Source organism: Haematobia irritans, chromosome 4, assembly GCF_050003625.1.
Source record: "Haematobia irritans isolate KBUSLIRL chromosome 4, ASM5000362v1, whole genome shotgun sequence".
NCBI lineage: Eukaryota > Metazoa > Arthropoda > Insecta > Diptera > Muscidae > Haematobia > Haematobia irritans.
Window position 1 is genome coordinate 30,171,854 of NC_134400.1, and position 144,179 is coordinate 30,316,032.

Here is a 144,179-nt window from a genome sequence, read left to right on the forward strand (position 1 = left end):
TATACACTATCACGAACATTGATAGATTTATTTAAAAAAACGAAAATTTTTCTCACTAATTTAAAATAACAAATATTTTATATATTTTATTTGTTATTTATTATATTATTTTACCATATTATTTTTTAACAACGCGATTCCAACTAAAAAACAACCGACGCGCAAATATATCGATTACACCCACGCGCAAACACATCGATTACGATGACAGGTATCGATTACAGGTAGACAATAGAAATTTAGGAAAATTTCCTATATTCTAACAAGTGTGTTTCCTTAAGTTTTGAAAGGATTGCATACTTCTTAGTACGAACGAACTAAAATATTTTTCTATGCCAAGTGTTGTTCGTATGTATGAAAAACTTTCTATTATAAAGGAAGTCGCAATTATCATTTTATAAGAAATTTTACTAATTTTGAGGAAACTTGGTTTTAGTTCGGTTTTTGTTTATTTTTACGAATGCTTTGTTATCGGTGAATAAAATTTTCTTTTTCAGTAGTAAATTCTTATACCCAGCGAAGAAAATAGTATGAGTAAAATTCCATGCCTTACTCTAGTTAATGAACTGTTCCTAACTGCTTACAGTTTAGGATTTTTTTACTGAAACGAGTAAATTTTATTATTTTTCACAAAAATTTACCTTAATGGAAATAAAATGGATAAACTATATTGATGAAAATGTTTTCCTTTAGTTTCAAAGGCACTTTTTTCTGGGTGTATGCAAAATTTCAACTAAATCGTAGCAAAAAATTGGCCTCTGTGGGCAAATGAGTGTAAATCGGGCGAAAGCTATATATGGGAGCTTTATCTAAATCTGAACCGATTTGGCTGATATTTTGCAAGTTTTTCGAGACTCATAAAATATTTGGATGTACGGAATTTGAGGAAGATTGGTTGATATACACGCTAATTATGACCAGAAACAGGACCCTATACCAAACTTTAGGACAATCAGACTAAAACTGCGAGCTGTACTTTGCACACAAAAATACACCAACAGACAGACAGACAGGCAGACGGACATCGCTAAATCGACTCAGAATTTAATTCTAAGCCGATCCGTATACTAAAAGGTTGGTCTATGATTACTATTTCTTGGCGTTACATACAAATGCACAAACTTATTACACCCTGTACCACAGTAGTGGTGAAGGGTATAAAAATAAATAAAATATTTGTTATTTTAAATTAAGGTAAGTACTATGTTCGCTTTTCGAGTTGAAATTTTCGCGGTTACTTTATTAAAACAGTTCAATATGAAGCAGACAAATTAACTCAATTGATGCGAAGTTTCTTGTTCCCCTAGATTTCGACAAGACTTTACAGGAATATTTTGGTTTTAATTTATAATTTTGATTATTTCAGGAAAAGTAATCGCGAAAATAAAGTGATTTTCAACTCGAAAACCGAACATAGTACCCACCTTTAGTGAGAAAAATGTTCGTTTTTTTGAAAATTGGTTTATAAAAAAAGAAAACACCAGCAGAATAACAATCCCTTCATTCGACTTCATTTTTGAATCTTCAATTAACAGGTAATATTCAGTGACGCTAATCACATCGTTCAAACAAATAAAAATGTCTTTGGCGCTATGCGAAGTTCAACTTTCTTCACAATGAGTTCATTTTAACCTAAAGAAGGAGTGACTTTTTTCTGGGTGCAGGTACTTTGGAATGCGTCCAAGTCAAGTCCTAAATTGTAAATTTACCCTCGTTAAAGGTACTGATCCATATACACCACGAACTAGTCATGTACTGTTTCTGGGGTTGATCCAATACCCCTGGGATAATTAAAGACTTTGTGTTTAACTGCCAATTATATGGTGCTGGCAAGTTGTCTAATCTGGTACAGTGAAACTTGAACAATCTTGGATACTCTACAAATTGGACACTTCTCAGAAGTGGCACTTGCTCTGTTAAAAAGAAAGTTCATCCCGAGCTTTTTATCGAAAATTTGTGTTCGACTACGAAGCTCATTTTTATAGCCTCCACCATAGGAAGGGGGTATATTAACTTTGTCATTCCGTTTGTAACACATCGAAATATTGTTTTAAGACCCCATAAAGTATATATATTCTGGGTCGTGGTGAAATTCTGAGACGATCTGAGCATGTCCGTCCGTCCGTCTGTTGAAATCACCCTAACTTCCAAACGAAACAAGCTATCGACTTGAAACTTGGCACAAGTAGTTGTTATTGATGTAGGTCAGATGGTATTGCAAATGGGCCATATCGGTCCACTTTTACGTATAGCCCCCATATATACGGACCCCCAAATTTGGCTTGCGATTGCTCTAAGAAAAGCAAATTTCATCCGATCCGGCTGATATTTGGTACATGGTCTCTAACAACCATGAAAAAATTGGTCCAAATCGGTCCATAATTATATATAGCCCCCATATAAACCGATCCCCCGATTTGGCTTGCGGAGCCTCTAAGAGAAGCAAATTTCATCCGATCCGGCTGAAATTTGGTACATGCTGCACGACCATGCAAAAATTGGTCCAAATCGGTCCATAATTATATATAGCCCCCATATAAACCGATCCCCCGATTTGGCTTGCGGAGCCTCTAAGAGAAGCAAATTTCATCCGATCCGGCTGAAATTTGGTACATGATGTTAGTATGTGGTCTCTAATGACCACGCAACAAATGGTCCATATCGGTCCATAAATATATATAGCCCCCATATAAACCGATCACCAGATTTGACCTCCGGAGCCTCTTGGAAGACCAAAATTCATCTGATTCAATTGAAATTTGGTACGTGGTGTTAACATATGGCCTCATACACCCATGCAATAATTGGTCGAAATCGGTCAATAATTATATATAGGCCCCATATAAACCGATCCCCAGATTTGACCTCCGGAGCCCCTTGGAAGAGCAAAATTCATCCGATTCGGTTGAAATTTGGTACGTGATGTTAGTATATAGTATCCAACAACCATGCAGGAATTGGTTCATATCAGTCCATAATTATATATAGCACCCATATAAACCGATCCCCAGATTTGACCTCTGGTGCCTTTTGGAGAAGCAAAATTCATCCGATCTGGTTGAAATTTGGTACGTGGTGGTAGTATATGATATTTAACAACCATGCCAAAAGTGGTCCATATCAGTCCATAATCATATATAGCCCCCATATAAACCGATCCCGAGATTTGGTTTTGGAGACCCTTGGAGGAGCAAATTTCATCCGAGTCAGTTGAAATTGTACATTGTGCTAGTATATGGGCGTTAACAACCATGACTAACTAGGTCCATATGGGTCTATAGTTATATATAGCCCTCAGATAAATCGATCCCCAATCAAACAAAAATTGGTCCATATCAAGTTCATAATTCTATATAGCCCCGATATAAGCGACCCCCATATTTCAATTTTGGCTCTCTACGTACCGTGCAAAAGTCCATGTCGATTCGTAATTATTTGTAGACTTACCTATACATAACTTTTTTGTCTAATATATACCACGTATGTAATAACTCACAATTTAGAAAATGATGTTAAGAAGTTTTAAGATTCTACAACCCAAGTAATTCGATTGTGGATGACAGTCTTTCGTAGAAGTTTCTACGCAATCGATGGTGGGGGGTACATAAGATTCGGCCTGGCCGAACTTACGGCCGTATATACTTGTTATTAATTATATTTCTGTAGAAAATTTTCTCAATATTTTATTTCTATAGAACATTTTCTCAAAATTTTATTTCTATAGAAAATTTTGTCAAAATTTTATTTCTATAGAAAATTTTTCCAAAATTTTATTTCTATAGAAATAAAATTTTAGCCAAATTTTCTATAGAAATAAAATTTTAGCCAAATTTTCTATAGAAATAAAATTTTAAGAAAATTTTCTACTAAAATAAAATTTTCTGTAGAAAAAAAAAACTTACAAAATTTTCTATAGAAATAAAATTTTAACAAAATTTCCTACAGAAATAAAAAATGTTGACAACATTTTCCATAGAAATAAAATTTTGACAAAAGTTTCTAACGAAATAAAATATAGTAGTAGTACTTTTCGAACCCCTTATACCACTGTACCACCTAACTCTATTAGAACAGTTATCATCAGGCGAGCTAGATAACAAAGTTGATGGATTTGAATATGCATTTAATTGGCTGAGTATAATGGACATTTGTATACGGAAATATTCTCTTTGGAAACATAAAATTCCATGAAATTTTAAACAAAAAAACTATACAACTACAAACCAAAATGGGTGGCATCATTTTACTGAATTTTTGATATTTCATCCAATTAGCCAAATAAATTGAATGGAAATGAAAGGAAAACAAGAAGAAGAGAATTGCCTAAAACCCCTCGAAAGCAATAGAAAAAAATATGATACAAATAACTTCAATGGGAATGGTATTTTATTCAAGCATTTAAAAAAATCACATAGCTCTGGGTTATAAAGATTTTCAAAATTGTTGTGAAAAATATCATAGTTTGTCAATTTTCAACATTTAATGCTGACCATGGCGTCCTGGACGTCCATGATGTAGAAATTCATGCAAAGTATGGCGTCCAAAGGCCAATGATTGTCCTTTGCTATAACGTTCGCGTATCTTTTGACATCTATGGTTATTTATTTGTGACTCTTTGGGGCATCCTGAGACCATTTCACCAAACAGACAATGTTGCAATTCCATAGGAGCACGGCTACATTTATTGGCAGGCTTCAGATCCATATCCTTAAGTTTGGCCAAGCATTTATCCACATAGCCCTCGAGGACTTCATGTTGTACTTCAGTATCCTTAGCTAGCTGTTTATTATAGTTGGCAATGATCATTTCACGCATAATATCACCATTCTCATCGAGCATATTCAATGACTTGGCTACACATTCACTCTCGCAAATGATCAATTCTTTGATTTTGTCCATGTGTTCACAGTTGAAGGGATCGAAATTTTCAACATCGGCTGGAAGGCAAAAAGGGATAAAAAAATTAGTAAATGATTTCAGAAAAATAATCCGTAACAAATCTACGACTTTAAATTGCTTTTTCATTTCCTTAGACTTAATGGTCTAAGGGTGAATACTAGATAAGAAAACGAAATGTAAGAAATGGGGTTTTGTCTAAAAAAATATTTCCCTTTATTTTCTATATATTCTGGTTTTATTAGACAAATCGGAGGATCATCCTGTTTGCTAATTTTAAAAATGTTTGTTGAATTAGTTGCATACTTTTAGGCGATCATATATGGTTCTAAATTTTAGCAATTTAGTAGGGAAATTGTGTTCATAATTATTTCAACTTTGTCATCCTATTTGTATCATAATGAAAACTTGGTAAAAATACTTTGTAGTTTCGAAAAGAAAATTTAGATTTACAAGATTCTTATGTTTGATAAATATTTCCCTTTATTTTAACTATAATTTCTCTTGTAACAGATTCGAGGGTCAACCTGTTTGCTAATTTCAAAAAAATCCTATTGAATTATTTGCATACTTTCAGGCGTTCACATTTAGTTGTAGACTTCAGCAATTTAGTAGGGGAATTGTTTTCATAATTTTATCAACTTTATCATTGGCACAAATACTCCGTATTTTAGAAAAGAACAAGTATATACGGTCGTAAGTTTGGTCAGGCCAAATCTTATGCACCCTCCACCATGAATTGCGTAGAAACTTATACGATGTCATCCACAATCGAATTACTTGGGTTGTGGTAAATACTACTTACCGATGTCAAGGTATCTTAGAATTTCTTAACATCATCTTCTAAATTGTAAGCTAGTCCATACGTGATATATATTAGACAAAAAAGGTAAGTCTACAAATAATTACGAATTGATATGAACTTTTGGGTGGTAATTAGAGAGTCAGAATTGAAATATGGGAGCTTAATGCAATTATGAACCCATATGGACCAATTTTTTTGTGATTGGGGGATCGGGTTATCAGTTTATCAGGACCAAGTTTGACATGATTGTTAGCGGTCATTTACTAGCAACATGTACCAAATTTCAAACCGAATCGAATGAATTTTGCTCCTCCAAGAAATTCTGGAAGTCAAATTTGGGGATCTGTTTATATGGGGGCTATATATAATTATGGACCGATATGGACTAATTTTTGCATGGTTCTTAGTGTCCATATATTTACACAAAATATAAACCTTCAACCGGATCGGATGAATTTTGCTCCTCCAAGAGGGTCCAGAGGTCAAATATGGGGATCGATTTATATGGGAGCTATATATAATTTTGGACCGATATGAACCAATTTTTACATGGTTTTTAGAGACCATATACTAACACCACGTACCAAATTTCAATTGGATCGGATGAAATTTGCTCCTCTAAGCGGCTCCGGAGGTCAAATCTGGTGGTCGGTTTATATGAGGGCTATATATAATTATCGACCGATATGAACCAATTTTTGCATGGTTCTTAGTGTCCATATATTTACACAAAATATAAACTTTCAACCGGATCGGATGAATTTTGCTCCTCCAAGAGGGTCCAGAGGTCAAATATGGGGATCGATTTATATGCACAGAAAAAAAAATTACGAACATTTTTCCAATTAAAATCTTAATTGAGTTTTAAAAAATATTCAATTAAAAATTTAATTGATTCAACAAATTTTTTAATTGAAATAAAAATCAATCACACAAATTAATAGTATCAATTAAGTTTTTAATTGTATCAATTAATTTTTTAATTGATACTATCATTTCTGTGATTGAAGACATTTCAATTAAAAAATTAATTGGATCAATTAATTTCGTGATTGAATCAGAAAAATATTTTTTTTTGTGTGTGGGAGCTATATATAATTATGGACCGATATGAACCAATATGAACCGATATGAACATGGTTGTTAGAGACCATATACTAACACCACGTACCAAATTTCAATTGGATCGGATGAAATTTGCTTCTCTAACAGACTCGGGATGTCAAATCTGGGGATCGGTTTATATGGGGGCTGTATATAATTATCGACCGATATGAACCAATTTTTACATGGTTGTTAGATACCATGTACTACCACCACGTGCCAAATTTCAAGCGGATCGTATAAATTTTGCTCCTCTAAGCGGCTCTGGAGGTCAAATCTGGTGATCGGTTTATATGGTTGTTAGAGACCATATACTAACACCACGTACCAAATTTCAATTGGATCGGATGAAATTTGCTTCTCTAACAGGCTCCGGGTGTCAAATCTGGGGATCGGTTTATATGGGGGCTATATATAATTATCGACCGATATGAACCAATTTTTACATGGTTGTTAGAGACCATATACTACCATCACGTGCCAAATTTCAAGCGGATCGTATAAATTTTGCTCCTCTAAGCGGCTCCGGAGGTCAAATCAGGTGGTCGGTTTATGCCGGGGCTATACGTAATGGTGGTCCGATATGGCCCATTTGCAATACCATCCGACCTACATCAATAACAACTACAACAACTAAAGAAAATTTGCCTTACTTCAAAGACATATTAAAACAAGTATATACAGCAGTAAGTTCGGCCGGGCCGAATCTTAAATACCCACCACCATGAACCAAATATTAGGGTTTCCTTTGAAATTTCAGGAGGGCTTGAGGACACTTCCGGAAGATAAATTTAAGATTTCACCTATGAGGACTATATCAGGTTCTGGATTTATAAGAACAATTTTTGTTTGAGTTTTAGAGGAATTATTAACATCTCTTGTAAGTGTGCAAGAAAATTATAAAATAACGTCTTGATTTGAAATCTTAAATCTGTAGATTTTCACCCGGGAAGTAAAATTTGGAAATTTTACATTGAGTTTCAAGCAATTTTCATGATCAGTTGGCCTTCTACACCCTCAAGTAGTGAAGTCGGTCTATATGGAGGCATTACCAAATGGACCGATAAAAACTTAATCCGATACACGTTTTTCTGAGCCTCAAATACCAGAATATTTAGAATTTCAGGCAAATCAGATAAAAACTACGGTTTCTAGAAACCCAAGGAGTTAAATCTGGAAATCGTTCTTATGGGGGCTATACTAAAATATGGACCGATACTCACCGTTTTTGGCACACCTCTTTATGGCCCGAAAATAACTCTAGATTTCCAATTTCAGGCAAAATGGATAAAAACTTTGGATTCTAGAAGCCCAAGAAGTAAAATCGGGAAATCGGTCTATATGGGGGCTATACCAAAATATGGACCGATACTCATCATTTTCGGCACACCTATTTATGGTCCTAAAATACATCTAGATTTCCAATTTCAGGCAAATTGGATAAAAACTACGGTTTCTATAAGCCCAAGACCCCAAATCGGGAGGTCGGTTTATATGGGCACCATACCAAAACATGGACCGATGCTCACCATTTTTGGCACACCTCTTTACGGTTCTAAAGTACCTTTTGATTTCCAAATTCAGATAAATTGGATAAAAACTGCGGTTTCTATAAGCCCAAGAAGTAAAATCGGGAGATCGGTCTATATGGGGGCTATATCAAAACATGGACCGATACTCACCATTTTTGGCACACCTCTTTATGGTCATAAAATACCTCTAGATTTCAAATTTCAGGCAAATTGGATAAAAACTACGATTTCTATAAGCCCAAGAAGTAAAATCGGGAGATCGGTCTATATGGGGGCTATACCAAAATATGGATCGATACTCACAATTTTTGGCACACGCATTTGTGGTCTTACAATACCTCTAGATTTCCAATTTCAGATAAATTGAATAAAAACTGCGGTTTCTATAAGCCCAAGAAGTAAAATCGGGAGATCGGTCTATATGGGGGCTATATCAAAACATGGACCGATACTCACCATTTTTGGCACACCTCTTTATGGTCATAAAATACCTCTAGATTTCAAATTTCAGGCCAATTGGATAAAAACTACGATTTCTATAAGCCCAAGAAGTAAAATCGGGAGATCGGTCTATATGGGGGCTATACCAAAATATGGATCGATACTCACAATTTTTGGCACACGTATTTGTGGTCCTACAATACTTCTAGATTTCCAATTTCAGGCAAATTGGATAAAAACTACGATTTCTATAAGCCCAAGACCCCAAATCGGGAGGTCGGTTTATATGGGGACTATATCAAAACCTGGACCGATATAGCCCATCTTCGCACTTGACCTGCCTGCAGACAAAAGACGAGTTTGTGCAAAATTTTAGCACGATTGCTTCATTATTGAAGACTGTAGCGTGATTACAACAGACAGACAGACAGACAGACAGACGGACAGACGGACATCCTTATATCGTCTTAGAATTTCTCCCTGATCAAGAATATATATACTTTATATAGTCGGAAATCGATATTTCGATGTGTTACAAACGGAATGACAAACTTATTATACCCCCGTCACCATTCTATGGTGGTGGGTATAATAACAGAGAGATGAAAATTTCAAATAATTGTGTCGTTTATTTAATGAATAAGATTATTAAAGTAAATTTTAAAGAAATTTATCATTAATATTGCGTAAATTAAGTGTCCTTCGATTTAAGTTGCATAGAAGGTCAATATTTTTTTCAGTGTAGGAATCACGGAAAAAATCGTGTCATAAATTTAAAGAATAAATTAAATCAAAGTTTAAAGAATTTTGTCGTTAATATTGTGTAAATAGAGTGTCATTCGATTTAAGTTGCACATAAGGTCAATATTTTTTTCTTCAGTGTAGAAATCATGCAAAAACAGATTTGTGTCGTAAAAATAAAATTATTAAAGCAAATTTGTCGTTAATATTATGAAAATTGAGTGTCTTTCGATTTAAGTTGCATATAAGGTCAATATTTTGTTCAGTGTCCTTCGATTTAAGTTGCATATAAAGTCAATATTTTTTTCAGTGTATGAATCACGCAGAAGTCGGTTTAAATAAAAACTCTTCAACTTTTTTAAAAATTTTTTAAAATTGATGAGCTCTTATCCTTCTTATGTCACATTATTTTCAAAAGGCACATATACCGCCTGAAAGTATGCAAATAACTTAAACCGGCTTACTAGCCTGACCTGTATTTCAATTCAATAAAATACAGATGAACTGGTTTTAGACAACATGAAAAATGTGTTTCATTGCACGCAAAAAAATAATTCTTTCCTCCCAAACGAAATTTTAGACAAACAAAGTTCGTTTCTCATTTGCTTTTCGCTGTAAGGAAGTGTATTTGGAAGAAAAGTATATACTTTTTGTGATAAACGTTTATTCTTTTCCAGGATGTAAAAACAATTTCATAAAGACAAACTAAAAAAACATTGTTTTCTTGTTAATTGCATTTTCCCTCACATCTTTCTCACATCCACGAGGGTTTTAGTTCTTAACACCTTTTCCTGTAATACCAACAATGTAGAAGAAATTATACGATTTTATAAATTTTTAATTTTTTTTTACCTTTCGCCTGGACGGAGAATCGAACCGCGGACCATGCACTTTGTAAGCCAACAAACTAACCACTGAGCTATGTACCTGTTATGGTCATCAATAGATAAATATCCATATAAGTTATATTTATATAGCATAGCTTGCGGCGCCCACGAACCGAGTAAAGAAAGTTTATTTAACAGAAACAAACATTTAGTTTGGCACCGTGGAGCAGTGGTTGCTACGTCCGACTTGCATGCCAAGGGTCGTGGGTTCGATCCCTGCTTCGACCAAATTTTTTTTTGTTTTTACATATATTCCAGATATGGTCGGAAGATTCCGAAAAAATGTTCAACATTACATTGTACTATATTAAATTTTGAACTGTAAAATGTGTCTTATTAAAGACCTAAAGTCCGAAAAGAACAGTGTTTGATATAAACGAAATGGACTGTGTTGTTGTTTCAAAAATAACTTTTTTTATTGAAAAAATAAAAATTTTGTAACAAACGAATTTTGTTGGTGATAAAAGTTTAAAATTTTCGAAGCAATTCAAAAAACTCTAACAAAAGAAAAACGTTTTCGGTACACGTTTTCCAAACGTTTTTTTTTCTTTGCGTGTGGTTTAATTTGCCTTACTACATACCATACGACTTTAACAAATTTTACAAATTCGTGTCTTAAATTTGTATTAAAAGCATTTTTCATGCAAAGATTTTGAACGTTGTTATACCCTCCACCATAGGATGGGGGGTATATTAATTTTGTCATTCCGTTTGTAACACATCAAAATATTGCTCTAAGACCCCATAAAGTATATATATTCTGGGTCGTGGTGAAATTCTGAGTCGATCTAAACATGTCCGCCCGTCCGTCTGTTGAAATCACGCTAACTTCCGAACGAAACAAACTATCGACTTGAAACTTGGCACAAGTAGTTGTTATTGATGTAGGTCGGATGGTATTGAAACTGGGCCATATCGGTCCACTTTTACGTATAGCCCCCATATAAATGGACCCTCAGATTTGGCTTGCGGAGCCTCTAAGAGAAGCACATTTCATCTGATCCGTCTGAAATTTGGTACATGGTGTTGGTATATGGTCTCTAACAACCATGCAAAAATTGGTCCACATCGGTCAATAATTATATATAGCCCCCATATAAACGGACCCTCAGATTTGGCTTGCGGAGCCTCTAAGAGAAGCATATTTCATCTGATCCGGCTGAAATTTGGTACATGGAGTTGGTATATGGTCTCTAACAACCGTGCCAGAATTGGTCCATATCGGACCATAATTATATATAGCCCCCATATAAACCGTTATCCAGATTTGACCTCCGGAGCCTCTTGGAGGAGCAAAATTCATCCGGTCCGGATCAAATTTGGAACGTGGTGTTAGTATATCGTTGCTAACAACCATACCAAAATTGGTCCATATCGGTCTATAGTTATATATAGCCGATCTCCACTCACACAAAAATTGGTCCATATCGGTTCATAATCATGGTTGCCACTCGAGCCAAAAATAATCTACCAAAATTTTATTTCTATAGAAAATTTTGTCAAAATTTTATTTCTATAGAAAATTTTGTAAAAATTTTATTTCTATAGAAAATTTTGTAAAAATTTTATTTCTACAGAAAATTTTGTTAAAATTTCATTTCTATAGAAAATTTTGTCAAAATTTTATTTCTATAGAAAATTTTGTTAAAATTTTATTTATATAGAAAATTTTGTTAAAATTTCAGTTCTATAGAAAATTTTGTCAAAACTATATTTCTATAGAAAATTTTGTCAAAACTATATTTCTATAGAAAATTTTGTCAAACTGAATTATATACGTTTAATCGGTCTTTTTTTGATTTAATATATACCACGTATGGACTGACTTACAATTTAGAAGACGGTGTTAGCAGGTTTTAAGATACATTGCCATCGGCAAGCATTACCGCAACTCAAGTAATTCGATTGTGCATGGCAGTGTTTAGAAGAAGTTTCTACGCAATCCATGGTACATAAGCTTCGGGCCTGGCCCAACTTACGGCCATATATACTTTTTTTGAATTACAATTTCTTTTTTTTTCTTTTAATTTGCTACCACTTTTCCTAACACTTTTTATTGCAAATCTTTGATGGCTCGGCATAATCGAACTCTGAGCCATTTTTTACTTAAGTCTAATTCTATACGATTTACTTACGATTATTGGCTCTCAATTTCATGGCGCATTGCTTTTTCGTGTCACGGACCATGCTAAAGTAGTTGGGATCATGTTTGTTAACTTCACAGCAAGTTAGATCCTTTTTGAAATCATGGAAGCCTTTACCACCGCAGGGGAAACCTAACTTGTCATCCATATCAGCATCTTCACTTGATTTCATATCCTTAATAGCTGGCAATTCACTAACATCACGTCGATGACGGGAAGGCAGATTTTGATTCAGATATTCATATTCATCAAATAAATATTGATCTATTTGGTGGAAAAACGAAAATATTACATTACATTTAATATGTAAATAAAATTTTTAGTTATTTTCTTCAAAAAAAAAAAACTTACTAAAATATGTGTCCGAAAAATCATAGGCATTTACGGCCACTAAAGCCAAACACAATACCGGTAGCACTTTAAACATTTTGACCGTTTTATATTTTTTAAGAAACAAACTTCACTTGTTACCTGTTGGAAGAACGACACACGAATACTGGCTTATTAAGCTAAAGATTTCAGTTTTATAGAGATTTTTGGGAGAATTTTCGTTTCGCTGTTGTGTTGTCGTCATTGTTATTGGCCATTTCTCAGAAGACAGCCAGAATAAGAGGTAAATTTCTTTCATTGAATTTCTCTGCCAAATGTTTGTATATAGTTATACACCCACAGAAAAATGTTAGTATGATACTAGGAATAATAAATAAAATCAATCAGGAGTGTGAAGATTATTTCAGTCATACTTAAAAATATGGTTTGTAGAATTTGCTAACCTAAATGAATTTTTTCGGACGACATCAGCTCCTACTGACAGATTTTACGAACCTAAAAGCCTATGAAGATGATTTCTGGACATGGTATATGGCTCCAATAGTGACTGAATCATGATATTATAGGTTGTATTTTCTCCAAATTTGCTACATAATTTTCGTAAGAATTTTGAAAATAATCGGTTCAATTGTTACAATTCCCCTTTTTATTACGAATTCGAAATTAGTTAAAGTCTTTATATGTGTATGCCAGGCGGGCATGCTAGCCATTGCACCACGGTGTAACTAACTAAAATTTTTCTTCCTGGTGGGTTCAATGTTTTTTCAGTGTACACTCAAAAAAAAAGTTTACTTGGATCCAAAGATTTTTGACCTTCCCTTAAGGGTTTTGGTATTGATTCCGAGCCAAAGATGCGGCTTCTTTACAATAAAAAAATTTTTTAGCGACCTATTTGGCTTTAAATCTAGGACCAATAAAATTAAAATTAGGATACAGATCTCATTTATCAAATTTTCATTCTCTTTTCGCGGTTTATTAATAAAGGTACTCACGTACAAACAAATGTCAGTTTAAATATTCAAATTATAACGTATACTTCAAAGTAAAAAATGTTTTCTTAATTCAAAAAAAAAGTTAAACCAAAGACGTTAAATACTCAAAATAAGTCTTAGCCTATATTTGAAGCGTTTTTATCTTAAATATAAAGTTTCAATATTTCAGTTAATTTAAGGAAAATTTCTTTAAATCAAAAATGTGTTCAAAGACATGCGATTTTAATTAAAATTGAAATTTAAAAAAATTGTGTCCTACATTTAATGAAAATTTTTTTGTTTTTGAAGTAAAGATTATAAATTTTATTTTAATTAAAATTTCATTATTTCAAAGAAATTTGTCCTTAATATTTTGTAAATTTCGCGTCCTAAAATTTAGGTTGCGTAATTATACCCTGCGCCACACGGTGGAACAGGGTATTATAAGTTAGTGCATATGTTTGCAACGCCCAGAAGGAGACGAGATAGACACATGGTGTCTTTGGCACAAATGCTCAGGATGGGCTCCTGAGTCGATATAGCCATGTCCGTCTGTCCGTGAATACATTTTTGTAATCAAAGTTTAGGTCGCAGTTTTAGTCCAATCGACTTCAAATTTGGCACAAGTATGTGTTTTGGCTCAGAATAGAACCCTATTGATTTTGGAAGAAATCGGTTCAGATTTAGATATAGCTCCCATATATATATATATATATATATATATATATATATATATATATATATATATATATATATATATATATATATATATATATATATATATATATATATATATATATATATATATATATATATATATATATATATATATATATATATATATATATATATATATATATATATATATATATATATATATATATATATATATATATATATATATATATATATATATATATATATATATATATATATATATATATATATATATATATATATATATATATATATATATATATATATATATATATATATATATATATATATATATATATATATATATATATATATATATATATATATATATATATATATCGCCCGATATGGACTTATATGGCCCCAGATGCCAGAGTTCATATGACCACAGTGGCCAATCTTTTACTCCGATTTAATTGAAATTTTGCCTAGGGAGTAGAATTAGCATTGTAGCTATGCCTGCCAAATTTGGTTGGAATCGGTTCAGATTTAGATATAGCTGTCATATATAGCTTTCGCCCGATTTACACTCATATGACCACAGAGGCCAATTGTTTGCTCCGATTTAGTGAAAATTTTGCACAGAGAGTAGAATTAGCATTTATACTCATATGACAACAGAGGCCAATTTTTTGCTCCGATTTAGTTGAAATTGTGCACTGGGAATTAGCATTGTAGCTATGCGTGCCAAATTTGGTTGAAATCGGTTCAGATTTAGATATATCTCCCATATATAGCTTTCGCCCGATTTACACTCATATGACCACAGAGGCCAATTTTTTGCTCCGATTTAGTGAAAATTTTGCACAGAGAGTAGAATTAGCATTGTAGCTATGCGTGCCAAATTTGGTTGAAATCGGTTCAGAGTTAGATATAGCTCCCATATATATGTTTTTCTGATTTCGACAAAAATGGTCAAAATACCAACATTTTCCTTGTAAAATCGCCACTGTTTAGTCGAAGAGTTGTAAAAATGACTCTAATTTTCCTAAACTTCTAATACATGTATATCGAGCGATAAATCATAAATAAACTTTTGCGAAGTTTCCTTAAAATTGCTTCACATTTAAATGTTTCCCATATTTTTTTACTAACATTGTGTTCCACCCCAGTGCATTAGCCGACTTAAATTTTGAGTCTGTAGATTTTGTAGAAGTCTATCAAATTCTGTCCAGATCGAGTGATATTTAAATGTATGTATTTGGGACGAACCTTTATATAGCACCCAACACATTTGACGGATGTGATATGGTATCGAAAATTTAAATATACAAAGTGGTGCAGGGTATAATATAGTCGGCCCCGCCCGACTTTAGACTTTCCTTACTTGTTTTTTACTAACATTGTGTTCCACCCAAGTGCATTAGCCGACTTAAATTTTGAGTCTATAGATTTTGTAGAAGTCTATCAAATTCTTCCAGATCGAGTGATATTTAAATGTATGTATTTGGACAAACCTTTATATATGGTATCGAAAATTTTGATCTACAAAGTGGTGCAGGGTATAATATAGTCGGCCCCGCCCGACTTTAGACTTTCCTTACTTGTTTTATACTAAAATTGTGTACCACCCTAGTGCATTAGCCAACTTAAATTTTGAGTCTATAGATTTTGTAAAAGTCTATAAAATTCTGTCCAAATCGAGTGATATTTAAATGTATGTATTTGGGACAAACCTTTATATATAGCCCCCGACACATTTGACGGATGTGATATGGTATCGAAAATTTTGATCTACAAAGTGGTGCAGGGTATAATATAGTCGGCCCCGCCCGACATTAGACTTTCCTTACTTGTTTGATTTAATATATACCACGTATGGACTTACTTACAATTTAGAAGACGGTGTTAGGAGGTTTTAAGATACATTGCCATCGGCAAGCGTTACCGCAACTCAAGTAATTCGATTGTGGATGGCAGTGTTTAGAAGAAGTTTCTACGCAATCCATGGTGGAGGGTACATAAGCCGAACTTACGACCATATATACTTGTTTTAAATAAATTTGTCCTTAGTATTGTATAAATTGCGTGTCTTAAAATTTAGGTTGCATATTCTTTCATTTAGGGAATTTTCATTCTCTTTTTGCGATCTATTAACAAATCTACTCATGTGCAAAAATGAAAAAAAGTTTTTTTTTAATTAAAAAAAAAAAAACTTTAAACCAAAGATTCAAAAATCCGCAAAATAAGTGTTAGCCTATATTTGGAGTTTTCTTTCTTTAAATCAAAAATATTTAATTTACTTTAAGAAAAAAATTGTTTACTTTTACAAAGAAAACTATTTTTAAAGCAAAGATTATGAAAATTAATTAAAACTTTTTTATTCTAAAGAAATTTATTTTCAATATTGTGCAAATTACACGCCCTAAAATTTAGTTTCACCCGGTCCTAAAGATTTTGTCTTTACTTTAAAAATTGTGGTATTGATTCCGAGCCAAAGAAGCGGAGAATACAAGTAAGGATACTTTTAAGACACAATTCTCTTTTAAATTTGGGTTTTGCGTACTTGCTTCTAGGAAGCAAATCTTAATTTTTCGCTTTTTCAGTTTTTTTTTTTCTTCATATGATCTTTAAAAACGACCTTTAAAAACGAGTTAACGACAACTTTATTTTCCAAATTAAGGCTCGACTTCTAGAAGAAATTATGCTATGTTTCAAGTAAAAAACACCTTTAAAATAAAGGGTTGAAAAACATGTCCTATAATTGAATGATTTTTTGCAAAAGATGCAAAAAGACAACAAATTTAAACACAATTTCATTAAATTTAAAGAATTTTTCTGAATTATTAAAGTCAAGTTGACCTTAGTCCAAACATTTTTTCTTTCATGTTATGATACCCATTTTTAAGTGACGACTTTTGGACAAGGAAAAAAGCTTTATATTAGAGAAATGCGTCTTCTATGCTAAGCAAAATTTGCATTCGTATTTTAAAGACATGAAATCTTTGACCTCACGACAATATTTTGTTCAGTGCATAGTTTAGTTTCTTTGATATATTAAGTCAATATTTTTTCAGTACTATTCAGTTGGAGTAGCCATCTGAAACTTGCTTAGTTTTTTTTTTTCTGAGCGTAGTTTCCAAATATTGACATTATTCTAATGGCAAAAAAACGGTGGTGTTCTTCACCCGTACAAATATCACGAACTATTTTTGTTTTTGTTTCCCTTTGATATTTTTTTACGCTTACATTATTGTTTTTGTTTTTGGTTTTTATTTTGTTTGTTTCGTCTCATTTGTCAAATTTGCATTTCATTCTCATCTGTTTAAAAAGCGATCGGTGATTTTTGGCATCAGACTGGCGCTTTGAATAGAGAAATCGCATTATATGTTTGAGAAACATAACAAAAATAATAACAACAAAAGCTTAAATAATAACTCAACTAATTGATCATAATATTCACGCATTGGAGAAAAAAACAACAACATCTGGGGAATACAAAAAAAAAAAACATCAGAAGAAAAAAATCCCCCAAATACATATAACACAGCAAACATCTCAAATACTACCAAATAAAAAATGCTTCTCCACAAATCATATAAATTATCCAGGGCAAGAATTAGTTAAGTAATTATTATGAGATAAATCAATAAAGTTGACAAAATTGGTACGAACTGAAAACTAAAGAAATGGCTTTAGACTTTATCCAGAGTATTATGAGAAAAAAGAATAGTCTTTCTTGGTCTGAATGTAGTCCAAAGACCTGGTGTCTTTGGTATTGCTCAAAGAATAATATTTAAAATTAACATATGGAATTTTCCACTGTGGATCATTTTGAGTCTGTTTATGTTACATTTAATTCTGAAGTAAGAGAAAGAAGTTCGAATAGCTGTCCACATTCTGCTTTAAGAGCTTTAAAACAAAAGACTTAAGACACAAACGTCCTTCCACGGTAACTTCCAAAAGAAATAGACTATCGGCTTGAAACCTAACACAAGTAGTTATATGACTTATGGTATTGGAAATAAGATATATTGGACCTCCTTTAGGTCTAGTCCTCATATAAATCCATCTCCATATTTTAATTCCTGAGCCTCCTGGAGGAGAAAAGTTCCTCCGATTTGGTTGAAGTTCTACGCGCGATGTCAATGTATGCTCTCTAATAAACATTGCAATGTAGGTCCATACCCGTTCATACACCGGAAAAAGTATTGTCGTGAGGCTAAGGATAGTAAATTAGTAAATATTTTTCGAAAAATTCAAGAAAATTTATTAGCTATACATACATAATTAATTTTTATACCCTCCACCATAGGATGGGGGGTATATTAACTTTGTCATTCCGTTTGTAACACATCGAAATATTGCTCTAAGACCCCATAAAGTATATATATTCTGGGTCGTGGTGAAATTCTGAGTCGATCTAATCATGTCCGTCCGTCCGTCCGTCTGTTGAAATCACGCTAACTTCCGAACGAAACAAGCTATCGACTTGAAACTTGGCACAAGTAGTTGTTATTGATGTAGTATTGAAAATGGGCCATATCGGTCCACTTTTACGTATAGCCCCCATATAAACGGACCCTCAGATTTGGCTTGCGGAGCCTCAAAGAGAACCATATTTCATCCGATCCGTCTGAAATTTGGTACATGGAATTGGTATATGGTATCTAACAACCATGCAAAAATTGGTCCACATCGGTATATAATTATATATAACCCACATATAAACCGATCCCCAGATTTGGCTTGCGGAGCCTCAAAGAGAAGCAAATTTCATCCGATCCGGCTGAAATTTGGTACATGATGTTGGTATATGGTCTCTAACAACCATGCATAAATTGGTACACATTGGTTCATAATTATATATAGCCCCCATATAAACCCATCCCCAAATTTGGGCAAGGAAAAAACTCTATTTATCAGAGAACTGAGCAGCGTTGCCAATTTAGCTTTTTTCCCGCTAGATTTGGCTTTTTTTGAAGACGTTTAGCGGGAAAAAAATGCATTTAGCTTTTAGCTTTTTTTCATGACCCTTTTAGCTATTTTTGGCTTTTTTATTTTCGACATGTTTCTATTGAAATATGGATAAATCGGCGTTTTTATCTAAGCCTTGCTGCAAGTATAAGGGTTTCCACATATTTCAAAGCTCAGATGAAACATTAATAATGAGTCCAGCCATTATGCGAGCATTTTTGTAGCAAATACACCTTGTTGTAAAGTTTTTTCATTATATACATAAAAGTTATCGTAAACTTTAAATCTACTATTACCATACAAATTTGTTAGATAAACTGTCAGTAAATTATTGGGAATATTATCATTTGACTCGTTTATCCTTTTTATGTTATTATAATATTCTAAAGTTATTACGATATTACTAAATTAAAATAGTAGATGTGAATAGCTTTGTGCACTGAAAAAATATTGTCGTATCCTTAAAATACGAACGCGAATTTTGGTTATAATAGCATTTGTGAATTTCTTTTATATAAACTGTTTTCCTTGTCCAAAAGACGATAAAGTCGTTTTGTCCTTATAATTAAGTGATTCAACTTAAAAATGGGTATGTTTTCATGAAAGAAGGAAGAATTAATGAAATAGTCTTTAAATGTGAGGAGTTTTTGCATCTTAACCACAAACCAAAATAGCGTTCAAAAATAGAAGATGTTTTTCAACACTTTATTTTAAAAACGTATATATACAATAATTTCTACTTGAAGTCGAGTCCGAATTTGGAAATTTAAGTTGGCGTTAGCACGTTTTTAAAGCTCATGAAAAAAGGAAAATGTTTTTACTGGGAAATGTAAACTATAGGTATTTTCTACAATTTAAATAAAAGTAATGTATTTCGAATTTTTCACAATTTCAAATCCAAACTAAAATGACAAATCATTTTTTTACCAAATCCAAAGCATGCTTAGATCATTTAATATTTTAAAATAACAAGTAAATAAAATAGAGGTGTTGGGAAGGTAGCTCCCACAAAACGAAGGACTTCCAGTAAAAAATTTGTGATAGTAATCAAAATGTATCGAATACGCAAACAGAGCTAATATGCCTTAGATATTGTTACAGTCTCACAGAAGTGGAATTAAAATGAAAATAATATGCATTGTAAGTGAAATAAAGCCTTTAAGTTTGTTAAATTTCAATCAAAAATGTGACTTTTGATACAAAAAAATTTAGCTTTTTTCTAGCTATTTTTTAACATTTTTTAGCTTTTTTTAGCTATTTTTTTGGGCAAATCTAGCGGTTTTTGGTGAAACAATTCTGGCAACGCTAGAACTGAGTCTTCTATGCTAAACAAAATTCGCATTCGTATTTTAAAGACATCTTTGGCCTCACGATAATATTTTTTTCAGTGTAGAGTCTCTGAATGGCAGGGACCAATATCTCTGATAGACACATTTTCACGCAGATCAAAATTATTAAACTCTGGCCACATTCTGCTTTAACAACTTTCAAAAACAAAAGACTTAAGACACAAACTTTCATCCCACCGTCTGTTTCTAACTTCCTGACGAAACAAGCTATCGGCTTGAAATTTGGCAAACGTAATTATTAATAATGTAAGTTTTATGGTATTGGAGATAAGACATATCGGATCTCTAGCTCCCATATAAACTGATCTCCATATTTGACTTCTTGAGCCTATAGGAGTATCAAAATTCGTCCAATTTGATTGAAATGCATGCATAAATTGGTGCCTATTGTTCCAAAGTTTATATATAACCCCCATATAAACCGATCCCCAGATTTGACTTCCAGAGTCTCTTGAAGAGGCAAAAATCATGCGACCGGTTGAAATTTGGAGCGTTATCTCAATACGAGGGTTGACTTTTATATATCGGGATTGGGCAACCCTAGCGTTGCACTCTGCCAACTGACAGCTCTATCGCACAGCTTGGCAGTTTTGAGGTTATATGTACTCAGAACGTTTTGACATACGAGCGTTTACAGCAACTTAAAAGTTTCATCTCGCCCAAAAAAATGGAATTAACGCAAACGCACAAAAAAGGATATAGATCTTAATGGAGGAATATTTTGAAAGATAATAAAGCAATTTTCGAAGATTAATATTTGTTGCTGTCCTCTAATGCCGAAATATATCTCTTATATCTCTGATAAACACATTTGCACGGAGATCAAAGTTGGCACAAGTAACCAGCAAAAATGGCAGGATTGAAAGTGGATCCGGAAGTGATGCCAAATTGCCGCAGAAGCGATGAATTTAACATGGGCTTGTCATAGGACGGATGTCCACCATTTCAGCAGCCTTTGCACTCAATTTACATCATTTCTTAAGGTACACTCAAAAAAAAGTGAACTCTCTATTTCACTAAAGCCAATTAAACTTTACTTTAGTTCATGGAATTATTAGGTTTGGAGAAAGTTTTCTTTACCCTAATAAATTTTTGTGTACGTTTGTTAAATTAACTAAACCCGAGGAAAAAAATATACTGAACTGAAGCATAAAGATTAACTAAATTCGTGTCTTCCACAAAATAGTTCAGAATTTCTTAAAATTTGTAAATTTTACCAAAAATGCGACCATCATGAACTTCGTATGTCACTAAAGACATTCTTGCAATTTTGAACTCCAAGTTTTTCCTTCAAACTACAAAATTTTCTTTAACAAGTGAAAAAAACTTAGTTATGTCTAATAAATTTTCTTGAATTTGTCGAAAAATATTTACTTCTTTTTATGGCATCGGCGTGATGCCATGTTATACCGTTTAGTTAAAATTTTCTACAAATATTAAAAATTTTATAAAATTAGCCGAAAGTTTTCTTCCTGGTGGGTTCACTGTTTTTTCAGTGTATGATCCGAATTCTGTGTTTTGGATGTGAAATGAAAAATTCTGTAATATTTTGCCAAATAAATAATTTTTATAATTTTTTATGATTTTTAATGCATTCGAACGCTTAACTGAAAGGTTTGACCACAAATACTTTCTGAAATTCGCAATTTTCTAGAATGGATTTATTCTATTTTTCACGTATTTCAAACAAAAAAGTTTAAATTCCCATTAAAAAAATGAAAAAAGCGAATTATAAAAAATTGAATTAAAAGAATTTCATGTGTAGTTCAAATCAAGAACATCTTTGGGAGGACGTTTTTGGAAGTGCTTTTAAACTTGTGCCTTTAGAAGAACTTCCAAATCTTTTTGCTGGGTAGTTATTATTAATGTAGGTCTTATGATATTAGAAATGAGACATATAGGACCATTTTTAGGTCTAGCCCCCCATGTAAACCGATCCGCAGACTTAATTTCACCTGAGTCGGTTGAAATTTTGTACAATAGATTTGTTTGTCATCATATTTTTTCTCAGCTAGAAAACTATTTCCCCAAAGACAAAATGGATGCGGTAAGCGGGTTTTTTGTCTATACATGCACCTAAGAAGTTATTTTGAAGATGGATTGGCTGGAGCCAATGTCTTGTTATGAACCGATATAAGTAAATTTCTTTGTAATGTCTCACTGCTTTCTCACATTTCGAACTACAAATCTTCAGGACGATCTCGGTTTTTGGGTAAATATTGTTTCACGAGTAATTATTTATTAAATTTTGGTTCAAATTCTAAACCAGCGCATTTTTATTTCTCTCATTTTATTTTGCCACGGGATCATTGCCTGGCGATGGTATGGAAAAGAAATCTTCAGAATGTCTAATTTGGAGACCAGTTTATATGGATGCTATATCTAATAATGGACCAATATTAACTTGCACATTGAAATGTATTTTATCTAGACCACAATTACGCAAAACTTACTTGCCTAGAACAAACAACACAGCTAATATCAAAGACCTCTTTCTTTGCCTATCAATCATATTTTGTTCTTTGCCACACCTTCACAAACTGATCTGTGAACATTATTAATCTTCATACAAAATTTTGCCAAATAATGGAAACTAATTTTTTGTTTCTGTTCTATTCATAGACCAAGCATACAATCTCATTTGAAAAGTTCGCTTAATGTATACCCATCACGATAAGAAAAGAAATAAAAACAAAATAAAATCAATTAAGTTCAAATCATGACGGAGCAATTATGGCTCGAATACAAAAAATTTTATTGTTTCTGCTTATTATCAAAAATTCATACAATATGGTAATTATTTATTATTTTGTAATCTCTTTTTTTTTGGATGTGAAATTTATTTTTACTCATCTTATTTTGAAAAGTTTAAGTATCATAAATTACACATCATCAGTTTAATTTTGTCGAAGGTGTTTCTTTCAGGCCAAACTAAGTTCGTTGAGGACATTAACATAATATACCAAATTTCAACTGGATCGGATGAAATTTGCTCCTTCAAAAGGCTCCAGAAGTCAAATCTGAGGATCGCTTTAAATGGGTCTAAATATAATTACACTGAAAACAAGTATATACGGCCGTAAGTTCGGCCAGGCCGAATCTTATGTACCATCCACCATGGATTGTGTAGAAACTTCTACTGAAGCCGATGGCAAGGTATCTTAAAACTTCCTAACACCGTAATATATACCACATAGTCCATACTTGGTATATATTAAACTAAAAAAGGCCGATTAAATACGTATATACTTAAGTTTAAAGTTTCTATAGAAATAAAATTTTGACAAAATAAAATTTTGACAACATTTTCTATAGAAGTAAAATTTTGACAAAATTTTCTATAGAAATAAAATTTTGACAAAATTTTCTATAGAAATAAAAATTTGACAAAATTTTCTATAGAAATAAAATTTTGTCAATATTTTCTATAGAAATAAAATTTTGACAAAATTTTCTATAGAAATAAAATTTTGACAAAATTTTCTATAGAAATAACATTTTGACAATGTTTTCTATAAAAATAAAATTTTGGTAGATTATTTTGAGCTCGAGTGGCAACCATGATTATGAACCGATATGGACCAATTTTTGTGTGATTGACCAATTTTGGCATGGTTATTAGCGGCCTTATACTAACACCACCTTGCAAATTTCAACCGGATCGGATGAATTTTGCTCGTCCAAGAGGCTCCGGAGATCAAATCTGGGGATTGATTTATATGGGGGCTATATATAATTATGGACCGATATGGACCAATTCTTGTATGGTTGTTAGAGACCATATACTAACATCACGTACCAAATTTCAACCGGATCGGATGAATTTTGCTCCTCTAATAGGCTCTGGAGTGTAAATCTGGGGATCGGCTTATACGGGGGCTATATATAATTATGGGTCGATGTGGACCAATTTTTGCATGGTAATTAGAGAACATATACCAACACCATGTACCAAATTTCAGCCGGATCGGATGAAATTTGCTTCTCTTTGAGGCTCCGCAAGCCAAATCGGGGGATCGGTTTATATGGGGGCTATATACAATTATGGACCGATGTGGACCAATTTTTGCATGGTTGTTAGAGACCATATACTAACACCATGTACCAAATTTCAGCCGGATCGGATGAAATTTGCTTCTCTTAGAGCAATCGCAAGCCAAATTTGGGGATCCGTTAAATGGGGGCTATACGCAAAAGTGGACTGATATAGACCAAATTTTGCATGGTAATTAGAGACTATATACTAACACCATGTACCAACTTTCAGCCTGATCGGATGAAATTTGCTTCTTTTAGAGCAATCGCAAGCCAAATTTGGGGGTCTGTTTATACGGGGGCTATACGTAAAAGTGGACCGATATGGCCCATTTGCAATACCATCCGACCTACATCAATAACAACTACTTGTGCCAAGTTTCAAGTCGATAGCTTGTTTCGTTCGGAAGTTGGCGTGATTTCAACAGACGGACGGACGGACGGACATGCCCAGATCGACTCAGAATTTTACCACAACCCAGAATATATATACTTTATGGGGTCTGAGAGCAATATTTGGATGTGTTACAAACGGAATGACAAAGTAATATACCCCCATCCTATGGTGGAGGGTATAAAAATATTATCGTGAGGTCAAAGATTTCATGTCTTTAAATTCGAATGCTAATTTTGTTTAGCATAGAAAAAGCATTTCTCTAATATTAAGTTTTTTTCCTTGTCCAAAAGTCGATAAACTTTTCAATTAGGTCTTATTGTCCTTATAAGTAAGTGATTTCACTTAAAAATGGGTATCATGACATGAAAGTAAAAATGTTTGGGCTAAGGTCAACTTGACTTTAATAATTCAGAAAAATTCTTTAAATTTAATGAAATTGTCTTTAAATTTGTTGTCTTTTTGCATATTGACTACAAAGGAAAAAATCGTTCAAATATAGGACATGCTTTTCAAAACTTAATTTTAAAGAAGTTTTTTACTAGAAACATAGCATAATTTCTACTGGAAGTCGAGTCTTTATTTGGAAAATAAAGTTGTCGTTAACTCGTTTTTAAAGGATTTTGATAGCATATGAAGAAAAAATGCTGAAAAAGCGAAAAATTAAAATTTGCTTCCTAGAAGCAAGTACACAAAACCCAAATTTAAAGGAGAATTGTGTCTTAAAAATATCCTTACTTGTATTCTCCGCTTCTTTGGCTCGGAATCAATACCAAAATTTTTAAAGTAAAGACAAAATCTTTGGAACAGGGCATGCTTTTTTTTTCAGTGTATGGACCGATATGGACAATTTTTTGTATAATTGTTAGAAGACATATGCTAACATTACGTACAAAATTTCAATCAGATCAAATGAAATTCTCTCTTCAAGGAGGCACCAGAAGTCAAAATTGGGGATCGGGTTTTGTGGGGACTATGCGAACAGTGGTCCGATATGGCTCATTTGCAATATCATCTGATCTACCTCAATAACAACTATTTGTGTCAAATTTGAAGACCATAGTTTATTTCCGTCAGAACACTCAAAAAAAAAGTGAACTCTCTATTTCGCTAAAGCCAATTTAACTTTATTTTAGTTCATGGAATAATTTTTTGTGTACGTTAGTTAAATTAACTAAAACCCAGGAAAAAAATATACACAAATGAAGGATAAAGATTAACTAAATTCGTGTCTTCCACAAAATAGTTCAATATTTCTTTAAATTTGTAAATTTTACTACAAATGCGTTCATCATGAACTTCGTATGTCACTAAAGACATTCTTGCAATTTTGAACTCCAATTTTTTCCTTCAAACTACAACATTTTTTTAACAAGTGAAAAAACTTAATTATTTCTAATAAATTTTCTTGAATTTGTCGAAAAATATTTACTTATTTTTATGACATCGGCGTGATGCCAGCGTTTGTTATACTGTTTAGTTAAAATTTTCTAAAAATATTCAAAATTTTCTAAAATTAACCGAAATTTTTCTTCCTGGTGGGTTCACTGTTTTTTCAGTGAAGTTGGTGAGATTTCTACAGACGGACGGACATCGCCAAATCGTCTCAGAATTTCACCACGACCAAGAATATACATATATATATATATATATATATATATATATATATATATATATATATATAGGAAAAAAAAAAATATATATATATATATATATATATATATATATATATATATATATATATATATATATATATTTATACTTTATGAGAGCAATATTTCGGTGTATTCCAAAAGGAATGACAAAATTAGTACATCCCCATCGTATGGTGAAGGGTATAGAAATAAAATCTGCACTAATCTTGTTTTCGACCAAATCGTGTTGTATCAAACTCTCCAAAGATTAAATGGGGCCACAGAAAAGGCGCTAATTAAAATAAATTAATTTCGTGATCGAAGACAAAAATAGTTTCATCTATGTTCATAATAGAAACTTAAATTTTCAATTTTTATTCAATTGAATTTCAAAAGTCTACATAAACCAGTTGCAATCTACAAATATTCGAAAGCACCCGTTATCGACAGTAATATCCCTACCTCATACATTTCTACGTCTTCTCGATTATTCTACGAAACACTGTGGCATTTTATTGTTTATGTTACATCATTTTCAGGTTCTCACTCACAAAAATAAATGCGTTTTCATTACCCAGTTCAAAAAACAAATATATTTCAAGGTATCGAAATTTTGTTTCCCGCAATGCCAGCGCTCGTAACCACACTTCTTAAATCATGTAAGAATGATTGTATGCGAATGTTATTATCAGCGCTTATGACACTCATCATGCGGGCTTTGACGCCTATTATTTCACATACGTCAAAATTGTATCATTAATTTGAGAATAATAATTGCATTAGTCGTACGAATGGAATTTATCTCAGAAATATACATAAATAAATAATAATTGGAATGAATCGCAGTATGAGGAAGTGTTAATGTTATTCAGGATGAAAATAATTTTGTCCATTTTGGACAAATTGCCAGAACTATCTCACCGAAAACTACCCCCAAATAAAACAGTTAAAAAAAGCTAAATACTTTTTGTTGTCAAAATTTTATTTCTATAGAAAATTTTATGAAAATTTTATTTCTATACTAATTTTGTAACAATTTTATTTCTTTAGAAAGTTTTGTCAAAATTTTATTTCTATAAAAAAATTTGTAAAAATTTCATTTTTATAGAAAATTTTGTCAAAACTTTATTTATATGGAAAATTTTGTCAAAATTTTATTTCTATAGGAATTTTCTCAAAATTTTATTTCTATAGAAAATTTTGTCAAAATTTTATTTCTATAAAAAAATTTGCAAAAATTTTATTTTTATAGAAAATTTTGTCAAAACTTGATTTATATGGAAAATTTTGTCAAAGTTTTATTTGTACACAAAATTTTGTCAAAATTTTATTTCTACAGAAAATTTTGTTTTGCAATGGAAATTTCGTCAAAATTTTATTTCTGTATCAAAATTTTGTCAAAATTTCATTTCTATAAAAAAATTTTGTCAAAATTTTATTTCTATGGAAAATTTTTTCAAAGCCTTATTTCTGTTGATAATTTTGTCAAAATTTTATTTCTATAGAACACTTTGAAAAACTTTTATTTCTATAGAAAATTTTGTCAAAATTTTATTTCTATAAAAAAATATGTCAAAATTTTATTTCTAAGGAAATTTTTTTTTTTTTGTCAAAATTTTATTTCTATAAAAAATTTTGTCAAAATTTTATTTCTATAAACAGAACATTTTGAAAACATTTATTTCTATACAAAATTTTCTCAAAACTTTATTTCTTTCGAAAATTTTATTTCTATAGAAAATTTTATGAAAATTTTATTTCTATCGAAAATTTTTCAAAATTTATTTCTATAGAAAATTTTGTCAAAATATTGTTTCTATAGAAAATTTTGTCAAAATTGTCTTTCTATAGAACATTTTGAAAACATTTATTTCTATACAAAAGTTTCTCAAAACTTTATTTCTATCGAAAATTTTATTTCTATAGAAAATTTTATTTCTATAGAAAATTTTATGAAAATTTTATTTCTATACCAATTTTGTAAAATTTTTAGTTCTTTAGAAAGTTTTGTCAAAACTTTCTTTCTATAAAAAAATTTTTAAAAATTTTATTTTTATAGAAAATTTTGTCAAAACTTTATTTATATGGAAAATGTTGTCAAAATTTTATTTCTATAGGAATTTTCTCAAAATTGTATTACTATAGAAAATTTTGTCAAAATTTTATTTATATAAAAAAAATTTGTAAAAATTTTATTTTTTTAGAAAATTTTGTCAAAACTTTATTTATATAGAAATTTTTGTCAAAATTTTATTTGTACAAAAAATTTTGTCAAAATTTTATTTCTATAGAAAATTTTGTCAAAATTTTATTTCTATAGAAAATTTTGTCAAAATTTTATTTCTATAGAAAATTTTGTTAAAATTGTATTTCTATAGAAAATTTTGTCATACTTTTATTTTATTTCTACAGAAAATTTTGTCAAAATTTTAGTTCTATAGAAAATTTTGTCATTATTTTATTTCTAAGGAAAATTTTGTCAAAACTGTTTTCTATAGAAAATTAAAATTTTGTCAAAATTTTATTTCTATAGAAAATTTTTGTCAAAAATTTATTTTTATAGGAAATGTTGTCAAAATTTTATTTCTATAGAAAGTTTTGTAAAAAAATTATTTTTATAGAAAATTTTATCAAAATTTTATTTCAACAACATTTTATTTCTATAGAAAATTTTGTCAAAATTTTATTTCTATAGAAAATTTTGTCAAAAATTTATTTTTATAGAAAATTTTGTCAAAATTTTATTTCTATAGAAAATTTTGTCAAATTTTTTTTTTTGTAGAAAATTTTATCAAAATTTTATTTCTATAGAAAATATTGTCAACATTTTATTTCTATAGAAATTTTTGTCGACATTTTATTTCTATAGAAAATTTTGTCAAAATTTTATTTCTATAGAAAATTTTGTCAAAATTTTATTTCTATAGAAAATTTTGTCAAAATTTTATTTCTATAGAAAATTTTGTAAAATTTTTATTTCTATAAGAAATTTTGACAAAATCTTATTTCTATAGAAAATTTTGTCAAAAATGTGTTTCTATAGGAAATTTTGTCAAAACTTTATTTCGATAGAAAAATGTATCAACATTTATGTTATATCTATAGAAAATTCTGACAAAATTTTATTTCTATAGAAATTTTGGCAAAATTTTATATCTATAGATAATTTTGGCAAAATTTTATTTCTATTGAAAATTTTTGTCAAAATTTTATTTCTATAAAAAATTTTGACAACATTTTATTTCTATTTTTGTATACAATCCATGGTGAAGGGTACATAAGATCCGCTCTGATTGAACTTTCGGCTTGTTTTCATTTCTGAGTGTTTCAAAGTCTTCTAACTGGTTTCACACATACGTCATTCGGACTCATCTCCATTCAATGGCGCAAGATGTGTAACACTAAATGAAAGCGGATGTGTAACTAAAAAGGGATGCCTTGACATAAATGAAAACATTTGCCTTATGATGGTTGTCAAGATGGATCTCTTGACAACCATCGGCCAAGAATTCAGCCACCTAACAAAAACTTCACCTACACTTTGCCAAAGAAATTTAATGGCAAAGTTAAGGTTTCCCTCTATATCTGAGATTTCTTTGCATGCGTGTAATACAAGATGTACTTTTTCTACTGGTAAACAAACTTTAGTTGCTTCTGGTAATTGAATTTCTTTTCAAACACTTGCCTGAGATATTTTTTTATTTTCCTTACAACTACGCTAAGAATCTGTAACATCAGGGAAAAGCATAATTTTGAATGGGTTTTCTTATTTCGTTTTTTTTTTCACCAGGAAATGAATGAAAAACTTGTGCATTTATTTGTAGCATTTCCTCAGAATCCATTGCGATTTATTTACTTTTGCCTACACTGGAAAGTAAGTGTGTTTAAAAATAAAAAAATAGTTAAGTTACACCTAAAGAAAAAATACTTTCCTCCGGAATGAAAATTTAGACAAACGAAATTCCCTTTGTTGTAAAATATTTTCTTTAAGAGCAAATGAATCTGAATTTAGGACTAGGACCGTTTGGCCCTTTATTTGTTTTTAAAGAAAAAATTGTAACGTCGAAACAAACTCTTCAAAAAAGAAAACTCATCTCTTAGTGTAGTAAATAATTCTTTGATATAAGGAAATTTTTATTTAAAAAAAGTTTATGAAATTTATTTCTTTGCTTTACTAGCTCCGGCGCCTTACAGTTACTTGATATTCTCCCCTTTCTTGACACATAGAGAGAAGGAATATGGTCATCTCACATATGTTTCAAGAATAAAATGTTATTTTTGGATGGGAAACAAGTAAAATCTTTATCACAACCATGTTATTTTTCTCGGAAATTATGTACCTATGTATTTTGTGTTTGGAGGGAAACTAACATTTTCGCGGAAAATTGATCCATGTTTCCATCCAAAAATCTATGGCTCTGTACGAGATGAGGAACACAAAGTCCAAGGATTGATTGCAACTTGACTGTCGAAGTACATTAACAAATTTGCTTCTAAACAGATTTCTTTCTGTGTACTCTTGAAATGAAAAAAAAAAAAACAAAGTTTTCAAGTTCGAATTTTAAAAGAAAAACTTTTCGATTTACATTTGTTCTCACGTGCAGATTTTGCACCATACAAAAAGCGTTAAAATGTCTTAGGGGCTTAGTGTTTACACTTGGGAGTTTTTTTTTGTCTGCAAATCAAAAAGTGTGAAATATACAGAAATGAAGTAACATTGTTCTTATTCTGAAGGGGGGTTCCAACAAGAGGTTTAATTTTAAATCACAAGATATATCGGTGCAATGAAAGAAGAGTTTTCTTAAGAAATAATTTTCTTTAAAGGCAAATAAAAAGAAATAGAGCCAATCGATGATTAGCATATCATAAATATGGGTTTGTTTGGTCTAAAAGAAAAGGCTTTATAGGAAAGGGGAACTTCGTTTACCTAAAATTTCGTTTCTGAGGAAAGTATTTTTTTCTTTGGGTGTGGCAATTTCGAAGGTTTTATTTTATATAGAAAATTTCGTCAAATTTTATTTCTATAGCAAATTTTCTCAATAATTTCGTGAAAATTTTATTAAAATTTTATAGAAAATTCAAAATTTTATAGGAAATTTTGTCAAAATTTTATTTCTATAGAAAATTTTGTCAAAATTTTATTTCTATAGAAAATTTTGTCAAAATTTTATTTCTATAAAAAAATTTTGTAAAAATTTTATTTCTATAGAAAATTTTGTCAAAATTTTATTTCTATAGAAAATTTTGTCAAAATTTTATTTCTATAGAAAATTTTGTCAAAATTTTATTTCTATAGAAAATTTTGTCAAAATGTTATTTCTATAGAAAATTTTGTCAACATTTTATTTCTATAGAAAATTTTGTCAACATTTTATTTCTATAGAAAATTTTGTCAACATTTTATTTCTATAGAAAATTTTGTCAAAATTTTATTTCTATAGAAAATTTTGTCAAAATTTTATTTCTATAGAAAATTTTGTCAAAATTTTATTTCTATAGAAAATTTTGTCAAAATTTTATTTCTATAGAAAATTTTGTCAAAATTTTATTTCTATAGAAAATTTTGTCAAAATTTTATTTCTATAGAACATTTTGTCAAAATTTTATTTCTATAGAAAATTTTGTAAAAATTTTATTTCTATAGAAAATTTTGTCAAAATTTTATTTCTATAGAAAATTTTGTCAACATTTTATTTCTATAGAAAATTTTGTCAACATTTTATATCTATAGAAAATTTTGTCAAAATTTTATTTCTATAGAACATTTTGTCAAAATTTTATTTCTATAGAAAATTTTGTCAAAATTTTATTTCTATAGAAAATTTTGTCAAAATTTTATTTCTATAGAAAATTTTGTCAAAATTTTATTTCTATGGAAAATTTTGTCAAAATTTTATTTCTATAGAAAATTTTGTCAAAATTTCATTTCTATAGAAAATTTTGTCAAAATTTCATTTCTATAGAAAATTTTGTCAAAATTTTATTTCTATAGAAAATTTTGTCAAAATTTTATTTCTATAGAAAATTTTGTCAAAATTTTATTTCTATAGAAAATTTTGTCAAAATTTCATTTCTATAGAAAATTTTGTCAAAATTTTATTTCTATAGAAAATTTGGTAAAAATTTTATTTCTATAGAAAATTTTGTCAAAATTTTATTTCTATAGAAAATTTTGTCAAAATTTTATTTCTATAGAAAATTTTGTCAAAATTTTATTTCTATAGAAAATTTTGTCAAAATTTCATTTCTATAGAAAATTTTGTCAAAATTTCATTTCTATAGAAAATTTGGTAAAAATTTTATTTCTATAGAAAATTTTGTCAAAATTTTATTTCTATAGAAAATTTTGTCAAAATTTTATTTCTATAGAAAATTTTGTCAAAAAAATTTCTATAGAAAATTTTGTCAACATTTTATTTCTATAGAAAATTTTGTCAAAATTTTATTTCTATAGAACATTTTGTCAAAATTTTATTTCTATAGAAAATTTTGTCAAACTTTTATTTCTATAGAACATTTTGTAAAAATTTTATTTCTATAGAAAATTTTGTCAAAATTTTATTTCTATGGAAAATTTTGTCAAAATTTTATTTCTATAGAAAATTTTGTCAAAATTTCATTTCTATGGAAAATTTTGTCAAAATTTTATTTCTATAGAAAATTTTGTCAAAATTTTATTTCTATAGAAAATTTTGTCAAAATTTTATTTCTATAGAAAATTTGGTAAAAATTTTATTTCTATAGAAAATTTTGTCAAAATTTTATTTCTATAGAAAATTTTGTCAAAATTTTATTTCTATAGAAAATTTTGTCAAAATTTCATTTCTATAGAAAATTTTGTCAAAATTTTATTTCTATAGAAAATTTTGTCAAAATTTTATTTCTATAGAAAATTTTGTCAAAATTTTATTTCTATAGAAAATTTTGTCAAAATTTTATTTCTATAGAAAATTTTGTAAAAGTTTTATTTCTATAGAACATTTTGTCAAAATTTAATTTGTATAGAAAATTTTGTAAAAGTTTTATCTCTAGCGAAAATAGTTAACTACAGAATTATTTGTAGTTAACTATTTATGGATTGCCTACAAATTTGTATATGACAAGGTATATTAAACCATCCCAATATTGTCCTCTAAATTGTATGTTAGTCCATATGGAGACTACAATAAAAAAAGTTTACTTGTATCCAAAAAATTTGACCTTCCCTCAAAAATGTTGGCATTGATTCCGAGTCAAAAATTCGGCTATTTAAAATAAGAACAATTTTTAGGGACTTATCTAGCATTAAATTTAGAATCAATAAAATTAAAATTAGGATACAGAACTTATTTATCGCATTTTTCTTTATATTAATAACGCTATTCACGTATAAACAAATACCACTTTTAAAAAGCCAAATTGTAACAGATACTTCAACTTCAACCGGATCGAATTAAATTTGGAGATTTTCTCCACGACCAAAAATATATACACTTTATAGGTTCTGAGATCAATATTTCGATGCATAACGCACAGAAAGCCACAGATAGTGTACTCCAATCCTTTGGTGGAGGGTATCAAAAACTCACTTCGTACAAATTTCTGAGGAAGGTGGAGGTCGTGGGTAATTAAGAACTGAAACAACATATTATACATATTTTTTGTCTTTTCACATATATGTATATATACATACAAAATGTTATATCGACAAAAGTTGGTCTTATGAAATTCTAATGACTCCTGTCTGATTTTACAAAAGTTAATAATAAAAGCTTTAAACTTTCGAAATATTCCACAAGTTTTTGTTTCTATTCGATTTCCAACGACATGTTTTTTTTTTGCTTTTGTCTTTGACTGCCACAAATGATATCGTTTGTGAGCAGTTTAAGAAAAGTTTTATGTTATGCAATAGTAGTACATCACATAAAGGATAACCACATATATTTGGATTTAAATGTACCCTCTAAGAATTGAGGTAGTTAATTGCCACTAGTCAGGTGGCAAACATTTCTATAGAAATAAAATTTTGCTAAAATTTGCTATAACAATAAAATATTTACAAAAATTTCTACACAAATGAAACTTTGACAAATTTTCCATAGAAATAAAATATTGACAAAATTTTATATAGAAATAAAATTTTGACAAAATTTTCTATAGAAATAAAATATTGACAAAATTTCCTATAGAAGTAAAATTTTGACAAAATTTTCTATAGAAATAAAATTTTGACAAAATTTTCTATAGAAATAAGATTTTGGCAAACTTTTCTATAAAAATAAGATTTTGACAAAATTTTCTATAGAAATAAAACTTTGACAAAATTTTCTATAGAAATAAAATATTGACAAAATTTCCTATAGAAGTAAAATTTTGACAAAATTTTTGTCAAAATAAAATTTTGAAAAAAAATTAAAAAAAAAATCTATAGAAATAGAATTTTGACAAAATTTTCTATAGAAATAAAATTTTGACAAAATTTTCTATAGAAATAACATTTTGACAAAATTTGCTATAGAAATAAAATCTAGACAAAATTTTCTATAGAAATAAAATATTGACAATATTTTCTATAAAAATAAAAATTTGACAAAATTTTCTATACAAACAAAATAATGACGAAAATTTCTATAAAAATAAAACTTTTACAAAATTTTCTATAGAAATAAGATTTTGACAAAATTTTCTATAAAAATAAGATTTTGACAAAATTTTCTATAGAAATAAAATTTTGACAAAATTTTCTATAGAAATAACATTTTGGCAAAATTTTCTATAGACATAAAATATTCTATAGAAATAAAATATTGACAAAATTTCCTATAGAAGTAAAATTTCTATGAAAAATTTCTATGAAAAAAAAAATTTTGTATGTATTAGTTCCTTTTATTCTTCAATATTTCACAATTGAATTGCTTTATCAGGAGTAGATCTACAATAAAATTGATATTTTTAATCACGACATATACATTTTTTATCAAAAAATTATTTATCTACTCCTGATGAAGCAATTCAACGTAATTGCGAAATATTAAAGAATAAAAAGAACTAATACATAAAAAAACGATCTCAAGCTTGAATAATTATTTTCTATTTAATAAACACGAAAGATCGAATAAGATAAAAATTTCTAATGAAAAAAATCTATAGAACTAAAATTTGGCAAAATTTTCTATAGAAATAAAATTTTGACAAAATTGTCTATAGAAATAGAGTTTTGACAAAATTTGCTATAAAAATAAAGTTTTGACAAAATTTTCTATAGAAGTAAAATTTTGACAAAATTTTCTATAGAAATAAAATTTTGGCAAAATTTTCTATAGAAATAAAATTTTGCTAAAATTTTCTATAGAAATAAAATTTTGACAAAATTTTCTATAGAAATAAAGTTTTGACAAAATTTGCTATAAAAATAAAGTTTTGACAAAATTTTCTATAGAAATAAAATTTTGACAAAATTTTCTATAGAAATAAAATTTTGACAAAATTTTCTATAGAAATAAAGTTTTGACAAAATTTGCTATAAAAATAAAGTTTTGACAAAATTTTCTATAGAAATAAAATTTTGACAACATTTTCTATAGAAATAAAATTTTGACAACATTTTCTATAGAAATGAAATTTTGACAAAATTTTCTATAGAAATAAAATTTTGACAAAATTTTCTATAGAAATAAAATTTTGACAAAATTTTCTATAGAAATAAAATTTTGACAAAATTTTCTATAGAAATAAAATTTTGACAAAATTTTCTATAGAAATAAAATTTTGACAAAATTTTCTATAGAAATAAAATTTTGACAAAATTTTCTATAGAAATAAAATTTTGACAAAATTTTCTATAGAAATAAAATTTTGACAAAATTTTCTATAGAAATAAAATTTTGACAAAATTTTCTATAGAAATAAAGTTTTGACAAAATTTGCTATAAAAATAAAGTTTTGACAAAATTTTCTATAGAAATAAAATGTTGACAAAATTTTCTATAGAAATAAAATTTTGGCAAAATTTTCTATAGAAATAAAATTTTGACAAAATTTTCTATAGAAATAAAATTTTGACAAAATTTTCTATAGAAATAAAATTTTGACAAAATTTTCTATAGAAATAAAGTTTTGACAAAATTTGCTATAAAAATAAAGTTTTGACAAAATTTTCTATAGAAATAAAATTTTGACAAAATTTTCTATAGAAATAAAATTTTGGCAAAATTTTCTATAGAAATAAAATTTTGACAAAATTTTCTATAGAAATAAAATTTTGACAAAAAATGTATATTATTCTATTGTTAATCTTTAGAAATAAAATTTTTTTTTCTATAGAAATAAAGTTTTGATAAAATTTTCTATAGAAATAAAATTTTGACAAAATTTTCTATAGAAATAAAATTTTGGCAAAATTTTCTATAGAAATAAAATTTTGACAAAATTTTCTATAGAAATAAAATTTTGATAAAATTTTCTATAGAAATAAAATTTTGACAAAATTTTCTATAGAAATAAAATTTTGACAAAAAAAGTCTATTATTCTATTGTTAATTTTTTAATCAAGTATTTTTTTGGTGCTCCATTAAAACTTTGATTGATACTAAGATAAGCTGGTAAGTGGCAATTTTTGTGCAATCGAGCAATTCCTTGGCTCTTTCCAGTCTAGCTTTTTAGCGCATCGATGAGCTCTTATACTTTTTGGAACTTCAATAGCTTTTTTCCAAGGTAATTTTTCAATATGTGCTTCATCGGTTCTGGCGATATGTTCATCTTACGACCATAGGGAATATAAACCTAAATAATCTTCGGGTGCTCTTTACCTGTTTGTTTTTTTAAGGCCAAGTAATCGATTTTTGGCCAAAAAATTATGACATTCTTTTAATTAACATTTCTTTCTTTAAATTTTTTTTTAACTTCGGGTAAATTATGTGCCCTAAAAGATTACAAGTCTTTCATATTAAATCAATATTTTAGTGTATAAAGTAGTACTTTTCGAGGCATGTCACACTGATTATTCATACCAACAGAAATAGTCTATAAAAATAAGTATGTTTGTGTTCATGTGTGTGTGTGTGTAAAGTAACCTACAACCAATATTTCTATTACTTTGCCTCAGCATATTTAACAACGACACCGTATAGTTTTAAACTTTTCCATTACCCAAACCACCCCCCCCCCCCAACAGGTAAAACTATGACAAATATTTAAGTAGGTCCTTCCCCCCAACGGAATACCTCAAATAAAAACTTTATTCATACATATGTAAATATGAGGCAAGGTGTCTTCTGTCTATATATCAAGTCAGGATGCAAGATAAATGTAAGATTATGTCGCCCGAGCAATAAATGTTGATAATGCCACTTTCCATAATTCTCCAATCACAGGCAAGCATACACACTTGTTCTTCTCTTTCTTGCAAGGACTTTTTCAGTTTTAAAATCTTTGGCAAGCAAATATTTTCAAAAGGTGTTTAATAATGATATACGGGTGTCAGATCAATGGGAAAGGCATTTCGGATAGGAGTAGCCTTCATTAGCAGATACGAGTAGACGTCATTCAAGGTCTTAAAGTAATATTTCACAAAATCATCATCTTATCGACCAATAGAACATTAAAGAAAACAATGAATTCCAATTGGAAGAGGAATTCGATTTAGCTTTTTTTATGCTGAAAATTCGAAGATTTGAAAGGTCGAATTTTCCACATTTTGAAAAGGTCAAAAAGTCGAATTAAACAAATTTTTGAAAACCCGAATAAAAACAATAAATACCCTCCATCATGGATTGCCACAAAGTTCCATTAAAGACAGTCATCCACAAGCAAATAACTTGGGTTGTGATAACAGTTGCAAGGTATTTTAAGCCTTCTTAAAATTGTCTACTAAAATGTAACTTAGTTGGTATGCAGTCTTTGTTATATAGCAAAAGGTAGGAATCTTAAATACCTATATAAGCAATTTTAATTCTTGATCGGTTTATATAGAGGTGTCTATATTTATGAACCGATATGAACCAATTTTTTCAAACGAAATTTTTAAAAAGAAACAAGTACATACGGCTGTTAGTTCGGCCAGGCCGAATCTTACCCTCCACCATGGATTGCGTAGAATCTTCTATTAAAGACTGTTATCCACAATCGAATTACTTGGGTTTCGGTAACACTTGCCGAGGTATCTTAAACCTTCTTAACATCGTCTTCTAAATTGTATGTTAGTCCATACGGGGTATATATTAGACAAAAAACGCCGATTAAATACGTATATAATTCAGTTCTTGACCGGTATATATAGGAAAAGTCTACAAATAATTACGATCCGATCTAAATTTTTGCGCGGTAATTAGAGAGCCAGAATTTAAATATGGGGGCTATATACTATATGGGGGCTATAGAAATAAAATTTTGACAAAATTTTCTGTTCGGTAGTTTTTTTGGTAGAGTTTTTGCATGTGTTTTAGAGATCATATACTAACACCACGTACCAAATTTCAACCGGATCGGATGATCCGGTAGCCAAATCTAGGGATCGGGTTATATGGGGGCTATATATAATTATGGACCGATATGGATTCTGGCATGGTTGTTAGAGACCATATACTAACAGCACGTACCAAATTTCAACCGGATCCGATGAATTTTGCTCCTCCAAGAGGCTCCGGTGGTCAAATCTGGGGATCGGTTTATATGGGGGCTATATATAATAATGGACCGATGTGGACCAATTTTTGCATGGTTGTTAGAGACCATATACTAACTCCATGTACCAAATTTCAACCGGATCGAATGAATTTTGCTCCTCCAAGAGGCTCCGCAAGCCAAATCTGAGCGTCGGTTTATATGGGAGCTATATGTAAAAGTGGTCCGTGAGCGTGATTTCAACAGACGGACGGACAGACATGCTTAGATCGACTCAAAATTTCACCACGACCCAGAATATATATACCTTATGGGGTCTTAGAGCAATATTTCGAGGTGTTACAAGCGAAATGACAAAGTTAATATACCCCCCATCCTATGGTGAAGGGTATAAAACCTGGTCCTTGTTCCAAAAACTTTCAATTTTCGTAATTAAAAAGAAAGTCCTCTCAAATACTTTTCCAACGATATATTACACATACATGCTTATTAAAATGCACCAACAATTTGCTAACTCTGGTAAAATAGTACCTAAATCTGACCCGATACTATCAAATCAAACGCCACACAATACTATCAAATATATTCCTTGTGCAAAATTTGAAGCGTCAGAGTAAATTCCTGGCATCTGGGCACGGCAGCCACTCGAGCCAAAAATAATTTACCAAAAACTAGAGAAAATTTTAACAAAAAACTACCAAACAAAAATGTCTTATTTATTTCTATAGAAAATTTTGTCATCAATTTATTTCGTGTTTGTTGTTGATATTGTTGACATTTTTATTTTAATTTTTATGATTTTTATCTCATAATATCGGCTATAGAAACCAACAATTTCAAGTTTAATTTATAGACCTATAGCCGAGATTATGAGATAAAAAATCATAAAAATTTATTTCTATAGAAAATTTTTTCAAAATTTTATTTCTATAGAAAATTTTGTCAAAATTTTATTTCTATAGAAAATTTTCTCAACATTTTATTCCTTTAGAAAATTTTGTCACAATTTTATTTCTATAGAAAATTTTCTCAACATTTTATTTCCATTGAAAATTTTTTCAAAATTGTATTTCGATAGAAAATTTTCTCAACATTTTATTTCCATTGAAAATTTTTTCAAAATTGTATTTCGATAGAAAATTTTGTCAAAATTTTATTTTTATAGAAAATTTTGTCAAAATATTAATTATTTATATTTTATTTATTTATAGTTAGTTATGAAGTACCTCTTAATTGGAGAAGACTATATTACAAAATATACCAAAACATCAAGAATTCTACCAAACAATAAAAAATCGGCCATTGTTGGTAGAATTATTATTATTATTAGGCTCCCCTGTAAAATGTCGTCCTTATCGCCAACGGATTTAGATATACCACCTGTATTATATATGAGTCACCAAATTACCAATAAACTTTTTACAAACCCACATGTATTAACCGATCATTTTTTTATATTTTAGCACTGGATTATGTTTTCCAATACTCCTTGGATTTGAATTCCATTATAATCTCGTCTGTGTACAACTTTTGGCAGTCATCCTCAAGTTTTGCACATGATAACTCTTAAACCCTAAGTCATTATCCCCGAATAGTTATTTCTCAAGCAAAAATGAAATTTCTAAGACAAATGAATTTTTTTATATTGAATAATTTTATTTAAATTGATTAATTTGTTTTACATAATATTGACAAAAAAAACGTTAATTTCGCATCGATTTTAATTCAAGTGTGTGTGTGTGTTTGGTTAAATATATTTATATAATAGAGATTAAAATAAAAACAAGCAGTTTTTCATTTTCATTTTTGATATATCGTTTGTGTGTGTATGTGTTTTTGCTGCTGTAGCCATCTGTTTGTTGTTGTTGTAGATGTTTTGTATTTAGATTAAACAAACTGATGCGTTTTTAGAAATTCCAACATGCCTTGCACATTGGCATCCACATTCAAGTGACCCTGTGAACTATGATGTTGTGATTGGGAATTAAGAATGCCTTGATTGGGCATATTACCACCATTACCGCCTCCTAGCTGGGATGGTGGTCCACCACCCAAACCCCCAAAGCCAGATTGCTGGCTCAGATGTTGTAGAAAGATATCTTGTGGAGTGGCTTGGGGCTGCTGCTGCTGTTGGGGTGGCATTTGTTGAGGCCCCATTTGATTCTGTTGTGGAAAGGAAAATTGTCTAAATGAAAGAATTGCTGGGTCCATGGCTGTCCAATCACTGCCCGAATAGCCTGATTTTTGATTACCCATATTTTGTGGCTGATTACAATTGTCATGGCGTAAACCCATTGACTGTTGTGGCTGCTGCTGTTGCATATTACCCAAATGTGTACTCCATACATTGGGATTGGGCATTTGTAAGGGATGTTGTTGTTGTTGCTGCTGCTGAGGAGGCATATGTGAAGGATTTCCACCACCATTGTTACCCGGTAAATTCATAAAAGGCAACATTTTACTATTTTGGTTAGTGTGTAGCCGAGGATCCATCGATCCATAGCCCCCAAGATTGCTATTTAAGTGATTGAAGCCTGGCGGAGGCAAGCGTAGCCTTTGCATATACTCCAGCATGGGATCTTGATGCAATGGCGGTTGTGTCTGCTGATTGTTTATCTGTTGCTTGGGCGGTGCTATGGGATTAGAGTGCGATGTTGGTACATGGTTGTGCTGTAGCTGCTCTTCTTCATTTTCGATTAATTCCGCCAAAGCCTTTTGTGTTTCTATGAATGGATCAAAGCCTAAATCATCATCAGCATTGGAATTCTGTAGATATTGATTCTTCAAATGATTTTGTGTGGCATGTACATTGACATTGTGTTTATTAGCTGGTTGCTGTTGTTGTTGATGTTGCATTTGTTGATGGTGCATCATTGGGTCTAGTTTGTTATACAGTTTCTGTTTTTGTTGCTGCTGTTGTTGTTGCTGTAGATGGGAGCTCAACAAAGAGTTATGATCTACAAGTTGAGAATTTAAGGGTTTATTTTCTAACAAGGACATCATGTGGAAATTATCACCAAGGCCACCAACTCCCAAACCAGAAGGTCCACCACCATAATGTTGCAATTTTTGTTGCTGTTGGTGTTTATGAAAATCAAAGAATTTCGACATATTCGTTTCGAATGGTAAAGGTGGATTTTGCAAAGCACTCTCGACTCCCTGGTGTTGTAATAGAGGATTCTGAGGAGGCATAAAATGTGAATGTCGGCCCATATCGCCCGCACCACCATTGTTCAGCTGGGAAACACGCATAGTATTCAAGAGTATGTTTCGTTTTTGCAATTCCTGTAATTTACGCAAATCTTCCTGTTGCTTGAGTTGATGGTGATTGTGTATGTGCTGCTGCAGTTGTTGTTGTTGTTGCAGTTTCTCCTCCATTTGTTTGTTGGTCTTGAGTATAACAGATTTGAAAGCATCCTCCCAGTCATTGGTACAATTAATATTGCTCTGATAGCCATCGATGCCATTTATTAGATCGGGTAAATTAGGCATGGTACGTCCACCCAGCAGGGGATCATCTAAAAGTTTATTTGTGCCAGCCATCATTGCTGAAGGGGTTTGTGTGGGAGGCATCTTACCAGCATTTAAACTGAAGAAGCTATTGTCATCGAATAGACTTAATTTTGACATATCTGAAGTTGGAGTTAATAGCGGATTTTCTCCAATTTTTCCGCTGACTCCCTTTTCCGAAGAATCTTCTAAGGACAGCGGCATACCATTGTAGGTCGAGGACTGCAAGAGATCTCGCATACTAGGAGTCCTATTTTTATGTCCAAACACTGAAAAGTTATCGGCCAGAGCAGCACTTCTCTCAATGCTTTCGGTAAATGGACAGGTATCTGATTTCTCTGTTGGCATCTTTGTGGTCGCTTCATCAGGTTGTGTGCCCTGGACAGGGTCATCAAGCGTATTTATTTTATGGAATTGGTTTGGTGTGGGTGTTTGCCTAGACATTCTTGTTTCACTGCTTATTGAGGAACCGTTGCTGCCATTGGAGGCACTGGCGCTGCTACCAGATGTACTGCTACTACTACTACTGCTGCTGCTACTAATGCTACTATTGCTATGGGCCACATTGGGTTCCTCAGTAGATTTGTTATTTTGAACTCTTTGCTGTTCTCGATTGTTGTTGCTTTTGCTATTGACCTCGGCATTAGATTTTCCTTTGGAATTGCCAACTTTATTGTTTGCTTCTAGTTCGATTGTGAGTGCAGCGGAGTCTTCTTTCCTCTGTGAGCTTGTTTTCTTGTCCCTATCTTTGTCTGTTCTATTTTTCTCCTGACCACTATCCGTAGAGTTTTTAGCAGACTGTGAACCATTGCCATTTTGTGATTCAGTGGCATCCTTTCCGGCAGGTGCCGCATTGCCATTCACATTGGATGCAGAATTTTTATTCTTCGCTTTGCTGTTCTTTTCCGGTTTGGATTTTTCCTGTTTTTGCCTATCTTTTTTACTTTTTGCAGTATTGGCACTTGATAGCGACTCCTTTTTACCGACAGGTGATACAGAAAGACACGGCCATGCCTCCGTTGTCTGTCCATTCACTGCTGCAGTGGCCATCGAAACCGCTGCTGATGTGGCATGACCGCCCACAACTTCGCTGACACAGCTTGCAATAGCCTTGGCAGAATTACTAGTAACAATGCCCGAAGTTTTATGGGATTCCGTTACCTTGGTAGACGTAGTGCTACTGATCGTGCCACCACTGCTGATAATAGACGACCCCACTGTTGTTGTTACCAAACCACCCGCTGTACTTGTACCCGAAGTGGCTATAAGCACATCATGTAAACGCTTTTCATAGTCCTGATGCTTGCCCTGGTGCATTTCCTCTTTAGTAAAGCTAGCCTCTGGATCACCAAGCTCATGCAAGTACATACAATCGCTCTTGGGACACTGTTGATTTTTCATAAAGTGGCTGCAATACTTGGTTGTGCCCAAACTGGTTTTTATAAGGCGCCCATCAATCATTATATTATTAACACTTTGTATGGCCCTCAAAGCATCGGGGTTATGGACGTACGTAACATACGCCGAAGCCGAAGGACCCTGAACTCCGGCATAGGTAGTGCTAGGATTAATAACAACCTTATGAATTTTACCATACTTGCCGAAATACTCGTGCTTCTTCAAAATCTCGGCATCGGCCAGACGTGGAGGCAACCCCACCACAAACACCAAGTTCTTCTGGACCACTCGCACATTGGCCAGGTGTTTGCGATTTTCGGTAATTTCCTGCTTACGCTTCTGGTCCCTTTGGCGTTTCTGGAACTTAAAGGCCACCATTTCCTCCTGACTGAGAGGTTTAAAGTCGGCTGGATTTTCCGGATATTCCTTGCGACAGGCCGGACACAACTGATTCTCATCCGTCCTTATTCTGTGCCAGCAGAATCTGCATATCTGATAGCCACAAGTGCATGGATAGAAATTGAGATCGTCAACTTCCAGAGGCTCCATACACAATGGACATTCGACGATGTCATCGGTGTTATTTAAATTACTCATAGTTGCAGCAGCTATCTCCTCAGGCAATTATGATGATGATGAGTATGTGTGATTGATTGTTTGCTGTGGTCAGTCGCCAGTAAGTACCACTAAAACAATCAACGCAAATTATGTAGAAAGACAAAAAGTCTGCTTTTAATTCCTTTCAACTTTTTCTAAATTCGTCGTTTAGTAGTTTTTTTTGGGATACCCAAAGAGTTGCGGCTATAGAATGAGGAAAATTTCTCCTCTACCAAATTTCCTCAATTATCTTCAATTGCAGTAAAAATATTTTCTCGGATTTCGAACGACGACGACGAGAGTTTGGTGACACAACTATTTCACAGTTAAAAAAGTGTTGTCAATACCAATCGGCTACGACTGATGCAGTTTCCAGTCCAATAATCCAAGAAATTCCATTAATTTTACAACAATTTGAAAGGGTTTTATCAATTTCTTCGTAATCTACTTAATATTAATTCATACAAATAATTTTTTTACACCTTAACCTTCAGTAACTTCTATTTCCATCAGTATTAATATATTTGGGGTCTATAGAAATAATATGCAAGAGCTAACAATTCATGATGAATACTCATGGGGTCTTTGGGCTATGTATACGCATCCTTTTTCCTCTGAATCTGAAGTAAAGGGTATACAATCTCGTGCTATCTCTTTCTGGCTGCAACAGCTGAGAATTGTCAGTTCGTAGAATAATAGGGAATATAATGGAAGGCCAAACAAATGGGAAACGCAAAATAAAAGCATTAGTCGTATTGATACGCCACACTTCCAATTAAATTTATGTCAACACAGGGTGACTCATATAAAATAATTTCAAATATTCATTTAGCCCAATGAACTCAAACATTGGAGAAACAATTGAATCCGTTGCAAACTAATTGTATATAATAATATACACTATTATGCATTATAATATTATTAAGTATTAGTATTCCCGTCCAGATGGGAATATTTGACAAAAATCCCGGAATCTCAATTACTTGCAATCGAAATACTAATTTTATGTTGGCCAGCTGTTAAACGCTATTTCTTAAAAAATTTTAAGAATATCCAGAAACTGATATTGGCTATAGAAAATATTCTTTAATATATCCTTTAGTACCTTGCGAAATAAGCAAACTTATGTCTATAGGTCAGTATTAACAGCCAATTTCTCATATCCGAAACGAATGCTTTCGTTCGACTAGGATGGCCAAAATAGCTGAATTTATAAAAGAATCTTTTTTAAATCAGACGAAAGATATATATGGGAGCTTTATAAACATCTGAATCGATTTTAACCAAATTTGGGATTCATATCTAGGATTATAATTCTGCTCTCTGTGACATATTTCAAATAAATCGGAGGGAAATTTTGACCCACGGTAGTCATATGAGGCTGATGCGCTTTACAGACTATCACCCTGCCAGCATTTCAAAGTTCCATTTCATCCTCATCGGTACCACAGACTCGTAAGTGACACTGCAACAATCGCCAACTGTGATAGTATTTTGCCACCACTATTGTTACAAGAGCCATTTTATATTTTGTGAAACACCAAGCACAACTAGCTTCTTATAATTTATTTAAATAAAAACGATAATGAAGTGCTGAAAACATAGATATTTCGCTTAAAATTGTGAAAGGTATATTGTTGAACAATTTTTGACTTTCCAAATGGAATAAAGTGATAGTTATTCAAATATTTTTCCAGACACGCTGCCTCCATTGGGAATAAAAGCTCTGGCTGATAGACGCTACAACATGTAACTTGCAACTTGTAACTCAACATCAATCTTTTATTAATGCATAAAAATATGTTATATGTGATGTGATAGTGGTATAAATGTTATATTTATGAGTATTTATAAATGTTTAATAAAATTAAAAAACATCTAAACAATCGTGTTTTACTTGACCACAATGATTCTTTTACAACTACCTTAAAATGCACTTTGTCTGATTGTTTGAAGGGGCTCTTATTGGCGCCCTTCTAAACGTATCCAGAAGGGCACCTAATAATTGCACTCATGCGATACTTTTTTGTAGTAACTTGGCGTGGTACATCTTCTCAATAGTGACAGCGCTTTTCCGACGAGTTTTGGATATCGTATACGACTGTTTTCGACATAATGGGGATCTCAGAAGCGCCCCCAATTCAAAAAATGTTGGCAGTTATTCCGGACGGAATGTCGGTGTTTGTAAAGAATCTTACAGTCTGTCGGATCGATACGACTTGTCGACGATGGCTAAATAATCGGTAAATGTGTTATCGATTCCATAAACATGCAGCAGTATCGATTATGCCTTCGGACTTAACTTATAATGTGCACAATATATGGGATATGTCCGACACGAGCACTGTCGTCCGGAATAATTGATAGTCTGTAAAGCGCATAAATCGGGCCAAAGATATATATGGGGCCCATATATAAATCTGATCCGATTTCAAAAATTTGGCATGCACAGATAGAATGCTAATCACACAAATCAAAGCAAACCTCTGTGTTCTGGGGCCATATAAGTACATAAAGGACGACAGATAGAAATTGGAGCTAGATCTAAATCTGAATCAATTTCCCCCAAAATCTATAAGGTTATACCAAACTAGTGCCCATTTTGAAGGTGATTGGACTAAAACTGCGACCTAGACTTTTTTGATCACAAAAATGTGATCCTTATTGATTTTAGTTTAAAACAGTTCACATTTAGATATAGATCCCATATACAGTGAAACCTCTCAACCTTTGATACCTTTCAAAAGCAGACAATTGTCGTAATAGGTTTGCTAATTAACAACTTAAAAGTAACCTCTTATAACAGGGCATCTCCAAAATTTGGGCGACCACTTTTGAGACGTTTCGCTTTATAACTTTTGTCACATTATGCCATCGTGTTGTGAAATCTCCAAGTACGAAGCTTCCCAAATCTGGGTATTCTTGCTCTAGAATATCGCAAGTGAACAATTTCCATTGTTGCAGAAGTTGTGTGTCCCAATAGTAATAAAGCACCACAATCATCCCTGGTTTTCAGTAACAACTGACTATATAAATTCCTTCCATTTCACATTTTCCCCATCAGGACAGTAGTATGCTCACCACCGAGATTATAAACAAAAAATTATTTTATTTATAGATTTCTCAGAGACCTAGAAAACACGTTTAAAAATAATATAGAAGAAATAAAATATAATTTAAGTTAAAAAGCAACTATGAAGACTTTGCTGTTGAAGGCACTACGGATTTATTGTGTTTCGCTACCGCCTCCTGAGCTTTGCTTAATTTTATTTGTCCTTCTGTGGCCCGTGACCGCATCTCACTCTCCATAGATTTGTTCAAATTTTTCGATATGGCCTGCTTTATTTTTTGATTCTCATTGAATTTGGACTTCTTTGCTTGAATTGGAGCATCTATAAAATAAATTGCATGCAATAACAGGTATCAGGCTTTTATGGAATTAATATCTTACTCGATCGTCTGGTAAATGCAGCACTATTTTTCTGTTTTTGTTTCTTTTGGATGCTATCAGGCAGCTTAGCCTTTTTGAATTTACCTTGTGCCATGTTTTTAACAAAAAATTACCACAAAAAAATCCAATGCGTGTTTATTTTTCTAATGACAATCCCACGGACAAAACAAAGTGAAGTGTTGCCATCACTCAATATGAACACTAATTTTAATTATGGGTCGTTCAGACATATAATTTTTTTTTTTATCCATCTATGTGTGTAAATATAACCATAGCGATAGGCGGTATGCGAACACTTATTTACGTGTATTTCTTATGAAAAGCCCAAAATCCGCGACGGAACACCGTGACGGCTAGCGGCGTGTCGCTAAATTAAAACTTATTCTAAGTGTGTAATTATAACCATAGTGATAGGCGGTAGGCGAACACTTATTTACGTGTATTTCTTATGGGAAGCCCAAAATCCGCGACGGAATACCGTGACGGCTAGCGGTGTGTCGCTAAATTAAAACTTATTCTAACTCCTTGGCGAAAACTGGTATAGTGTTGCCATCGCTTATCAATTTTTTTAAATCAACACTAGGAATTGCTGTTGCCTGGACACGTGTAGATTAATAACTCAACAAATAACAAGCCATTGTATGTTTTTATTCAACTTCATTGTTTAATATTGTCAAAGCATGCTGTATTGACAACAAAAACGCTAGGAAACGTGAAAAAGGGAATTATTCGCCGTCAAGCTTATTGTATTTGCCGTTGCGGCAAAAATGTTTCGCCTACCGCCTATCGCTATGGTTATATTCACACACTATGCCAAACCACCGCATCCCTAATACTTCGCACACAATATGCTAGAAATAATGATTTTTATACACTATACCAGGGTTACCATTTTCGTCCGATCGGACCAAAATTGGAATTCAATGGTCGGACCAAATGGAATTTGGTTGATTTTGGTCCATTTTCGTTAAATCGGTAATTAAAAAAAAAAAAAAATTCTATAGAAATAAAATTTTAACAAAATTGTCTATAGAAATAAAATTTTGCCAAATTTTTGTACATAAATACAAAATCATGCAAAAAGTTTGTACAAGAAAATGTAAAAATTCTTTATAGAAATAAAATTTTGCGATAATTTTCAATAGAAATAAAATGTTGGCAAAATTTTCTATAGAAATAAAATGTTGACAAAATTTTCTATAGAAATAAAATCTTGACATAATTTTCTATAGAAATCAAATTTTGATAAAAATTTCTACAGAAATAAAATGTTGACATTATTTTTCTATAGAATTAAATTTTGATAAAAATTTCTATAGAATTAAAATTTTCACAAAAATTTCCTTTAGAAATAAATAAAAATAAAAGGTTAAAAAAATTTTCTATCGTAGTAAAATTGTGAAAAGTTTTAACTATTAAATGATATTAATTTAATTTGGAAAAATGGTCCGCTGGCACGCATTTTGGTCCAACTTTGGAAAAATGGTGGTCCGAAATAAATATTCATTGTGGCAACGCTGCACTCCACCATAGGATGGGGAGTGTATTAACTTTGTCATTCCGTTTGTAACACATCGAAATATTGCTCTAAGACCCCATAAAGTACATATATTCTGGGTCGTGGTGAAATTCTGCGTCGATCTAAGCATGTTCGTCCGTCCGTCTGTTGAAATCACGCTAACTAACGACGAACGAAACAAGCTATCGACTTGAAACGTGGTATAAGTAGTTGTTATTATATAGGTCGGATGGTATTGAAAATGGGCCATATTGGACCACTTTTACGTATAATCCCCATATGAACCCCCAAATTTGGCTTGCGGAGCCTTTTGAAGAGGCAAATTTCATCCGATCCGGTGGAAATTTGGTACTTTAACAATCATGACAAAATTTTCCAAATCGGTACATAACCATATATAGCCTCCATATAAATCGATCCCCAGATTTGGTTTTGGAGCCTTGTGGAGGAGAAAATTTCATCCGATTCAGTTGAAAGTTGGTACATTGTGCTAGTATGTAGCCGATTGTGGATGACAGTCTTTAGTAGAAGTTTCTACGCAATCCTTGGTGGAGGGTACATTAGATTCGGCCTGGCCGAACTTACGGCCATATATACTTGCTAAATGTTAAGTGGCGCTTGTGTTATACGAACTTAATACTGGCCAAAATACTTACGAAGAATAATAATAAGTACCGTATATAAATATTTTAAATCTAAATATATTTCCCAATTTCTTATTTCATCTTTGAAAGAAGTTTTCTTTCTTTTTGGAGATTAAAGTATATACGTACATTATTAATTCAATGTCAACAGATTTGTTCGAATATTTATTATATGATTAAAGAATGGAAATGTATAAATTAAATTGTATTTAATTTTATTTTTACAGAAATTAGTAAATACATATCTATTTATATATTTATTGCTCCAGTAGAATCATAATAATAAATGGTAATTGAATAAAAATGTTACCAGTAAGTGTTTAATTAAAAATAAATAATAAATATCCTACAAAACAACATACATAAATAATACGTATAAATATTATCATAAATTCTATTTAAATCGCCACAGTGCATTTATAATGCGCTTTCATATCAAATATATTGTTCTCTACTTGTTATGATAAGATACTACTATGATAGTTATAGGAAAAAAAAAACAAAACGAAAATCGGAGTGTTCCGCTATATCATATTATTCCGCATTGCCACAGAGCAAACTTCACGCTGTTACTTCGGTACGAAATATATACTACATACGTATGGTACTTAACTGGTCAATTTACTAACAATTGTTCCAGTTACAATTAAACCTATAATCACAGCGATTGCTAAAAGTATTAGAATTTTTCGCCGATAACTTTGTCGATGGCGTGCAGCTTTGGCCAATTCCTCACGGCCAAGTTCAACTTCGGCAGCGGTAGTTTCAATAGATGCTTCAATGCGTTCTAGAAAAAATAATAATAATAAAATATTATAATCTAAATAACTTGTGTGCACTCAAAGAAATATAATAAATGCAGTATAATTCTGTTAAAAAATCGTCAATAAGGGAAAGTTATTACTTCTACAAAAAGAGAGAACTTACTCACAATGGACTTTGATAGGATCTGACACGAAAATTAAAATTTTTAAAGATATTTAATTACTGAAAATTTTGTCAAAATTTAATGCTATAGAGAATTTTGTCAAAATTTTATTTCTATAGAAAATTTTGTCAAAATTTTATTTCTATAGAAAATTTTGTCAAAATTTTATTTCTATAGAAAATTTTGTCAACATTTTATTTCTATAGAAAATTTTCTCAAAATTTTATTTCTATAGAAAATTTTGTCAACATTTTATTTCTATAAAAAATTTTCTCAAAATTTTATTTCTATAGAAAATTTTCTCAAAATTTTATTTCTATAGAAAATTTTCTCAAAATTTTATATGTATGGAAAATTTTGTCATTATTTATTTATATGGAAAATTTTTTCAAAATTTTATTTCCATAGAAAATTTTGTCCAAATTTTATTTCTATAGAAAATTTTGTCAAAATTTTATTTCTATAGACATTTTTGTCAATATTTAATTTCTATAGAAAATTTTGTCAAAATTTTATTTCTATAGAAAATTTTGTCAAAATTTTATTTCTATAGAAAATTTTGTCAAAATTTTATTTCTATAGAAAATTTTGTCAAAATTTTATTTCTATAGAAAATTTTATCAAAATTTTATTTCTATAGCAAATTTTGTCAAAATTTTATTTCTATAGAATATTTTGTCAAAATTTTATTTCTATAGAATAATTTGTCAAATTTTTATTTCTATAGAAAATTTTGTCAAAATTTATTGCTATAGAAAATTTTGTCAAAATTTTATTTCTATTGAAAAATTTATCAAAATTTTATTTCTATAGAAAATTTTGTCAAAATTGTATTTCTATTGAAAATTTTGTCAAAATTTAATTTCTATAGAAAATATTTTCAAAATTTTACATATATAGACATTTTTGTCAAAATTTTATTTCTATAGAAAATTTTGGCAAAATTTTATTTCAATTCAAACATTTATTTAATCATTCATTCATTCATTTCACTTATTTATTTCTATAGAAAATTCTGTAAAAATTTTATTTTATATAGAAAATTCTGTAAAAATTTTATTTTATATAGAAAATTCTGTAAAAATTTTATTTCTATACAAAATTTTGTCAAAATTTTATTTCTATAGAAAATTTTGTCAAAATTTTATTTTAATAGAAAATTTTGTCAAATTTTTATTTCTATAGAAAATTTTGTCAAAATTTTATTTCTATAGAAAATTTTGTCAAAATTTTATTTCTATAGAAAATTTTGTCAAAATTTTATTTCTATTGAAAATTTTGTCAAAATTTTATTTCTATTGAAAATTTTGTCAAAATTTTATTTCTATTGAAAATTTTGTCAAAATTTTATTTCTATACGAAATTCTGTAAAAGTTGTATTTCTATACAAATTTTTGTTAAACTTTTATTTCTATAGAAAATTTTGTCAAAATTTTATTTCTATAGAAAATTTTGTCAAAATTTATTTCAATAGAAAATTTTGTCAAAATTTTATTTTTATGGAAAAATTTGTCAAAATTGTATTTCTATAGAAAATTTTGTCAAAATTTTATTTCTATGGCAAATTTTGTCAAAATTTTATTTCTATGGAAAATTTTGTCAAAATTTTATTTCTATAGCAAATATTGTCAAAATTTTATTTCTATAGAAAATATTGTCAAAATTGTCTATAGAAAATTTTATCAAAATTTTACTTACATATATAGCAATTTTTGTAAAAATTATACTTCTATAAAAAATTTTGTCAAAATTTTATTTTTATAGAAAATTTTGTCAAATTCTTAGTTTCATAGAAAATTTTGTCAAAATTTTATTTTTATTGCAAACTGAAGTACCTCTTAGTTGGAGAGGAAAATCTACCAAAACATAAGGAATTCTTCAAATCTACCAAACAGTAAAAAATCTACCAAATCTTCTGATCTGTTTGTTTAGGAGATATACCCCCCATTTTCCGATATTCGGAATCGCAAAAAATTATTTTTCTTATAACGAGATACCCTCGGATTAAATTGCAATTTGAACGTCTCACTAAAGAGAACTATATCACCAAGATATGGTGGAGGGTATAAAAATATTCGATGTTGACTTTTTGTAATATTCAAAATTGACTAATCGGTTTTTTTTATAGCTGATGGCCTCAGTTACCAATGCTTTTTTTCTATTCAATACTAATATTATATTTACTATAAATTTAGTATTAATTATAAATAAATAAATAAATAATCGGCTTTTGAATTTTGTGAAAATCGTGTCAAATCGACTTTTGATGTTAGTCAAAATTGAATAATTAATTTTTTATAAAACCGAAAGTCGCCAAATCGAGCTTCAATCGGAATATTTTAAATGTTGAATTTGATTTGAAGGAAGGGTGTGAAGTAGCAAGATCAAAAGTGAGCGTTTCAATAGCTACAAATGTCGAAAGTCAACTTTTTCAATATTTTAAAAGTTAAAAAATCGGGGTTTTTATTCTCATTATCAGTATCCACCATCTGAAAACTATATTCATTCATAATTATATATAGTCTCCTATATTAACCAATCTCCAAATTTTTGAGGCTTCAGCTTTCCTGGGAGGTATTTGTTTCCGATCAGTTTGATATTGGGTGTGTAACTTATTCTTTATTTAGTATTTCTTAGATGCCACAAAAAATTGTTAATATATAGAACTCCCCTCTGCCTCCACCTCCTATATCTGTCAGACAAATTATTGGTTCATAATTATATATGTATGGTCCCCCATATTAACCGATGTTCAGATTTGTATTCCGGAACGCCTATCTATAAATGTTTCATCGCTGGCTCGAGGCGAATTTCCATTGCCTTCGGTATAGATCTGCCGGAGGAAATTACTCATGTTGGGTCTCATATACTTACTTCATATATATGAGAATTAATCTTCCCAATTGAAACAAAAACTGACGTTAATATCCGCGATTATTTTGGTATTGACCGCTTAGCTTAGAGAAAGCAAATTTTATTCAATTATTTCTTATTTTACTTACCCACATCTTCGCCTTGAGCCTGCACAAAAGTGCTCATAGTACGCATTATCGAATTCACATCCAACATATCAGCTTCTATTTGTTTTATCTGTCTCTCTCGATCGACCATTAAATCATGTTCGAATTGCAATTCTTGTTGTTCCATTTGCATTTGACGTTGCAGCAACATTTGACGGTCATTATCATTGGGTTTCTGTTGCTCTTGCATTTGGGCCAATTGATTTTGTGAATATGTCTGACGCATAGCGATAGCAATACGTCTCTGTACGGCAGAATATTTTTCAACCACTGTGCAAAAATCATTTGTAAGCTTTTCTAATTGTAATTTTTGTTGCTTATCTCCACGACGTACAATTGCCGTTAGACGTTGAAAATCAATACTGGTCGTTTCAATGCGAGGATTTGTTTTTGTATGAATCTCATGAACTTTATCACGTGTCGACTGTTGATCGCGTGGTGTGCCAATGATTTGTAAGATTTTATCCAACTGCTTGTAGGATGAGTTAATGGCTTGTATATTGTGAGCTATATCCTCAATGAGTGACATAAATTCTGTGGGACTGAAGCCGGAAAAATTCACATCGGGTATTGATGTTGTTGTTGTTGTTGATGAACCACCAGCACTCATCATGTTGGCTGCCGTACTTGAAGTGGCACCATAATCGCGATGTGACGATGAAGCATTGTTAAGATTTTGAGACATTTTCAATGTTCAGAGAATTGAATCTCTCTATGCCTCTTCTTGTTAATCTCACTCCCGGTTCTGACCTTTTTCTTCTTGTTTGTAATTAATCGATGTTTAATCACAACCCGAGTTTATTGATGGTGTATGAAACAACTTTGTTTCTTTTTTTATGTAAAGAAGAATGAAACAAACAGGAAAATTAACAAAATGTAATTAATCCGTTTATTTATTAAAAAAAAAAACATTGATTATATTAATGGACAGCTGATTAGGAAACAATACGGGTCAATAAAATGTGGATTCTGTGTAAATACGAGTACATAACGGGCAAAAAAAAATATGTGAGAGTGCTAGCCACCTAAATTTTCAATATCGGAATGTTGTAGTTGCGGTTGTGGAAAGATGTCTCTAAACAGCCTATTCCAACAAGACAAAGACCCATAGCATTACAATCGCTTGACTCGTAGCTACCTTAGCGACCATGATGCGTATGTTTTCGTCACAATCTAAACGTATAAAACGCTTGAAATATTTAAATTGGAAAGTAAGAAAGAAAAATCCCAAAATTTGACGAAGTTAGAAAACATTTTAAATGCCGAATGGGGAAAAAATATTGGGCTTTATTTTCTATTATCGCTTGTAGTCTGGAGGACTAATATAAAGGCCATGCAACCAAATGATAATTATGCACTAAACCAAATTTGACACATAGCAATGTCTTATGGCATCAACTAATCCGACAAAATATTATCAAAATCGAATCAGTTTCAGATATAGCTCGACCTACACAGAAAAAAATATCACCAAAATATTACCAATCAAAACGTAGAAGTTGGAAACTTTTTCAATTACAAAACAAGTAAGGAAAGTCTAAAGTCGGGCGGGACCGACTATATTATACCCAGCACCACTTTGTAGATCTAAATTTTCGATACCATATCACATCCGTCAAATGTGTTGGGGGCTATATATAAAGGTTTGTCCCAAATACATACATTTAAATATCACTCGATCTGGCCAGAATTTGATAGACTTCTACAAAATCTATAGGGAGGAACACAATGTTAGTAACAAAATATGGGAAAATTTAAATCTGAAGCAATTTTAAGGAAACTTCGCAAAAGTTTATTTATGATTTATCGCTCGATATATATGTATTAGAAGTTTAGGAAACTTAGAGTCATTTTTACAACTTTTCGACTAAGCAGTGGCGATTTAACAATGAACATGTCGGTATTTTGACCATTTTTGTCAAAATCAGAAAAACATATATATGGGAGCTATATCTAAATCTGAACCGATTTCAATCAAATTTGGCACACATGACTATATTACTAATTGTACTCCAAGTGCAAATTTTCAACCAAATTGGGGTAAAACTCTGGCTTCTGGGTCCGTATTAGTCCATATCGGGCGAAAAATATGTATGGGAGCTATATCTAAATCTGAACCGATTTATATAAAATTTGGCACACTTGACTATAGTAGTATTGTTCTTCTTGTGCAAAATTTTAAGCAAATTAGGGTAAAACTCTGGTTTCTGGGGCCATATAAGTGCATATCGGGCGAAAGATATATATGGGAGCTATATCTAAATCTGGACCGATTTCTTCCAAAATCAATAGGGTTCTATTCTGAGCCAAAACACATACTTGTGCCAAATTTGAAGTCGATTGGACTAAAACTGCGACCTAGACTTTGATCACAAAAATGTGTTCACAGACAGACGGACAGACGGACAGACGTACATACCTATTTCGACTCAGGAGCCCACCCTAAGCATTTTTGTCAAAGACACCATGTGTCTATCTCGTCTCCTTCTGGGTGTTGCAAACATATGCACTAACTTATAATACGCTGTTCCACAGTGGCGCAGGATATAATTAATTGATACTATTAATTTTTTAATCAAACTAGAAACTTTAAGTCAATGATTGAAATTTTTTAAATTCAAATTTAATCAAACTCGGAAGAGTAAGAAAGTTAAAAAATTATGGATTTTTTTTTCAAAATTCTTAATTAAAAATTTTTGAAAAAACTATCAATTTTTGAATAAAACTAAAAAGGACTAAAAATAGTTACAGAAAGTGATTGAACTATAGTATAGCGATTAAAAATAGTTTCGTTTTTAATTAAAAACTTAATTGAATTGCAATCGACATCAATTACAAATTTAATTGAATCAATTGAAATTTACTAATGGAATCAATTAATTGTTTAATCAAGTATTTTTTTTTTGATTCTCAATTAAAACTGTGATTGATACTTTCATTTGCGTGATTGAAGACAATTCAATTAAAAAATTAATTGGATCAATTAATTTTGTGATTGAATCGGGAAAAAATTTTTTGTGTGTATAGAATAGATATAGCTCGCCCTATAGAACAAGCCTTCATCAAGCGATGCCTACGTATCATTTGAGGTATTTCTTAACCAAATAAACTTTCAAATGTGAAATTATGGAAAAGAACAAACGAAGAACCCAACAAAAAACGACAGATTACCACAAAGAACTGGAAATGAAAAGGACATACACTACGCAAAGTTTCAAGTAGCTTTACAGCAACTGCACAATAAATGCCCAAATGCCCAATGCCAAGTGGAATGGAATAAAGGGGAAAAAATATTCCCAAAAGAACGTAAACATAATTTTTTTCGAGGAGTAGGGCAGGAGCAAGGTATATTATACCTTGGCCCTGAGCGAAAATTTGACTCTGGTTGAATTTTCAAAATATTTCAATTACTCTACCATAATCATTTTTGTTTTTTTTTTTTTTTTGATAAATTTCAGTACATAGAAATTAGGATGATATAGCCGTTTGTATTTATACTGTAATTTTCGCAATATTCGTGTGGAACAAAAATTTGAGATGGATCTTTTTTTTGTTTTCCTCGCAATATTTAGTCATACTCTTCTTTTGGCTCTCACTGACTATCAAACTACTTTATATCTCTATTGGAAGTGATCTTAATTCCTAATTTAATAAAATAAAGGCAAAATTCTAAAATTTTTAAAATGTCATATGAATTAATAAATAATTTTAGATTTTTTTAAAATTTAGTAGAATCTTTGCAATTTATTGTTTACTCCTGTGACAACCGTGGAAGCAACTCTAAGCTATCCAAGTACATAATTGGGCGGATTTGTATAAATTTTGTACACAAACCAACAATGCCAATTCTCCTTTCTGAACAAAATTTAATGTAAATCAGTTTGCAATTGAGTTATCTTCTTGAAACTGATTTCATGACCATTGAGCCACATTGCACCACGGAGCCACCGTGGTGCAATGGTTAGCATGCCCGTCTTGCATACCCAAGGTCGTGGGTTCGATTCCTGCTACGACTGAACACCGAAAAGTTTTCAGCGGTGGATTATCCCACCTCAGTAATGCTGGTGACATTTCTGAGGGTTTCAAAGCTTCTCTAAGTGGTTTCACTGGAATGTGGAACGCCGTTCGGACTCGGCTATAACCTATGTGAATCAGTTTGAAATCGTGTTATCCTCGTTAGGTTCAAGTGGCAACCCGTTTTTATACCCTCCACCATAGGATGGGGGTATATTAACTTTGTCACTCCGTTTGTAACACATCGAAATATTGCTGTAAGACCTCACGAACATTTTTCCAATTAAAATCTTAATTGAGTTTTAAAATATATTCAATTAAAAATTTAATTGAATCAACAAATTTTTTAATTGAAATAAAAATCAATCACACAAATTAATAGAATCAATTAATTTTTTAATTGGATCAATTAATTTTTTAATTGATACTATCATTTCTGTGATTGAAGACATTTCAATTAAAAAATTAATTGGATCAATTAATTTCGTGATTGAATCAGAAAAATTTTTTTTGTGTGTATATATACTCTGGATCGTGGCGAAATTCTGAGTCGATCTGAGCATGTCCGTCCGTCCGTCTGTTGAAATCACGCTAACTCCCGAACGAAACAAGCTATCGACTTGAAACTTGGCACAAGTAGTTGTTATTGATGTAGGTCGGATGGTATTGCAAATGGGCCATATTGGTCCACTTTTACGTATAGCCCCCATATAAACGGACTCCCAAATTTGGCTTGCGGCGACTCTAAGAGAAGCAAATTTCATCCGATCCGGCTGAAATTTGGTACATGGTGTCAGCGTATGATCTCTAACAACCATGCAAAAATTGGTCCACATCAGTCCATAATTATATATAGCCCCCATGTAAACCGATCCCCCGGTTTGGCTTGCGGAGCCTCTAAGAGAAGCAAATTTCATCCGATCCGGCTGAAATTTGGTACATGGTGTAAGTATACGGTTTCTAACAACTATGCAAAAATTTGTCCACATCGGTCAATAATAATATATAGCCCCCTATATAAACCGATCCACCGATTTGGCTTGCGGAGCCTGTAAGAGAAGCAAATTTCATGCGATCTGGCTGAAATTTGGTACATGGTGTTAAGGTTAAAGTGGCAGCCCGATTAAGATTCAGGCGCACTTAGACTATTCAGTCCATTGTGACATGGTGTTAGTTTATGGTCTCTAATGACCATGCAAAAAATGGTCCATATCGGTCCATAATTATATATAGCCCCCATATAAACCGATCACCAGATTTGACCTCCGGAGCCTCTTTGAAGACCAAAATTCATCTGATTCAGTTGAAATTTGGTACGTGGTGTTAGTATATTGCCTCAAACACCCATGCAAAAATTGGTCGAAATCGGTCCATAATTATATATAGCCCCCATATAAACCGATCCCCAGATTTGACCTCCGGAGCCCCTTGGAAGACCAAAATTCATCTGATTCAGTTGAAATTTGGTACGTGGTGTTAGTATATGGCCTCAAACACCCATGCAAAAATTGGTCGAAATCGGTCCATAATTATATATAGCCCCCATATAAACCGATCCCCAGATTTGACCTCCGGAGCCCCTTGGAAGAGCAAAATTCATCCGATTCGGTTGAAATTTGGTACGTGATGTTAGTAAATATTATCCAACAACCATGCAGGAATTGGTACATATCAGTCCATAATTATATATAGCCCCATATAAATCCAGATCCCCAGATTTGACCTCCGGTGCCTTTTGGAGTAGCAAAATTCATCCGATCTGGTTGAAATTTGGTACGTGGTGGTAGTATATGATATTTAATAGCCATGTCAAAAGTGGTCCATATCAGTCCATAATCATATATAGCCCCCATATAAACCGATCCCGAGATTTGGTTTTGGAGCCTCTTGTAGGAGTAAATTTCTTCCGAGTCAGTTGAAATTTGGTACATTGTGCAAGTATATGGCCGTTAACAACCATGCCTAACTAGGTCCATATCGGTCTATAGTAATATATAGCCCTCAGATAAATCGATCCCCAATCATAAAAAATTGGTCCATATAGCCCCCATATAAGTGACCCCCATATTTCAATTCTGGCTCTCTACCACGTATGGACTAACTCACAATTTAGAAAACGATGTTAAGAAGTTTTAAGATACCACAACCCAAGTAATTCGATTGTGGATGACAGTCTTTCGTAGAAGTCTCTACGCTATCCATGTTGGAGGGTACATAAGATTCGGCCTGGCCGAACTTACGGCTGTATATAAATGTGGTATCACAAGCGTCACTATTCAGTCGCTTTTGATACCGCATTTACTAAAAATACCTATCACATATGTTATATGTCCCTATGGGTTTTACCGTTGAATATATATTGGAGATATATTTAAATCTGAAGTGATTCCCCTCAAAATCAACCGTTTCTGACAAACAAAAAAAAAACCTACTACTTCGTAGGCTTTGATGACAGGCTACGACCATCGTTAAATCGACGCATAATTTGGTTAGGAATATATTAGCCAATACCATCCGAGATGTATGTCATTTCCTTCTTGGTGTTGCATGTATATGTACTACCATAAACTTATAATACCATATTCCATAGTAATGATACATGTTATTAAATGTTTAATTAATATTCACAAACAAAAAGAAATATTATGCATACATATTTTAAAAAACACATGTATATTCTCACATATACAGTGACGCACATAAATATAGGCACACCAAACAACTTTGTTTAAAAACAATATTTTAATTTGGATTATAACTGCATTAACCCTCTAATGCCCCAATTATTTTGCCAGCTGATTAAATTTTCAATGTTAACGACACAAAAGCAAGAGAACTAAGCAAGAAAAAATTATACTGTAAAATTCAGCATATACTGCAAAGCCTCTTGAATAGTTTCAAATAAGTTTTCTTTTTATTTTGCCCATTTTTGTTATCTTAATGTGTGTTTTACTAAAAGCTTCCTTATTAAATGAAGCCCGCCTAAAGGTGGGCTTGGACATTAGAGGGTTAAGAATCTAGATAATTTTTTTTAGAAAAATCTTTGTTCTTTCAATATTTAAACTATAAAAAAAATTACAACAAGGCAAATTGAGGAACAAAAGTATTGGCTCAGGTAGTTCTAAATTAGTTTTTTGTACATTTATTACTTTTTGGGCATTCTTTTTTGTTTGATAACAGCATCAAGCAGTCTAGACAATTAATGGACTAAATAATATGGAAATACTTCTTTCATAATTTTTTTCCTTTAAACTGAACATCTTTTTTTGTAATTGATTAATTATCTATGTAATAATTACAAGCTCAAGCAGTTGCTCTTTTTTAGCCTCTTTTAAGCCTCTGTGCGCTGAGGCATTATATATTTGAATATTGTAATTGTATATAAAAGAAATAAATAAAACAAGTATATACGGCCGTAAGTTCGGCCAGGCCGAATCTTATGTACCCTCCACCATGGATTGCGTAGAAACTTCTACGAAAGACTGTCATCCACAATCGAATTACTTGGGTTGTGGTATCTTAAAAATTCTTAACATAGTCTTCTAAATTGTGAGTTAGACCATACGTGGTATATATTAGACAAAAAAGGTATGTATAGGTAAGTCTACAAATAATTACGAATTGATATGGAATTTGCACGGTACGTAGAGAGCCAGTATTGAAATATGGGGGTCGTTTATATGGTGATATATACAATTATTGATATGGACCAATTTTTGTGTGATTGGGGATCGATTTATCTGAGGGCTATATATAACTATAGACCGATATGGACCTAGTTAGGCATGGTTGTTAACGGCCATATACTAGCACAATGTACCAAATTTAAACTGACTCGGATGAAATTTGCTCCTCCAAGAGGCTGCAAAACCAAATCTCGGGATCGGTTTATATGGGGGCTATATATAATTATGGACTGATATGAACCAATCCCTGCATGGTTGTTGGATACCATAACTAACATCACGCACCAAATTTCAACCGAATCGGATGAATTTTGCTTCTCCAAAAGGCACCGGAGGTCAAATCTGGGGATCGGTTTATATGGGGGCTATATATAATTATGGACTGATATGAACCAATTCCTGCATGGTTGTTGGATACCGTAACTAACATCACGTACCAAATTTCAACCGAATCGGATGAATTGTGCTCTTTCAAGGGGCTCCGGAGGTCAAATCTGGAGATCGGTATATATGGGGGCTATATATAATTATGGACCGATATGGACCATTTTTTGCTTGGGTGTTTGAGGCCATATATTAACACCGCGTACCAAATTTCAACTGAATCAAATTAATTTTGGTCTTCCAAGAGGCTCCAGTGGTCAAATCTGGTGATCGGTTTGTATGCACACAAAAAATTTTTTTTCTGATTCAATCACGAAATTAATTGATCCAATTAATTTTTAATTAAAATGTCTTCAATCACAGAAATGATAGTATCAATTAAAAAATTAATTGAAGGTCAATTAAAAAGTTAATTGATCCAATTAAAAAATTAATTGATACTATTATTTTTGTGATTGATTTTTGTTTCAATTAAAAAATTTGTTGAATCAATTAAATTTTTAATTGAATATTTTTTTAAAACTCAATTAAAATTTTAATTGGAAAAATTTTCGTGAAATTTTTTTGTGTGCGGGGGCTATATATAATTATGGACCCATGTCGACCAATTTTTGCAGGGTTGTTAGAGACCATATACCAACACCATGTACCCAATTTCAGCTGGATCGGATGAAATTTGCTTCTCTTAGAGTCTCCGTAAGCCAAATCGGGGGACGGTTTATATGGGGGCTATATATAATTATGGACCAATGTGGATCAATTTTTGCATGGTTGTTAAATACCATATACTAACACCATGTACAAAATTTCAGCCCGATCGCATGAAATTTGCTTCTCTTAGAGGATCGGCAAGCCAAATTTGGGGAGTCCGTTTATATGGGGGCTATACGTAAAAGTGGACCGATATGGCCCATTTGCAATACCATCCGACCTACATCAATAACAACTACTTGTGCCAAGTTTCAAGTTGATAGCTTGTTTCGTTCGGAAGTTAGCGTGATTTCAACAGACGGATGGACGTGCTCAGATCGACTCAGAATTTCACCACCCAGAATATATATACTTTATGGGGTCTTTGGGCAATATTTCGATGTGTTACAAACGGAATGACAAAGTTAATATACCCCCATCCTAAGGTGGAGGGTATAAAAATTGTTTTATTTGTAACTATATTCCCCCATTTTTTCCATCAACACTGTACCAAATTTCATCAAAATAGGTTAATAATAGTGGCCTACATACTGCGAACAACAAATACATGGTAAGGCGGATGAACACCAAGGGCTAAACCAACTCAGGAAGTGGTTCTGAGTCGATCGGTATATATTTTGGGAGCTTAGGCACATTTTTGCGCAGATACCATGATGTGATTTAGGGTGCTGTGCCAATACTTATGTGCGGCACTGTATATTATATATGACACAGTTTATAAGCGCCTTCTGTTGGAAATAAATCATTTAACCCACACTAATGAATTTAATTGAAAATTAAAGCTTTGTTTTAAATATCCACTTAAATTACTTGGAAAAATATAATCAAATATGATTCATTTCCCTTAGTTTCCAATTGTGCTTTGTTTTTTGTCACAATTTTAAATATTCGTTACACAAAAGATCTGGGATGGTAGCTTACAAGGGATTCGACATCGGCCAACTCTAAGTTATTCTTTTTTGTTTTATATTATTTTTAAATCATACATTTTTTAATCACTATCCCATAGGCAAACGTTTCATATACTAACACATAAATTCTCTATGATACAGCTAATAACCGCCTTCTTTTGAAACTAAATCACTCATTTGAAATTATTTTCTATTCATATAAAATTGTGGAACTTTTTTCAAATATGCACTTTCATAACCATGCACCACATGCTAAAATAATCAAATATGATTCATAGCACTTAGTTTTTCAATTGAACTTTGTTTGTTTCTCATATGGATAATAAATAGTACATTCGTTGAACTATCGATATTATCGTCCAACATTATTATGACGTTCCAAATACCAAAAGTAAACCACCACAACAAATAAATAAATGAATGAATTTATAAAACTGCTTTGCTTAGATTACAAAATGTGACTAAAGTGAAAATCAAATGTAGCAGTAAAGAATATAAACATAAGTCTGTACTTCTCCAATTGATTTCCTCTTTAGTTGGAGTAACAAACATAGATAATTACATTGTTTTTTCTACGATTTCTTTGGCATATTTTAAAAATCTGCTACACTAAAAAATTCGGGTTATCACATAAGTAATCACATTGTTTGTGGTAGCAAGTTTTTGTTCAGCTTAACTCAGACAATTCAGTGCGTTGTAAAACCACATTAACCACAAATCGATTGTGGATCTTGGAACACGGTTGCCACAATTGGTTGAATTCTACCAAAAATGGTAAATTTTTTATTGTAACAAGTATATACAGCACTAAGTTCGGCCGGGCCGAATCTTAAATACCCACCACCATGAACCAAATATTAGGGTTTCCTTTGAAATTTCAGGAGGGCTTGAGGACTTGAGGACACTTCCCGAAGATAAATTTAAAGATTTCACCTATGAGGACTATATCAGATTCTGGATTTATAAGAACCATTTTAGTTTGAGTTTTAGAGGAATCACTAACATCTCTTGTAAGTGTGCAAGAAATTTATAAAATAACGTCTTGATTTGAAATCTTAAATCTGTAGAAGTAAAATCTGGAAATTTTACATTGAGTTTCAAGCAATTTTCATGATCAGTGCGCCTTCTACACCCTCAAGAAATGAAGTCGGTCTATATGGAGGCATTACCAAATGGACCGATAAAAACTTAATCCGATACACGTTTTTGTGAGCCTAAAATACCAGAATATTTACAATTTCAGGCAAATCAGATAAAAACTACGGTTTCTAGAACCCCAAGGAGCTAAATCGGGAGATCGTTCTTATGGGGGCTATACTAAAATATGGACCAATACTCACCGTTTTCGGCACACCTCTTTATGACCCGAAAATACCTCTAGATTTCCAATTTCAGGTAAATTGAATAAAAACTGCGGTTTCTATAAGCCCAAAAAGTAAAATCGGGAGATCGGTCTATATGGGGGCTATACTAAAATATGGACCGATACTCACCATTTTCGGCACACCTCTTTATGGTCCTAAAATACCTCTAGATTTCCAATTTCAGAGAAATTAGATAAAAACTACGATTTCTATAAGCCCAAGACTACAAACGGAATGACAAACTTATTATACCCCCGTCACCATTCTATGGTGGTGGGTATAAAAAATTGGCCTCTGTGGTCATATGAGTGTAAATCGGGCGAAAGCTATATATGGGAGCTATATCTAAATCTGAACCGATTTCAACCAAATTTGGCAGGCATAGATACAATGCTAATTCTACTCCCTGCGCAAAATTTCAACTAAATCGGAGTTAAAAATTGGCCTCTGTGGTCATATGAGTGTCAATCGGGCGAAAGCTATATATGGGAGATATATCTAAATCTAAATCAATTTCAACCAAATTTGCACGCATAGCTACAATGCTAATTCTACGCCTTGTGCAAAATTTCAATTAAATCGGAGTAAAATATTGACCACTGTGGTCATATGAGTGTAAATCGGGCGAACGATATATATGGGAGCTATATCTAAATCTGAACCGATTTCAATAAAATTTGGCACACTTGACTATAGAACTAATAGTTCTTCTTGTGCAAAATTTTAAGCAAATTAGGGTAAAACTCTGGCTTCTGGGGCCATATAAGTCCATATGGGACGAAATATATATATGGGAGCTATATCTAAATCTGAACCGATTTCTTCCAAAATCAATAGGGTTCTATTCTGAGCCAAAACACATACTTGTGCCAAATTTGAAGTCGATTGGACTAAAACTGCGGCCTAGACTTTGATTACAAAAATGTGTTCACGGACAGACGGACATGGCTATATCGACTCAGCAGCCCACCCTGAGCATTTTTGCCAAAGAGACCATGTGTCTATCTCGTCTCCTTCTGGGTGTTGCAAACATATGCACTAACTTATAATACCCTGTTCCACAGTGTGGCGCAGGGTATAAAAATAAATTTTTGACAAAATTTTCTATAGAAATAAAATTTTGACAAAATTTTCTATAGAAATAAAATTTTGACAAAATTTTCTATAGAAATAAAATTTTTAAAAATTTTCTATAAAAATAAAATTTTGACAAAATTTTCTATGGAAAAAAAATTTGAAAAATTTTTTCATATAAATAAAAAAATGACAAAAATTTCCATACATATAAAATTTTGAGAAAATTTTCTATATAAATAAAATTGTGACAACATTTTCTATAGAAATAAAATTTTGACAAAATTTTCTAATAGAAATAAAATTTTGACAATATTTTCTATAAAAATAAAATTTTGACAACATTTTCTATAGAAATAAAGTTTTGACAAAATTTTCTATAAAAATAAAGTTTTGACAAAATTTTCTATAGAAATAAAGTTTTGACAACAGTTACAATAGAAATAAAATTTTGACAAAATTTTCTATAGAAATAAAATTTTGAAAAATTTTTCTATAGAAATAAAATTTTGACAAAATTTTCTATAGACATAAAATTTTGACAAAATTTTCTATAGAAATAAAATTTTGACAAAATTTTCTATGGAAATAAAATATTCTATAGAAATAAAATTTGTTGAAATGAATATAATGTTCCCTCTAAATAACCCGATATTTAGAAACATTCCTCTTTACTTTCATATCAACTGTCGACATTCATCAAAGTCGGCTATTATTTACTATATCAGTTAAAAAATTTTCTCTTCCTAGATTGAAGTATGCAAAAGAATAAATAAAATAATGACAAAAAATTTTCTATAGAAATAAAATTTTGACAATATTTTCTATAGAAATAAAATTTTGACAAAATTTTTTTATAGAAGTAAAATTTTGACAAAATTTTTTATAGAAATAAAATTTTGAGAAAATTTTCTGTAGAATAAAAAAAAACTTTTGAGAAAATTTTCTATAGAAATAAAATTTTGACAAAATTTTCTATAGAAATAAAATTTTAACAAAATATTCTATAGAAATAAAATTTTGACAAACTTTTTCTATAGAAATAAAATTTTAATAAATGTCAATAGTTTTATTAAGCTTGAGATCTTAGCTTAATAAAACTAGTGACAGTTATTGAAAGAAAAAGATCGAATAAAACACCAAAAACAAAAAGAAATAAAATTTTGATAAATTTTTCTATAGAAATAAAATTTTGACAAAATGTTCTATAGAAATAAAATTTTGAGAAAATTTTCTATAGAAATAAAACGTTGACAACATTTTCTATAGAAATAAAATTTTGACAAAATTTTCTAATAGAAATACAATTTTGACAAAATTTTCTATAGAAATAAAATTTTGACAATATTTTCTATAAAAATAAAATTTTGACAAAATTTTCTATAGAAATAAAGTTTTGACAAAATTTTCTATAAAAATAAAGTTTTGACAAAATTTTCTATAGAAATAAAGTTTTGACAAAATTTTCTATAGAAATAAAATTTTGACAAAATTTTTTATAGAAATAAAATTTTGACAACATTTGCTATAGAAATAAAATTTTGACAACATTTTCTATAGAAACAAGTACATACGGCCGCAAGTTCGGCCAGGCCGAATCTTATGTACCCACCACCATGGATTGCGTAGAAACTTCTACGAAAGACTGTGATTTAGTCCATACATGGTATATATTAGGCAATAAAGTTATGTATAGTTAAGTCTACAAATAATTACGAATCGATATGGACTTTTTGTACGTAGAGAGCAAGAATTGAAATATGGGGGTTGCTTATATGGGGGCTATATACAATTATGAACTTGATATGGACCAATTTTTGTGTGATTGGGGATTGATTTATCTGAGGGCCATATATAACTATAGACCGATATGGACCTAGTTAGGCATGGTTGTTAACGACCATATACTAGCACAATGTACCAAATTTCAACTCACTCGGATGAAATTTGCTCCTCCAAGAGGTTCCAAAACCAAATCTCGGGATCGGTTTATATGGGGCTATGTACGATTATGGACTGATATGGACCACTTTTGGCATGGTTGTTAAATATCATATACTACCACCACGTACCAAATTTCAAGCAGATCGGATGAATTTTGCTTCTCCAAAAGGCACCGGAGGTCAAAACTGGGGATCGGTTTATATGGGAGCTATATATAATTATGGACTGATAGGAACCAATTCCTGCATGGTTGTTGGATACCATATACTAACATCACGTACCAAATTTCAACCGAATGGCAAGAATTTTGCTCTTCCAAGGGGCTCTGGAGGTCAAATCTGGGGATCGGTTTATATGGGGCCTATATATAATTATGGACCGATATGGACCAATTTTTGCATGGGTGTTTGAGGCCATATATTAACACCACATACCAAATTTCAACTGAATCAGATGAATTTTGGTCTTCCAATAGGTTCCGGAGGTCAAATCTGGTGATCGGTTTATATGGGGGTTATATATAATTATGAACCGATGTGGACCAATTTTTGCATGGTTGTTATAGACCATATACTAACATCACGTACAAAATTTCAGCCGGATCGGATGAAATTTGTTTCTCTTAGCGGCCTCGCAAGCCAAATCGGGGGATCGGTTTATATGGGGGCTATATATAATTATGGACCGATGTCGACCAATTTTTGCATGGTTGTTAGAGACCATATACTAACACCATGTACCAAATTTCAGCCGGATCGGATGAAATTTCCATCTCTTAGAGGCCTCGCAAGCCAAATCGGGGGATCGGTTTATATGGGGGCTATATATAATTATGGACCGATGTGGACCAATTTTTGCATGGTTGTTAGAGACCATACACTGACAACATGTACCAAATTTCAGCCGGATCGGATGAAATTTGCTTCTCTTAGGGGCCTCGCAAGCCAAATCGGGGGATCGGTTTATATGGGGGCTATATATAATTATGGACCGATGTGGACCAATTTTTGCATGGTTGTTAGAGACCATATACTAACACCATGTACCAAATTTCAGCCGGATCGGATGAAATTTGCTTCTCTTAGAGGCCTCGCAAGCCAAATTTTGGGGTCCGTTTATATGGGGGCTATACGTAAAAGTGGACCGATATGGCCCATTTGCAATACCATCCGACCTACATCAATAACAACTACTTGTGCCAAGTTTCAAGTCGATAGCTTGTTTCGTTCGGAAGTTAGCGTGATTTCAACAGACGGACGGACGGACGGACGGACGGACGGACATGCTCAGATCGACTCAGAATTTCACCACGACCCAGAATATATATACTTTATGGGGTCTTAGAGCAATATTTCGATGTGTTACAAACGGAATGACAAAGTTAATATACCCCCCATCCTATGGTGGTGGGTATAATAAAATTTTGACAACATTTTCTATAGAAATAAAATTTTGACAAAATTTTCTATGGAAATAAAATTTGGAAAAAATTTTACATATAAATAAAATAATGACAAAAAATTTTCTATAGAAATAAAATTTTGACTAAATTTTTTATAGAAGTAAAATTTTGACAAAATTTTTTATAGACATAAAAGAAACTTTTGAGAAAATTTTCTATAGAAATAAAATTTTGACAAAATATTCTATAGAAATAAAATTTTAATAAATGTCAATACTTTTATTAAGCTTGAGATCTTAGCTTAATAAAATTATTGTCATTTATTGAAAGAAAAAGATCGAATAAAACAATAAAAAACAAAAAGAAATAAAATTTTGATAAATTTTTCTATAGAAATAAAATTTTGACAAAATGTTCTATAGAAATAAAATTTTGACAAAATTTTCTATAGAAATAAAATTGTGACAAAATTTTCTATAGAAATAAAATTTTGACAAAATTTTCTATAGAAATTAAATTTTGACAAAATTTTCTATGGAAATAAAATATTCTATGGAAATAAAATTTGTTGAAATTAATATAATGTTCCCTCTAAATAACCCGATATTTAGAAACATTCCTCTTTACTTTCATATCAACTGTCGACATTCATCAAAGTCAGCTATTATTTACTATATCCGTTAAAAAATTGTCTCTTCCTAGATTGAAGTATGCAAAAGAATTTTCCATAGGCATATACATATGTATAGGTTTTATATGGCTTCTTTTAGGGAAGTTTTTTCTTTGGTTTAGTAAAAATGAATGATGCAATAAGCAAGAGAAGAAACATTAGCTGGCATCATAATGAACCAGTATTTGAGATAAGAGAAGCATATGAGCATAAAAAACCGCAACACAATAAGTTCCATTTAATTTCATCAACATGGAAAGAAGGAAACATCATATAGTACATACATATATGTAGGTCTTGTAAAAATTTCGAATAATTGTGTCATTGTGTTTTAATAAGAATACATTGAAAACAAAACACATACGATCATTTTATTTTGAATTGGTAGATGTCATTGAATTGTAATTTATTGTTTATTTTTTTGTCGAATATATTGACACTTTCAACAATGCTTTTTATATGAATGGGGAGTGAAAACAAATTATATTGTGTATACCGGCTTGTTATTGAAACTGACACGTTTTATACTCCCCATGACCATAGTACATTTCCACTCCATTGTGATGATTTCACTTCATTACGATTCTTTGTAGCAATTCTTCAAAAATTGGTCAATATCGATCCATAATTATAGGTAGCTTCCATATAATTCGATTACGAGAATTGACAACTTGAGCCTCATGGAATAACAAATTTCATCTGATGCGGTTAAATTTCATCTGATGCGGTTTGGTATGAGATATTGGTAGATGTTTTCTAATAAAAATTTATCCTTATGGGTTTATAATTATATATAGACTCCTCTATATAAACTCATCAAGAACATCCCTATGGGAAATTGGTGCAAATTGCCACTCGCGGACCTATGACAGAACTGGTACCTATGCTCCAGTTAGTTGCAATTTTTAAATAGTCGTAATTTATTTATTTCCGTACTCGCTTGATATTAAAATATTAGATCCATTAAGATTTTAATATCAAACATTTTCACATTTAGCGAAATAAAATTATCAGAATAACCTTTTGTTCGACATATTTCAAAAGTTTTTTTGTTTTCACTTCGGGTTCGATTGGAATGCCCAAATTGAAACAGATTTCTAAGAGTTTGTCCGATACTGGTTCCTGAGGACCTGTCTATGGGGTGCCCCTGCTAAATTTTACCAGGACGTGTCCTTTGGGATGAGTCCAAGACGCGTCCTAAAATGTACATTTACCCCGTCAATGACAAACCCATGATAAAGTGACCGGTCCCTTCCATACGTTTTGACCAGAACTGGGACTGGTCCATACACACCAGGGACTAGTCCTGTACCGGTTCTGTGGTTGATCCATTTCCCGTAGGGAAAGAAGAGAATTTTAAGAACCTCACAATCATCAACTGCTACCACAACCCAAGTAATTCTATTACACACAACAGTCTTAAAGAGAACTTTGTATGCAATCGATGGTGGAGGGTACATAATATTCAACCTAGTCGAACTTTCGGCCGTTCATACATGTTTATCCTTTGTTTATCTGTGAAATGATTGCATTTCCCGTAACTGATAAAGAAATCAAAATTTTGAAAAGTCGACATTTTGATTCTGTTTATAATCCCCAGTGGAAAAAATTACAGAAGTTACTTCTCGACAGTACTGAGGTTGCAGACAAGAACAAATGTTGACAACTTTTAGGTAACTGTTGACTACTCATAGGCAACAGTCCAGTCATTTTATCGAAGCAATTGGTTTAAGACAGATTTTTGAGTCCGATCGCCCGTAACACAAGGGGAACAGATATTATGGAATTGGTTTTGAGAAAATGTTTTTGCGACAAGTAAGGATATAACGCCATCGAAATTGCCAGATATTCAAGTGTTCTATTTCGAAGAATAAATTTTTTGGAATTTTATTTAAACAATTTAAGCTCATTCAAAAGTCGAAGTCTGAATTTATTTATATGTTCATCAGATATGATATCGTAATATTTAATTGCTTACATGATTTCTCCTTTAACAATACGAGCAGACAATTTTCTAATTTATTGACAATTAATCATCAACAATTTTTAAATAGTGGCTAAAAGTTATACATAAAAGATAACAAAGGTAAGGTACAGACACAGGCACACTGCTTTACTGTTAAATGTTTGTACGGATTAGTGATATCTCCATGTCACAAACAAATTCTGTTTGATAAATAGATATGTATAACGATAATAGATAGTAATGAACGAAGTCCCCATTATAGGAAATAGGCTAGTGAAAAATATTTTACAATCCAAAGTGGGCTGTGGTAATGTTCACTGAGAGCACAAATCGCTTACCTGGAAGATATATGAATTTCTAATGACGTTGTAAATAACCCAGAACGAGTATGAGTGATATTTTTTATTGCGTTTTGATCTAATTAAAAACTACACAAGCACAAAACAAATGCTGTCCTTTTATGCAAAAAAACACTTAAAACAAAAACAAATACTGTCAGATGTCGAAGAACAAATGACAACAGGAGAAATTCACAAAGGCAGCTGTTAATTTGACATTAATGGCCTACTTATACATTCGTAAGCGTATCGTAATTGTTGACGTATCAGATATATGGAATAATGGGTCGTATAGATATGCAAACTTTTTTGTACCACGTCCCAATAAACACAGCCCAATAAACACAAACGTTTGAAACATGCTAAATTTCAACAATTTTTCAAACATTTTTTCAAAGGATTAGGGTAATATTCAAGTTGAGAAATTGTTGAGAAAATCGCGTTCTCAACAAAAAACAGACATTACCCTCAACAGTGAAATTCAACACATTAAGGCCGGTACTATGTTCATTCTTGCGAAAAATTTTTATGGAAACCATTATTTCGCACATAGAAAGCGGCGTTTTTTTAGGTAGCTTGGAGCGCTATTTTACAGGGAGCGATATTGGATTAAGTTGGTGGTTGTTGCTTGTTTTTAAAAAATAACATTTTATTTTTCCTTGGGCAATTGATCTGCTATTCCTTTGATCCTTTGTATAGTTTCGGAACAAAAATATGGTCCGTGTTTGATTTATAAACCCGCACAAATAGTTTTTAATAAATAAATTATTTCTTAATTCACATTGCAAATGGCGCCGTGCTATAAACGTCAGTTTTTCAACACGAAAAAACAAAGTATCACAAATGGAAAAAATTTCGCAAATTTTTCGCATTTTTTGGTTTTGTATGGAGTTTCAACGCGAAAACCGAACAGAGTACCGGCCTTTAGCAATAATATCTTAAGGCCGGTACTATGTTCATTCTTGCGAAAAATTTTTATGGAAACTATTATTTCGCACATAGAAAGCGGCGTTTTTTTAGGTAGCTTGGAGCGCTATTTTACAGGGAGCGATATTGGATTAAGTTGGTGGTGTTGCTTGTTTTTACAAAATAACATTTTATTTTTCCTTGGGCAATTGATCTGCTATTCCTTTGATCCTTTGTATAGTTTCGGAACAAAAATATGGTCCGTGTTTGATTTATAAACCCGCACAAATAGTTTTTAATAAATAATTTATTTCTTAATTCACATTGCAAATGGCGCCGTGCTATAAACGTCAGTTTTTCAACACGAAAAAACAAAGTATCACAAATGGAAAAAATTTCGCAAATTTTTCGCATTTTTTGGTTTTGTATGGAGTTTCAACGCGAAAACCGAACAGAGTACCGGCCTTTAAGTGTTAAGGCCGGTACTCTGTTCGGTTTTCGCGTTGAAACTCCATACAAAACCAAAAAATGCGAAAAATTTTTTCCATTTGTGATACTTTGCTTTTTCGTGTTGAAAAACTGACGTTTATAGCACGGCGCCATTTGCAATGTGAATTAAGAAATAATTTATTTATTAAAAACTATTTGTGCGGGTTTATAAATCAAACACGGACCATATTTTTGTTCCGAAACTATACAAAGGATCAAAGGAATAGCAGATCAATTGCCCAAGGAAAAATAAAATGTTATTTTGTAAAAACAAGCAACAACCACCAACTTAATCCGCCGTGTTGTTGAAATCAACAACTTCTGGATGAAAATGTGCATCACATCGTCAGTTTAATTCATATGTTATTAACAGTTTAAAATGGATATTTTGTGAATTCCTTCTGCTGGAAATCAATTCTAACACGCGGTCCAGAACGTTCCTAATTTCAAATTGGCCGCATGTTAATACATTTTAATGCTGTTTTATGACACCAAAAGGAAGGAAATCGAATTTTCAATTCAAATGTGTTTACTAATGTTGAAATACTTTGTTTCAATCAAGTTAGCATACAATTAGAGTTTTAAAAATATCATTTTGTTCTGAAAAAAGCTTTTATAGTAAGTCACTGAAAAATTTTATTCGAATTACATTAAAACGTTTTCTTATCAATTTTTCTAATTTGGAGCGTTTCATTTTGCTATTACAAGAGGTTATGGGCGACGCAAAAGAAACTCACGGTATACCCCAATTCAGAGGGGAAGGATTTGATGACTGGCAGTTCCGCGTGAAAATTCACCTGGACTCGCAAAACTTATTGGATGTTCTAACCGGCATGCCTCCAAGTGGCGAAGCTGCCTTAATTGAATTCAGGAAGAAGGATAAGAAAGCAATGGACCGAATCGTAAGCTTTGTCCATTCGGATTGTTTAAGCTTCATTCGCGATAAAGAAAGTGCCAAGGATATGTGGGACAGTCTGCACGCGGCATTTGCAAAAAAGTCTGTGGTAAACCAATTGCTTTTAAGGAAGAAACTAGCCATGTTGCGAATGAATGATGGAGATTCAATAATAACGCATATATTAGCATTCGAAAACTTGGTGAGACAACTTAAATTGGCTGGTGCGACTATGGAAGACGCAGATGTGCTAGCTCAACTGTTTCTAACACTACCGGAAAAATACGACCCTTTGATAACCGCTCTTCAAAACATGGATAATGGGAAATTGAATCTGAATATCGTAAAAGAACGATTAATGTCCGAAGAAGCTAAACTTTGTGATCGCCTCGTTGAAGTAAGTGACAAAACGGCATTTTCTGGGAAAAAGTTCATCAAGAAAAAGAAGAATTTCAACGGTAAGTGCTATAAATGCAATAAATACGGCCATCAAGCAAAGGATTGTTGGCAAGCAGAGGCAAGATCAGCAAAATCAAAAGCTGTTTCCTTTATGGTCAACACCAGAAATGACGTCCGATCAGAAAATGTAGCCAAAATTGCATTCAAGATCGACTCGGGAGCCAGCGACCATATGGCTAAAGAAAAATCTTATTTTTCATCAATGACGAAACTAAGGACCCCAGTTGAAATAAATGTAGCGAAAAATAGTGAATCTATAATTGCAAATTATGTAGGGGATATAAAAGGAATTAGTAATAAAGGAGTTAAATTCTATATGAAAGACGTTTTATACACTCCAGATCTGAGAGATAATTTATTATCTGTCCGAAAACTAACCAATGCGGGTTTAGTAGTCAGATTTGTGGATAATACTGCCATTATTCAAAAGGGGGAAAACAAAATAGCAGTTGCATATCTGCGTGGAAACCTCTACGAACTCTCACTAAGCATTGATTCAAAATCAGCAATGATATGTAACACAAATGATGTTACCTTGTGGCATAAACGGCTAGGTCACATAGGGATATCTGGAATGGAAAAATTAAAACATATGAAAATGCTAAACGAACGGGTACTTACCCGTGACCTAAACTTTTGTGACGTGTGTACAGAGGCGAAACAATGTAGAGATCCATTTAATAATTCCAGACAGAGGTCAACAAGACTACTTGAGAGAATTCACTCTGATGTATGCGGCCCTATCACACCCAGCTCATGGGATGGCTGCAAGTATTTTGTCTCCTTCATAGACGATTTTTCTCATTTCGCCATGATATTTTGCATTAAAAAGAAATCTCAAGTTTTTGAGAAATTTAAAGAATATGACGCGTTGGTGACAGCCATGTTCCCCCAATTGAGAATTTCAAAGGTTACAATCGACCAAGGTAGAGAATACTTGGCTATAGACCAACAAAAATGGTACAAGGAAAAAGGTATTCAGATAGAACCCACAGTTGCCTATACACCCCAGCAAAACGGGGTTTCTGAGAGATTTAATCGCACAGTAACTGAAAAGATCAGATCAATGCTAATAGAGTCCAATTCTCCTAAGTATTTATGGAATGAAGCTGCTCTATCAGCTGTATACATTATTAACAGATGGCCTACTCGAGCTCTTGATAATAAAGTAACTCCCGCAGAAATATGGTATGGTAAAAAGCCCAGCTTAGGAAAAATAAGAGTTTTTGGATGCAAGGCATATGTTTGGGTGCCAGATGAAAAAAGAAAGAAATTAGATCCAAAAGGGAAGAAAATGACTATGGTTGGTTATGCTCCCAATGGTTACCGATTGTGGGACATCGAAAATAGAAAAGTTGTCGTGGCACGTGACGTCAAATTTGACGAAGAGTGTTACCCATTTGGGTTGCAAGAATCAAAAACTGATGACACTAATATTATAATATGTCACGAGCAAGGGGGGGAAGAATATGATGCTGTGACCGAATGCGAAATATCTCCTGGTGAGTCGTCCACAAATTTAGAAGATGAATCTATACAAGAAGCAAGTGGTATCGAAAGTCAATTGCTTGAAAATTTAGAAGACATCCAATCAGGAGAAGATTCTGTTGAAATTCAGCAGGAAAACACAACAAGAAATAGTCGAAGAATATCTCGTTTGCCAACAAAACTGTTTGATTATATAACAGGCTTCAACGCAGAAAAAATACAAAATAATGTCCCAGAAAACTATGAAGATATTTTTAAAAGGAACGACGAAGACAAATGGAAAAGTGCAGTGGATGATGAGCTTAAGTCTATGAAGGATAATAAAGTTTGGAAAATTGTGTCTACTCCTCCTAACTCAAAGTTGCTAACGTCGAAATGGGTCTTTCGAATAAAGGAGGATGAAAATGGAAACCCAACTAAATATAAAGCTAGGCTAGTTGTACGAGGTTACCTTCAGAAGTACGGAGTAGATTATAATGAAACTTATGCTCCTGTCGCAAAGTTAACTACCCTTCGAATAGTTCTAGCTGTTGGAATACATCATGGATATTTCTTCCATCAGCTAGACGTGAAAACTGCTTTTCTACACGGAAATTTAAATGAAAATATATACATGGAAATACCTGATGGTCTTATATGTAAAAATGGACTTTGCTGCAAACTTGAGAAGTCCCTATATGGATTGAAGCAAGCGCCTAAATGTTGGAATGATAAATTCAATAATTTCATCGTCTCATTGGGCTTTATACGTTCAAAACATGACTACTGCCTCTACGTGAAGAAAAATAAGAAAACCAATGACGTACTTTATTTAATATTATATGTAGATGATCTTCTTATAATTGGAAGTAAACTAGAAAGTATAAACATGCTCAAAGAACAACTAAGCGAACAATTCGAAATGTCAGATTGTGGACCACTTAAGTATTTCCTAGGTATAAAATTTGTATACGAAAATGGTTGCTTAACTATATCTCAAGAAAATAATATTAGAAAAGTATTGGAAAAATTTGGCCTCCAAGATTGCAATCCAGTGAAAACGCCAATGGAAAAAGGGCTTCATTTGCAACGCTTTGAAAACGAAGAAATTACCAAACAGCCATTCAGGGAACTTTTGGGAAGTCTAATGTACATTATGTTGTGTTCAAGGCCAGATATATGCTACCAAGTTGGTTATCTTGGAAGGTTTCAAGAAAATCCTTCAGATGTGCATTGGCAACATTTAAAAAGAATTGCAAGATATCTTAAAGGCACTGTAACCACCAAGCTAATATTTAAAAATTGTGAATCTGAGCCGATTATTGGGTACGCAGATGCGGATTGGGCATCAGAAACCATAGACAGAAAATCTGTAAGTGGATATATATTCAAAGTGTTTGGTTGTACAGTCGCCTGGTGCAGCAAGAAACAGCAAACTGTCGCAACTTCATCATCTGAAGCAGAATATGTGGCACTCAGTATGGCAACAGCAGAAGCTGTGTGGATGCGGGGCGTTATGCAAGATCTTATGGAAATAGATGAACATTACAGAGTCAAAATATATGAAGATAACAACGGTTGTATCGGCATGGCAAATAATTTAGAAAGTAAACGTGTGAAGCACATTGATGTGAAACACCATTTTATAAGGGACCACATTACAAACGGAACTATTTCCGTAGAACACATCACCACCGAAAAACAACTGGCTGATATTTTTACGAAGTCAACGGATGCTAGTAAATACATGAATATGCGAAATGAGCTTGGGCTAGTTGATTGAGAGGGGGTGTTGAAATACTTTGTTTCAATCAAGTTAGCATACAATTAGAGTTTTAAAAATATCATTTTGTTCTGAAAAAAGCTTTTATAGTAAGTCACTGAAAAATTTTATTCGAATTACATTAAAACGTTTTCTTATCAATTTTTCTAATTTGGAGCGTTTCATTTTGCTATTACAAGAACTAATAATGTTTAAGATATTTAAAATTTTGTTGTTTGTTTTTTTTTTCTTATTTGTTGATATGTTTACCCTGCCAACATTTTTGAATTTGGGGGCGCTTTTGACAATCCCCACTACGTCGAAAACTGTCGTATACGATATCCAAAACTCCTCGGAAAAGCGCCGTCACTATTGAGAAGTTGTACCACGCCAAGTTACTACAAAAAAGTATCGCATGAGTGCAATTATTAGGTGCCCTTCTGGATACATTTAGAAGGACGCCAATAAGAACCCCTTCAAACAATCGGACAAAGTGCATTTTAAGATAGTTGTAAAAGAATCATTGTGGTCAAGTAAAACACGATAGTTTAGATGTTTATCAATTTTATTAAACATTTATAAATTCTCATAAACATAACATTTATACGACTATCACATCACATATAACATATTTTTATGCATTAATAAAAGATTGATGTTGAGTTACAAGTTGCAAGTTACATGTTGTAGCGTCTATCAGCCAGAGCTTTTATTCCCAATGGAGGCAGCGTGTCTGGAAAAATATTTGAAAAACTATCACTTTATTCCATTTGGAAGGTCAAAAATTGTTCACCAATATACCTTTCACAATTTTAAGCGAAATAACTATGTTTTCAGTACTTCATTATCATTTTTATTTGAATAAATTATAAGAAACTAGTTGTGCTTGGTGTTTCACAATATATTATAAAATGACTCTTGTAACAATAGTGATGGCAAAATACTTTCATGCGAATAGTGATGGCAAAATACTATCACAGTTGGCGATTGTTGTAGTGCCACTTACGAGTCTGTGGTAACGATGAGGATGAAATGGAACTTTGAAATGCTGGCAGGGTATACACCCAGAAAAAAGTTACCCCTTCTTTAAGTTAATGCGCTTTACAGACTATCATTTATTCCGGACGACAGTGCTCGTGTCGAACATATCCCATATATTGTGCACATTATAAGTTAAGTCCGAAGGCATAATCGATACTGCTGCATGTTTATGGGATCGATAACACATTTACCGATTTTTTAGTTATCGCCGACAAGTCGTATCGATCCGACACACTGTAAGATTCTTTACAAACGCCGACATTCCGTCCGGAATAACTAATAGTCTGTAAAGCGCATAAAACGAACTCATTGTGAAGAACTTCGTATAGAATTCATGTATGGAATTTTTTTATTGAACTTTTTGTCATTCATTTGGATAAATCTTACATAACACATTTATCCATAGATTTGTTATCGTCAACAATTCGTAGCGTTTGGCCACTTTGTAAGATTCTTTACAAAAACAGACATTCCATCCGGATAAACTTATTGTCTGAACGGCGCATAAGATTCTTTACAAATACTGGCATTTGTCCAGATAAGCTAATAGTCTGAACACGAAATTATCACATTTTTTTATGGGAGAATCGAATCATCTATGCATGCATATCTATGACATTATTTTCTGTACCTTTGTGTCATTTAACATTGGCTTTTAAGCGTGAGTTGTGGTTTGGATGTTTTATAAATTTTTATTTCCATTGTTTATCCTTTGTTTATTTGATGGCTTTTCCTATTCTTGGAGCACAACAAGGTATGTCATTTTACAATGCAACAATTTCCATTATTATTTAAATGCTTTCTACAAATTCCAAAAGAAACCAATCGGAAAATATTGGAAGATCTACAAATTAAAAGGCAACTTCTTCAAAAAGGAGTAAATCAGGTAGCAGATATTAGTAATCTCAATTCGCCAATTGCCCAGGTAAGTTTAAGTCCCTTATGGTATATCATGCCTTTGCAAATGTAAATTATAGACTACATTCAGATGCCTACCTCACAGATTCTGGGCCAGCCACCGGAATTTCCACAGTCCAGTGTAGTGCCAACGGTGCCAAGGTCAGTTTTCAATCCTACCAGTGCTACAACTCTAGGTTTCTTTGTTAGTCAAGATTCCCACTACGGCAATTCATTCATACCGGTGTTACCACGCCTTGATCCGATACCACCCAATCATACAGCTAAATAGAATATAACATCGATCACTTAGCATAGATAACAGCAACATAGAACGTTGCAAAGAAATCGGTGGCAATGGCACGCATGCGAATGAAGAAGTTGGAAGAGTATTTGTCGGGAGTAGATGGATTTGAAAACCCCAAAATAAAATTGGAACAATATCCCACACCACCTCACATAGCCAGCTGTGTGTTGTATAATATTCAAGTAAGCTATATGGTTTAATATTGTGCTTTGTATATCTCAACAATACCCCTTAATATTTTCTAGGCTCAATATTCGGATTTGGAAGGTAAACTAGTAGGCGATTTGGGTTGTGGATGTGGAATGCTAAGCATTGGATCGTTTCTGTTGGGTTCACAACTAACTGTTGGCTTTGAATTGGATTCAGATGCTATTGATGTAAGTAATTGTTAAAGTTTTCGAATGAATTGATATAGGCGATGGTGCGATAGGGTGGGTTTGTATACTCGATTCCTACTATTATAGCTAACTTAACCCAGCATAATCTATTTGCTCTCATGGAATTTTTTGAGGACAGAGAAATATTTTGTCTTAATAAAATTTCGTCCTTGAGGGAAGAAAATAATTCTTTCATAGGCTATGTTTTCTTAAACTAAGGATGATTTCTTCGAAAATGTGTTGCCTTAGTGTTACACTACTTTTTTTCTCCGGGTGCTTCCCCCAAATAATATTGCCGTTTAAATTTCTATTCTAAATTCATAATATTGGGAGAGATCCTAAATCCAAAAGTTATAAGAGTAATGTAAATCATTTCCAATTCATTTTGAAAATTTTGCACGAATCGATATCGCCATAAGATCTAAATTTTTTTTATTCATTTCAGATTTTTCGTTATAATGTCAACGAAATGGAACTGCCTGGCATTGACTGCATTCAAACTGATGTCTTAGAACTTCCCGATTCCAAATGGGAGAACGTTTTCGACACCATTGTGACAAATCCCCCCTTTGGAACAAAACATAATGCGGGTATGGATATAAAATTCGTCGAAACGGGAATTCATTTGGCTTCTGGTGCTGTATATTCATTGCATAAGACTTCAACAAGGTAAAATAACTATGATATACAAAATAAGTTTTATTTTTTATTAATATGGGCTTTTCTTACCGTTTTTTTCTTATAGAGATTATATTCTTAAAAAATCAAAGGACTGGAAAATTAGAGGCGAAGTTGTAGCTCAATTGAAATATAACATTGACAACAGTTATAAATTTCACAAAAGCAAATCGGTCGATATTGAAGTGGATTTCTGGCGCTTTGATGTCTCGGAAAAAGAAGGAATTGTAAAATAGATTTATTTGCATTAATATTTGCATTCGGAAATTATTTTTATTATATTTACTTACAAAGAGGATTGTTTATTATTGATCATGTTTTTTTTAAATATATAGAACAAAATCTGTGTGTGCATTTATAAAAAGGGACACGATATCGTTTCATTTTCTTTTAAAATGGATTGAGATGTAAGAATTAAATTAAATGAATTTTTAGGCAAATAATGTTTAAATAATTAAAATACCAAACGAAAGAATCTTATTTTGCAAAATTTTATTTCTGTAGTTTTTTGTTACAAAATTATTTCTATAGAAAATTTTGTCAAAAATTTATTTCTGTAGAAAATTTTGTCAAGATTTTATTTATATAGAACATTTTATCAAAATTTTATTTCTATAGAAAATGTTGTCCAAAGTTTATTTCTACAGAAAATTTTGTCAAAATTTTTCTATAGAAAATTTTGTCAAAATTTTATTTCTATAGAAAATTTTGTCAAAATTTTATTTCTATTTCTGGATTATTATCGTTGACCTTTTTATTTATCTTTAAGAATTATTTTTCATAGTTTCGGCTATAGGTCGATTAAAAAACATCATATCAATGTTTTTTAATCGACCTATAGCCGAAACTATGAAAAATAATTCTTAAAATTTTATTTCTATATAAAATTTTGTCAAAATTTTATTTCTATAGAAAATTTTGTCAAAATTTTATTTCTATAGAAAATTTTGTAAAAATTTTATTTCTATAGAAAATTTTGTCAAAATTTTATTTCTATAGAAAATTTTGTCAAAATTTTATTTCTATAGAAAATTTTGTCAAAATTTTATTTCTATAGAAAATTTTGTCAAAATTTTATTTCTATAGAAAATTTTGTCAAAATTTTATTTCTATAGAAAATTTTGTCAAAATTTTATTTCTATAGAAAATTTTGTCAAAATTTTATTTCTATAGAAAATTTTGTCAAGATTTTATTTCTATAGAAAATTTTGTCAAAATTTTATTTCTATTGAAAATTTTGTCAAAATTTTTTTTCTATAGAATATTTTGTCAAAATTTTATTTCTATAGAAGATTTGGTCAAAATTTTATTTCTATAGAAAATTTTGTCAAAATTTTGTTTCTATAGAAAATTTTTGCAAAATTTTATTTGTATTTGTTTCTATAGAAAAATGTTGTCAAAATTTTGTTTCTATAGAAAATTTTGTCAAAATTTTATTTCTATAGAAAATTTTGTCAAAATTTTATTTCTATAGAAAATTTTGTCAAAATTTTATTTCTATTGAAAATTTTGTCAAAATTTTATTTCTATAGAATATTTTGTCAAAATTTTATTTCTATAGAATATTTTGTCAAAATTTTATTTCTATAGAAAATTTTGTCAAAATTTTATTTCTATAGAAAATTTTGTCAAAATTTTATTTCTATAGAAAATTTTGTCAAAATTTTATTTCCCCGTGTAAAAATTGGAGGATCCAATCCTATCTAATAATATCAAATTGGATCTAATTGGATCTGTTCAGATATTGGTTCAGATATAATTAGATATGCACAGATATGCTATATATGGTGCTAGATCTGGTTAGATATAATTGCAGATCTCATCATATATAGTATAATATCTAATTATATCTGGCATATCTAATAATATATGCTTGGATAGGACCATATATAGCACTATATCTAATAAGATATGGTAGATATAACATCATATCTGACTATATATGGGGTTAAATACGGTCCAAAATATAATAAAAAAAATCATGAACAAGTTAAAAAGATTTTTGAAATACACGTCTAAACCTCAATGTCATTATGTCAAATGTCAACGCCGTCAGGGGCATCACTTCTAAACAAATTTAACGCCAGACTAGCTGAGAAAATTAAGAAATTTAATATAATTGTTTTAAATGTGTTCCTTTGATAAAGTGTATATCGTTTCCTTTATTGCGGATATTATGTAGGTAAGTAGATTATATTTGTTATTTCCTTAGTAGACATTTTCATATTGTTTTACTATTTTCTAGATTTGGAAAAAAGGAAACCTCAGTGGTGTACTGGTTAACATGCCCGCCTTGCATTCAAAAGGTCACGGGTTCAATCCCAGTTCCGACCAACACCAAAAATTATTTCGGCGGTGGATTATCTCCTCGCAGTAATGTTGGTGACATTTCTGCTTCAAAGATTCTCTAAGTTGTTTCAGCGCAACGTGAAATGCCGATAGGACTCGATTATAGCAAGGAGGTCCCATGTTATTGAGCTAATTATTGAATCGAGCAGCAGTCAGTGATAAGTGAGATGTTGATCACTGTGATGTCATGATGGTCTGAATAGTATGTATGAGCCTAAAATAACAGCCTATCGCTATACCTAACCTAATCCCGAATACACTTTAAATGTGAGTATTAAAAGCAACATAAAATTATATGGCAATTTTTATTGCAACTTAAAGAAGAATGATCCAAAACAATACTAATACTTGCTTACATAGTTCAATATATTCCCATATTTGTTTATTCCTATATTTGTTTAATAATTGTTTTTTTTACTTAATTTCATTGCAGATTGCCTTAACGCTGTAATACTTTTGTCGCGTGTCTAAGTCCAAAGCAGAAGAAACAAACGAAAAAAACCCTTGGACAACACTAACTCAACTGTCAATACTCTTAAATAGCTTTGATGGATCAATTTAAATTAAACATATTTATTATGCACATACTTTTTGTCTGTATTATTAAATAAAACAATTGATCTCATTTTATATACAAATCCCGTGTAAAAATTGGAGGATCCAATCCTATCTAATAATATCAAATTGGATCTAATTGGATCTTTGCAGATATTGCTTCAGACATAATTAGATCTGCACAGATATGCTATATATGGTGCTAGATCTGGTTAGATATAATAGAAGATCTCATCATATATAGCATAATATCTAATTATATCTCGCATATCTAATAATATATGCTTGGATAGGATCATGTATAGCACTATATCTAATAAGATATGGTATATATAACTTCATATCTGACTATATATGGGGATAAATATGGTGCAAAATATAATAAAAAAATCATGAAATTGTTAAAAAGACTTTTGAAATACACGTCTTTATAGCAAAACAAAAAAAACTATTCGTAAGATATATACACAAAGTTACAGATGGAAAAATAACTTTCATTTATTTATCAAACTTACATAATACATTTCAAAGTATTAGGCATTTTACAAACATGTTTTTTGAGTTTCAGAACGTAGTTCAGCTCCTTCAGGTCAGTTAGTTTTATCAATCTAAAGCAGTCAGTTTTGGAAATGGGTATAATATGATCAACGACAGCGCCAGTTTTTAAATGTTTTACCGCATACTGCTGGTTGACGTCAAAAAGATTTATAAAAAAATACAATTGTCGAAAATGAGTAAAGAAACAATTAATAGAGCCAAATAGAACCTCTCCATCTTTTCTTATTAATTGTACTGTATAGTTATTAGTTTTGGTATTTTTGTATAAAAGGGATGTGTAGATATTTTTATCTATTTGACACCTCGAATAGTAAGAAAATGTGTGGGTTTCTTCAAAACACTCATTTAGTATTTGTCGTTCCCATGCGTTTGGAGTATAATTAACCTTTCGTCCAAAAAGATGATACGTACACGTATTGGTCATAGACTGTTGCTCAAACTTATGTCGTAAAATATTTGCTCCTTCGGATATTTTAAGATTATTAATCATTTCTGTACCTAAATTTTTCGTTCCGTGTGAAGTTTTTGCCAAAACGCCATTATGGGATTCAAATGGGAAAGCAGATGTAGCCCACAGAGGGCCCCATCGTTGAACATATACACATAAGTGTAACAATTGATGAACGTTGTACGTCATTGAATGCTTTCCATAAAGCGATTGGAATTCTTTAACAAAAGAGTTTAATAAAATGTTTGTATATTCAATTGTTCGATACTCTATATGTCTCTGAAGCAAATTATTCAAGGAAACGACAAGTAAAATTAGGTTTTGGTAATAATCTTGCGGTAATATGCCACTGAGTACGGGAATCGAATAAAATAGTATCCAATAATACATTTCAGTCGCCTTATATGACTGGTACAGACTGATACTTCGAGGCATTCTTGAAAAAGATTGCAGCGGTTTTATTTTATTTAACCGTGTGTCGATTTTATTTATATATTTGGATATTCTCCAAGGTCCTTTTTGTGTTAGCCAAATATTTAATATTTGTTTTGCAACTCCCAACAGCACAGAATGCATGTATTCTGGGAAAACACATGTTCCCAAGTCCAAAGATGGTAGACACGATATTATAGTATGTCCTTTTACGCCTTTTTCTATGGCATTGCTCTCAGAATCTGCTTTTATTGCCTGAAGCCGCATGTTGGAATCAGTTCTCAAACGTAGATTTGACTTGTAGGGATAAAATCTAATTATCCTATTTCGCTTTTCGTTTGCGCAACGCTTTGTCTTTATTTCACACATATTGCAGCCACATTCTCCGTTAAAATTCAGAATATTTTGTATTTGTGATCGTGCTGGAGCATCAGCTACGAATAATGGCGACCGTACCTTTGATGTAACATATTGTTTTGTCTTGGGATCTCTCCATTTGATGCCTTTTGATAGTTTTCTCAGTTTAATGCAAAAGGGTTGTAAGAAAAGGTTCATAGGCGGTTTTAACTCAGTGTGATACCATAAACCTATGGTGATTATAAATGAGGACCTTAAAGTTGGCGGTATTTCTGCAATCATAAACATCAAAGGCCAGCAATTACTTTTGGAACTTTTCGATAGTGATATTCCATCGGTATATAGTATTAAAGTTAGATCATATGTATTTCTCCCTGCATTCACTCTGATGTACTCTGATCCACAACTGATATCACTAATAACTTCTGGTTCAGTGGAAAATATTTGCTTCTCCAATAAACTCCCCAGACTTTTTTCTTCAAATATCATCTTTATCTGCTGCACAATATCAAGTTCAAAAAAGTAGCATATACTACGTTCACCGCAAGATGGACAGATCTCTACTTTTTTGTAGGATATATATATCAAACATTCCATGCAGTAGTAGTGATGAATTACGTCGATGGAGTCAAATTTATTTTCAAGGTATTTGAAAAAGGTGTAAAGCGTTTTAGGCATTAGATTATCTTGTGGCAGCATTTTGTTTAGAAGCTCAAGTTGGCATCGTAGAGCAGTTTTCGTCAAATTTTGGGAAATCCACATTTCTAAAACTTCAAACACTGCTTTGTCTACAGTCATTGAGCTGCCGTTGTAAAGCAAGCAAGATTTTTCTTCCACCATGTGGCATTCCTCTCCACCACTTTCATCGTCATTGCTTTGGCTCCCATCGATTTCAGCACTACGACTTTCATAGATTTCTGTGATCGCACAACCCTCTTCGATGACACTACTTTCTCCTACACTATCTTGACTTCCCTCACTGTCGCATTCAGAAGCTTCCTCGTCACTGTGCACTTCTTCGTAGCCGTCCATCCCACATTCTGCATTGGATAGAAAATGTTTCCACCTTCTTTGTGTTGTATATGGTACCTATAAAAGACGATGTCAAATTTGTTGTTTTTAAAGGACTGATGGGCACTTACAGCGGTGGTAGAATTATTGCTCCACTGTTTGTAACGTTTTGCGGTGTTCCAACTTGTTCTTGATCTTTCATTTTGCTTCCACCTCCATACTGTTGCTCTATGAATCTATAGACAATAAATTAATAGTTCATTGTTATTTCATTCAAACCATGTATACTTACCCCAGAAGTAATCTTCCATTTTCTATAATAGTTTCTCTGTTCCATTTTCACAACTGCAGTTAAACTTTTTAGAATTTTGTATTAAATAAACATAAACACAGAGTTGCAATTTAGATCTTTCACAAACAAATCCGATAATCAGGTAGTGTTCCATTTGTTGGACAAACACAAACGTTTGAAAAATGCTTAAATTCAACAGTATTTGAAACATTTTTCAGACGATTAGGGTAATATTCAAGTTGAGAATATCGCGTTCTCAACAAAAAACAGACATTACCGTCAACAGAACAATTTCTCATCTATAATCCTCAAATTGAAATGCATCGATACTCAATATTTTCTCAAACAGTTTTCGATGCGAGACAAACTAAAAATTAACATTTTTGCGAATATTTTTCAACCATCATTTGTATAAAAATTAAACCCACTTCTAACTGAAAGTCAACACCAAATTTCTGGGGATTTTGTATAATTTAGTTTTCTACAAAAATATTTGAGTTTAGTGACTTCAATAAGGTTTTCATTTCGTTTTTTATTTAGACTTGCCAATTATTGTAAAGTATTTGTAGTAACTTCAGTTTATTGTCAAAATGTTCCATATTTTTCTACTTCTTCCAAATGACCAAGAACTTCGTTGCACAAAGAAGTATTGAAAATTACATGTTTTTTCGTTGCATTTAAGGGTAGTATATTTTTCACGTTTTCTTAAATCATTTTCATAACGCTTCCAAAGATTTCGTCAACATTTTGGCGATTTTGAAGTAATTCGCAAACAATTTTAAAATATTTTGAAAGGTGTCTCAAGTTGAATTTATGTTGAAAATTATGTTTACTCTCAAACTTAAAAGGTGTTGCATTTGAAAAAAAGCTCATCCTGTGTTTCGTCGTATAAAGTGTGTGCAAATGTTTGAAAACGTGTTGAATTATAGCATTTTTCAAATGCATTTATTTGAGTGTCTAAATTATTTGCAATACCATCAACACTACCTGATTATTTTCTGCCCCAATTTAGGCCGATCAATCCGTTCAAACGCAACTCTGCAACTCATAATGAAAACAACATGGAGATGACATTTTGTGGAATATTTCTAATTGGCGCGTTTGGAGAAATAAATTATTAATCAAAATGTCTAAAAAAGATAACAAAAAATTAAAGTGTCAAGTAAAGAACATTTTGAAAAGGAGACTTAGTTCATCTAGTGAAGATGTAAGTATACATTTATATTATATTATTCGTTCTGACATAAAATGTATTTCTGATCTTTAGGAGGACGAGCTTGCAACATTAAATAAAAAAATTCGCGAAACTGAGGCTGAATTGGAAAATCTTAAAAAAAATTCACAATCACTGAATGACCGATCGCAGCCAATTGGAAAGGAGAATGACCGACCGGGGCCCAGTGGAATAATAATGATTGATCGGTCATTTCCAAATCCAGTTCAAAATTCGAATGTTATTGTTTCCATAGAGGCATCTTACAGAAAAGATGACAATCAAATGTTGGGGCCTAATTACGAGGAAGATGTAAGTTTTATGCATATTTCCCTCACTTTTAAGATTAAAGTTTAATTTATTTTATTTCCGCAGATGGTTTGTATTGGTAACGATGTATACTGCCGCAAAGTAATACATGACATGGCTTTGGGATCGTCGCACAAGTCAACGCATGTGGCTCGTAAGCTACTTGAGGGAGTCTTTAAAAAAAGTGTGCTCACTCAGGCAACCTTAACTGGGCAACCAGCGAGAGCGCAAGGGTTGCAAAAGCAATTGGAGCCTGTGGTTGCTCTTAGCTATAAAGCAAGAGAAACTATAATAGGTAAGTATAGAATATTTTGTTTCAAATATATATTAACACCTATATGCATAAACTGCTTTTGCATATGAGCATAAATCGATAATTCTTCCACAGATTTTTCCATAGCAGTTGCCAAATTACGTGGATGGGACCCGCAAACAAGGCGGGAAATTGAGAGGGCGATGTCGCAACGTTTGGGCGAAATAAAACGCCAAAAATAAAATGCAAATTTGAAAGTTATTATTATTTAGTACCCTAGGTACATTAAAAAATAATTTGTTTTTTATTTTTTGTATTCATTGATTGATTTTTATTTAGCAATAAGCTATTATATACAATACATTAACTTAATAAGTGCAAATTGAAACTAGTAAAAGCTTTCTTTAACATATGTAATAATTTTACTTTTAAATGCAAATATTTAATGTATATTCTTTATTTAATAAAACAATTGATCTCATTTTATATACAAATTATGCCTTTTATTATGACAAGGTGCCCTATGCTGTTCAAAGATCTCGAAAGATACAAAAATATCAAATAATATACAATTATATCAAATTAGATCTGATTAGATCTGATTAGATGTGTCTCATTTTTGAGATCTGATCAGATCCAATTTCATAGTATTTAGATCTGACCAGATATAACCATTTTTCGGATCTGCTCAGATCTGACCATATCTTGGCTCAGATCTAACCATATCAAATCAGATCCCCCAATTTTTACACGGGATTATGGGATTTTATGTGTTGAAAGATCTCGAAAGATACAATTGTATCAAATAATATACAATTATATCCAATTAGATCTGATTAGATGTGTCTCATTTTTGAGATCTGATCAGATCCAATTTCATAGTATTTAGATCTGACCAGATATAACCATTTTTCGGATCTGCTCAGATCTGACCATATCTTGGCTCAGATCTAACCATATCAAATCAGATCCCCCAATTTTTACACGGGTCTATAGAAAATTTTGTCAAAATTTTATTTCTATAGAAAATTTTGTCAAAATTTTATTTCTATAGAAAATTTTGTCAAAATTTTATTTCTATTGAAAATTTTGTCAAAATTTTTTTTCTGTAGAAAACGATATTGGATAACTTCGCTTGTCCTAAAATTTATGTCAAAACATCTTCTATATGAAATGTTCGTTTCAATTATATTTACAAATCACATAATTTATTATTTATTTAAAAAAAATACATAGGGACATTTTTTTGTAAGCTCACAACTCTGGGAGAGGAAAGGGGAAAACTTAAATGTACTCAAAACTTTAGGGGAGAAACTAATAACCTGCATATTACTCTACATTGAAGACAACACCTTGGGCACAGGCCAATTCTCCCGAATGATTGACGGTTATGGTAGCACGTTTACAATATTGTTTCCAAGCATCGGATCCAGATTCACGACCTCCACCAGTGTGTTTTTCACCACCAAAGGCACCACCAATTTCAGCACCATTTGTGGTGGTATTGATATTGACAATACCACAATCTGAGCCCTGGGCTCCGATCCATTTGAAGGCCTTAGACATGTTTTCGGTGAAAATGGCCGATGATAGACCTTGATCGACTTCATTGTTCCATTCAATGGCCTCATCAATGTTGCGGGCCTTAAGCACATAAACAATAGGGGCAAAAGTTTCACGATGTACCACCGGTGAATCATGGGCCAAACCAGTGATGACAGTGGGCTCCACGAAGAAACCATCACGGGGAATAACTTTACCACCAAATGCTACCTTTCCACCAAGTTTGACAGCTTCGGCAATGGTGTTTTGGTATCCCTCAATATTTTGTTTGGAATGCACGGGACCCACAAGCGTATTGGCATCCAATTGATGACCAATGCGAGACAAAACTTGTTTATATTTGCCGGTCAACTCCTTGACGAAAGTGTCATACAATTTCTCATGGACTATAATACGACGTGTGGTGGTGCATCGCTGACCGGTGGTGCCAATGCAACCAAATAGAGCAGCATCTAAAGCCATTTTAAGATTGGCATCTTCATTGATAAGTAGAGCGTTATTTCCTCCCAACTCAAGTATGACCTTGCCGAAACGTTTTTGTACCTCCACACCAACATTGCGACCAGTCTGACAGCTGCCCGTGAATGACACCAGCTTAACACGTTTGTCTGAAACCAATTTCTGGCCCACATCTGCACCACCTTGACACAAGGTGGTAATTGGAGGCAGATTGTTGCGCTTCAGAACATTTTCAACAATCTTGGTGGTGGCCACTGATACTAGGGCTGTGGTAGGAGCTCCCTTCCATAGAACACTATTGCCTACAGTCTGTGAAGAGGGAGAAGGAGACGTTAATGGGAAAGAAAGTCATAATTGAAATTGCTAACATACCAAAGCAATGGCAGCATTCCATCCAAATACCGCATTTGGGAAATTATAGGCAGAAATCACACCCACCAAACCCAATGGACGCCAGGCTTCCAAAATTGTGTGTTCAGCTCTTTCAGAGTTTATCATTTGACCCGCATAGATGCGAGACAATCCCACACCATAATCACATATGTCGATGAATTCTTGAACTTCACCCTGACCCTCACTGTAAATTTTGCCAACTTCCAAACTAACCAATTTACCCAAAGGTTCCTTATATTTACGCAATTCATCTCCGATTTGACGGACAATTTCTCCTCTCACAGGTGCTGGAACTTTACTCCATTCTTTGTACGCCTCAACACCGGCCTTAATTGATTCATCCATTTCTTGAACGGTACCAGTGCGGACAGTAGCAATAGCTTTACCTGTACCAGGATCAATTGAAGTAACAACTTCACCTGATCCCTTCCAGGAGCCAGTAAATACACCAGGATTTTCACGTTCCAAACCGATGTCTTTTAAAAATGAGTATTGTGGGGAATCGATCAAATAGCTTGCGGCCCGTAAAGAAGAGCTAAGGTGAAGTGAGGCCACTCTTGGGGCCTGATGCAAGGGAACATTTTTAAGAAGATGGACGGCGCGAAAGACTTGTGACATTCTGAAAGAGAGAAAAAGAGATATTATAATTTAAAAATAAAAGGTATTTTACAAATTTTTTAAAACTTTATTTTCCTATGGAAAAATTGCAAAAATTTTCTGTAGAAATAAAATTTTGACAAAATTTTCTAAAGAAATAAAATTTTGACAAAATTTTCTAAAGAAATAAAATTTTGCAAACATTTTCTAAAGAAATAAAATTTGACAATATTTTCTATAGAAATAATATGTTAACAAATTTTTCTATAGAAATTATATTTTGAGAAAATTTTCTACAGAAATAAATTTTTCACAAATTTTTCTATAGAAATAAAATTGTGAAAAATTCTCTATAGAAAAAAATTTGATAAAATTCTCTATAGAAGTAAAATTTTGAGAAAATTTTCTATAGAAAAAGATTTTGAGAAAATTTTCTATAGAAATAAAATTTTGAGAAAATTTTCTATAGAAATAAAATTTTGCAAAAATTTGCCATAGAAATAAAATTTGACAATATTTTCTATAGAAATAAAATTTGACAATATTTTCTATAGAAATAAAATGTTGACAAATTTTTCTATAGAAATAACATTTTGAAAAAATTTTTTATAGAAATAAAATTTTGACAAAATTTTCTATAGAAATACAATTTTGAGAAAATTTTCTATAGAAATAGAATTTTGACAAAATTCTCTATAGAAAAAAATTTTGAGAAAATTTTCTATAGAAGTAACATTTTGAGAAAATTTTCTATAGAAAAAAATTTTGAGAAAATTTTCTATAGAAAAAAATGTTGAGAAAATTTTCTATAGAAATAACATTTTCCAAAAATTTTCCATAGAAATAAAATTTGACAATATTTTCTATAGAAATAAAATGTTGACAAATTTTTCTATAGAAATAACATTTTGAAAAAAATTTCTATAGAAATACAATTTTGAGAAAATTTTCTATAGAAATCAAATTTTGAGAAAATTTTCTATAGAAATAAAATTTTCACAAATTTTTCTATAGAAATAAAATTTTGAGAAAATTTTCTATAGAAATAAAATTTTGACAAAATATTCTCTCAAAAAAAAAAAATTGAGAAGATTTTCTATAGGAGTAAAATTTTGAGAAAATTTTCTATAGAAATACAATTTGACAATATTTTCTATAGAAATAAAATGTTGACAAATTTTTCTATAGAAATAAAATTTTGAGAAAATTTTCTATAGAAATAAAATTATGACAAAATATTCTATAGAAATAAAATTTTCACAAAATATTCTATACAAATAAAATTTTGAGAAAATTTTCTATAGAAATAAAATTTTGACAAAATTCTCTATAGAAAAAATATTGACAAAATGTTCCATAGAAATAAAATTTGACAATATTTTCTATAGAAATAAAATTTTGACAAAATATTCTATTTTTCGATAGAAATAAAATTTTGACAAAATTCTCTATAGAAAAAAATTTGAGAAAATTTTCGATAGAAAAAAAATTTTGACAAAATGTTCTATAGAAATAAAATTTTCACAAAATTTTCTATGGAAATAAAATTTTGACAAGATTTTCTATAGAAATAAAATTTTGACAAAATTTTCTATAGAAATAAAATTTTGACAAAATTTTCTATAGAAATAAAATTTTGACAAAATTTTCTATAGAAATAAAATTTTGACAAAATTTTCTATAGAAATAAAATTTTGCAAACATTTTCAATAGAAATAAAATTTTGACAAAATTTTCTATAGAAATGCAATTTGACAATATTTTCTATAGAAATAAAATTTTGACAAAATTCTCTATAGAAAAAAATTTGAGAAAATTTTCGATAGGAGTAAGATTTTGAGAAAATTTTCTATAGAAAAAAAATTTTGACAAAATGTTCTATAGAAATAAAATTTTCACAAAATTTTCTATGGAAATAAAATTTTGACAAAATTTTCTATAGAAATAAAATTTTGACAAAATTTTCTATAGAAATAAAATTTTGACAAAATTTTCTATAGAAATAAAATTTTGACAAAATTTTCTATAGAAATAAAATTTTGCAAAAATTTTCAATAGAAATAAAATTTTGACAAAATTTTCTATAGAAATAAAATTTTGACAAAATTTTCTATAGAAATAAAATTTTGACAAAATTTTCTATAGAAATAAAATTTTGACAAAATTTTCTATAGAAATAAAATTTTGCAAAAATTTTCAATAGAAATAAAATTTTGGAAAAATTTTCTATAGAAATACAATTTGACAATATTTTCTATAGAAATAAAATGTTGACAAATTTTTCTATAGAAATAAAATTTTGAGAAAAATTTCTATAGCAAAAAAAAAAATGACAAAATGTTCCATAGAAATAAAATTTGACAATATTTTCTATAGAAATAAAATTTTGACAAAATATTCTATAGAAATAAAGTTTTCACAAATTTTTCGATAGAAATAAAATTTTGACAAAATTCTCTATAGAAAAAAAATTTGAGAAAATTTTCGATAGGAGTAAGATTTTGAGAAAATTTTCTATAGAAAAAAAATTACAAAATGTTCCATAGAAATAAAATTTGACAATATTTTCTATAGAAATAAAATTTTGACAAAATTTTCTATAGAAATAAAATTTTCACAAAATTTTCTATGGAAATAAAATTTTGACAAAATCTTCTATAGAAATAAAATGTTCACAAAATTTTTCTACAGAAATACTGAAATAAATTTCTAAAATAAAATAATAAAAAATTTCCCTTCGAATAAAAAGATATTTATTTTAATAAACAAAAATTAGGTAAAAATTTTAAAACACGATTTTTTACATAATAATTTTTTTTTTTAAATATTGCCATGTGTTACAAACGAATACATTTAAATTTGTTTTCTAATATTAATTCCGCAAAACTCAAAATTAAAAGAGAATTGTGTCTTAAAGGTATTTCAAATCTCCGCTTTTTTGGCTCGGAATCAATATCAAAATCATTAGTGTAAAGGCAAAATCTTTGTAATAAGGCAAGCTTGTTTTCAGTGCACGCTGTGCCATGGGCGCACAGTGGTTCCAAATCGTTTTTATTTGGAAATATTTCTGCAACTTTTGAACGGATAAATATATCAACATAATTTTTTCATTGACCTGTGGGAGTTGAAATTTGGTCACCTCGGGTGTATGGAATTTTGTTTTAACTGTCAAATCCTCAATTATGAACCGATTTCGATGATTTTTTCTTTCCTGCATAGATCTTGTAAAACACACTCACGTGTGTGTGGGAATAACTCCCATAGTTAGTTCAAATTTTTGGTGCTTAGAGAAAAACTCCTCAGCTTTGACACAAATTATGTTGATATCTTTATCCGTTCAAAAGTTGCAGACTTATTTCCAAAACAAACGATTTGGAACCACTTTGCGGTAGCGTTATGTTCAAGTTTTGTCCGTCCGTCCGTGTGTTGTAGTAGTAGTTTCCATTGATGTATGTCGGATGGTATTGCAAATGAGTCACTTAGACTATTCAGTCCATTGTGATAAACCGGACCCTCTTGGAAGAGCCAATTCCCTCTTGTGATAAACCGGACCCTCTTGGAAGAGCCAATTCCCTCTATTCCAATTGAAATTTGGTACGTGACATTTGTCTTCTGGAGGGGCAAATTTCATCCGATCCGTTTAAGATTTGGTACGTTATGTCAATATATGCCTTTTGGCAATCATCCCAAATCGCTATCATGTCCCGTTTTAAAATACGTCTCTCAAGTAAAAATCATCAGTCATTGATATAACGTATCGTATTTAATTTTAGGTTATCTGAATTTCTGAAATTTATCTCGCCTCATATTAATCTGTAAAAAAAACAAAATAATTTTGTTATCTCTAGATTTCCAATTGGGTGTGTTGTCCAGTGATAATATTCGAGTGGCTAGTATGTTGTCAGTGTAGAGATTTGTTATCATCGGCAACAAATTGATTCCAATTCAATTCGAAACAATTCCCTAGGAACAAAAGCCATAAAATTAACTAGTCCTACTATTTTCAAACGTAATCTCTAGCTGAAATATTTACATTGTGGTATTACGCTAAAGATTTGTGATTGTAAGATAGCAATTGATTAAATAAAAAAGTGGCATTATCACATGTCCGAGAAAGCTTCGTACCCTTTATCATTTTATGCACCAACATTGTGATTTACTCATTCTTGAACTGGAAACCATGTTTATGTATAGATTTTGACCTTCCCTTAACAAATGTTGGTATTGATTCCAAGTTAAAGATGCGGCTTCTTTAAAATAAATGTATTATAAAGATTTAAAATATTATTTCTTTAAATCAATAATGTGTTTTATTTAATTTAAGGAAAAATCGCCTTACGTAAAATATTATTTCTATAGTAAATTTTGTCAAAATTTTATTTCTATACAAATTTTTTCTTCAAATTTTTCAAATTTTTATTTCTATAGAAAATTTTGTCAAAATTTTATTTCTATACAAAGTTTTGTCAAAATTTTATTTCTATAAAAAGTTTTGCCAAAATTTTATTTCTATAGAAAGTTTTGTCAAAATTTTATTTCTATAGAAAATTTTCTCAAAATTTTATTTCTATAGAAAATTTTCTCAACATTTTATTTCTATAGAAAATGTTGTCCAAATTTTATTTCTAAAGAAAATTTTATTTCTATAGAAAGTTTTGTCAAAATTTTATTTCTATAGAAAATTTTCTCAAAATTTTATTTCTATAGAAAATTTTCTCAACATTTTATTTCTATAGAAAATTTTGTCCAAATTTTATTTCTATAGAAAATTTTGTCCAAATTTTCTTTCTATAGAAAATTTTGTCAACATTTTATTTCTTTAGAAAATTTACTCAAATTTTTATTTCTATAGAAAATTTTCTCAAAATTTTATTTCTATAGATTTTGTCAAAATTTTATTTCTATAGAAAGTTTTGTCAAAATTTTATTTCTGCAGAAAATTTTCTAAAAATTTTATTTCTATAGAAAATTTTCAGAAATTTGTCAAAATTTTTATTCTATAGAAAATTTTGTCGAAATTTTATTTCTATAGAACATTTTGTCAAAATATTATTTCTATAGAAAATTTTGTTACAATTTTATTTATATAGAAATTTTTCTTAAAATTTTATTTCTATAGAAAATTTTGTCAAAAATTCATTTCTATAGAAAATGTTGTCAAAAATTTATTTCTATAAAAAATTTTGTCAAAATTTTATTTCTATAGAAAATTTTGTCAAAATTTTATTTCTATTTATATTTAGTTTTGTTGGTTGACCTTTGGAATTTTACAATTTTGGGATTATTTGTTTGGCTTGAGGTCATGGACTAATGAAAAATGCTGGTGTTAATGTTTTTCATTACTTTTTATTGAAATATTACTGTTCTCGGATATTTCGATACACCATCGGTGATCATCTTCAGCGAGATATTATATTTTACAAAGTAATAGACTTTCTCCTTACAGCATGAGCATGAGTTAGACATGGGCATTGTAAGGAGAAAGTCTGTTACTTTGTAAAATATAATATCTCGCTGAAGATGATCACCGATGGTGTATCGAAATATCCGAGAACAGTAATATTTCAATAAAAAGTAATGAAAAACATTAACACCAGCATTTTTCATTAGTCCATGACCTCAAGCCAAACAAATAATCCCAAAATTGTAAAATTTTATTTCTATAGAAAATTTTGTAATTTTTTTTTTTTTGAAAAAAATAAAATTAAAATTTTATTTCTATAGAAAATTTTGTCAAAATTTTATTTCTATAGAAAATTTTGTCAAAATTTTATTTCTATAGAAAGTTTTGTAAAAATTTTATTTCTGTAGAAATTTTGTCAAAATTTTATTTCTATAGAAAATTTTCTCAAAATTTTATTTCTACAGAAAATTTTGTCAAAATTTTATTTCTACAGAAAATTTTGTCAAAATTTTATTTCTATAGAAAATTTTGTCAAAATTTTATTTCTATAGAAAATTTTGTCAAAATTTTATTTCTATAGAAAATTTTGTCAAAAATTTATTTCTATAAAAAATTTTGTCCAAATTTGATTTCTATAGAAAATTTTGTCAAAATGTTATTTCTATAGAAAATTTTGCCAAAAATTTATTTCTATAAAATTTTTTTTCAAATTTTTATTTCTATAGAAAATTTTGTCAAAATTTTATTTCTATAGAAAGTTTTGTCAAAATTTTAATTCTACAGAAAATTTTCTCAAAATTTTATTTCTATACAATACTTTTTTACAAATTTTTATTTCTATAGAAAATTTTGTCAAAATTTTATTTCTATAGAAAATTTTCTCAAAATTTTATTTCTATAAAAAATTTTGTCAAAAATTTATTTCTATAGAAAAATTTCTCAAAATTTTATTTCTATAGAAAATTTTCTCAAAATTTTATTTCTATAAAAAATTTTGTCAAAAATTTATTTCTATAAAAAATTTTGTCAAAATTTTATTTGTATAGAAAATTGAAGTAGCTCTTACTTGGAGAAGAATATTTTGAAAAATATCAAGAATTCTACCAATCCACTATGGGCGGAAATCGCAAAACAGCGGCAAAAAGTCAAATTTTCAAAATGAAAAATTATTGGATATTCCAATTGAAATTACTATAGAACATCTTGGAAAGTAAAAATCGAAAGTTAATTTAAAAATTGGCAACCCTGTTCAGGAGAAAAAGGCTGCCAATGTTTACCAACATTTATGCCAGTTGCGTTTAATCAAGGCGAACAAAAATTGAAAAATTTCGTGCTTAATTTTTTTTTTTTCGCAATAAAAGTGAATAAAGAAAACTTTTAAATGTAGATTCTAAGAGGAGGTTTAGTAGTTCAAAATGTTGTAAAGACTTTACAAAATATTTTTGTTTTTGAACTTGAATTTATGGATTCAAAAGTGCGGTTTATATGTGAAAATTGTAACACATACGTATATTTGCGAGGAGAAGAACTAGAAATGTTAACGATTGTTAATAAAAATGTTTGCTTATTATTGTTCGTGAGGAAGTATACTTTTACGTGCTGTAAAGTTTGTCTGCCCAAACTTGCCCATACTAAAATAAATGTAAGGGTTTTATACTCAAATTTGGGAAAATCGGGCGATACATATATATGGTAGCTATATCTAAATCTGAACCGAATTTAATGAAATTTTGCACACTTTAAGGGTACTATAAAAAATTACTTTGTGTTAAATTTGAAGACAATCGGGAAGTAAATAAGCGCAGTATGGTCTAATTTGTCGAAATCGGGCGATACATATATATGGGGGCTATATGTAACTTTGATTCATTTTTTTTTTCAATTTTTTTTTCGAAATTCAACCATGTTTGTCCTTTGACCAAGAAAACGTGTTGTACCAAATTTTATCAAAATCGGTTAATAATTGCGGCCGGAATCCTGCGAACAACAAACACAGAGGGACGGAATTAGAGTTAGATACCGAAAAATGTGATTTTGATGGTTAATATTTGTTTAATTTTAAGTAATAAAATTAATTTAATAAAATGGCAACTGGTTTATACTATTTACATCAAGTTCTGGGGATAAGGCGCTTTCTTAATAAGGAAAATAAGCAAATATAAATTAAACTCCATCTAAGAGTATATTCTATAGTATTCCAAGTGGAATTACAATTTCGACCCTTCTATAGTAACGCACCTGGAATAAGGGGGATTGACTCCCTTTTTGTTGGTAACATTTGATTTTGATAAGATATATCGATATACCATGTTTGGCGATACTAGATAATTTTTGCCGCAAATTTTCAAATTTCCGCCCATAGTGCAATCCAGCAAACAGTAAAAAATCTACCATTTTTGGCAGAATTCTACCAACGGAAGTGGTGCAAAATTGGCGCAGAAGCGATGAATTTAACATGGGCTTGTCATAGGACGGATGTCCATCATTGGACCAACCGTTGCACTGAATTTGCATCACTTAATGTGTGATCCGAATGCAGTGTTTTGGATGTGAATTCAAACATTTTGTGATATTTTGCCAAATAAATAATTTTATAATTTTTTATGATTTTTAATGCATTCAAACGCTTGTCTGAGACGATTAAGCTCAAATATTTTTTTTAAATTGTATTTTTTCTAGAATTGATTTAGCAAAATTTTCGACAAAATTTAAATTCTTTGTATTATTTTATTAATTCTTACTCTGTGTTTAACCGATTTGAAACAAAACAAGTATATACGGCCGTAAGTTCGGCCAGGCCGAAGCTTATGTACCCTCCACCATGGATTGCGTAGAAACTTCTACTGAAGACTGTCATCCACAATCGAATTACTTGGGTTGCGGCAACACTTGCCAATGACAAGGTATCTTAAAACTAAAAAAGGCCGATTAAATACGTATATAATTAAGTTTGACAAAAGTTTCTATAGAAATAAAAATTTGACAAAATAAAATTTTGACAACATTTTCTATAGAAGTCAAATTTGGACAAAATTTTCAATAGAATTAAAATTTTGACAACATTCTCTATAGAAATAAAATGTTGACAACATTTTCTATAGAAATAAAATTTTGCCAAAATTTTCTATAGAAATAAAATTTGACAAAATTTTCTATAGGAATAAAATCTTAATAAAATTTTCTATAGAAATAAAATTTTGACAAAATTTTCTATAGAAATAAAATTTTGGTAGATTATTTTTGGCTCGAGTGGCAACCATGATTATGAACCGTTATGGACCAATTTTTGTGTGATTGGGGATCGGCTATGTATAACTATAGACCGATATGGGTCAATTTTGACATGGTTATTAGCGGCCCTATACTAGGTTAGGTTAGGTTAGGTTAGGTGGCAGCCCGATGTATCAGGCTCACTTAGACTATTCAGTCCATTGTGATACCACATTGGTGAACTTCTCTCTTATCACTGAGTGCTGCCCGATTCCATGTTAAGCTCAATGACAAGGGACCTCCTTTTTATAGCCGATTCCGAACGGCGTTCCACATTGCAGTGAAACCACTTAGAGAAGTTTTGAAACCCTCAGAAATGTCACCAGCATTACTGAGGTGGGATAATCCACCGCTGAAAAACTTTTTGGTGTTCGGTCGAAGCAGGAATCGAACCCACGACCTTGTGTATGCAAGGCGGGCATGCTAACCATTGCACCACGGTGGCCCTATACTAACAGCACGTTCCAAATTTCAGCCGGATCGGTTGAATTTAGCTCCTCCAAGAGGCTCCGGAGGACAAATCTGGGGATCGATTTATATAGGGGCTATATATAATTATGGACCGATATGGATCAATTCTTGCGTGGTTGTTAGAGACCATATACTAACACCACGTACCAAATTTCATTTCTCTTAGAGGCTCCGCAAGCCAAATCTGGGGATCGGTTTATATGGGGGCTATATATAATTATGGACCGATATGGACCAATTTTTGCATGGTTGTTAAAGAACATATACCAACACCATGTTCCAAATTTCAACCGGCACGGGTGAATTTTACTCCTGCAAAAGGCTCCGGAGGTCAAATCTGGGGATCGGTTTATATGGGGGCTATATATAATTATGGACCGATAATACCATGTACGAAATTTCGGATAAAATATGCTACTCTTAGAGGCTCCGCAAGCCAAATCTGGAGGTCTGTTTATACGGGGGCTATACGTAAAAATGGACCGATATGGCCCATTTGCAATACCATGCGACCTACATCAATAACAACTACTTGTCCCAAGTTTCAAATCGATAGCTTCTTTCGTTCGGAGATTAGCGTGATTTCAACCGACGGACGGACAACTTCAAAATTTTTGCTGGGTTTATATTTTGGGTGAAATTTTGAGTCGATCTAGTGATGTCCGTCCATCCGTTCGCTAAATTCCGAAAGAAACAAGATATCGACTTGAAACTTTGTACAAGTAGTTGTCTTAACCCTAGGATAGGCGATAAGCTTTCGATCACTAAGCGCTCAAAGTCAAACTTGGTCTGGCTAGACCAAATAGTCTATCCTAGGGTTAATTTAAGTCGGTTGGTATTGCAAATGGTCTTATAAATTTATATATAGCTCCTATATAATCGGCTCCCAGCTGAAATCCGGCTAAAATTAGGTACGAACTCTAACAATCGGGCAAAAATTGATCCATATCGGTTCTTAATTATATATAGCCCCCATATAAAACGCTCCCGGGATTTGGCCTCCGGAGCCTCTTAGAAGAACAAATTTCATCTGATCCGGCTAAAATTGGGTACGTGATCTAAGTATATGTCCTCTAACAAATAGTTTCATAATTATATATATTCCTCATATAAACCGATCCCTAGATTTGATTTCCGGAACCGCTGGAAGGGGTAAATTTAATCCGATGCGGTTGAAATTCGGTACGTGATGTTCGATTTAATTTAAGAACCATTCATGGGTTCAAGCCGAGTTCCAGGCTAACACAAAAAAATGCTTTCATCATAGGTTTATCTCTAAAGAATCGGTAACCATTTGCACGATTTGACCTTCATTTTGGTATTGATTTGGATTCACAAACGCAGTTTCTATAAAATAAAAATATTTTGAAAAAGCAACCCATTTAATGAGTTTTGAATTTTCTACTTTTTATACCCTCCACCATAGGATGGGGGGTATATTCCGTTTGTAACACATCGAAATATTGATCTAAGACCCCATAAAGTATATATATTCTGGGTCTGAGTCGATCTGAGCATGTCCGTCCGTCTGATGAAATCACGCTAACTTCCGAACGAAAAAGCTATCGACTTGAAACTTGGCGAAAGTAGTTGTTATTGATGTAGGTCGGATGGTATTGCAAATGGGCCATATCGGTCCACTTTTACGTATAGCCCCCATATAAACGGACCCCCAAATTTGGCTTGCGAGGCCTCTTGGAGGAGCAAATTTCATCCCATCCGGCTGAAATTTGGTACATGGTGTTAGTATATGGTCTCTAACAACCATGCAAAAATTGGTCCACATCGGTCCATAATTATATATAGCCCCCATATAAACCGATCCCCAGATTTGGCTTGCGAGGCCTCTAAGAGAAGCAAATTTCGTCTGATCCGGCTGAAATTTGGTACATGGTGTTAGTATATGGTCTTTAACAACCATACAAAAATTGGTTCACATCGGTCCATAATTATATATAGCCCCCATATAAACCGATCACCAGATTTGACCCAAAATTCATCTGATTCAGTTGAAATTTGGTACGTGGTGTTAATATATGGCCTCAAACTCCCATGCAAAAATTGGTCTAAATCGGTCCATAATCATATATAGGCCCCATATAATCCGATGATCCCCAGATTTGACCTCCAGAGCCCCTTGGAAGAGCAAAATTCTTCCCATTCGGTTGAAATTTAGTACGTGATGTTAGTATATGGTATCCAACAACCATGCAGGAATTGGTTCCTATCAGCCCATAATTATATATAGCTCCCATATAAACCGATCCCCAGATTTGACCTCCGGTGCCTTTTGGAGAAGCAAAATTCATCCGATCTGCTTGAAATTTGGTACGTGGTGATCGTATATGATATTTAACAACCATGCCAAAAGTGGTCCATATCAGTCCATAATCATATATAGCCCCATATAAACCGATCTCGAGATTTGGTTTTGGAGCCTCTTGGAGGAGCAAATTTCATCCGAGTGACAATTTGGTACATTGTGCTAGTATATGGTCATTAACAACCAGTTTTAAAATACCACAACCCAAGTACTTCGATTGTGGATGACAGTCTTTCGTAAAGGTTTCTACGCAATTCATGGTGGAGGGTACATAAGATTCGGCCTGGCCGAACTTACGGCCGTATATACATGTTATTATATTACATTTTGAATTCAAATAAATTAGGAGTTATCATTAATTTTTTTTTATAAATTTCCCTTGTAGGCAAATGCAATTGTTATTTGTATTGTTGCACTAATTGAGACACAATCAAAAAACAGCTCCACTGTATCTGTGTACTCACTTGATTGGGTGAGATAAAGCAGATGTTTTTTTACTATTTGATTTTTTTTAGTCTTTTCGATTATAATTGGTGTGTTCTCCCGATACCGACTTGAAAACGTTCAGCTCTTCACGATGTCCCCAGTATGACTGAAGTGATATTCTTTTTTTTATTCTCTAGTGAGTTGTTTGCGTCGTTGCCCTTTGTCAAATATAGTTCTTATCAGTTAACCGGCGTCCTTAGTTGAATTAGTGCTGCATTGGTGATATTTTGGAAGAGCGTTTAGTATTTAGAGGCAGTTTTGTCATGTCCAAACTGATGCGCTAGAGGTCTCTGCTAAGATAAGTAAAGAGGAAATAAAATTTTGAGAAAACTTTCTATAAATATAAAATTTTTATCTAATTATACAATTATTTTTCGAGCTTTTATGGACAGATATAGATTAAGGAACATGGTTAATAGAGCCATTGAAAATTAGAAAATTTTCTATAGAAATAAAATTTTGACGAAATTTCCTATAGAAATAAAATTTTGACAAAATTTTCTATAGAAATAAAATTTTGAGAAAATGTTCTATGGAACAAAAATTTTGAGAAAATTTTCTATAGAAATACAATTTTGACAACATGTTCGATAGAAATGCAATTTTGACAAAATTTTCTATAGAAATAAAATATTGAGAAAATTTTCTATAGAAATAAAATTTTGAGAAAATTATCTACAGAAATAAAATTTTGAGAAAATTATCTATCGAAATAAAATGTTGACAAAATGTTGGTATCACATTGTGGTATGACAATGGACTGAATAGTCTAAGTGAGCCTGAATCTTAATCGGGCTGTCACTTTAACCTAACCTAACCTTCTACAGAAATAAAATTTTGACAAAATCTTCTATAGAAATAAAATTTTGACAAAATTTCCTATGGAAATAATATTTTGACAAAATTTCCTATGGAAATAATATTTTGACAAACTTTTTAAAAACTTTTTTTAAAACTTTTACAAAATTTTCTATAGAAATAAAATATTGAGAAAATTTTCGATAGAAATAAGATTTTGAGATACTTTTCTAAAAATATAAAATTTTGAGAAATTTTTCTATAAAAATTAATTTTTGATAAAATTTTCTATAGAAATAAAATTTTGACAAAATTTTATCTAGAAATAAAATTTTGACAAAATGTTCTGTAGATATAAAATGTTGACAAAAGTTTCTTTAGAAATAACATGTTGACAAAATTTTCTATAGAAATAAAATTTTGAGAAAATTTTCTATAGAAATGAAATTTTGACAAAATTTCCTATAGAAATTAAATTTTGAGAAAATTGTCGATAGAAACAAGTTTTTGAGAACATTTTCTATAAATATCAAAATGAGAAAATTTTCCATAGAAATAAAATTTTTAAAAAATTTTCTATAAAAATAAAATTTTGACAAAAAATTCTATAGAAATAAAACATTTTCTTTAGAAATAAAATTTTGAGAACATTTTCTATAGAAATAAAATTTTGACAAAATTTTCAATAGAAATAAAATGTTGACAAAATGTTCTATTGAAATAAAATTTTGAGAAAATTTTCTATAGAAAGAAAAATTCTGAGAACATTTTCTATAGAAATAAAATTTTTACAAAAATTTCTTTAAAATACAATTTTGACAAAAAATTCTTTAGAAATAAAATTTTGACAAAAATTTCTATAGAAATAAAATTTTGAGAAAATTTTCTATAGAAATAAAATTTTGACAAAATTTTCTACAGAAGTAATATTTTGACAAAATTTTCTATAGAAATAATTTTTTTTTCATAGAAATAATAAAAATAAAATTTTGACAAAAAATTCTATAGAAATAAAATTTTGAGAAAATTTTTTTTAGAAATAAAATTTTGAGAACATTTTCTATAGAAATAAAATTTTGACAAAATTTTCAATAGAAATAAAATGTTGACAAAATGTTCTATTGAAATAAAATTTTAACAAAATTTTCGATAGAAAGAAAAATTCTGAGAAAATTTTCTATAGAAATAAAATTTTGAGATAATTTTCTATAGAAATAAAATTTTTACAAAAATTTCTTTAAAATAAAATTTTGACAAAAAATTCTTTAGAAATAAAATTTTGACAAAAATTTCTATAGAAATAAAATTTTGAGAACATTTTCTATAGAAATAAAATTTTGATAATATTTTCTACAGAAGTAATATTTTGACAAAATTTTCTATAGAAATATTTTTTTTTTCGTAGAAATAATAAAAATAAAATTTTGACAAAAAATTCTATAGAAATAAAATTTTGAGAAAATTTTTTTTAGAAATAAAATTTTGAGAACATTTTCTGTAGAAATAAAATTTTGATAAAATTTTCAATAGAAATAAAATGTTGACAAAATGTCCTATTGAAATAAAATTTTGACAACATTTTCTATGTAAAGAAAAATTCTGAGAAAATTTTCTATAGAAATAAAATTTTGATAATATTTTCTACAGAATTAATATTTTGACAAAATTTTCTATAGAAATAAAATTTTTTTCCATAGAAATAAAATTTTTAAAAAATTTTCTATAAAAATAACATTTTGACAAAAAATTCTTTAGAAATAAAATTTTGAGAACATTTTCTATAGAAATAAAATTTTGCAAAAATTTTATTAGAAATAAAATTTTGACAAAATTTTCTATAGAAATAAAATTTTGACAAAATTTTCTATAGAAATAAATTTTGCAAAAATTTTCTATAGAAATAAAATTTTGACAAAATTTTCTATAGAAATAAAATTTTGACAAAAATTTCTATAGAAATAAAATTTTGAGAAAATTTTCTATGGAAATAAAATTTTGACAAAATAATCTATGGATATAAAATTCTGACAAAATTTTCTATAGAAAAGTTTTTTTTTGTTTGGTAGGTTTTTGATAAAGTTTTCTCGAAATTTTGGTAGATTATTTTTGCTTCGAATGGCAACAGTGGAATACATTTGACGGCATTTGCAAGTCGTCCGCAAATTCTACTGTAATATGTGATAATTGCACGGTCCTCAAGACCTCCCACGGCAGACCAGCGTACTTTTGGCCCAAGGGCCGCATGACATACGTCACCTTTTCGCTTGCCCAGACACCACCAGATGAGGCGCCTTGAGCATATATCCGTTCTTCTTAGGCTATCTGCTTTGGAAAAAATGTGACAGAAAAAAACCATTTGCTCTCATAGCTCTCTACATTCTATTTGTTCCCTCATTTTCAGAATACAAGACTGCCTCTTATTTAACATACTGAATAGTGTTTTGTATTTCTAAGTTATTAGGTGATAACAATACAAACATTCTTATATGTATGTAATATGTATTGTTTTTAAAATCCACACCATTTTTGTTATCTTGCACAAAAACTACCTATCTAAATGGTTATCAGGAAACTGGTAGGTTGCATCTAAGTTGCATATGCATGTACGCTTGTAAATGACATTGGGTGATATTTACATTAATCGTCGATTAGATAAAATAACCCAGAGGAGAAAAAAAAAACAAGTATATATGGCCGAAAGTTCATTCAGGCCGAATCTTATGTACCCTACTCCATAGATTCCATACAAAGTTCTACCAAAATTGTATTTTTGTATTTTTATAGTATATTTTGTCAAAATTTTATTTCTATAGAAAATTTTGTCAAAAATTTATTTCTATAGAAAATTTTGTCAAAAATTTATTTCTATAAAAAATATTCTCAAAAATTTATTTCTGTAGAAAAATTTGTCAAAATTTTATTTTTATAGAAAATTTTTGCAAAATTTTATTTCTATAGAAAATTTTGTCAAAATTTTATTTCTAATAAAATTTTTGCAAAATTTTATTTCTATAGAAAATTTTTGCAAAATTTCATTTCTATAGAAAATTTTTGCAAAATTTCATTTCTATAGAAAATTTTTGCAAAATTTCATTTCTATAGAAAAATTTTTGCAAAATGTTACTTCTATATATAATTTTGTCAAAATTTTATGTCTATAGAAAGTTTTGTCAAAATTATATTTCTACAGAAAACTTTCGGCCCTATGAACTTGTATAAATATGGTTATCAATTATTTTGGTCGATTTCGTTCCAATGTGTGATGTATCTGTATATTTAATATTATATTGTGTATTCTTTAAATTGTTTATTTTATTTAAGGCTTCAATACCATCATGTAGGGTTTATAATCTTCGACGTATCGCCAAATTTACGTCTCTTGTTGATTGAGTTTAGGTTGCATCCATGGTAACCAATTCAAATGTTGTGTTGTCATGGTCCCAAATCTATTTGTTATATTAATGCCCAGGCATAATCAAAGTCCTTCTATGGTTATTTTTCCAAACAATAACAATATAATTAATAATTTTAAAAAATAAAGAATTTTCTTGAAAACATCCAACAATATGGAGGTTATGGAAGAAGGTAATCTTATGGACCGTGTTCCAATATTATTGCAAAGAGATTTGGAATTTTATCAGGTTTGTTCGAGTTTCAATTTAGTATCATGAAATGATATAATCAAAATTATTTGTGCAAAAAATTCCTAATTTTTACAGACCCATCAACGTGTGCTGCAAGAACGTTTATGTACGGGAGTTGTTGGTGGAAAATTAGATTTTCCTCGTTATGCTTCATTTGCTGCCATCAAAATGATTCTATGGTGGGAGGATGAATATTTTGCTTCATATCGAAAGCATTCGGGTCTATTGCATACAGAGAAGGAGCTAAGTGAGGGCGATTTTGTAAGTAAATAACATATATAGAAAAAGGTTTACCAATGTGGGTCATTTACCGAAATGGTACATGGAGTTTTAATTCTATAGAAAATTTTGTCAAAATTTTATTTCTATAGAAAATTTTGTTAAAATTTTATTTCTGTAGACAATTTTATGAAAATTTTATTTCTGTAGAAAATTTTGTCCAAATTTTATTTCTATAGAAAATTTGGCCAAAATTTTATTTCTATAGAAAATATTGTCAAAATTTTATTTCTATAGAAAATTTTGTTAAAATTTTATTTCTATAGAAAAATTGGTCAAAATTTTATTTCTATAGAAAATTTTGTCAAAATTTTATTTCTATAGAAAATTTTGTCAACATTTTATTTCCATAGAAAATTTTTGTCAAAATTTTATTTCCATAGAAAATTTTTGTCAAAATTTTATTTTTATAAAAAATTTTGTCAACATTATGTAAGTGTATTTATAAGAAAAAATTTGACCAAAATGGGCAATTTACCGAAATGATACATGGAATTTTATTTCTAAAGAAAATTTTGTCAAAATTTTATTTCTATAGAAAAATTTTGTCAAAATTTTATATCTATAGAAAGATTTTGTCAACATTTTATATCTATAGTAATTTTTGTCAAAATTTTCTTTTTATAGAAAATTTGGTCAAAATTTTATTTCTATAGAAAATTTTGTCAAAATTTTATTTCTATAGAAAATTTTGCCAAAATTTTATTTCCATAGAAAATTTTTGTCAAAATTTTATTTCTATAAAAAAGTTTGCCAACATTTTGTAATAATTTTAAAAAATAAAGAATTTTCTTGAAAAAATCCAACAATATGGAGGTTATGGAAGAAGGTAATCTTATGGACCGTGTTCCAATATTATTGCAAAGAGATTTGGAATTTTATCAGGTTTGTTCGAGTTTCAATTTAGTATCATGAAATGATATAATCAAAATTATTTGTGCAAAAAATTCCTAATTTTTACAGACCCATCAACGTGTGCTGCAAGAACGTTTATGTACGGGAGTTGTTGGTGGAAAATTTTATTTCTATTGAAAATTTTGTCAAAATTTTTTTTTTATAGAAAATTTTTGTCAAAATTTTATTTCTATAGAAAATTTTTGTCAAAATTTTATCGCTATAGAAAATTTTGCCAAAATTTTATTTCCGTAGAAATTTTTTGTCAAAATTTTATTTCTATAAAAAATTTTGTCAAAATTTTATTTCTATAAAAAATTTTGTCAAAATTTTATTTCTATAGTAATTTTTGTCAAAATTTTCTTTTTATAGAAAATTTGGTCAAAATTTTATTTCTATAGAAAATTTTGTCAAAATTTTATTTCTATAGAAAATTTTGCCAAAATTTTATTTCCATAGAAAATTTTTGTCAAAATTTTATTTCTATAAAAAAGTTTGCCAACATTTTGTAAGCGTATTTATAAGAAAAAATTTAACCAAAATGGGCAATTTACCGAAATGGTACATGGAATTTTATTTCTATAGAAAATTTTGTCAAAATTTTATTTCTATAGAAAATGTTGTTATAATTTTATTTCTGTAGAAAATTTTGTCAAAAATTTATTTCTATAGAAAATTTGGTCAAAATTTTATTTCTATAGAAAATTTGGTCAAAATTTTATTTCTATAGAAAATTTTGTCAAAATTTTATTTCTATAGAAAATTTTGTCAAAATTTTATTTCTATAGAAAATTTTGTCAAAATTTTATTTCTATAGAAAATTTTGTCAAAATTTTATTTCTATAGAAAATTTTGTCAAAATTTTATTTCTATAGAAAATTTTGTCAAAATTTTATTTCTATAGAAAATTTTTGTCAAAATTTTATTTCTATAATAAATTTTTTTCAAAATTTTATATCCATAGAACATTTTTGTCAAAATTTTATTTCTATAAAAAATTTTGTCAACATTATGTGAGTGTATCTATAAGAAAAATTTGGACCCAAATGGACAATTTACCGAAATGGTACATGGAATTTTATTTCTATGGAAAATTTTGTCAAAATTATTTTTCTATTGAAAATTTTGTCAAAATTTTATTTCTATTGAAAATGTTGTCAAAATTTAACTTTTATTGAAAATTTTGTCAAAATTTTATTTCTATAAAAAATTTTGTCAAAATTTTATTTCTATAAAAAATGTTGTCAAAATTTTTATTTCTATAGAAAATTTTGTTAAAATTTTGTAAGTGTATCTATTAGAAAAAGTTTGACAAAAGTGGGTCATTTACCAAAGTGGTACATGGAATGGAAGTATAGGGACCATACATGTAAGTGCCATGTAGGATGCCTGGGATTCAATGATTTTGTATTTTGGTTTATACTAAACCATTCATATATTCGTGATCTTGGTGAAATTCTGAGTGGATCTTGCTATTTATTTGATTTTTATTGATGTTTATAATGTTAATAACAGAAATTAAATCTAGAAAAAAATTATCTTCTCAGTCTTCTGTAGTGGTCAAGACATCCGATCCAGATAAATTTGTAAGTCTTGTAACAAAGTCAGCTGATCTCCTCCTGGAACATTTACACGTACTCTCACAAGAATCTCTGGATCATGCGGATCTTTCTGTACTAACGGCCACTATTGGTGCTGCAGCTCTAGTACGAAATTGCCTAAATGTCTATCTTCAGGCTTGTACAACGAAAATATGTCCTCCTAAGGGGGATGAAAAGGGAGGAGCTTTGAAAATATCTCTCAAACAATATTCCCAAATGTCCGAAGCTTTAGCCGAAAGATTATTGGATTTACATTGTCGCCTTCTACTTTTGTATATAGTCCAGGATGCGGATGCCTTACATTGGGAGGATACCGAGCCATTTTTTGAATCCGAACGTGGCTCGTATACCATACAAATGTGGTGGTTCTATATGTGCGGTACCAAAGATGATCTCTGGAATTCGGTGCCTCCAAAAATGGCTCAACGCATATTCGGTGGCATGCTTAATGAGACCTTGAGCGTTTTGACGGTTCGTTATTCGCAAATTGTGACCAGCCAAGCTCGTGCTCAATTGCATTTGTGTGACATATGCAATATGCTCTTCTGTGTGGCGGAATTATTGCCTCATGTTAGTGAAAGTGGTGAGGCATATGTGGGTGAGTAATTAAGGAATGGTGATGGCCCTTAAGGCAAGCGAAAAGAAATATTTTTTTATGGTATTTCATAAAAAAAAAACTAAATTAACAATGAATTGATGCCCCCTTAAATTTCCAAGTGGCAGCGGAATATTTGCCTCGATTTTTAAAAACCATCCAAGCATAATGGAAAATGAGCCTTATAACATTTTTTCCCCAGATGAGACGATGTGTTGGTTCCTTGTTAAGGTTTAACCAAATGGAATTTGCATCTAATTAACATAGCATATTCAGTCATATGGAGAAATGTGTCTTTCCAGGTTTACAGCTAAATAACCAAAGTGTCATTATACGCGACATACATGCAAAATGCAGGGAGCTCTTCTACTGCCTCCTTTTGCGGGGTGCCCCACTTGGAGTCCTCTCAAAGGTAGGTTTATGGTTTTGTTTTGTGTTTACTTTATGTAAAAGTATTACAGCTGTACTTTCATACAAATATGAAAGTAACATACAAAACATTTGCATTTTTCTGAAATCGTTATGAAACTTTAAAATATGAAATAAGCATATGCGGCCAAATTGCGTACATAGGTAATGTTGGGAGATTAGATTATATGGGGCTATATACCGATATAGACCGATACCGACATTTCTATAGAAATACAATTTTGACAAAATTTTCTATAGAAATAAAATTTTTACAAAATTTTCTATGGAAATAAAATTTTGACAAAATTTTCCACAGAAATAAAATTTTTGACAAAATATTCTATAGAAATAAAATTTTGACAAAATTTTCTATAGACATAAAATTTTGACAAAACTATTTATAAAAATAAAATTTTGACAAAGTTTTCTATAGAAATAAAATTTTGACAAAATTTTCTACAGAAATAAATTTTTGACAAAATTTTCTATGGAAATAAAATTTTGACAAAAATTTCGAGAGAAATAAAATTTTGACAAAATTATCTATAAAAATAAAATTTTGACAAAATTTTCTATAGTATTAAAATTTTGACAAAATATTCTATAGAATTAAAATTTTGACAAAATTTTTTGTAAAAATAAAATTTTGACAAAGTTTTCTATAGAAATAAAATTTTGACAAAGTTTTCTATAGAAATAAAGTTTTGATAAAATTTTCTATAGAAATAAAATTTTGACAAAATTTTCTATAGAAATAAAATTTTGACAAAATTTTCAATAGAAATAAAATTTTGACAAAATTTTCTATAGAAATAAATTTTGACAAAATTTTCTATAGAAATAAACTTTTGACAAAATTTTCTATAGAAATAAAATTTTGACAAAATTTTCTATAGAAATACATAAAATATTGACAAATTTTTCTAAAGAAATTAAAGTTTGACAAAATTTTCTATAGAAATACATACAATATTGACAAAATTTTCTATTGTAATAAAATTTATACTAAATTTTCTATAGAAATAAAATAAAATTTTGACAAAATTTTCTATAGAAATAAAATTTTGACAAAATTTTCTATAGAAATAAAAATTTGACAAATTTGTTTTTCGAAATAAAATTGTGACAAAATTTTCTATAAAAATATTACAAATTTTTGACTAAATTTTCAATAGAAATACATTGAAAAAAATTTCTACAGAAATTAAATATTGAGAAAATTTCCTATAGAAGTAAAATTTTGCTACAAAATTTTCTATAGAAATGAAGTTTTGAAAAGAATTCTATAGAAATAAAATTTCCCATTTTGACAAAATTTTCTATAATATTTTTTCCAAAAAAATTTTCAAAAATTTTCTATAGTTTTTATTTTCTACAGAAGAATTTTTTCTATTGAAATAAAATTTTGCAAAATAATTTTTTTTGTTTGGTAATTTTTTGGTACATTTTTTTGGGATTGTGTGGCAACATGTGTTCACATACAGACTGCACGGTCGCCACACTTGGTAGAATTCTACGAAATTGTAGATTTTTTACTGCTTGGTAGATTTGTAGAACTCTTGATGTTTCGGTAGATTTTGCAAAATATTCCTCTCCAACAAAATTTTCTGTAGAAGTACCATACATTTTTTACTAAATTTTCTATAGAAATAAAATTACAAAATTTTCTATAGAAATAAAGTTTCGGCAAAATTTTATATAGAAATAAAATTTGGACAAATCTTTCTATAGAAATGAAATTTTGACAAAATTGTCTATAGAAATAAAATTTTGACAAAATTTTCTATTGAAATAAAATTTTGACAAAATTTTCTATTGAAATAAAATTTGGACAAAATTTTCAATAGAAATACATAAAATATTGACAACATTTTCTATAGAAGTTAAATTTTCACTAAATTTTCTATAGAAATCAAATTTTGACAAAATTTTCTAAAGAAATAAAATTTTGATAACATTTTTTACAGAAATAAAATGTTCACAAAATGTTCTATAGAAATAAAATTTTCACAAAATTTTCTAAAGAAATAAAATTTTGATAAAATTTTTTACAGAAATAAAATTTTCACAAAATGTTCTATAGAAATAAAATTTACACAAAAGTTTCTATTGAAATAAATTTTTCACAACATTTTCTATAGAAATAAATTTTTGACAAAATTTTCTATAGAAATAAAATTTTGACAACATTTTTTATAGAAATAAAATTTTGACAAAATTTTTTATAGAAATAAAATTTGGACTAAATTTTCTGCAGAAATAAAATTTGGACTAAATTTTCTGCAGAAATAAAATTTGGACAAATCTTTCTATAGAAATAAAATTTGGACTAAATTTTCTGCAGAAATAAAATTTGGACTAAATTTTCTATAGAAATGAAATTTTGACAAAATTTTCTATAGAAATAAAAGATGATCTCTGGAATTTGGTGTCTCCAAAAATGGCTCAACGCATATTCGGTGGTATGCTTAATGAGACCTTGACCGTTTTGACGGCTCGTTATTCGCAAATTGTGAATTATTGCCTCATGTTGGTGAAAGTGGTGAGGCATATGTGGGTGAGTAAGTAAGGAATGGTGGTGGCCCTTAAGGCAAGCGTAATGAAATATTTTTTATAGAAATAAAAAATAAAATTTTCACAAAAGTTTCTATGAAATATAACATTTTGACAAAATTTTCTATAGAAATAAAATTTTGACAAAATTTTCTATATATAAAGAAATACAAATTAGACAAAATATTTTATAGAAATGAAGGTTTGAAAAAAATCTGTAGGAATAAACTTTTCACAAAATTTTCTATAAAAATATTTTTTCAAAAAAAAAAAAAAAATGCACTAAATTTTTTATAGAAAAAAAACTTTCAAATAGTTTTCTTTGTGCAAATAAAGGTCAGTTTAAAAATCCAAATTATAGCATAAACGAAACGAAAGGGAAGGAAAATTATTTTCTTAATTTCCGAAAAAAAAGACTTTAAACCAAAACCATTTAAAGATTATTTCTTTACAACAAAAATGGTTTACTCTATTTTAAGGAACATTGTCTTACTTCAGTGGAAACAATCTTTAAAGCCAAGATCATGAACTTTCTTTTAAATAAAATTTCTTTAGTTTAATAATTTTTTTTCTACATGTTGTGTAGATTTTTTTGGTGTTTTTATATATTGTATTTTTATTTTAGGTATTCCGTAAAGGTTTGGAGAATATGGAAATGTTTTCATCCCGTCATGGACTACCAAGTGCTTGGATAATATTTGCATTACCACGTTTCTTTCCTAAAGATCAGTCGTGTCAATGGGTTACGGAATTTGCTGATCTCAATACAAATAGTGCAATTGCCTTGGAATTGAAAGTTCTATTGGCCTTTCCGGAAGCAGATTGGCCATTCTTGGTGAAGGTAGAAAGTAATTCATAAGTTAACTCTATGCAACACATAATCGTAGGGATGTAGAAAACTCTGTATTCCAGTTACATACTCGTCATAAACTTCCGTAGAGGCGGTGACCTCATTATTCCACTGATATACAGTGAGCGACAAAATAAAGTGTACAAAGCCGAGTTTCTTATTTTGGATTTTTAAGTTTTGAGGAGAGACTTAAATACTCTATAGGTGTCTAACAAAATCGTAGATATAAACGCGACAATAAGAAATATTTTCGTGTGTACACTTTATTCTGACGTTCACTGTATGTACTCAACGAGTGATTTTTAAGAATTTGGAAACAACAAGAATCTCATAAAACTTGTGTTGCACGATATCATTACTTTAGTAATGACATAAATTACCAATTTTTGTGTTTTATTTTTACAGGTCCTTCTGATGAGAGATGCCCATCTAGCTGGTATTATATTGAGACATCTTCTACAACATTTACCCTCTTCGGAAAATTTCAAAAATGTTGCTAAAAACTCCTTTGTTGAAACTGCTAATGAATCTAAGAAATGTGAGGGATTTTTGTGTAGAGGAGAATGCTTTAAGGTATCCGATTTATTGACCGAGGATTTGGGTAAGTTGGAAGAGCAAAGTTTTGGACCATTCTCATAATAAATATGCTATTTCATTTTCTAGATCCTGTTGGTCAATCGAATTGCCAAATTGTTTTGTCATTGACATATTTATTGGTTGCCTTGGGCAAGGCACTGGATATTAAATCATGCTTAGTAAAGGCTTTGGAGGAAATTGGTGCACCCGGATGGAGCGATTGTTTGGACAAACGACAGGTTTTTCTTTATGATAGTTATGAAATCTATATAGAGGGTGGTCCAATCATAAGCTGTGTGGGAAATAAAATTTTGACAAAAATTTCTATAGAAATACAATTTTGACAAAATTTTCTATAGAAATAAAATTTTGACAAAAATTTCTATAGAAATACAATTTTGACAAAATTTTCTATAGAAATAAAATTTTTGACAAAATTGTCTATAGAAATAAAAGTTTGACATAATTTTCTATTTTCTATAAAAGTTTGACAAAATTTTCTATAGAAATATAATTTTGCCAAAATTGTCAATGATAATAAAATTTGGAAAAAAAATCTATCGAAATAAAATGTTGACAAAATTTATGTTGACAAATAAAAATTTGAAAAAATTTTCTATAGGAATAAAATTTTTACAAAATTTTCTATGGAAATAAAATTTTGACAAAATTTTCTATGGAAATAAAATTTTGACAAAATTTTATATAGAACTACAATTTTGCCAAAATTTTCTATAGAAATAAGTTTTTGAGAAAATTTTTCTATAGAAATAAAATTTTAATAAAATTGTCTATAGAAATAAAATTTTGACAAAATTGTCAATGATAATAAAATTAAAAAAAAATCTATCGAAATAAAATTTTGACAAAATTTTCTATAGAAATAGAATTTGGACAAATTTTTCTGTAGAAATAAAAATTTTGCCAAAATTTTCTATAGAAGTGAAATTATGACGAAATTTTCTATAGAAGTAAAATTTTGAGAAAATTTTCTATAAAAATAAAATGTTGATAAAGTTTTTTAAAGAATTAAAATTTAGACAAAAATTTTCTATAGAAATCCAATTTTAACAAAATTTTCTATGGAAATAAAATTTTGACAAAATTTTATATGAAACTACAAATTTGTCAAAATTTTCGTCAGAAATACAATTTTGATAAAATTGTCTATAGAAGTAAAATTTTGGCAAAATTGTCAATGATAATTAAATAAAAAAAATTCTATCGAAATAAAATTTTGACAAAATTTTCTATTTTGACAAAAATTTCTAAAGAAAAAAAATTTTGACAAAATTTTCTATAGAAATATAATTTTGCCAAAATTTTCTATAGAAGTAAACTTTTGACAAAATTTTCTATAGAAATAGAATTTTGACAAAATTTTCTATAGAAATAAAATTTTGCCAAAATTTTCTATAGAAGTAAAATTATGACAAAATTTTCTAAAGAGGTAAAATTTTGAGAAAATTTTCTATAAAAGTAAAATTTTCTATTTTGATAAAATTTTCTATAGAAATAAAATTTTGACAAAAATATCTATAGAAATAAAATTTTGACAAATTTTTCTACGGAAATAAAATTTTGACAAAGTTTTTTAAAGAATTAAAATTTAGACAAAATTTTCTATAGAAATAAAATATAAAAAAAATGGCCTATAAAAATAGAATTTTAACAAAATTTTTGACAAAATTTTCTATATAAATAAAATTTGGACAAAATTTTCTACAGAAATAAAATTTTCTATAGAAATAAAATTTTGACAAAATTTTCAATAGAAATAAAATTTTGACAAAATTTACTATAGGAATAAAATTTTTACAAAATTTTTACAAAATTTTCAATGCAAAAAAAATTTTGACAAAATTTTATATAGAACTACAATTTTGTCAAAATTTTCGGTAGAAATACAATTTTCACAAAATTTTCTATAGAAATAAATTTTTGAGAAAATTTTTCTTTAGAAATAAAATTTTGACAAAATTTTCCATAGAAATAAAATTATTGACAAAATTTTCTATTTTCTCTAAAAGTTTGACAAAATTATCTATAGAAATATAATTTTGCCAAAATTGTCAATGATAATAAAATTTTGAAAAAAAATCTATCGAAATAAAATTTTGACAAAATTTTCTATTTTGATAAAATTTTCTGTAGAAATAAAATTTTGACAAAAATGTCTATAGAAATAAAATTTTGACAAAGTTTTCTATGGAAATAAAATTTTGACAAAGTTTTTTAAAGAATTAAAATTTAGACAAAATTTTCTATAGAAATAAAATTTTAACAAAATTGCCTATAGAAATAGAATTTTAACAAAATTTTCTATATAAATAAAATTTGGACAAAATTTTCTACAGAAATAAAATTTTCTATAGAAATAAAATTTTGACAAAATTTTCAATAGAAATACAATTTTGACAAAATTTTCCATAGAAATAAAATTTTGACAAAATTTTCCATAGAAATAAAATTTTTACAAAATTTTCTATGGAAATAAAATTTTTACAAAATTTTCTATGGAAATAAAATTATTACAAAATTTTCTATGGAAATAAAATTTTTACAAAATTTTCTATGGAAATAAAATTTTTACAAAATTTTCTATGGAATAAAATTTTGACAAAATTTTATATAGAACTACAATTTTCACAAAATTTTCTATAGAAATATTTTTTTTAGAAAATTTTTCTATAGAAATAAAATTTTGATAAAATTGTCTATAGAAATAAAATTTTGAAAAATTGTCAATGATAATAAAATTAAAAAAAAAATTATCGAAATAAAGTTTTGACAAAGTTTTCTATTTTGACAAAAATTTCTATAGAAATAAAATTTTGACAAAATCTTCTAAAAAATATAATTTTGCCAAAATTTTCCATAGAAGTAAACTTTTGACAAAATTTTCTATAGAAATAGAATTTGGACAAAATTTTCTATAGAAATAAAATTTTGCCAAATTTTCTATAGAAGTAAATTTATGACAAAATTTTCTATAGAAGTAAAATTTTGAGAAAATTTCCTATAAAAATAAAATTTTGACACAGTTTTTTAAGCCGGCTATCAATGTAAAAGCTTTTTTCGGAAGGTTCAAGTGTGGTTTATTGTTGGGTTTGATAAACTGCCTGAATTTATTCTGATAATTGGTTGATAGCTTTGCTGCAAGTAGAGGATGCTCATGAGGAATGTGGTAATTCCGAAACGTGCGTCCATCCAACCATCGTGCTGTCTATAGGGCTTTGCCCAAATAAATTTCACAAACATTCTTTTCCTTTGTTGGTTAAGCTACACTTGTAGTTTAGTCAATGTATGGTTTTAAGCAGAAATAAAAAAAAAAACAAAAAAAAAAACAACAACAATGATTAAAGAACAAAAACCAACAATAACAAAACAAAACGAATGAATTAAAATTTAGACAAAAATTTTCTATAGAAATAAAATTTTAACAAAATTTTCTATAGAAATAAAGTTTTAACTAAATTTTTGACAAAATTTTCTATATAAATAAAATTTGGAAAAAATTTTGTATAGAAATAAAATTTTGACAAAATTTTCTACAGAAATAAAATTTTCTATAGAAATAAAATTTTGACAAAATTTTCAATAGAAATAAAAATTTGAAAAAATTTTCTATAGGAATACAATTTTTACAAAATTTTCTATGGAAATAAAATTTTGACAAAATTTTCTATGGAAATAAAATTTTGACAAAATTTTATATAGAACTACAATTTTGCCAAACTTTTCTATAGAAATAAGTTTTTGAGAAAATTTTTCTATAGAAATAAAATTTTAATAAAATTGTCTATAGAAATAAAATTTTGACAAAATTGTCAATGATAATAAAATTAAAAAAAAAATCTATCGAAATAAAATTTTGACAAAATTTTCTATAGAAATAGAATTTGGACAAAATTTTCTGTAGAAATAGAAATTTTGCCAAAATTTTCTATAGAAGTAAAATTATGGCGAAATTTTCTATAGAAGTAAAATTTTGAGAAAATTTTCTATAAAAACAAAATGTTGATAAAGTTTGTTAAAGAATTAAAATTTAGACAAAAATTTTCTATAGAAATCCAATTTTAACAAAATTTTCTATGGAAATAAAATTTTGACAAAATTTTATATGAAACTACAAATTTGTCAAAATTTTCGACAGAAATACAATTTTGATAAAATTGTCTATAGAAGTAAAATTTTGGCAAAATTGTCAATGATAATTAAATTAAAAAAAAATTCTATCGAAATAAAATTTTGACAAAATTTTCTATTTTGACAAAAATTTCTATAGAAAAAAAATTTTGACAAAATTTTCTATAGAAATATAATTTTGCCAAAATTTTCTATAGAAGTAAACTTTTGACAAAATTTTCTATAGAAATAGAATTTTGACAAAATTTTCTATAGAAATAGAATTTTGACAAACTTTTCTATAGAAATAAAATTTTGCCAAAATTTTCTATAGAAGTAAAATTATGACAAAATTTTCTAAAGAGGTAAAATTTTGAGAAAATTTTCTATAAAAGTAAAATTTTGACAAAGTTTTTTAAAGAATTAAAATTTAGACAAAAATTTTCTATAGAAATAAAATTTACACAAAATTTCCTATAAAAATAAAATTTTGACATTATTTTCTATATGAATAAAATTTTTACAAAATTTTTTATGGAAATAAAATTTTCTATAGACATAAAATTTTGACAAAATTTTATATAGAACTACAATTTTGTCAACATTTTCGATTGAAATACAATTTTCACAAAATTTTCTATAGAAATAAAATTTTTACAAAATTTTTCTATAGAAATAAAATTTTGATAAAATTGCCTATAGAAATACAATTTTCCGCAGGAATAAAATTTTGACAACATTTTCTACAGAAATAAAATTTTTTAAAATTTTTCTATGGAAATAAAATTTTGACAAAATTTTCTATAGAAATAAAATTTGACATTGATAACACTTACAGGTATGGAATCAAAAACGTCCACCATGGTTGGAGGCCATAATGCATTTTGCTTATCCTGTACTCAATACCACCGTTGATATGCTAATTAATGCCGTTGAAGCGGGGGCCAGTATGTACCAGGCTATGTCATTGGCCTTAACTTGTGTCTCGGAAATGTGGGATTGCATACCCGAAGGATTGTATAAAGTCACATCATTGTTACAGGATATAACTCCGGTGTCCACAAGGCCTTTGGGTAATAGAAATATCTTTTTGTTGTTATTAATTCTCCCATAAACATTCGTACCTTTTCAGCCGATTCAGTTTTAATGCAGGTTATGTTTGCTGCCTTATATACGGAACTTATTAAGACCGCCGATAAATATGAAAAATCTAATAACGAGGATAGAGCTACAATTTGTTTCACCCTGTCTGAGGCCATTTGTTCCATTGATGAGGATGATAAGCACACTGATCAAATTGATTTATTTCTAAAACAGGCCAAAGATAGTATAATTCTGGAAACGTATGGTGAAGGTGGACGCCGTGTTGGTGGCATGAGTGCTGTTAGTACGGTAAAGATTGATGAAATTGGTACAGCGGATTCGGATCGTATGAGTCATAGTCCTCCGGCTAATTATGCCATGGAATTGGATGTTGGTATAACAGATTTCATAGCTGAAATATTGGCAAGTGATGTCCTTACAACGGATATTGGCAAGCAATCGTTAAAGGTATGTACGAAATGTCAATGGTAGTATTACGTCTAGGGAAGGAATATCTTTCAAAAGCATAATTTTACTTTTGCGAGGAAAACATGGAACATTTTTGTCGCATGAATATTTTTCTCGCCAAATCAGATACATATTTTCCTAGATAATAATATGGTTGAGACAAACATATTACATGTGAATATTAATATTATGTAAATTTATTATACATCCTAAAATGTAGGCTGCATAATAAAATTTTGTCAAAATTTTCTATAGAAATAAAATTTTTACAAAATTTTCTATAGAAATAAAATTTTTACAAAATTTTCTATAGAAATAAAATTTTGTCAAAATTTTCTATAGAAATAAAATTTTTACAAAATTTTTTATAGAAATAAAATTTTGTCAAAATTTTCTATAGAAATAAAATTTTTACAAAATTTTCTATAGAAATAAAATTTTTACAAAATTTTCTATAGAAATAAAATTTTTACAAAATTTTCTATAGAAATACAATTTTTACAAAATTTTCTATAGAGATAAAATTTTTTACAAAATTTTTTATAGAAATAAAATTTTGTCAAAATTTTCTATAGAAATAAAATTTTTACAAAATTTTCTATAGAAATAAAATTTTTACAAAATTTTCTATAGAAATACAATTTTTACAAAATTTTCTATAGAGATAAAATTTTGACACAATTTTCTATAGAGATAAAATTTTGTCAAAATTTTCTATAGAAATAAAATTTTCTATATAAATAAAATTTTGACTAAATCTTTCATAGAAATAAAATTTTGAAATTGTCGATAGAAGTAAAATATTGGAAAGCAATCGTTAAAGGTAGGTGTGCAATTTCAATGGCAGAATTACATCAAGGGTAGGAATATGTTTCAAGAGCATAATGTTACTTTTGCGAGGGAAACATGGAACATTTTTTCCATTTTCTCGCCAAATTAGATACATATTTTCCGAGATAATAATATGTTTGAGACAAACATGTTACACGTTATCCGTGAAAATTAATATTATGTAAATTTAATTTTTTTATAATAATCCTTCACATTGTCGGTGTATAGTGATGAATGTTGTTTAACCATTTCTACTTGCAGGTTTGTTATACCTATTTGAAAAATAACAAGGAATGGCTTATGGAACAATTGGGTACAAGTGAAAATGAACCAAGTCCCTTTCAGGGAGCTCAAGGGCAAAATATTAAGGAAACTAAAGCTCCATTACTCAAAACAATGTTTTTCATAGATCAACATCCATTCGATCAGGTAAATGATATTAAGGTGTAGCGGTAGTATCATACCCACCGTGAAAAAAATATTGTCTTGATCACAATGATTTATTTTTCTGATATAATAAACAAGTATATACGGCCGTAAGTTCGGCCAGGCCGAATCTTATGTACGCTCCACCATGGATTGCGTAGAAACTTCTACGAATGACTGTCATCCACAAACGAATTACTTGGGTTGTGGTATCTTAAAACTTCTTAACATCGTTTTCTAAATTGTGAGTTAGTCCATATGTGGTATATATTAGACAAAAAAGTTATGTATAGGTAAGTCTACAAATAATTACGAATCGATATGGACTTTTGCACGGTGTATAGAGAGCCAGAACTGAAATATGGAGGTCGCTTATATAGGGGCTATATACAATTATGAACTTGATATGGACCGATTTTTGTGTGATTGGGGATCGATTTATCTGAGGGCTATATATAACTATAGAACGATATGGACCTAGGTAGGCATGGCTGTTAACGACCATATACTAGCACAATGTACCAAATTTCAACTGACTCGGATGAAATTTGCTCCTCCAAGAGGCTCTAAAACAAAATTTCGGGATCGGTTTTTATGGGGGATATATATAATTATGGACTGATATGAACCAATTCCTGCATGGTTGTTGGATATCATATACTAACATAACTACAATCGATTTTATGAATCCCATGAGGGTTTAGGACATTTACTACGTTTTTTACGTTTTATACAGGTATATGACATTTTCGACGTTTACAATTTTTTGACAATCGAAAACCTTAAAAATGGCCAATCGGACCATCTCTGCTTCAATCAATCAAAATGATAATATCAATCATAGAATCAATGAAAAATAAATAGAAATAAAAAACATATTTGATTAAAAACAAGTATAAGCGGCCGTAAGTTCGGCCAGGCCGAATCTTATGTACCTTTCACCATGGATTGCATTGAAACTTGTACTAAAGACTGTCATCCACAATCGAATTACTTGGGTTGCGGTAACACTTGCCGATGGCAAGGTTTCTTAAAACTTCTTAACACCGTCTACTCGATTGTAAGTTAGTCCATACGGAGTATATATAAAAAAAAGGTCGATTAAATACTATATAATTCAGTTTGACAAAATTTTCTATAGAAATAAAATTTTAGCAAAATTTTCTATAGAAACAAAATTTCTACAAAATTTTCTATCGAAATAAAATTTTCACAAAATGTTCTATAGAAATAAAATTTTGACATAATTTTCTATAGAAATAAAATTTTAACAAAATTTTCTATAGAAACAAAATTTCCACAAAATTTTCTATCGAAATAAAATTTTCACAAAATGTTCTATAGAAATAAAATGTTGACATAATTTTCTATAGAAATAAAATTTTGACAAAATTTTCTATAGAAATAAAATTTTGCTAGATTACTTTTGGGGATCGGCTATATATAACTGTAGACGGATATGGACCAATTTTGGCATGGTTGTTAGCGGCCATATACTAGCACAATGTACAAAATTTCACCACGTACCAAATTTTAACCGGATCCGATGAATTTTGGTCCTCTAAGAGCTCCGGAAGTCAAATCTGGGGATCGGTTTAAATGGTGGTTATATAATTAAGACCGGTATGGACCAATTTTTGCATGGTTGTTAGAGACCATATACTAACACCACGTACCAAATTTCAACCGGATCGGGCGAGTTTTGCTCTTCCAAGGGGCTCCGGAGGTCAAATTTGGGGATCGGTTTTTTTGGGGGCTATATATAATTATGGACTGTATAAACCAATTCATGCATAGTTGTTGGATACCATATACTAACATCACGTACCAAATTTCAACCGAATTGCATGAATTTTGCTCTTTCAAGGGGTTCCGGAAGTCAAATCTGGGGATCGGTTTATATGGGGGCTATATATAATTATGGACCGATATGGACCAATTTTTGCATGGTTGTTAGAGACCATATACTAACACCACGTACCAAATTTCAGCCAGATCCGATGAAATTTGCTTCTCTTAGAGGTTCCGCAAGCCAAATCGGGGGATCGGTTTATATGGGGGCTATATAATTACGGACCGATGTGGACCAATTTTTGCATAGTGGTTAGATACCATATACTAACACCATGTACCAAATTTCAGATGATCGGATGAAATTTGCTTCTTTTAGAGGGTCTGCAAGCCAAATTTGGGGGTCCATTTATATGGGGGCTATACGTAAAAGTGCACCGATATGGCCCATTTGCAATACCATCCGACCTACATCAATAACAACTATTTATGCCAAGTTTCAAGTCGATAGCTTGTTTCGTTCGGAAGTTAGCGTGATTTCAACAGACGGACGGACGGACGAACACACATGCTCAGATCGACTCAGAATTTCACCACGACCCAGAATATATATACTTTATGGGGTCTTAGAGCAATATTTCGATGTGTTACAAACGGAATGACAAAGTTAATATACCCCCATCCTATGGTGGAGGGTATCAAAATATTTTTTAGTTGATTCTATTAAAAAACAAGTATATACGGCCTTAAGTTCGGCCAGGCCGCGTCTTATGTACCCTCCACCATGGATTGCATAGAAACGTGTGCTAAAGACTGTCATCCACAATCGAATTACTTGCCATCGGCAGGCAACTTCTTAACACCGATTAAATGCGTATGTATATAATTCAGTTCGACAACATTTTCTATAGAAATAAAATTTTGACAAAATTTTCTATAGCAATAAAATTTTGACAAAATTTTACATCGAAATAAAATTTTGACAAAATTTTCTATAGAAATAAAATCTTGACAAAATTTTCTATAGAAATAAAATTTGGACAACATTTTCGGATGAATTTTGCTCCCACAAGAGGCTCCACAAGCCAAATCTGAGCGTCGGTTTATATGGGGGCTATACGTCCGATATGGCCCATTTGCAATACCATCCGACTTACTTCAATAATATCTACTTGAGCCAAGTTTCAAGTCGATAGCTTGTTTCGTTCGGAAGTTAGCGTGATTTCAACAGACGGACGGACGGTCATGCTTAGATCGACTCAGAATTCCACCACGACCCAGAATATAAATACTTTATAGGGTCTTAGAGCAATATTTCGATGTTACAAACGGAATGACGAAGGTAATATATTCCCCATCCTATGGTGGAGGGTATAAAAATATACTTAATTAAAATATTAATTGATTTCTATGGTACTTTCATCAATTCTTTAGTTGATTCAATTAAAAATTTACGTGTATTGTATTTTTATTTATTTATATTTTTTCATATGTTAATGAAATAATTTTCTTATTAGAGATCATAAAATTTGACAACATTTTCAATAGAAATAAAATTTTGACAAAATTTTCTATAGAACTAAAATTTTAAGAACATTTTCTATAGAAATAAAAATTTTAAAAAAATTTTGACGAAATAAAGCTTTGACAAAATTTTCTATAGAAATAAAATTTTGAAAAAAAAATTGAAAATTTTGTTTAAATTTGGTAGATTTTTAGTAAATTTTCTTTCAAATTTTGTTAGATTAATTTTGGCACGAGTGGCAACCATGGTTGTAATGCATTAAAAATCTTGACAAATTATAAAAATTATTTATTTTGCAAGATATCACAAAATTTTCTAATTCGCATCCAAAACACTGAATTCGGAGCATATTTACCTCAAGTGATGCAAATTCAGTGCAAGGGCTGTTGAAATGGTGAATGTCCATCCTATGACAAACCCACTTTGCGCCAATTTTGCACCACTTCCGGATCCCAAAAAGAACATGTTCATGTACTTTTTTGGCGACGCTTTTTATGCTGGGAATTCTTATGTATTTTCCGATTATAATTATAGTTGGATTTTTCTTTACATTTGCGTTATCCCACCAATTTTTTCAATTATTATACACCTTAACTTTATTTGTCAATTTAATTAATTTTCTATACGAATTCCCAACTATTTAATTGGAAATATATTGTGGTTGTATATTTCTTTCTGTGTACAGAAATATTTTTTCTTCTATTTTAGCTATTGACAGGCGCCCTAAAGATTGACTATGTTACATGGCTACAAACGCCTATATCACTCAATCCCGAACGTGCTTGGTTACAATTGTCGCGGCGCTGTGATTTTCAAGAAAACGCTAAACTAGCAATGCCGGAAGTAGCCATGGTGGCAAGCATAACGAAAATTATGAAGAAACGTAAAAATTATGGCAAATAGAGAATGACAAATGAGGGAAAAGGATGTCCTTCTATAAATGTAAACCCAAATCAAAATGAATTTTTGAGAGGCAAAAGAAAAAAAGGATGTAGACTACCATTCACAAATACAAATAGGCTTGTACACGCAAAGAAAAAAACAAACGGAAAACGTGTACCGAAAACGTTTTTGTTTTGTTAAAGTTTTTTTTTTTGAATTTCTTCGAAAATTGTAAACTTTTATCACCAAAAAAATTCGTTTGTTACAAAATTTGTATTTTTTCAATAAAAAAAAATATTTTTGAACCAACAACACAGTCCATTTCGTTTATATGAAGTACTGTTCTTTTCTGACTTTCAAGACTTTAATAAGACACATTTTATTGTTTAATATAGTAGTATGTAATGTTGATCGCCTTTGCGGAATCTTCCGAACATATCTGGAATATATGTAAAAACAAGTATATACGGCCGTAAGTTCGGCCAGACCGAATCTTATGTACCCTCCACCACGGATTGCGTAGAAACTTGCACTAAAGACTGTCATCCACAATCCACTTGGGTTGCGGTAACACTTGTCGATGGCAAGGTATATTAAAACTTCTTAACACCGTGTTCTCAATTGTAAGTTAGTCCATATAAAGGGTGATACGGTCAAAATTTGGTCAAGGGAAAACGCGTGTAAATCGGTGAAATCGTTTATTTAAAAAATCTAATTAAATTTATTTTTTTATACCCACCACCATAGAATGGTGATGGGGGTATAATAAGTTTGTCATTCCGTTTGTAACACATCGAAATATCGATTTCCGACTATATAAAGTATATATATTCTTGATCAGGGAGAAATTCTAAGACGATATAACGATGTCCGTCTGTCTGTCTGTCTGTCTGTTGTAATCACGCTACAGTCTTCAATAATGAAGCAATCGTGCTGAAATTTTGCACAAACTCGTCTTTTGTCTACAGGCAGGTCAAGTTCGAAGATGGGCTATATCGGTCCAGGTTTTTATATAGTCCCCATATAAACCGACCTCCCGATTTGGGGTCTTGGGCTTATAGAAATCGTAGTTTTTATCCAATTTGCCTGAAATTTGAAATCTAGAGGTATTTTATGACCATAAAGAGGTGTGCCAAAAATGGTGAGTATCGGTCCATGTTTTGGTATAGCCCCCATATAGACCGATCTCCCGATTTTACTTCTTGGGCTTATAGAAACCGCAGTTTTTATTCAATTTACCTGAAATTGGAAATCTAGAGGTATTGTAGGACCACAAATACGTGTGCCAAAAATTGTGAGTATCGGTCCATGTTTTGGTATGGTCCCCATATAAAACGACCTCCCGATTTGGGGTCTTGGGCTTATAGAAATCGTAGTTTTTATCCAATTTGTCTGAGGTATTTTAGGACCATAAGAGGTGTGCCGAAAATGGTGAGTATCGGTCCATATTTTGGTATAGCCCCCATATAGACCGATTTCTCGATTTTACTTCTTGGGCTTCTAGAATCCGAAGTTTTTATCCTATTTGCCTGAAATTGGAAATCTAGAGGTATTTTCGGGTCATAAAGAGGTGTGCCAAAAATGGTGAGTATCGGTCCATGTTTTGGTATAGCCCCCATAAGAACGATCTCCCGATTTAACTCCTTGGGTTTCTAGAAACCGTAGTTTTTATCTGATTTGCCTGAAATTGTAAATATTCGGGTATTTTAGGCTCACAAAAACGTGTATCGGATTAAGTTTTTATCGGTCCATTTGGTAATGCCTCCGTGTAGACCGACTTCACTTCTTGACGGTGTAGAAGGCGCACTGATCATGAAAATTGCTTGAAACTCAATGTAAAATTTCCAGATTTTACTTCCACAGATTTAAGATTTCAAATTAAGACGTTATTTTATAATTTTCTTGCACACTTACAAGAGATGTTAATGATTCCTCTAAAACTCAAACAAAAATGGTTCTTATAAATCCAGAATCTGATATAGTCCTCATAGGTGAAATCTTTAAATTTATCTTCGGGAAGTGTCCTCAAGTCCTCAAGCCCTCCTGAAATTTCAAAGGAAACCCTAATATTTGGTTCATGGTGGTGGGTATTTAAGATTCGGCCCGGCCGAACTTAGTGCTGTATATACTTGTTTTCAAGTTCAATTAGTATAAAATTCAGGAAAAATATTCAGTTAGGCTTTCGCTTTTCCAAATCCGAATTGCCGGGCCTCACGCTTGACACCTGCCATCAGATTTTGTACAGCCACCTTGTCCACCTTCTTCGCCGCAGAAAGCCAGTTTGCCTTGAACTGCTGCTCGTCCTTAGCAGTTTTTTTGGTCTTCTTTAGGTTCCGCTTGACAATAGCCCAGTATTTCTCAATTGGGCGGAGCTCTGGCGTGTTGGGAGGGTTCTTGTCCTTGGGAACCACCTGCACGTTGTCGGCGGCGTACCACTCCACGGCCTTTTTACCGTAATGGCAAGATGCCAAATCCGGCCAAAACAGTACGGAACAACCGTGTTTCTTCAGGAAAGGCAGCAGACGTTTATTCACACACTCTTTCACGTAAATTTCTTGGTTGACAGTCCCGGAAGCTATGAAAATGCTGCTTTTCAAGCCACAGGTACAGATGGCTTGCCAAACCAGATATTTCTTTGCGAACTTTGACAGTTTTATGTGCTTGAAAATATCTGCTACCTTTCCCCTTCCTTTTGCCGTATAAAACTCCTGTCCCGGAATATAGCTCTCATATATATGTATCGCCCGATTTTTCCAAATTTGGCCACAAAACCTTTATTTATCAACCGATCTTACTCAAAGTTGGCTAAATATAATCTTCTATAGCACTAACTATATGTGCAAAAAATCATCGAAATCGGTTCAGATTTAGCTATAGCAGCCATATATATGTACCGCCCGATTTTTCTAAATTTGGCCATAAAACCCTTATTTATCAACCGATCTTACCCAAATTTGGCTAAATGTAGTCTTCTATAGCACTAACTATATTTGCAAAAAATCATCGAAATCGGTTCAGATTTAGATATAGCTCCCATATATATGTATAGCCCGATTTTCCCAAATTTGGCCATAGAACCCTTATTTATTAACCGATCTTACTAAAAGTTGGCTAGATCCAGTCCTCTATAGTACTAGCTATATGTGCAAAATTTCATCGAAATCGTTTCAGATGTAGATATCACAATGGACTGAATAGTCTAAGTGAGCCTGAATCTTAATCGGGCTGCCACTTTAACCTAGATATAGCTCCCATATATGTATCACCCGATTTTGAAAAATTCGCCCCTAATAACCTTATTTTTGACCATACAGGACTTATTTCTTAACTGATCTTACTCAAATCTTGCACAAGGTAACCTTTTGTGGTATTAATCAAACCCGCAAAATATTATGCAAATTGGTTCAGATTTAGATATAGCTTCCATATATATGCATCGCTCGATTTTCCCAAATTTGGCCATAGTACTCTTATTTATTAACCAATGTTACTAAAATTTCAAATTTTGATGTACTAGCCGATCGTACTTATACGTACTTGTAGCTCTTCCATAAGAATATTGCTCGATTTTTACAAATTTTTATTTATTACCCACACTAATTTAACGATTTTCTCTTTTTTTTTTAAAAATGGGTTCAATATTAGTGGCATATTAACTCCGTAGGTGCAATATCAACACAGCCAGTGTTGCTAGAAGTAGGGAAAATTCCCTATATGTAGGGTTTTTCTAATATTTAGCGTCTTGTAGGGACGTAGGGCCACAATGTAGGACATTTTCACTCAACACAATTTGTAATAATTTTTACATTTTGGTGGCTCTAGAGGAGGAAATTAGAAGCCGGCAAGGCTTGATCTTTAACAATGTGTGGTAAACTTTATTCCTGTAGAGAATTTTGTCAACATTTTATTTCTATAGAACATTTTGTCAAAATTGTACTTCTATAGAAATTTTTCTCAAAATTTTATTTCTGTGGAATTTTTTCTCAAATTTTTATTTCTGTGGAATTTTTTCTCAAAATTTTATTTCTATAGAATTTATTGTCAAAACTTTATTTCTATAGAAAAATTTCTCACAAAAATTTGTTTATAGAAACTTTTTCCAAAATTTTATTTTTATAGAGATTTAACAAAAAAGATTACTAATTTGGGTAGAATTCTACCAACTGTGGCAACCGTGATGGTAATACACATTTATATTCTAAGTTATATACGTTGCATATTCATGTTTTAAGATAATAAAGTACTTAGAACCATTTTTGTTTTGTAAAATTTTTTAAATTTAACGAAAAATATAGTAGGGAAAATTGTTTAAGAATGTATGGCAAAGTAGGGAACTTTTTTGTCGTTGTAGGGTAAACCGAACATTTTCCGTGGCAACATTGATTATGAACTATAGTCAGATTGACACAAAGCACCCATAGACATGTACCCCTTAATTTTCTTAAATATGCAAATTCGGTTTATCTCCCAGACATATATGTTACCCCACAAATGCTTATGATTACTAATTCTGTAATGGTGGTTTAGGGTATGATATAGTCGGCCCCGCCCGACTTTCTACTTTACTTACTTGTTGTAGACGATACACCCAGCTTATTTGCGGCATCTCGGAGAGAGAGGTTAGAGTTTCGCTTGAAACTACCGGCAACTCTCTTTGTCGTCTCAGCGGCTTCCGGTTTTTGATTTCCCCCCGATCCAGACTTCCTGGCTGTCGACAAACGTTCCCCAAACACTTTAATTACATTTGTAACGGTTGATTTGGCAACTTTTAGCGATTTTGCCAGCTTTGCGTGCGAGTAGCTCGGATTTTCGCGATGCGCGAGCAAAATTTTGATACGCTGCTCTTCTTGCTTGGACGGCATTTTGACAACTGAAGAGTGAATTCCAAAATCAAAATAGGAGCAACATTCTACACACACACACCTTCAAAATGAGAGGTGTTCAGGTTTTTTAAATGCAAAATCAATCAAGTTTATATTGACCAAATTTTGACCGTATCACCCTTTATAGTATATATTAAATCAAAAAGGCCGATTAAATACGTAAATATATATAACTATAGATCGATATGGACCAATTTTGGCATGGTTGTTAGCGGCCATATACTAGCGCAATGTACCAAATTTCACCACGTACCAAATTTCAACAGGTCGGATGAATTTTGCTCCTCCACTAGCTCCGGAGGTCAAATCTGGGGATCGGTTTAAATGGGTGTTATATATGATTAAGACAGGTATGGACCAATTTTTGCATGGTTGTTAGAGACCATATACTAATACCATGTACCAAATTTCAACCAGATCGGATGAATTTTGCTCTTCCAAGGGGCTCCGGAGGTCAAATCTGGGCATCGGTTTATATGGGGCTACATATACTTATGGACCGATATGGATTTTTGCATGGTTGTCAGAGACCATATACTAACACCACGCACCAATTTCGGTTTATATGGGGGCTATATATAATTATGGAATGATGTGGACCAATTTTTGCATGTTTATTAAAGACCATATACTAACACCATGTACCAAATTTTAGCCGGATCGGATGAAATTTGCTTCTCTTAGAGGCTCCGCAAGCCAAATCTGGGGATCGGTTTATATGGGGGCTATATATAATTATGGACCAATTTTTGCATGATTGTGAGAGACCATATACTAACACCATGTACCAAATTTCAACCGGATCGGATGAATTTTGCCCCTCCAAGAGGCTCCGCAAGCCAAATCTGAGCGTCGGTTTATATGAGGGCTATACGTACTTGTGCCAAGTTTCAAGTCGATAGCTTGTTTCGTTCGGAAGTTAGCGTGATTTCAACAGACGGACGGACGGACGGACGGACGGACATGCTCAGATCGACTCAGAATTTCACCACGACCCAGAATATTTATACTTTATGGGGTCTTAGAGCAATATTTCGATGTGTTACAAACGGAATGAAAAGTTAATATACCCCCTTCCTATGGTGGAGGGTATAAAAAAACAACAAAAAAAAATTTGTTTGGTGTTCGGTCGATGCAGGGCTCGAACCCAGGACCCTTAGTATGCAAGGCGGACCTAGTAACCACTGCTCCACGGTGCCGAACTAAATGTATGTTTCTGTTAAATAAAGTTCGTTTAATCGGTTCGTGGGCGCCGCAAGCTATGCTATATAAATATAACTTATATGGATCATTGTCTATTGGTGACAATAACAGCTACGTAGCCCAATGGATAGCGTGTTGGCTTACAAATTGCGTGGTCCGCGGTTCGATTCTCCGTCCAGGCGGAAGTGAGAAAGATGTGAGGGGAAAATGAAATTAGCCAGAAAAGATTGTTTTTTTTATACCCTCCACCATAGGATGGGGGTATATTAACTTTGTCATTCCGTTTGTAACACATCGAAATATTGCTCTAAGACCCCATAAAGTATATATATTCTGGGTCATGGTGAAATACTGAGTCGATCTGAGCATGTCCGTCCGTCCGTCCGTCTATTGAAATCACGCTAACTTCCGAACGAAACAAGCTATCGACTTGAAACTTGGCACAAGTAGTTGTTATTGATGTAGGTCGGATGGTATTGCAAATGGGCCATATCGGTCCACTTTTACGTATAGCCCCCATATAAACGTACCCCCAAATTTGGCTTGCGATTGCTCTAAGAGAAGCAAATTTCATCCGATCTGGCTGAAATTTGGTACATGGTCATGCAAAAATTGGTCCATATCGGTCCACTTTTACGTATAGCCCCCATATAAACGGACCCCCAAATTTGGCTTGCAATTGCTCTAAGAGAAGCAAATTTCATCGGATCCGGCTGAAATGTGGTACATGGTGTTAGTATATGGTCTCTAACAATCATGCAAAAATTGGTCCATATCGGTCCACTTTTACGTATAGCCCCCATATAAACGGACCCCCAAATTTGGCTTGCGATTGCTCTAAGAGAAGCAAATTTTATCCGATCTGGCTGAAATTTGGTACATGGTGTTAATATATGGTCTTTAATAACCATGCAAAAATTGATCCACATTGGTCCATAAATATATATAGCCCTTATATAAACCGATCCCCAGATTTGGCTTGCGGAGCCTCAAAGAGAAGCAAATTTCATCCGATACGTCTGAAATTTTGTACATGGTATTAGTATATGGTCTCTAACAGCCATGCAAAACTTGGTCCATATCTGTCCATAATTATATATAGCCCCCATTAAAACCGATCTCCAGATTTAAACTCCGGAGCCTCTTAGAGGAGCAAAATTCATCCGATCCGGTTGAAATTTGGTACGTGGTGTTAGTATAGGGTCTCTAACAACCATGCAAAAATTGGTCCATATCGGTCCATAATTATATATAGCCCCCATATAAACCGATTCCCAGATTTGGTTTGCGGATCCTCTAAGAGAAGCAAATTTCATCCGGTCCGGCTGAAATTTGGTACATGGTTTTAGTATATAGTCTCTAAGAACCATTCAATCCATAATTATATATAGCCCCTATATAAACAGATCCCCAGATTTGAACTCCGGAGCCACTTGGACGAGCAAAATTCATCCGATCCGGTTGAAATTTGCAACGTGGTGTTAATATATGGCCGCTAATAACGATGCCAAAATTGGTCCATATCGGTCTATAGTTATATATAGCCGATCCCCAATCACACAAAAATTGGTCCATATCGGTTAATAATCATGCTTGCCACTCGTGCAAAAATAATCTAGCAAAATTTTATTTCTATAGAACCCTTTTTCAAACCCTTTTTCGGAAGGTTCAAGTGTAATTCACTTTGGGTTGAGTGAATTACCCGAATTTATTCTGATAATTGGTTGATAGTTTTGCTGCAAGTAGAGGATGCTGATGAGGAATGTGGTAATTCCGAAACAGTTGTACATCCAACCATCTTGCCGTCTATAGGGCTTTGCCCAAATAAAATAAAATAAAATAAAAGCATACTTTTCCTCTTTTGGTTAAGCTACACTTGTAGTTTAGTCAATGCATGGCTTTAAGATCAAAAACAACAATAAATTTTATTCCTCTAGAAAATTTTGTCAAATTTTATTTCTATAGAAAATTTTGGCAACATTTTATTTCTATAGAAAATGTTGTCAAAATTTTAATTCTATAGAGAATGTTGTCAAAATTTTAAATCTTTTGAAAATTTTGTAAAAAGTTTATTTCTAAAGAAAATTTTGTCAAAATATTATTTCTATAGAAAATTTTGTTAAAATCATATTTCTATAGAAAATTTTGTCCAAATTTTACTTCTATAGAAAATGTTGTCAAAATTTTATTTTGTCAAAATTTTATTTCTATAGAAAATTTTGTCAAACTTAATTATATACGTATTTAATGGGCCATTTGAAGTTTAATATATACCACGTATGGACTATGGATTGTGGATGACAGTCTTCAGTAGAAGTTTTTACACACAGAAAACAAATTTGTTGTGCCATCCAATTTTTTTGCCAACCGATTTATTTGTCCCATCTACCATCAGAATATAACCGACAATATTTGTTAGTTATATTATTTAGTTATCCAAACATAAATTGTTTGGATAACTAAAATTTGAGCACTAATTGGTAATCCCAACCAATAAAATTTCATTCGTTTGTTAAAACAACTAATTATTTTTTCGGACAACCTTATGAAATTAAGAAACCTTCCTTTGAATTAAGTTTAATTTATATTTAATTTTATTACATATTAATATTTTTTGTATTGATTATTGAGCTAATAATAATTCGTCATCTGTACAATATTTTTGAACTGGGAAAGAAACTTCACAAAATAGCTAGTTGCGATGTTTGCAAACCAATCTGCATAATTTTCAGGCGCAAGGAGGTCCTCGGCCTATAAGAAATCTTCTAAACTTGTTATCTCCGATTTCATAAATCTTATTGGAAGCGAACTTTGTTTGTCTAAAATTTCGTTTGGGAGCAAAGAATAATTTTTTTGCGTGTATGTAGGTTATTTAACAGTAACCATAAGTTGACATATCTTGGCTAAATTTTAAATTAAATGTGAAAAAAAATTGTTAGTGATATATTTGGGTAGTTTCTTGTTGTTTGGTTGTTTCACAAACATTTGTGGTTTAACAAAATTGTTCAACATTTTAATCATGGAAAAGTGCCTATGGTAGCGTCAATTCTGGTAAGGAAATGATGTGGAAAATTAGATGTAAATCATACGCACTGTTGCTCCATAAATGTTGTTAGAGTAGAATGAAACAGACACACATAATACAGGAAAAGGATACCAAAGTATATATCCGTTTCCTTAAGTCAATGAAGTATTGTATGAATGCTATGTTTAAGACATGTATTTGAGTATGTATGTGTGTGTGTGTGTGTGGATGTTTGCATGAAATTTTAAAGTCATCCAAATATGATTCTTATATTTTGTTATCATCGTACTCTCACATGGTCCTTCTCTTCTTGGCTTTTGTCATTTGAATACATTGCCCTATGGTGTAAATTACTCTCACACACACATACAGACTCATATATATATACATACATATTTGTAGCCATTTGAGACTCTTTTATGAGTTTAAATAATAAACCTATCAAAACAATACAATAATGTTATAACAATGTAAATTTACTCACAAACACTAAGTTTTTAAATTATCAACATACAGGCACAATTCCAAAAAACATGTCCCTACAATTTTAAAATAGACAATGCTAACAGGTCAATTGAAATGTGCCGATCGAATACATATACTAGAATTATATCTTCTAGATCGGAGTGAGGTTTGTCCAATTTCCAGACAGATAATTTCAATCTTTCAAGACTGATAAATTCAACAAAAAGTATTCAAACTTTTCTTTAAAGTCATTTTGTCCTTATAGTTAAGTGACAAATGGATATCTTAACATGAAAGTAAACTTCGTTTGACTAAGGTCAATTTAGCTTTGATAATTCTGAAAAAAATTTGATACGTAGTGTTAGTATATGATCTCTAACAACCATGCCCGAATTGGTCCATATCGGTTTATAACGACCTTCCAATTTTTTTTATACCATTTTGGTAGTACTCCTTCGGTTTTGCCTCAGTTTCGGCGATCACCTCTTCATTGCAGCCAAATTTTTTCCCTGCGAGCATCCTTTTGAGGTCTGAGAACAAGAAAAAGTCGCTGGGGGCCAGATCTGGAGAATACGGTGGGCGGGGAAACAATTCGAAGCCCAATTCATAAATTTTTGCCACCGTTCTCAATGACTTGTGGCACGGTGCGTTGTCTTGGTAGAACAACACTTTTTATACCCTCCACCATAGGATAGGGGGTATATTAACTTTGTCATTCCGTTTGTAACACATCGAAATATTGCTCTAAGACCCCATAAAGTATATATATTCTGGGTCGTGGTGAAATTCTGAGTCGATCTGAGCATGTCCGTCCGTCTGTTCAAATCACGCTAACTTCCGAACGAAATAAGCTATCGACTTGAAACTTGGCACAAGTAGTTGTTATTGATGTAGGACGGATGGAATTACAAATGGGCCATATCGGTCCACTTTTACGTATAGCCCCCATATAAACGGACCCCCAAATTTGGCTTTCGAGGTCTCTAAGAGAAGCAAATTTCATCCGATCCGGCTGAAATTTGGTACATGGTGTGAGCATATGGTCTCTAACAACCATGCAAAAATTGATCCACATCGGTCCATAATTATATATAGCCCCCATATAAACCGATCACCAGATTTGGCTTGTGGAGACTCTTGGAAGACCAAAATTCATCTGATTCAGTTGAAATTTGGTACGTGGTGTTAGTATATGGTCTCAAATACCTACGCAAAAATTGGTCGAAATCGGTCAATAATTATATATAGCCCCCATATAAACCGATCCCCAGATTTGACCTCCGAAGCCCCTTGGAAGAGCAAAATTCATCCGATTCGGTTGAAATTTGGTACGTGATGTTAGTATATGGTATCCAACAACCATGCAGGAATTGGTTCATATCAGTCCATAATTATATGTAGCCCCCATATAAACCGATCCCCAGATTTGACCTCCGGTGCCTTTTGGAGAAGCAAAATTCATCCGATCTGGCTGAAATTTGGTACGTGGTGGTAGTATATGATATTTAACAATCATGCCAAAAGTGGTCCATATCAGTCCATAATCATATATAGCCCCCATATAAACCGATCCCGAGATTTGGTTTTGGAGCCTCTTGGAGGAGCAAATTTCATCCAAGTGAGTTGAAATTTGGTACATTGTGCTAGTATTATATTGCCGTTAACAACCATGCCTAACTAGGTCCATATCGGTCTATAGTTATATATAGCCCTCAGATAAATCGATCCCCAATCACACAAAAATTGGTCCATATAAAGTGCATAATTCTATATAGCCCCCATATAAGCGACCCCCGTATTTCAATTCTGTCTCTCTACGTACCGTGCAAAAAGTCCACATCGATTCGTAACTATTTGTAGACTTAACTATACATAACTTTTTTGTCTAATATATACCACGTATGGACTAACTCACAATTTAGAAAACGATGTTAAGAAGTTTTAAGATACCGCAACCCAAGTAATTCGATTGTGAATGACAGTCTTTCGTAGAAGTTTCTACGCAATCCATGGTGGACGGTACATAGGTTAGGTTAGGTTAGGTTAGGTTAGGTTAGGTTAGGTGGCAGCCCGATGTATCAGGCTCACTTAGACTATTCAGTCTATTGTGATACCACATTGGTGACACACAAAAAAAAATTTCTGATTCAATCACCAAATTAATTGATCCAATTAATTTTTTAATTGAAATGTCTTCAATCACGAAAATGATAGTATCAATCACAGTTTTAATTGGGCATAGAAAAAATTCTTGATTAAAAAATTAATTGATTTTTTTAGCAAATTTCAATTAATTTTTTAATTGATTCAATTAAAAATTTAATTGATGTTGATTGCAAAACTCAATTAATTTATTTTAAAAAAGGTAACTATTTTTAATTACTTTCTGAATTGGCTTAGAGTTTTTATTTGGATTAACAAATGATTGTTTGAAATACATTTTTAATTAAAAAAAAATCAGCACTTTTTTAACTGAATTAGTCTTCCGAATTTGATTAAAAAGTTAATTGTATCAATTAATTTTTTAATTAAAATTTTTAAAATTTTCAATCATTGACTTAATTAACTTAATGTTTCTATCATGATTAAAAAGTTAATTGTATCAATTAATTTATTAATTAAAAAAATTTTCAACTTCAATTAACTTTTTAATTGGAAATATTTTGGTGATATTTTTTTCTGTGGAACTTCTCTCTTATCACTGAGTGCTGCCCGATTCCATGTCAACCTCAATGACAAGGGACCTCCTTTTTATAGCCGAGTCCGAACGGCGTTCCACATTGCAGTGAAACCACTTAGAGAAGCTTTGAAACCCTCAGTAATGTCACCAGCATTACTGAGGTGGGATAATCCACCGCTGAAAAACTTTTTGGTGTTTGGTCGAAGCAGGAATCGAACCAACGACCTTGTGTATGCAAGGCGGGCATGCTAACCATTGCACCACGGTGGCTCCCACGACGGTACATAAGATTCGGCCTGGCCGAACTTACGGCCGTATATACTTGTTTCTTCTTCATATGGGGCCGTTTTGCCGCGATTTCGACCTTCAAACGCTCCAATAACGCCATATAATAGTCACTGTTGATGGTTTTTCCCTTCTCAAGATAATCGATAAAAATTATTCCATGCGCATCCCAACAAAACAGAGGCCATCACTTTGCCAGCGGACTTTTGAGTCTTTCTACGCTTCGGAGACGGTTCACCGGTCGCTGTCCACTCAGCCGACTGTCGATTGGACTCAGGAGTGTTGTGATGGAGCCATGTTTCATCCATTGTCACATATCGACGGAAAAACTCTGGTTTATTACGAGTTAACAGCTGCAAACACCGCCCAGAATCATCAACACGTTGTTGTTTTTGGTCAAATGTGAGCTCGCGCGGCACCCATTTTGCACAGAGCTTCCGCATATCCAAATGATATGACCAACACGTTCCTTTGATATCTTTAAGGCCTCTGCTATCTCGATCAACTTCATTTTACGGTCATTCCAAATTATTTTGTGAATTTTTTGAATGTTTTCATCGGTAAACACCTCTTTCGGGCGTCCACTGCGTTCACTGTCCTCCGTGCTCATTTCACCACGCTTGAATTTTGCATACCAAACAATTATTGTTGATTTCCCTGGGGCAGAGTCCGGAAACTCATTAGCAAGCCAAGTTGTTGCTTCCACCGTATTTTTTCCCTTCAGAAAACAGTATTTTATCAAAAGACGAAATTCCTTTTTTTCCATTTTTTTCACAATAACAAAAGTTGCTTCACAAAAGACGCTCTATCTCACAAACTAATTGACTTACAGACGTCAAATTTTGACACGAATCATTTGAAGGTAAAAATAATATGCATTTAATACTAGCAACGCCATCTATGTGTCAGACCGGGGACGTATCAGCCAACCTGTTATAATAAGTTTGTCATTCGGTTTGTAACACATCGAAATATCGATTTCCAACTATATAAAGTATATATATTCTTGATCAGGGAGAAATTCTAAGACAATATAACGATGTCCGTCTGTCCGTCCGTCTGGCTGTCTGTCTGTCTGTCTGTCTGTTGTAATTACGCTACAGTCTTCAATAATGAAGCAATCGTGCTGAAATTTTGAACAAACTCGTCTTTTGTCTGCAGGCAGGTCAAGTTCGAAGATGGGCTATATCGGTCCAGGTTTTAATATAGTCCCCATATAAACCGACCACCCGAAATATAGAAAATAAATTTGGACAAAATTTTCTATAGAAATAAAATTTTTACAAAATTTTCTATAGAAATAAAGTTTTGACAATATTTTCTATAGTAATGAAATTTTAACACAATTTTCTATAGAAATAAAATTTTAACAAACTTTTCTATAGGAATAAAATTTATATAAAATTTTCTATAGAAATAAAATTTTGGTAGAATAGTTTTGGCTCGAGTGGCAACAATGATTATGAACCGATATGGACAAATTTTTGTGTGATTGGGGATCGGCTATATATAACTATCATTCAAATCCCCCGGACCTGATGGAATTACTCCGGCGGAGTTACAAGCGGTGGCTGACAGAATTATCCCCTGGTTGTCGGCGATATATATAGGATGTATCAACTTAGCATATATTCCACGAAAGTGGAGGGAATCAAAAGTCGTTTTCATACCTAAAGCGGGAAAAGCCTCTCACTCGAATGCGAAGGATTTCCGACCAATCAGCTTATCATCATTCCTACTTAAGACTCTGGAGAGGATGGTAGATATTTATCTTAGAACTAGCATCGATTCAAGTTTTCTCTCGAAACGACAACATGCATACTCGAAGGGCAGGTCTACTGAGACCGCATTACATGAACTAGTCAGCTTTATTGAAAGCTCACTATCTGTCAAAGAATACACAATCGTGGCATTTCTAGACATCGAAGGGGCGTTCAATAACGTCCATCCGAGCTCGATATTAAATGGACTGACAACTCTAAAAGTTGATCCAGGTATACTTAGGCGCTTAGACGAACTTCTAAGGAAGAGACGCATTTCAGCCACACTAGGACAAGCAAACATACAAAGGTATGTGAACAGAGGCACTCCTCAAGGAGGAGTTCTATCACCTCTTCTTTGGAATGTTGCTATAAACGACCTTCTGGTTTCCCTAGAAAAAGAAAGGATACAAGTGGTGGCGTACGCAGATGATGTGGCGCTAGCAGTCAGGGGAAAATTCCCATCAACAGTTAGAGATATTATACAGAGAGCCCTCCGGATAACTGAGAAATGGGCGAAAGATAATGGTCTTGGGGTAAATCCTGCAAAGACAGAACTAGTCATGTACTGCAAAGATCGCAAAACTCCCACGGTTAGGCCCATTCCCTTAGGGGGTATTGAAATTCCCTTTAGGGAGTGTGCAAAATACCTTGGTGTTATTTTGGACAGGAAGCTGAACTTTAAGCTTAATATTGAAGAAAGGGCGAGGAAAGCAACTGTAGCTTTATACTCGTGCAAAAAGGCAATAGAGAAAAAGTGGGGACTAAAACCAAAAATTGTACATTGGCTATACACGGCAGTGGTTAGACCTATAATGTTATATGGTGTTGTAGTCTGGTGGCCGGCACTTCACCAGCCGACTTGTTTAGATAAAGTTCAGCGTATGGCGAGCTTATGTATCTCAGGCGCATTTAGTAAGACAGGAACAGACTCCCTTAATGTCATGCTACATCTATTGCCTTTAGACATTTTTGCCAAACAGTCAGCTGCTGTGCGGTTGCGCGAGCTATCGCTGTGGTCGGAAAAAATGTACGGTCATAGTTCGGTCCTCAAAGTAATGCCAGATGTGCCTAACGTAGTGGATTACACCCTGGCAAAACCACTTTTCGACAAAAAGTTTGAAACTCTAATTCCCAACAGTGAGGCGTGGTGTACACAGACCCCGGGGAATAAAAGATATATAGATTTCTATACTGATGGCTCCAAATTGAATGGACAAGTGGGGTTCGGAGTATATTCTAAAGATCTGGAAATTCGAATAGCGAAAAGATTACCTAATCACTGTAGTGTTTTTCAGGCTGAAATATTGGCAATAAGAGAGGTGGTGAATTGGCTGAGAAGTAATGTTCCAACAAATATTGGCATTAATATATACTCAGACAGTCAACCTGCAATAAAATCCTTGGACTCTGTGTTCCTTAACTCAAAAACGGCCATAGACTGCCGCAAATCTCTCAACGAGATGGCTGAGCAGTACAATATTCACCTAATAT

General features: G+C 31.0%; 9 protein-coding genes and 1 long non-coding RNA gene across 11 annotated transcripts; 3 read left to right on the forward strand and 7 right to left on the reverse strand.

Moving 5' to 3' along the window:
• Positions 1–4,368: 4,368 nt before the first annotated feature.
• LOC142236245 (uncharacterized) lies at positions 4,369–13,029 on the reverse strand. The gene is made up of 3 exons (XM_075307516.1): positions 12,902–13,029; positions 12,542–12,814; positions 4,369–4,937 (listed from the first exon to the last, which is right to left on the reverse strand). Exons 1-3 carry the CDS (start codon positions 12,975–12,977, stop codon positions 4,480–4,482), a joined length of 807 nt encoding a protein of 268 aa, XP_075163631.1. The 5' UTR covers positions 12,978–13,029; the 3' UTR covers positions 4,369–4,479.
• A 28,103-nt stretch (positions 13,030–41,132) lies between these two features.
• Positions 41,133–45,541, reverse strand: Cnot4 (CCR4-NOT transcription complex subunit 4). The gene has a single exon (XM_075308265.1). It carries the CDS (start codon positions 45,000–45,002, stop codon positions 41,385–41,387), a length of 3,618 nt encoding a protein of 1,205 aa, XP_075164380.1. The 5' UTR covers positions 45,003–45,541; the 3' UTR covers positions 41,133–41,384.
• A 2,550-nt stretch (positions 45,542–48,091) lies between these two features.
• Positions 48,092–48,640, reverse strand: LOC142233498 (uncharacterized). Its single transcript, XM_075304446.1, has 2 exons — positions 48,454–48,640; positions 48,092–48,394 (listed from the first exon to the last, which is right to left on the reverse strand). Exons 1-2 carry the CDS (start codon positions 48,545–48,547, stop codon positions 48,195–48,197), a joined length of 294 nt encoding a protein of 97 aa, XP_075160561.1. The 5' UTR covers positions 48,548–48,640; the 3' UTR covers positions 48,092–48,194.
• Positions 48,641–50,657: 2,017 nt separating this feature from the next.
• Syx13 (syntaxin 13) lies at positions 50,658–73,207 on the reverse strand. Of its 2 annotated transcripts, none has more exons than XM_075305142.1 (3): positions 73,029–73,207; positions 54,547–55,392; positions 50,658–51,403 (listed from the first exon to the last, which is right to left on the reverse strand). In XM_075305142.1, the coding sequence occupies exons 2-3, from the start codon at positions 55,247–55,249 to the stop codon at positions 51,225–51,227; spliced, it is 882 nt and encodes a 293-aa protein (XP_075161257.1). In that variant the 5' UTR covers positions 55,250–55,392; positions 73,029–73,207; the 3' UTR covers positions 50,658–51,224. The 2 variants fall into 2 exon arrangements, with proteins under 2 accessions (XP_075161257.1, XP_075161258.1); XM_075305143.1 differs by lacking the exon at positions 73,029–73,207 and adding an exon at positions 64,281–64,396.
• A 6,354-nt stretch (positions 73,208–79,561) lies between these two features.
• Positions 79,562–79,901, reverse strand: LOC142233453 (uncharacterized). The gene is made up of 2 exons (XR_012721407.1): positions 79,808–79,901; positions 79,562–79,739 (listed from the first exon to the last, which is right to left on the reverse strand). It is a non-coding gene; the product is annotated as an uncharacterized LOC142233453 (long non-coding RNA).
• A 745-nt stretch (positions 79,902–80,646) lies between these two features.
• On the forward strand, positions 80,647–82,674 carry LOC142235344 (rRNA N(6)-adenosine-methyltransferase Mettl5-like). The gene is made up of 7 exons (XM_075306600.1): positions 80,647–80,801; positions 80,866–80,972; positions 81,036–81,233; positions 81,278–81,433; positions 81,497–81,628; positions 82,074–82,297; positions 82,374–82,674. The coding sequence occupies exons 1-7, from the start codon at positions 80,660–80,662 to the stop codon at positions 82,540–82,542; spliced, it is 1,128 nt and encodes a 375-aa protein (XP_075162715.1). The 5' UTR covers positions 80,647–80,659; the 3' UTR covers positions 82,543–82,674.
• A 3,009-nt stretch (positions 82,675–85,683) lies between these two features.
• LOC142234909 (uncharacterized) lies at positions 85,684–88,423 on the reverse strand. Its single transcript, XM_075306116.1, has 3 exons — positions 88,309–88,423; positions 88,148–88,252; positions 85,684–88,094 (listed from the first exon to the last, which is right to left on the reverse strand). The coding sequence occupies exons 1-3, from the start codon at positions 88,351–88,353 to the stop codon at positions 85,722–85,724; spliced, it is 2,523 nt and encodes an 840-aa protein (XP_075162231.1). The 5' UTR covers positions 88,354–88,423; the 3' UTR covers positions 85,684–85,721.
• An 878-nt stretch (positions 88,424–89,301) lies between these two features.
• On the forward strand, positions 89,302–90,577 carry LOC142232748 (uncharacterized). Its single transcript, XM_075303412.1, has 4 exons — positions 89,302–89,515; positions 89,576–89,833; positions 89,897–90,125; positions 90,219–90,577. Exons 1-4 carry the CDS (start codon positions 89,435–89,437, stop codon positions 90,323–90,325), a joined length of 675 nt encoding a protein of 224 aa, XP_075159527.1. The 5' UTR covers positions 89,302–89,434; the 3' UTR covers positions 90,326–90,577.
• Positions 90,578–91,269: 692 nt separating this feature from the next.
• Positions 91,270–105,185, reverse strand: Aldh7A1 (aldehyde dehydrogenase 7 family member A1). The gene is made up of 3 exons (XM_075303411.1): positions 105,028–105,185; positions 92,478–93,117; positions 91,270–92,414 (listed from the first exon to the last, which is right to left on the reverse strand). Exons 2-3 carry the CDS (start codon positions 93,114–93,116, stop codon positions 91,413–91,415), a joined length of 1,641 nt encoding a protein of 546 aa, XP_075159526.1. The 5' UTR covers position 93,117; positions 105,028–105,185; the 3' UTR covers positions 91,270–91,412.
• A 4,147-nt stretch (positions 105,186–109,332) lies between these two features.
• On the forward strand, positions 109,333–128,523 carry LOC142236091 (uncharacterized). Its single transcript, XM_075307341.1, has 11 exons — positions 109,333–109,488; positions 109,567–109,752; positions 112,212–112,863; positions 113,163–113,272; positions 116,450–116,665; positions 117,080–117,275; positions 117,338–117,489; positions 122,217–122,451; positions 122,511–122,929; positions 124,022–124,189; positions 128,211–128,523. The coding sequence occupies exons 1-11, from the start codon at positions 109,414–109,416 to the stop codon at positions 128,403–128,405; spliced, it is 2,604 nt and encodes an 867-aa protein (XP_075163456.1). The 5' UTR covers positions 109,333–109,413; the 3' UTR covers positions 128,406–128,523.
• The last annotated feature ends 15,656 nt before the right edge of the window (positions 128,524–144,179 follow it).

Coding starts and splice junctions, on each gene's coding strand:
- LOC142236245 (XM_075307516.1), bottom strand. CDS start 12,977: ATGTTTAAAGTGCTACCGGTATTGTGTTTGGCTTTAGTGGCCGTAAAT. Junction 12,815..12,901: donor TTTTTCGGACACATATTTTA/GTAAGTTTTTTT, acceptor TCCACCAAATAG/ATCAATATTTATTTGATGAA. Junction 4,938..12,541: donor GAAATTGAGAGCCAATAATC/GTAAGTAAATCG, acceptor TTTGCCTTCCAG/CCGATGTTGAAAATTTCGAT.
- Cnot4 (XM_075308265.1), bottom strand. CDS start 45,002: ATGAGTAATTTAAATAACACCGATGACATCGTCGAATGTCCATTGTGT.
- LOC142233498 (XM_075304446.1), bottom strand. CDS start 48,547: ATGGCACAAGGTAAATTCAAAAAGGCTAAGCTGCCTGATAGCATCCAA. Junction 48,395..48,453: donor TGCATTTACCAGACGATCGA/GTAAGATATTAA, acceptor TTTATTTTATAG/ATGCTCCAATTCAAGCAAAG.
- Syx13 (XM_075305142.1), bottom strand. CDS start 55,249: ATGTCTCAAAATCTTAACAATGCTTCATCGTCACATCGCGATTATGGT. Junction 51,404..54,546: donor GGCTCAAGGCGAAGATGTGG/GTAAGTAAAATA, acceptor TATTTTTTCTAG/AACGCATTGAAGCATCTATT.
- LOC142235344 (XM_075306600.1), top strand. CDS start 80,660: ATGACATTATTTTCTGTACCTTTGTGTCATTTAACATTGGCTTTTAAG. Junction 81,629..82,073: donor TGGATTCAGATGCTATTGAT/GTAAGTAATTGT, acceptor TATTCATTTCAG/ATTTTTCGTTATAATGTCAA. Junction 82,298..82,373: donor TTGCATAAGACTTCAACAAG/GTAAAATAACTA, acceptor TTTTTCTTATAG/AGATTATATTCTTAAAAAAT.
- LOC142234909 (XM_075306116.1), bottom strand. CDS start 88,353: ATGGAACAGAGAAACTATTATAGAAAATGGAAGATTACTTCTGGG. Junction 88,253..88,308: donor AATGGAAGATTACTTCTGGG/GTAAGTATACAT, acceptor TATTGTCTATAG/ATTCATAGAGCAACAGTATG. Junction 88,095..88,147: donor GCAATAATTCTACCACCGCT/GTAAGTGCCCAT, acceptor CGTCTTTTATAG/GTACCATATACAACACAAAG.
- LOC142232748 (XM_075303412.1), top strand. CDS start 89,435: ATGTCTAAAAAAGATAACAAAAAATTAAAGTGTCAAGTAAAGAACATT. Junction 89,834..89,896: donor GGCCTAATTACGAGGAAGAT/GTAAGTTTTATG, acceptor TTATTTCCGCAG/ATGGTTTGTATTGGTAACGA. Junction 90,126..90,218: donor AGCAAGAGAAACTATAATAG/GTAAGTATAGAA, acceptor ATTCTTCCACAG/ATTTTTCCATAGCAGTTGCC.
- Aldh7A1 (XM_075303411.1), bottom strand. CDS start 93,116: ATGTCACAAGTCTTTCGCGCCGTCCATCTTCTTAAAAATGTTCCCTTG. Junction 92,415..92,477: donor GGAATGCTGCCATTGCTTTG/GTATGTTAGCAA, acceptor CCCTCTTCACAG/ACTGTAGGCAATAGTGTTCT.
- LOC142236091 (XM_075307341.1), top strand. CDS start 109,414: ATGGAGGTTATGGAAGAAGGTAATCTTATGGACCGTGTTCCAATATTA. Junction 112,864..113,162: donor AAGTGGTGAGGCATATGTGG/GTGAGTAATTAA, acceptor GTGTCTTTCCAG/GTTTACAGCTAAATAACCAA. Junction 122,452..122,510: donor GGTGTCCACAAGGCCTTTGG/GTAATAGAAATA, acceptor GTACCTTTTCAG/CCGATTCAGTTTTAATGCAG.